Here is a 144,179-nt window from a genome sequence, read left to right as displayed (position 1 = left end):
GAAAGTGGGATCGACCGAATGTGAAATTGAATCGACCACTTGATCAACTAATGGATCATCAACCTGAGTGACATGAGTTTCACTCTCCAATGGGAGAGTGTGATCGACTGTACTTGAATTTAGATCAATCACTCCGTCAGTTGACTGTAGGTTGGGAGAAAGTTTACGGTAACCAGTTGGAAATTCTTGCTGTGGAACAGTAAGGTTTTCCAACAATGTTGAGGCTTCATCCATGTGAGGGCAAATGTGAGTTTGATGACTCCCTTTGCATAACTTACAAGGAAACCTAACTTTACCCTTTTTCCCAGGAACCTGACTATCACTGGTTGATGGATCAACGGAAAGTTGATGAGATTTTTCTGACCATACTTCCAAGACCTTTGGAATACCAGGACAATTGACAAGGAAGTGGTCACCCTTACAAAGCCTGCAAGGGTATTTGGGTTTACGATGCATGTCGGAATTTTCCTCAACACCACTAACACTCACAGTCGTGGTTGGTTGGTTGACTTCTCGTGTATCTTGCTTCTTCTTCTTCTTCTTCTTCTTCCCTTTCTTCTTCTTCTTAGCCTCCTGGTTACTAGCATCAAGGCTTTTACCAGGCCAAGAGGAAGAAATGGAGGAAGAAAAATTAGGCGAAGAAGGTAAAGGGTCAACAGAAGGTTGGTGATGTTGAGATGGTGAACTCTGTTGAGGTGAAGCATCCGGTTGAGATGGAACAATTGGAGTATTTTGGGCCAACGAAGTTGAAAATAACCATATCGGTAAACCTATTGTAAATCCAGGTAATGACAAAGTAGCCATATAAGGAGGACCAACATTTCCAAAGTAAGGAAAAGTACTAGGATTCTCGTTAGGAGGGGTTCCTAGGTTGATAAATTCCGGAACATTTGCCATTATATCCAACTTCAGTGAATTTTATTAACAATTTATAACTAAAATTAACAATTCACAATTCACACCTAACAATTAAAATTCACAATTTACACCTATGGTCTCTAAAAGTAAAAACAAACAAATTAACACGCGCTATCAAATCTAGGAGTCAAACCACACACAAACAGTAGCCTTCCGGACCGAAAAACTAGTTGGTGATGAAATCCAACATCGCAGAATTTAGTACAGAAGTGGCGGGTGGAACTGTTACCCCGGCAACCTGCTTAATGAATAGACTAGACCAAGTTCCTCCACTTTAACCGTCTCGAGTGAAGTGAACCCCCCAGAAAATCCAAGTGAGTCTAGCCGACGTCTGCTCCAGGTACAGTGGGATCTTCCCTCCACCGTCACCTTGGGTAGAACCCTAAAGATAATGGTCACTAACGTCACCAACAACAACAAATACACCTGGGGGAACAGTCTACGACCCGATAGCACGCAAGGGCAGAGTAACAAGCTCAATCCCCTTGCCGGCTTCTTGACAATAATCCAAGGTTTACTGACAAGTGACCCCAGGCTCCTCGACAATAATCCGAGGTTTACCGTTTGTAGTACGTGCGTATCTGGCGTCTTTCCCAATGAAGGAGGATTGATCCCCTCACTGGTTCGGACACGGTCTCGTGCTTCTCCTTTAAGAGGAGCTTTCCCAGAGTATAAATGTAACAGTTGGATTTATCCTACCACAAGATGAGCTACTTTTTTGGTTTTGCTGTCTTGGAGAGTTAATTACTCTCCTACTCCAAGACACTAGCCTAAGCTATGTTGGTGTATCAGAGCCCTAGAAATGTAAAAATTACTAGATGAATTTTAATTAAGCGCTGCGTTATTAAGGCTGTTATTACTCAAATGGGTAAATGGATACGAAACCAATGGTGTTATGACCCGACTCAACTGAATGCAATCGAATATGATAATGTAATCCTCTCAATTCGATGAATCCTAACTAAAGTAAGGAGAGAGTTTCCATTCACTTCCAACAATGCAAAAAATTGATCACTAAGAGAAAATATAACAAATTCTCTAATGCACTAATTTTATCAAGAAAAACTAATGCAAATCAATTCCAAACCATTTTTTTTATTTTTATTTTTTTGTGTAAATTCAAATCAAAGGAAGCCGATCTAAATCTACTATTGATTTTTCAGAATGTAAACTATGCAATGGTAATCTATGCACAATTCACTTGAAAAGTATGCAAATGTAATCTATGCACATTTTTCATTCATATTCTGAAAATGAGAATTCTAATTATGCAAATGTGATCTATGCAAGAGAATTCTCAAACACAAGACGATTCTAATGTAATCTAAGAATCAATCAAGTGCAAGTCGAGAAAATTGGGTGAGAGTTCCAAAGATCAAAAAATAAAAACACTCAAAGGCGATTAACACTCATACACAATTTAACCCCCCCCCCCCCCCCCGGCGAATGAGGGGGAAATTTTTTTGCAAAAACAAAAGCAAAAAGATGCAAAATTGTGAAAGGACTGAGAGAAACCTCCAAGTAATGATCAAAGGAAAACAAATCAAGAATTTCTCAAAAAAGAGACTCAAAACACCCAATTGATGAAAGCTTAGAGCAGAAATGCCAATGAAACAAGCCTAGGTGAAGATTTATGGCAGGTAACCAGTGGATTTGGGCAGTAAAAACAAAGTAAAAGCAAAATCTAAAGAGCAAAAAGCAAAAATTGAAATTTTCTCAAAATTGACAGGGGTACGCAGGTCATCTGTTCACACAGGCGCGGGTACGCACTGTGCACAAAGACGCAGTGCGTACAAGTACGCTCTGTGTTAAACCCAGAGACTGCGTACTGCTGGCAAAACTAAGAAAAATAAAAAACTAAATTGACTCTAGGCTAACTCACCCAAATACACAGCTAGACAACCAAAAATCAGAAAACAAGCAATTTTTCTCAGACCAAAATATCAAATCAAAAAGAACTCAAACACATTCATGGATTCCCCAGTGGAGTCGCCAATTTGTCAGGTGGAAAGAGTCGATAGTGCGGACACAACCAACCTCCCTAGGAGCCTAAGACTCTCTAGTGACAAACAAGACAAACAAGAGCAATCCTTCTCTAAACATGCATTTACTATATAAGAAATCAAGTGTTTATATCCTACCTGTAGTCCAACGCTGTTGTAGCAGTCCAGCCTCGCTGATCTGGATGAGCTCCTCCTTCACTTCGAAACCTGCATTCACTAACAATCAAATGATTAAATAGCACTTGATAATCTCATAGAATAAAACATATTTAACACATAGACCAAGGAGTACATGAAACAACTCATAAATAACAAGTTATTGAGAAGAATGGACTCATTTGCATTAATAGGAAACAAAAGGAACAATTACAACCTGAGCCTTGGTGTTGTGCAAGTCCCTCCCAGGGTCCATCAAGAGTTCTCCTTTACTTTGACAAAGCTCACCCACTTCCAAATAGAATAAGCAAAGATGGCAATCTCTCCTCACAAGCTTCTAAATGGGAGTCCTAATTCCAGCAGCATCTACCCTTAGAAATGTTTAGCTTCCAAACTCCCCTCCTTCTGGCCCAATGCCTGTATTTATAGTGCTCAAGAGGAAGTTAATCAGGTCCACCATCAATGGGATAATCCCCTCTTTGGATGGGATAGCTCCCTCATTGATGGGATAAGTTCCTCTTTGGTAGGGGTACATGAACCATCTGGAGGCGCTCAATACACGTCGAACAACCTTCTAGAATGCTCTAGAAATGACCACAAGTAACTTTTTAAAGATGAAACTTGCGCATTTTGACCTTTACAGGGGTACGCACCTGCCCCTTTACATACAGAGCGTACAAGTACGCAGCTTTTGTGAACATTGGGTGCGTACCCGCAGGTAAGGTTGAGAGAACCTGCGTACCCAGATATAAATACATTTATAAAGACTTTCTCTCTTTTTGGAGTTTGACATGGAGAGCAGAGGCATAAGACTTGCCCAAGAGGATAGCATGACTGTTGATAGAGCCATACTAACTGTAAATAGTCATGGTGACATTTTTTAGTGTAACAGCTGGCCTAGTTGTCTGCGTATTTATCCAGCTTGTTAACATAGTCTGATTGTGTCATCAGCTTGTCATTGATAACTAAAGGACTGGGAAGTCATTTACTCTGCAATACACCAAATTTCTTCATAAAGTCATCAATTTCTTCCTGCATGATCAGGCATCTCCTTTCCAAATTCTGCATCAACGACTTTTTAGTCAAAACTTTCTTGATTTCCAAAATAGTCCCTGTTCTGTCCCTAATGCCTAGTTCTTCAAGCTAATATTTATTCTTAGTATTCAAAAAATTAATCAGCCTGGTAGCCTCTTCAGGCATTCTTCTTAATTCTTCTATTGTTCTCTTGACTTCCTCAAGGGCTAGTGTTATCAACTCCATCTGCTCAAAAATTATTTGGATAGATGGCCAAACATAATTTATTGACTGAGTGATGTTGGCCCAAAGGATTTTTCTAATTTTTGCCAAGGGTCTATCAAATGTGAGATCTTTTTCTAATGATTTCACCTTTTGTTCTAACCCTTTGTTTTCTGTCACTTTCTCTACAAAATTGATCTTTGAAAGATCATACTTTTTCTCCAAGGTAGCAAATTGCTCTTTTACCTTTTGCAGCTCTGTAACTTGGAGCTTCAATTCCTGCATTGATTTTACTAATTCTTTTGGGCTAAGACCTAAAATCACTGCTTTTGCTTTACCTGTTGTTGTTGCTCTTGCTACTGCCTTTGATGTGACTACTGGAACATTACGTGCCAGAACTGTTCCAAGGGTTGAAGGGACTATAGTGGAAACTACTGGAATCACATTGGGAGGCTGAGAGGTTGACTCTCCCTACTTCTCCTTCAATGATTTCTCTAATTCTTGTTCAGTCTCCTTCAGCTGCTCATTAAGTTTTAGAACTAAATCCATCAGCTCTTCTTCATTCCTTTGTTGTATGACTTCAGCTGTTTGTGGGTACCGTGAAGGGGGCAACTTTAGCTGCTTTCTTAAGGCAGCTATGTCTTCATCTTTATTTTTAATTAAGGCTTCTGCAGCCTTCACATCTTTAGGATCGTGACCCAACCCAATGATCAATTCTTCTAATGATTTAATCCTGTTGTCTTTGTGGGTACCGTGAAGGGGGCAACTTTAGCTGCTTTCTTAAGGCAGCTATGTCTTCATCTTTATTTTTAATTAAGGCTTCTGCAGCCTTCACATCTTTAGGATCGTGACCCAACCCAATGATCAATTATTCTAATGATTTAATCCCTGTGGCTGGTGTATTGGTCTGCTGTAAGTTCCTTTCAGAGGTCCCAGTTGCTGAGGCACTTATTCCTGATGCTGATTTCTGAGAACTATCATAATGTACCTCTTTTGGGGAATGAATAATTAAACGCAGGTGTTGGGCGTGACTAGAGGGTTCTGGTCGGCGTCAGCTACAAGATTTTGGAGCAGGTTGGTGACTAGAAGTTCGAACTGGTTGCCCTTGACTTTCTTTTGCATGGGCTCCAGGTTTACATTATAAAGCAATGAAAATGACTTATTTGTTTTATTTACAAAGTCAAAAGTTGGCAGGGTTTTGGATTTTGGGCGGGCGAAGTGAACGGAAAATGACGTGACATTTTTATCGTATGCGGAAGGGTGGTAAGTGGTTTCATATTGCATTGCTTTTGGGGAAAGGCAGTAATCGACCTCGAGCTAGCGAATTCATAGAACATTCGACGCGTGGCAGAGGTGCTGTGAGAAAACCGCTTTGTGATCACGCGCTAACACACGGTCACAAAGGGTCGTGCGATATTGATAATAGCTGTCAGATCTTGAGGACCTGATCGGATGGTTGGTGGGGGACGCGATATGCAGAGTTTTAACAAAGGCAGACCTGATACATTAAGAGTTAGTTTAATCATAGTGGGAGCGGCAGGATTGGCTGGAAAGGTTATTAATTAACCATGAGGGCTAATTAATCCCATTTTATGTGGCGGGGTGATTAAGGTTCTTAATGAATTACGGATTAGTTCATTAATCCCACTTTAAAACAAATTATGGTTATATTTAACCACGGGTGGGATATATAACATTTTGGGGATATTTAATATAATTATATAATACGGGAAAGGGTAAACGTTATAAGGGAATTATATAATATAAGTTAAAAGTTAATATGATAAATGAAATGAAAAAGAGCCAAGTCTAAAACATTTGGTATGTGTAATTAAACTTAGGCTTAAAGTGAAAAAGGGTTTATATGAGAAATATTTATAATTTTCCTAAGTAAAATAGGATTTTACTTAGGAAAAGAATTATGAAAGTGAATGAATGATGTATGAATGACTTTAAGTACTTAAGCTTTATAAACTATTGGGCCGAGGGTCTGGTCCCTCGAGAAGTCAAAGAAATGCTCTAAGCCCCTTTAATTTGGCAAATGCCTTAGTACTTAGGGGAAATTAGTGAAAATTTAGGGAAAATGAGAAGGGGAGTTAATTATTTGACTTTGCTTTTCTTGAAATGCTTTCAGTGTAATGTATGCCTTGAACTTGTGATGAAAGTAAAATATTAACACATATAGAATCATCATTCAACACATATAATTCTGCAACATCATCTAGCTACCCTACCTACTTAACCTAACATTTTTTCTTCTTTTTTTGGGTGCACTTAGACTGGCAAACCCTTATCAAACTTCCTTTTCTTTTACATGACAATGCCTATCTAAGACTACACTTATTACATCCAAGGACTCATATTAAACTGTTGAGCTCCTTTTTTCACTCTACCTATCTACTTATCTGCGACGATTACACTTTTTCATTAGATCTTTATTATTTATATCTAAAACATGAAATTGAAATATGAACTAGCCAAGCTTGAGCTGTTTGACTATTCATAAATTTTGGCATAAGTTAACAAGCTGCACTTAATTTTTTATTATACACAAGTAAATAGTAGTGGAATTTGGACTTGCACACTTTCCTTTGGTCTTTCTTTTTGTTGGGGTTCATTTTTATTTCACTTTTTTGACCATCTTTATTCTTTTTACCCTTTGATTTTTATTTTAGGGTATACCCTCTTTACATTTTTAAAATTTTTTGATTTTTTGAAAATATGGAAAACCTTCGCAACAAGGAAAGGTATGAACATATTACATAGCTCATCAAGTCAATCATGATATATGACACCTATTGGTATAGGAGCATAACAGTATTGAAGCTGAACTCACTATAGAAAGGGAGAATATGAGTTTGTATTTTGCATGAGAAATCAAATTTGCAGTATCATACTTCAGAGCCAACAAGATTTCATTCTACGAATTGAGATTCGAATATTCCCTTTAGGGTATGTTATACAATATTTTGTCACACTCCCAGTCCCATATCCTGAAGTGTCACACTATGTGTCGTCGATGCCACAAGTGTCAAAAAATGATGAAATTTGTCACAAACAATGTATGCACCATTAAACATGTTTATGGTTATCAGAAGAATATGTCTGAAGAAAATGAATAAAACTTGCCTTAGAAGAATTCTGAATAATTTGTCAAAAACCTTGTTTTTCAGGATCAATGTGTTTTGCATAACTAGTGACCTATGCTGATAACTTGTTGCATTATACAGTCCTAGTGCTTCCAGCATGACATTTATCAAGAAAATTTGTTATGAAACTAACTCACAAAAGGATACAAAAGATAGATCAACGAGTTAGAAATCAGCCTCTTCGAGGGGTCAACCTCCTTTACATTACACAAATGAACAATTCTTGGATGATACAAATGACTAAATCTCCTTTCTATATATCAGATTCTAAGGGTCACAATATAATCAAAGCTAACATGACAATAATAATATAAGGGAACAACAACAACAGTAGTGGGCTTCTATGGGGCACACTAATAACAATATGGGGACAATAGGGGCACAATAATAACAATAAGGGCTACAATGACAATAGTAATGGGGGAATCATTAGTATTATAGGGACCTAACATGCCCCTCTCCTTCAAAAAAGTGTTTTCCTCAACACTTGAGTAGTTATGGATGCTTCTGTATAAAATTCTCATCCTCCCATGTGGAATCTTCAGGGGTAAGTTCTTCCACTTGAAGAAATACTCCGAAATTGATCGATTTTGTAGCTGTCAAGTTCTTGTTTCTATGACTACTTCAAGTTCCAATATGATTTTTCCTTCCTTTTCAAGTTCTAGAAATATTGTTTGAACTGGGATCTTGTCACCTATAACCTTCTTTAAACATGAAACATGGAAAACTGGGTGCACTCGGGAAGCTACAGGAAGCTCCAATTTGTATGCCATAGCACAAATCTTTTGCAACACCTTGTATGGACCATAATACTTTGGTGATAATTTATTATTCTTCTTAGCTTTCTTGAGGGACATTTGTTTATATGGTTGTAGTTGCAGGAATATCCAGTCACCTACATCAAAAAAAAATTCGCTGCGATGTTGAACTGCCTGTTGTTTCATTCTATTATGTGCCAAAGTGAGTTTATCCTTTAAGAGTTGGAGAACTTTTTGTTGATGCTAAATGTGATCTTCCACTGCTTGAACCTTAGAATTTTCTCTTAAATATGATGTGATGGATGGTGGATGATATCCATAAAGTGCCATAAATGGGGTCATTTTTTCTGCAGTATGGAAGGAAGTGTTATACCACCATTCGACCAAAGGAAATGATTGACCCATTGTGTCTGTTTATCAAAGACAAAGCAACGAAGATATCCTTCCAAAAATTTGTTTACTATCTCAGTTTTCCCATCAGATTGATGATGATAAGATGAGTTATGAGCTAACCAAGTACCGAGATAAGAAAATAATTTTGTCCAAAACTTCCAGTGAAAATGGGATCTCTGACGCTTATAATAATCTTTGGGTTTCCATGTAGCTTTTGAATTGTTTCCATAAACGCAGTAGAAACTGTATTGGATTTAAATGGGTGAGATAATGCACAAAAGTGTGCATAATTGGTAATCCTATCAACTACCACCATGATGACACTCTTTCCTTCGAACTTGGGTAAACCTGTGATAAAATCCAATGAAACCTCCTCCCAACATTGCTTCGAATGAATAAAGGTTGTAATATACCTGGGATCTTAATTGTTTCAAATTTATTTTGTTGGCAAACCAAACATTTCACCACAAACTTTTGAATATCTGATTTAAGGCCATCCCAAAAAAAAATCTTCTTAACCCTGTGGTAAGTTTTTAAAAATCCTGAGTGCCCTCCGAAGGGAGAAGTGTGCAATTCCATAAGAATATTTTGTTTGAGTTGGGAATTCTTACATATAAGCAATCTTTGTACCATAACAAATCATTTTTCTAGCTAAATGTATCAGATGTACTGGGATCTTGTTGTAACTTTTGAATGAGTGCCCACACTTCTTCGTCATTCTTCCATTCATCCCTTGCTTCGTTTATTAAATCTAGTTGGCTAATAGAAATGGTGCAACACAATTCTTCCACATCCTCATCCTTTCTTGAGAGTGCATCAGCCACAATATTTTGCTTCCCTTTTTTGTAGATGATTTCAAAGTCATAACCCAACATCTGCGTGACCCGTTTTTGCTGCTCTTTTGAAGATAATCTTTGTTCTAAAAAGTATTTAAGAGTATCATGATCCACTTTTAATTTGATGTGTCTTCCCATTAGGTAGGGTTGACTTCCAAAAATTAAGGGTTGTGATACACCTTAATTCAACTTCCTTTCATTCTGAACAAACTTTCATGAAAAGTTCTTGGAAATTAAAAGCTATTATACGTAAGGATTTTTGCCATTGGACTCTTAGTACAACATCAACACCGCCCATTGGAATGGAAAGCATTGGGATATTCAATACATATTCTCCCTTGGATATCTTGATATTATGGCACTTTCTAGATCAATTTATGGTTCCTCCACTTGCAACCATCACTTGACACTCTGGTGCTGGATATAGGAAGCAATTCAATTCCTTTGCTATCTTACAATGAATAAAATTATGGGTACTGCCTGAATCAATCAACACTACTACCTTTTTCTTCTTAATATGTCCTTCTATCTTGATAGTTTGAGGAGTGGTAATTCCAGCCAATAAATTACAATATATGGTCAGATTCATTTCTTCTTTCTCTAGGGTTTGTTCCTAGTGTATATCCTCTTCTTTTGACATTTCTTGTTCTTTTTCTTCCTCCTCTTCACAATCTATGTAAAATAATTTCTTCTCAGCACACTTGTGACCTTTAGTGTATTTTCTATCATAACTGTAACAAAGCCCTTTTGCTCCTTTTTCTTCCAATTTTTGTGGTGTCAACCTTGTAGGTTGTGGAAGGTTAGGGGAAACAACACTTCCATCTTTATAGTTGTGATTGTTAGGCTTCCTAGTTGCCATAATTTTGCTTTCCATTTTTTTTGCCAAAATGAATGCCTTCTCCAATGAATCAGGTTCCCAAAGGAAAACCTCATGTTGGATGTCATCCTTTAAAGTCCCTATGAACACATCAATCCTATTATCCTCTAGAATATCTTTTACCCTTATGTTCAATTTTTGGAAGTCCTCAATGTGCTCCATCATTGAACCCTTTTGTTTGAGATTTATCAATTGGCCAAAAAAAGTGTTTCTTTTTGTATCCTCATAATGTGCTATCATTTCTTTCATAAAAATTGTCCAAGTGAAAATTTGTTTATGAGATCAAAGCCATCGATACCATACAAATTGATTTGGTTCCAAATATAAAGTTGCAATGCGTACCTTTTATGTGTTTTTCCCATTATTGAGATCGAAATATTGCTCCATCTGTATTATCCATGTTATGGGATCCTTTCCATCAAAATTCCCCATATTGATCTTTGGAACATGGTGGGTATTCAATCCAATGTTACAGTCCATGAAATCATAATTAACATTTCTTTTGTTCTCATCATGAGTTTCCTTTACTACCCTTTCACCATTCATAAACATTTCTTGTAGTAACTTTGTCAAATATGTCTTCAAATCTTCCATTTTTCCTTCCATCTTAGCTTCCACATCATTCATCTTAGCTTCCACGCCTTTCTTTAAACCATCCATCTTAGCTTCCACACCATCCATATTATCTTCCACGTAATTCATCTTAGCTTCCATGCCTTTCTTTAAACCATCCATATTATCTTCCACGCCATCCATCTTAGCTTTTGTTACTTTTTTTGAGTGTGAATTTTGTTGCACTTGGTCTCGTATTTTTGATATATCATGTTGCATTTCTTCCTCTTCTTCATGAGTCATGCTAGATATTTCAGGTTGCTTACTATGTGTTTCCATTTTCTTTCTTTGGGGCATGAATTAATGATAATTATGCTTCACTATTCCCTTCGAATTCCTTCAAACTAATTTTTCAAACCAAACTTATGCAAAATTTTTAAAAAATTACACACACTTTTTCACCTTGTAGGAAATCAATATTGAATCTAATGTATCTCTCAAATTTTGGATCTCCAAGCTCTTAAATTGCTAAATAAGGTATCCCTCTAAGTCCTCTTTCCAACACCACTAGTCTTATCGAAATTGGATTCTCCAAGAAAGTGTTATGCCCAATATTCCAAGATGACCTGATTATACACTTTTTCAGTAGAGCGAACTTGTACTAAGTGTCACATGTCACCGTTTCAACCTTTGGATCCGAAAATGATTCAAAACAACTACAGTCCATCATCTTTCTATAACTTTTGACGAAATTTCAATCTGATACTGAGAGACAAAGTTATGGTGATTTTCCCAAGGTCACTATTTTGGGATGTAATCCGGGAGCCCCCAAAAACCCTAACGTCCTTAGATCATATCTCTGAAACTATAGCGAGACAAGATCTGAAATTTAGACCCAAGGATCATTGAGATTTCAGCTCAAATGGGTTTTGTTTTTAGCTTCTGAAATGTCGCAGAAAAAAACGTTATAGCAAAAATGCCACGATGGCATGTTTGGAGGAGCGAAACCCTGGAATCCAAAGCTCTCATACCAAATGTTATGAAATCAGCTAACAAAATATAGAAAATATAGATCAACGACTTAGAAATCAGCCTCTTCAAGGTGGAAACCACCTTTACATTACACAAATGAACAATTCTTGGATGATACAAATGACTAAACCTCCTTTCTATATATAAGAGTCTAAGGGGTCACAATATAATCCAAGTCGACATAAAAATAATAATATAAGGGCACAAAAATAACAATATTGGGCTTCTATGGGGTACACTAATAAAAAAATGGTGACAATAGGGGCACAATAATAACAATAAGGGATACAATGACAATAGTAATGGGGGAATCACTAGTATTATAGGGACCTAACAAAATCCGTGCTGGTCCCCTTCACGCAATTTTTTCCAAAATGGAGGAGAAGCTTTTCTTAATAGAAATCTCAAGAACGACGACGTGGTTTCATATAGATAAATATTGGAACAGGACCTCCCATTCCTAGTCCTAGATCCTCTTTCCATGGATCTCTCACTTGAGATGTGGAACTCCTCCCTCTTTTCATGGATACTCAACCCCTTCTCCTTCCCTATAAATGAATTGCCCACCATCCACTAATGGTTGGTTGTTGATGGGTTGGTTGCCATCAAGGTCGATAGTAAGGGTATTAACATCTGAGAGAGGTAGGAGACCTATCTTCCTTTGCATATTCTAGTATGAATTAGGAAAGATTGCATGTAGTTGTCTTATGTAGTTGCTAGATCCTCCGATAGGACTAAAGGGATCGTTTCTATCCACAAAAAGGATTGCCTGCACAAAAAAATGGCGACTCCACTTTTGTTGTGCAGGAAATCCTTTCTGCGGACAGAAACGGTCCCTCCAGTCCTATGGGAGGATCTAGCAACTACATAAGACAATTATATGCAATCTTTCCTAATTCATACTAGAAAATGAAAAGGAGGATATATCTCCTACCTCTCTATGATGTTAATATCCTTGTTGTCGACCTTGATTCCTTTGCTTCCAAGCTCAAAATCTCCTCTTTTCTATGTAGATGAGTGTCTACAAGAAAGATCAAGTGGAGACAACAAAACTATAACATTTTCTAATACAAACTATGTAACAGATCAAGGAGCATTACAATAAATGGACAATAATTGACACATTTATGGAAATAAAACACATATTGTATTATTAATCGATGAAAAAGGGAGCATTAAAACCAATGACACCTCGATGTTGGAAGCCTCCTTCAAGCGAGATTCTAATTCCAAGCATTAGCCTTGAAATGCCTTTTCTCCTTAGGAAATGGGCAACATTTGGGCAGAATTCAGCACTAGGATGGCAACCAATCAACCAACAAGCAACCCATAGTGGATGATGGGAAATTCGTTTATAGGGAAGGAGAGGGAGTTGAGGATCCATGAAAAGAGGGAGGAGTTCCACATCTCAAGGGAGAGGTCCATGAAAGTAGGATCTAGGGTGAAGAATGGGAGATCTTGTTCCAATCTTCATTAACCTGAAACCACATCGCCGTTCTCGAGCCTTCTAGTAAGAACAATTTCTCCTCCATTTTGGGAAAAAATGTGTGAATAGGATCAACATGGATTTTACTGATAAAAGTAGTGCTGGCAATGTTAATCATGTGTTCTTCCAGAGGTTACCAGCATAGATTTTCCTAATAAAAGTAGCGTTAGGCTTGCAAAACAAGGTTTTTGAAAAGCTCTTTAGAATGATTTCAAGCCATGTTTTCTTCCTTTTCTTCCAGGATGTTCTAAACATGTTTCATGGTGAATACATTTTTTATGGAAACTTTCATCACTTTACGAAACTTGTGGCATCTACAACACAAAGTGTGACACTTTTGGATACGAGACTGGGAGTGCGAAAAAATATTGTATAACAGATGCCCCCTAAAGCATGAAGTGAAAACCATAAGTGATGGTTGAAGTGCTTTACAAGCAAAGGCAAGGACTTAGAGAACTACCATAAGGAGACATGCAAATAATACAATATATCTGACATCTTTGATGTAAGTATGCTTAAAGTGTAAGCATCTAACAATACATATATCCATGACATGGACACAACCATACATATAGAAAGGATCATGTTTACAATCATGAATACTTAATAACTCAAAATGAAACCTAGGGTCTTCATCTCTATCTTGATCCAACCGAGGTATGAATATCACCATGTGAATAAATGGGTTGTAGTTGAACATGGTAGAAACCACCTGATTACCAGGCCAATGATGTAAACCGCTAACAGGCACGAGAGAAAGCATCAATGATGACAATGGATTTCAAGGTACAATAACACAATCCATGAGCATGAATAATGAAGCTAAGGTCAAACACTCAAAGAATCATTCGGTCGAAGGCCAATGATGTGAACCTATCATTGAATGCGAAGAAGCTACCATTGAGGCATGCAAGCTCCAAGGTACTGAAAGGGAGTTCCTAGATCATATTCTCAGATAATGAGTTGGATTCGAAAGGAAGTGATACGTCGAAGGAGGGCCATAATGTTTCCCACATCATCGACATGAAGCATAGGATTTTGCAGAGTTGGCAAGATTGATTTAGGATTGTTGTAGAAAACGTCAAATAGGGTATAAGTGGTTTGAATTTGCAGGTGGGACTGCTCTTGAACATATTGGAAATGCGACTCTGGAATATGGCATCTTTTGAATCAAAATATGATCATAGGTCATGGTGACAATAGGTTATAATCAAATGAGAGGAAAATGGATTTCCCAAACCCAGTAAGCCAAGTGACAAAGTGAGGATGCCCCAAACCTAACATGAGATACAAATAAGTGTCATATTCAAGAGCGACATACTGCCTTTTATACAAAATATAAGATATATGTTTCCTTCCATTTCCCCCCTAGTATTTCTAGTGAGTACCTCTTTATTTTTAATATCAAGCTTGAAGAGGATACCATATGCTTGATGTATAAGTTCATCCTTCGAAAGAATCCATCCTAGTATTTTTAATGAGCCCTAGGAAGGAGTAGCTCAGTCTTTCCATGGTGACAAGTCCTTCGCTGTTGCAGTTTTATGAGTCTAGCGGAGGGGTAACTCAACACTTTTTTCATGTTTAGAGAGTTTTAAAAAGAGAAAAAAAATAAACACCTAAAGTCCCTTTCGTAGACAGCCTCTCATGTTCGAAAAGGTAGAAAACAATACTCAAGAGAACCTCTTAGCCATGTTCGACTAAGGTATTCATTTTTCGTACATAGTCTATCTCAGTTCGGAAAAGGGTTAAACTTATACCGAGTAGATGTCTTTTCATTTACTTTTACGAGTTCGAAAAGACAAGTGCTCGACAATCTTTTCATATTTTTGGTGTGAAAAGAGATAAAAGGGGACACCACCTAGAGTAACGAGTGGTATAAAAGGATAGCAAATGGTTTCGGTCATGAAAAGGTCAAGAGGTTTGCTAATAATCCCACTCATCACAAATTTTCCCCGGGAAATGGTAAAACAACCAAGTGAAAGTGTATGATCGGTCAAAGAGATGGTGATAATGGAATGAAAAAACTAAGGCTCATCTGGGAAAAACAAGCTGATAAAAATGACAATCATGAGAGGTAAAGTGGGAATGGTTTCATTTTTACACAAGCTTGAAAATGGGAAAATATGCTTGAGGATACTTGAAGATGGTTTCATTTTTTCACAAGCTTGAAACATGAGAAAAAGCTATGCTTGAATTTGGTTTTAGTTTTACACAAGCTTGAAACAGAGACAAACTATGCTTGAGATTGGTTTCATTTTTACACAAGCTTGAAAAAAAGAAAAACTATGCTTGAGATAAGATTGCATTCCCCCATCATAATGACCCGATTCGAAGTACATGCCCCCCAAGCTTCATTTCATTCACCTAAGTAGACTATTGGTTACTAATAAGTGGATGGAATGAAGGTTCATTTACGAGATCAAGTGAAAGACTCGATTGGGAATTTATGAGATCTAATCAAAGACTCTAATTGAAAGGGGATTTGTTTCATTTTTTAATGAGCTTGACACATCAAAGAACCATGCTCATGACAGTGGCAGTAGGCGAAACACATGTTCCTCTTCATCTCTTTTCCCCTTCTACTATAGCCACCATAACCTCAGTCCCTGCTCTGAGTGGACAACCTACGAGTTCATCTATCCCAAAATCTCGGGGGAAACTACCTCCAACCTACATACCTCCTTCTTCTAGTGGAGACTATGCACCCCCTCCTCCCACATGGGGGGTAAATCAACCCACTGATGTTATTTCTAACACAGGTGCAATGCCAGTTCCATCTATATCAGATACTATCACGAGGACCTCTTTTCAATGTCACCAAGTCCCCTTTACTCAACCTTCCTACCAATAGCCATATATTCCTACTGGCTCTCAACAACCCCAAAATCCACTATTGCGAATTCCTCCCAATCAATAGGCAGATCCCCAAATGTAGTATGGCCCCAATCCTTCATATCCTCCTGGGACTAGTAATCTTCATCTGCAACCATAGGTTCCTGTCCAACTACAGCAGGGACTTAACTAGTAGTCGCGGTCACAAGTTCCTTTTCAACCCCAGCAGGGACCTTACCAGTTGTCACGAAAATATGGTTCTTTCCAATCCCAATAGGGACCTTACCAGCAGTCGCAACCACAGGTTCCTTTTTAATCTTAATAGGGACCTTACCAGCAGCCGCAACCACAAGTTTCCTTTCAATCATAACAGGGACCTTATTAGCATCCATAGCTACAACCGCAGCTTCCGTTCTAGTCCCAACATGGACCTTACCAACAACCACAGTCGAAAATTCCTTTTCAATTACAACAAGGACCTCACCAACAATTGCATCCACAATTTCCATTCCTACAGTAGTAGCAGATACCTTTCCAACAATAGTATGGTTAGTTTGATTCGCACACTCCATACGTCTCAAATGGTCTTTACCAACCTGTGTTAGGTTTGTTTCAACCTCCTTATGGTTAAAACCCACCACAATGGGGATAGAGCCAACCTTAGCAAGGTTAGAATACTCAATTTGGTGCATACCGGAGACATTATACCCCATATAATCCACAACTTCCGTTCTTGGAAACATTTGAATTGTTGGATGTGTCACGACTTACAAGTTACCCATTACTACATTCGTCGTACTAGCCTTTGGTATCGACTAAAATACCAAGTGATTGTCCTAAGTTTGAAGGTAAATATGGAGAATACCCTCAGACACATGTCACAACTTACCACCTTTGGTGTTCTTCTAACTCTTGGGTTGATGATTCAATTCGGTTACGTCTTTTCCAATGCCCTTTGACGGGCCCTGCAACCAAGTGGTACATCAAGCTCGATCGAGGTATTTTCCAAGATTTCAATTCTATAGCCATGGCTTTCCTCACCCACTTCCAATTTCCTATTCGGTGTGAGACTAGAACTCATCTCTTTACATATTTGAAGTAGACGACTGCCACCCATGTCTCCGACCATATACATGAATGGAGACATAGACGTCGTCTCATCAAATTTGAAATTCTGGATCCGATTTTGATGGAATGGTTCACTTAATCATTCATTTCCCTTATTTCTTCAGACATATCTATGGGTGGGTGTGGAACTAAGGAACAAGCCATCGCTCGAGCCCAGTATTTGGAAATTTTTTACTCACAATCTGGCATGTTGTACAAATTGTTACATGTTTCCCCGTGACCTTTGACTAGTGTTGCATCCTCCAAACCCGCATATTCAACATCCATAGATGGTGTCATTGGCTTTGTGGCTCAGCCGTTTGGTAGTACCCTAGTTTCTTCTATGAATCCCAAACCTACTCCAAACACTACAACCCCCAAAGTTACGAACAATTCAAAGAATCCTGGAAAAACCTCAAAGGTAAATGTTGTCCAGTCTAATGCATCAGATAAATCCTCAAAAGGAAAGAAAAAGGGTAAAGGGAAAGCCAACTAGGATACCCAGAAATAGGATTCCCCAAAACTCTCTACCGATGATTCATTGAAGGGAAAGCCTAAATATCCTTACCTTATTTGTGATGATTGTCATTACACTAAGTATTGTCCCCTATGTGTCGAAGTAAATTTTCTTCTGAAAAGAACCACGGGAACATCAACTGTGCTAAAGGAATCCTTCCCATCCTAGAAAATACAAATGATATACCGATGGAAAACGCAGGCCTCTGAAAGCTCTCAAGTGTTCATGAGTGGCTCAGAACCCATTTTTGTAGCTACCAGATCCAAAGACTATCAAACTCCTGAAAAGGCTACAATGGAGAAAGATGCCATTGATATTCCCTCTTCCTCCACTTCACCTAATTTTGGTCCTCTCCATATCAAGAAACCTAGCACTGATTCTATGATCCTACCACCCCACAAAGGTGTTATTCAGAAATCATCTTATAATCCAAATGCGCGAGCCACCCAACACTACAATATTGTGGAGGATTTGGCTCAACCACCCTCGATGATGTCGGCCTTGGAAGTCCTTCAAACGTGTCCATCACAATAGAGGGCTTTGCTATCTTCCATTGGAGGAATCGCTCCCACAGATTCTAGCTTGATAACCTTTGATCTTGAGAATCATGACCCTCACCTATCACATTAGCTTGCATTTCTCATACAATTTATTGTGTTGGGTGTGGAGCCTGATTATCTTCTTTATTTAGAGGCATCACTGCATTGGACCCCAGTTCGTAATGTGGTGGCAATGTCGCTCGTAATATTTGTGCTGCAAGGGGGGTCCAGGGGGGGTGACAGCGATCTTTAGGAGCCCCCACATGGCAGGGGATCAGGGGTAGCGCCCCCAAAGCTAAAAATAGATGTAAAATTACCTTGTAAAATGTTGTAATTTCTTAGTCAATCTGGGTCGTTCATTAGGCTGAGATCTAACGGTAGAAGTTATGTTTAATTTAGGATCTTTATGCCCTAGAAGGAAACCCATCGCTATATATGAGGGAATTGTAGTGCGTCTATGTAGATCTGTATTCTGAGTGAGAAAGAGAGAGGAGATTGAGCGAGAGAGAAGAGAGACTTACAACGGATCTATTGTAGGTTTTATCTCTTCATTTTGCTAGATAATATAAAAGGAATGACTGGCTGTTTCTCCGTGGACATAGCCCAAATTGGGTCAACCACGTATATCTGTCTCTCTTGTTTTATGTGTTTATACTTCTGCAATATATTTTATGTGTTCCATTGCTCTGTAATATATAATTTTTTAACAAATGATATCAGAGCTGAAGGTCTATTTCACTGATAAACTTGCAGGAGAGAAGGGTTCCTGGTTCAAGTGGGACCAATGGCGGAAGATGGTAGGTTTAGGTTTGAAAAATTTAACAGCCAAAACTACCAGCTATGGAAGATGCAGATGGAAGATTATCTATATCAAAAATATTTGTACCTACCATTGAGCAGAAAGACAAAGAAGCTGACAAGTATGTCAGACACAGAATGGGATATTCTTGATAGAAAGGCACTTGGAACAATATGGTTGTGCCTAGCGGCGTCGGTAGCGTTTAATATTTCAAAGGAAACAATAACAAAGGGTTTAATGCCGACATTGGCCAAACTATATGAAAAACCCTCAGCCTCAAATAAGGTATTTCTTATGAAGCATTTATTTAATATGAAGATGTCAAAAGGTGGATTTGTTACTGATCATTTAAATGAATTTAATACAGTTACCAGTCAACCAAGTTCTATAGGGGTAACTTTTGATGATGAAGTTAGGGCTCTGTTATTTTTGTGCTCATTTCCAGAAAGTTGGAATGGTTTAGTTATGGCCATTAGTAACTCTGTCTTTGGATATATTACTTTAAAGTCTGATGATGTTGTCATTACAAACCTTAGCAAGGAAATGCGATGGAAAAGCTCTGGTGAGACATTAGGTAATGCTTTGACTGCAGAGACTAGGGGAAGAAAAATGGAAAGAGGAAAGAGCCTAGGATATTGCAGTAAGTCAGGGAAAGGCAGATTCAAGTCCAGATTGGGGATAGTGTGCTAGAAATGCGGGAAGAAAAGACACCTGAAGAAAGACTGCAAGTCTCGGAAGGGAAAAGAAGGAGACGTGCAACAACAAAAAAATCATGAAGCGAATGTGATAGGTGATGTGTTGCAAGATTCTTTGATTCTTTCATTAGAAAATATTATTGATGCCTCGGTGGTAGATTCAGGGGCCTCATTCCATGCCACACCTGATAGGAAACATTTTCAAGATTATGTTCAAGGAGATTTTGGACACGTTCGATTGGGGAATGATAAACCCTATAAAATCATTGGAATGAGTACAGTTTTCATAAAATATCAAAATAGAAATCAATGGCTATTGAAGGAGGTAAGGCATGTTCCAGATCTGAAGAAAAATTGGATTTCAACAGGGCAGTTGGGAGGTGAAGGCTATGTGACTACTTTTACAGATAAAACCTGGAAGGTCACTAAAGGAGCCTTGGTAATAGCAAAATGAGAAAAGGTTGGTACATTGTATTTATGCAATAGTATTTCTAATTATGTTAATGCTTCAACCTCTATAGGAGAAGTTACGACATTGTGGCATCATAGGCTCGGTCACATGAGTGAGAAGGGGATGCAGATTCTTCACTCAAGAAATTTGTTGCTAGGTTTGAAGCATGTTGATTTAAAATTCTATGAAAATTGTGTTTATGGAAAACAAAAGGGAGTCAGATTCCTTTGAGTTGGGAAAGAAAAGAAGAGCGAAAAATTAGAGTTTGTGCATACAAATGTATGGGGACCTTCTCAGGTATCATCTCTCAGTGGCTCTCATTATTATGTTACTTTTATTGATGATGCAACCAAAAAAACCTGGATTTATTATATTCGAAATAAATCTTATGTATTTGATACTTTCAAGAAATGGAAATCTTTGGTTGAAAATGAGACAGGAAAAAGGTTGAAGTGTCTCAGATCAGACAATGGAGGTGAATATTGCAGCAAAGACTTTGATAGGTATTGTTCAGAGAATGGAATTCGCAGAGAGAAGACAGTTCCAGGAACACCACAAGAAAATTCTGTATCAGAAAGGATGAACAGGACAATCATGGAGTGTGCAAGGCGCATGAGATTGCATGCAGGATTGCCTTTACAATTTTGGGTAGATGTTGTAGATATTGTTGTTTATCTAATAAACATAGGGCCTTCAAGTTCCTTGGATGGTGGTATTCCAGAGGAGGCATGGACATGTAAAAAGGTAAACTACTCATTTTTAAAGACTTTTGGTTGTGAAGCCTTTGTCCACATTAATAAAGAAAATGGAACAAAGCTTGAGGCAAAATCAAAGAAATATACCTTTATTGGATATGGTGTTAATTATTTTGGTTATCACTTTTATGATTATGAAAAACACAAAATCATTAGGAGCAGAGATGTCATATTCAATGAAAAGGTTTTGTATAAGGATCAGATGTAGGAAAACAAACAAGGAAAAGAAAACAACAAATACACAGTTCTTGATAACATCACAGAAAAAGTGAAGGTGCTTGAAAATCATAATGATCAATAGCTAGAACAACAACATCAACCACAACAGTAAAAAGCACCTAAAACACCTGAAATTGGTGTTAGAAGATCTACCAGGATAAGTAGACCCCCTAAAAGATACTCTCCTTCATTATATTATGTATTATTGACTGATTCTAGTGAACCAGAGTATTATGAAGAAGCAATGCAGGTAGAAACCAGGAAGAAGTGGGAGCAAGCCATGAAAGAAGAAATGGACTCCTTAGCACATAACAAGACTTGGGACTTAGTTAGGCTGCCTGCAGGTAAAACAACATTGCAGAATAAATGGGTTTACAGATTGAAGGAAGAAGATGGAGGTAGAAAAAGGTATAAAGCTAGTCTTGTGGTGAAGGGGTTTGCACAAAAAAATGGTATAGACTTTGATGAGATATTTTCTTCTATTGTTAAAATGACTTCAATCAGAACTATTTTAAGTCTAGTAGCGGCTGAAGGTTTGCATCTTGAGCAGTTAGATGTAAAGACAACCTTTCTTCATGGGGATTTGGAAGAAGAGATATATATGAAACAAGCACAAGTATATGATGTAAAAGGGAATGAGAAACTAGTGTGCAGGTTGAAGAAGAGCGTGTATACCTTAAAACATGCTCCAAGGCAGTGGTATCTTAAATTTGATAGGTTTATGTCTAAACAAGGTTATACTAGATGTCACTCTGATCATTGTGTTTATCTCAAAATGAAAAATGATGGAAACTATATTATATTGTTATTTTATCTATATGACATGCTTGTTGCAGGTTCTAACATGCAGGAAATAAATGTGTTGAAAAGAAAATTGGTGAATTCATTTGCAATGAAGGATTTGGGTGCTACAAAACAGATCCTTGGTATGAGAATAACCAGAGACAATAATAATAAAAAATTAACATTTTCTTAGAGTGAGTACATAGAAAAGGTGTCGAAAATATTTAATATGAAAAATGAAAAACCAGTTAGTATACCTTTGGCTAGCCATTTCAAACTAATCAAGGAGGTGTGTCCCAAGACTCAAGAAGAAATGGCTTATATGTCTAAAGTTCCATATGCATCAGTAGTTGGAAGCTTAATGTATGCAATGGTATGCACAAGGCCTGGTATTGCCCATGCAGTGGGAGTTGTAAGTAGGTACATGAACAATCTAGGAAAAGAACATTGGATGGTGGTGAAGTGGATTCTCAGGTATTTGAGAGGCACCCCAAATCAAGCATTATACTTTGGTGGTTCAAACATTGCTCTACAGGGATATGTTGATGCAGATATGGCGGGTGATAGAGATAACAGGAGGAGCACAAATGGGTATCTGTTTACTATAGGTGGAATAGCTGTCAATTGGGTTTCAAAACTGCAAAGTGTTTTTTCACTCTCAACAACGAAAGCAGAGTATGTTGCTGCTATAGAGGCTAGTAAAGAAATGATTTGGTTACAAAGGTTTCTGGATGAATTGGGTAAGAAGCAAGAGTTGGGAAGGTTATACAGTGACAGCCAGAGTATCATACATCTTGTAAAGAAATCTGCATTTCATTCCAAGACTAAACATATATAGCTCAAGTACCATTTCATACGTTCAGTGTTGGAAGATGGACAATTGAAGTTGGAAAAGATACACACTAGCAAGAATCGTGCAAATATGTTAACAAAAGTTGTAACCAGGGATAAACTGAGATTCTTCTCAGTTTCAATTGGTCTTCAAGTATGATGAAGAAGATGAGAAATAACCAAGTCCAAAGTGGAGTCATTGTCCAGCAAATGAAGCAGCGATGGAGTTACTATAATCAGTCTCCAAGTGGGAGATTGTTGGTTGTGGAGCCCGATTATCTTCTTTATTCTAAGGTATCACTGCATTGGACCTCAGTTCGTAATGTAGCCACAACGCCGCCCGTAATATTTGCGCTGCAAGGGAGGTCCGGGGGGGTGGTAGCAATCTTTAGGAGCCCCCCTGGTGGGGGATCGAGGGCAGCACCCCTGAAGCTAAAAATAGATGTAAAATTTCCTTTTAAGATGTCGTAATTTCGTAGTCAATTTGGGCCGTTCATTAGGCGGAGATATGACGGTAGAAGTTATGTTTAATTTAGGATTTTTTTCCCTAGAAGGCAACCCCTCGCTATATATGAGGGAATTTTATTGCGTCTATGTAGATCTGTATTCTAACTGGGAAAGAGAGAGGATATTGAGCGAGAGAAGAGGGAATTACAGTGGATCTAATATAGGTTGTATCTCTTTGGTTTGTTGGATAATATAAAAGGAAGGACTAGCTATTTCTCCGTGGACGCTACCCAAATTAAGTGAACCACGTATATCTGTGTCTCTCTTGTTTTATGTGTTTATTTTTCTGCAATATTTTTTATGTGTTCCATTGCTCTGTAATATATAATTTTCTAACCTATCGTTATGGGAAAAACTATTCATAGAATTGTTGTTGATGAAGGAGCCTTCACATGCATTACGTCCATATCATGTTGGAAAGCCCTTGGCTCCCCTCCTCTCAACTAGTCCCTGAACACTTTGAAAGCCTTTGATGATAGAGGATTTCGACCTTATGGTATTCTCAACGCTTTTCCCATATAGTTAGAAGGAAAGGCTATGAATATGGAAGTATAGGTTGTCGATGGAAATCTCAATTATAACCTTCTACTTGGTTGTAGCTGGACTAACACGATGTTCGCTATGGTTTCTACTCTATTCCATGTACTTCAATTCCCCCATCAAAGGAAAATTGTCACAGTAGAGCAATTGGCTTTCTTTTCCTCTGACTCTTTGACTGTTAATGTACCTTATATTGGGAAACCCATCATTCCTTATGAAAACTTTGGAGTGAGTCTTTTCAAAGACTCTTCTTTGATGGGAATTTTTTCCCTTCTTTTGCCCAACAACGTTGCCTCAATTAATATGATTTTGTCTAGTAATGACCCTTGTATCATCCCTAGCCCTAATCAGATTGCTAATCTTGGCGACACCATGCCACTCAACTCCATCGAAAAAATACCAAGATGTCTTTTCGACCTTTGCAGCTGCATATGAAACTCATGACCGATTGAGCATGGTCCTAGACTCGTATTCATAGAATTCTGGGCTCGTTTCTTTGGATTCTGGAGATACTTTGAATGAAACTTTCCCTACTAATGAAAGCATTGTTGAAGTCATGTTTCTTGAAGAAACCCCTTGGAATGATGCCCATCATCGTTCCTGTTGTCTTCCTAACCTTGGAGCAATCCCTATATCCATGATACCTTCGTTTCCCCTGCAATGATTTCTACCCTTCAAAATCCCATTTTAATCCATGATGTGTTATCTAAGGGGAATATGGATAACATTTAGGCAACCATTCCTATTGATATCTTTTTGAAACCAAGTATAATTGAAAATATCCACATAGGGTGTTATGAAACCAGCTCACAAAAATATAGAAAAGATAGATCAACGCCTTAGAATTTAGCCTCTTCGAGGGGGCAACCTCCTTTACATTACACAAATGAACAATTATTGGATGATAAAAATGAAAAGACCTCCTTTCTATATATAGGAGTCTAAGGGGTCATAATATAATCAGAGCTGACATAACAATATTAATGTAAGGGTACAATAATAACAATAGTGGGCTTCTATGGGGCACAATAATAACAATATGGGGACTACATGGGCAAAACAATATAATAAGGGAGTTGTACTAATAACAATAAGGGGTTACACTAGTAGTATAGGGACCTAACATGCCCCTCTCCTTAAAAAAGTGTTGTCCTCAACACTTGAGTAGTTCTTGATGCTTCTGTATAAAATTCTTGTCCTCCCATGTGGAACCTTCAGCAGGTAAGTTCTTCCACTTGATGAGATACTCTGAAATTGATCGATTTCGTAGCTGTCGGGTTCTTGTTTCTGTGATTGCTCCAGGTTCCAATATGATTTTTCCTTCCTCGTCAAGTTTTGGAAATATTGTTTGAACTGGGATCTTCTGCAACTTTTGAATGAGTGGCCACACTTCTTCGTCCTTCTTCCATTCATCCCTTGCTTCGTTTATCCAATCTGGTTGGATAATAGAAATAGCACAAAACAATGCTTCCACATCCTCATCCTTTCTTGAGAGTGCATCTACAACAACATTTTTCTTCCCTTTTTTATAGATGATTTCAAATTCATAACCCAACATATTTGTGACCCATTTTTTCTGTTCTTCTAAAGATAATCTTTGTTCCAAAAGTATTTAAGACTATTAGGATCCATTTTTACCTTGAAGTGTCTTCCCATTAGGTAAGGTCAACATTTCTTAAGTGCATGTAGTATTTCCAACATTTCCTTCTCATAAATAGCTTGCTTGATATGTAGTCGTAAAAATACCCAATTGCCTACATCAAAACTTCTTTCACTACGATGTTGATCTGCTTGTTGTTTCATTCAATTTTGCACCAAAGTGGTGTTATCCTTTAAAATTTGGAGAACTTGTTGTTGATGCTCGATGTGATATTTCACTGCTTGAATATTTTTCTTCTTGATATGTCCTTCTATCTTGAGTGTTTGAGGAGTGGTAATTTCTTCCAATGCATTACAAGATATGGTCGGATTCATTTCTTGATGCTCAATGTGATTTTTCACTTCTTAAACATTTTTCTTCTTGATATGTCCTTCTATCTTGATAGTTTGAGGAGTGGTAATTCCAGCCAATGCATTACAAGATATGGTCGGATTCATTTCTTCTTTCTCGATGTGATCTTTCATTTCTTGAACCTTTTTCTTCTTGATATGTCCTTTTATCTTAAGAGTTTGAGGAGTGGTAATTCTTGCCAATTCTTTACAAGATATGTTCGGATTCATTTCTTATTTCTCTGGGGCTGGTTCCTACTGTATATCCTCTTCTTTTGATGTTTCTTGATCCTTTTCTTCCTCCTCTTCATAATCTTTGTAAAACAATTTCTTCTCATCACACTTATGACCTTTAATGTATTTGTTATCACAATTGTAACAAAGCCCTTTTGCTCTTTTTTCTTCCAATTGTTGTGTTGTCAACCTTGTAGGTTGTGGAAGGCTAGGAGAAACAACACTTCCAAATTTATAGTTGTGAAGGGTAGACTTCCTTGTTGCCATAATTTTTCTTTCCACTTTTCTTGCCAACCCGAATGCCTTCTCCAATGAATCAGGTTCCCAAAGATGAACCTCATATTAAATGTTATCCTTTAAAGTCCCTATGGAGACATCAATCCTCTACTTCTCTGGAATATAATTTTCCCTTATATTCAATCTTTGAAAGTCCTCAATAGGCTTTGCCATTGAACAATTTTGTTTGATATTTATCAATTGGCTAAGGAAGGTGTTGCTGTTTGTATCCTCATAATGTGATATCAATTCCTCCGTGAAAATTGACCACGTAACAAGTGGTTTACGAGAACAAAGCCCTTTATAATAGTTTCACTTCATGTAGATCAAAATATTGCTCCATCTGTAGTATCCAATTTACCAGATCCTTGCCATCAAACTTCCTCATATCGCCTTTTCTTGATTTTATGAGCTCGATCTTGAAATGATTGCAACTCTGTAATTGCAAATCTCCAAGTTTTGAACTTGTGTCCTACAGTAGCCCTCTGAGTCCTCTTTTTAAATCCGCAAGTCTTATCAAGATTGGATTTTGCAAGGAAGAGTTATGTCAAATATCCCACGATGACTTGATTATAGACTGGCTCAGTAGAGTGAACTGGTACGAAGTGCCACGTGTCAGCGTTTCAACCTTAGGACCTGAAACTGATACACAGAAAACTACAGCCTGTCCTCTTTCTGCAACTTCTTATGAAATTTCAATTTGATGCTCAGAGAGAAAGATGACGATTTTCCCAAGGTCACCTGTTTAGGATGTAATTCGGGAGCCTGCAAAAACCCTAAATGTCTTGGACTGTATCTCTGAAAATATAGCAAACCAAGCTCTGAAATTCGGGCCTGAGATTCACCAAAATCGCGGCTCAAATGGGTTTTAATTTCAAAGTCTGAAACGTTGCAGAAAAACAAGTATAGCGAAAATTCCACAATGACCTGTTTGAGAAGGAATTTTGGAGTTTTTAAAAACCCTAACTTCCTGAGATAATATATCCGAAAATATAGTGAGAGAAGCTCTGAAATTTGGATGCGAGGTTCAGAACGATTTCAAGTCAAATGGGTTTTTGGTTTAACTTCTGAAACTTCGTAGTGAAAAAGTTATAGCAAAAATTCCACGATGACCTATTTGGAACAGCGAAACCGTAGAATCCAAAGCTCTGATACCAAATGTTATGAAGCCAGCTCACAAAAAGATAGAAAAGACAGATCAATGCCTTAGAATTCAGCCTCTTCGAGGGGGCAACCTCCTTTACATTACACAAATGAACAATTCTTGGATGATAAAAATGACAAGACCTCCTTTCTATATATAGAGTTCTAAGGGGTCATAATATAATCAGAGCTGACATAACAATAATAATGTAAGGGTACAATAATAACAATAGTGGGCTTCTATGGGGAACAATAATAATAATATGGGGACTACATGGGCACAAAAATATAATAAGAGGGTTGTACTAATAACAATAAGGGGTTACATTAGTAGTATAGGGACCTAACACAGGGGCCTCTTGTTCTCCTGATGAGATCACAACCTATACAACCCTATTTAAATAATTTTGCATTGTCTTCGCCTAGACCTACAAATAAATTCATAGTATTGATCCAACCATTGTGGTGCATGAGATCCCAACTTACCCAAATGCAAACCTATTCGACAATGCCTTCATCCAGTGCACCCAAAGAAGGTAGTTGCTATTAAAGCTAAAGTCGAAAATCTTCTTAAGGCTAGCTTCATCTACCGCATACCATTAATATATTGGGTTTATAACATCATCCCAGTGACTAAAAAGCAGGGAACCATAAGTGTCTGTGTTGATTATAGTGATATGAATCAGGCTTGTCCTAAAGACAAATTTCCTACTCCATTTATCAACCAGATTATCGACAAGTGTGCCAGAAATGAAATCTTTTCCTTTATGGATGGAATTTATGGGTACAATCATATTAATATCCTTCCTATTGACCAACATAAGACTGCCTTTATCTATCCCTAGGGGAATTTTTCCTATAAAAATCTTCCTTTTGACCTTAAAAATGCTTGTGCAACCTTCCAAAGAGCCATGTCTTATGGATTCCATGATATTAAAAACATTGTTCAATCGTATCTTGATGATTTACCTGCACATTCCGCTAAACGTCAAGACCATCCAGCTCACCTTCAAGTGATTTTTCTTTGTTGTGGACACTATAATATCCGGTTAAATCCTCACAAATGTGTCTTTTGCATTGAAGTTGGTTGTCTCCTAGGATTCATAGTTTCCAAAGAAGGCATCTGAATTGGTCCTCTTAAGGTGGAGGCTATTGTTAATATACCCCCTCCATCTACCTTACAACAACTTGAATGTTTGAAAGGGAAAGAAAAATTTCTTTGTCGTTTCATCCCGAACTATGTTGAGCTTGCCAAGGGTTTTACTCGACTTTTAAAGCAAGGGGTCCCATTCATTTGGGATGACATTTCCCAAAAAATTCTTCGATGCATTAAAGACTGCACTCATCAATATACCTTTGTTGCATCCCCCTAACTATCATCACGCCTGTTTCTAGTACTTGGCTGCCACTGACAGTACCATTGCTATGGTGTTAGTTCAAGAGAATGATGACGGTAATGAACATGTGGTATATTACCTGAGTCGTAATCTCCTTGACACTGAGATTCGTTCTGCCCATGTGGAGAATTGGCCTTGGCAACAGTCCACACTGTCCAATGTTTCTGCCATTACATCCTTTTACGCAAAACCATGGTGATATATGATTGTAACCCCACGATTTATATTCTAACTCGCTAGTTTCTTGGGGGGAAATACTCCAAATGGATTTTCATCCTGCAGGACTTTGACTTAGAGTTCACTAAAGCTAAGTAAAAAAAGTCACTAGTTTTTGCAGAATTGATTTGTGATCTTCCCTCTGCCGACACAACTACCATATATGATGAATTGATTCCTAATGAATTTGTTATGCAACCAACTCATAAAATAGAAGAAAAGATAGATCAACGACTTCAAAATCAGCCATTTTGAGGGTGAAACCTCCTTTTCATTACACAAATGAACAATTCTTGGATGATACAGATGACAAGACCTCCTTTCTATATATAGGAGTCTAAGGGGTCACAATATAGTCAAAGCCAACATAACAATAATAATGTAAGGTCACAACAAAGACAATAGTGGGCTTCTATGGGGCACAATAATAACAATATGGGCAGTGATCACGCAGAGGTAGAGTTGGAATGATCCATACGACATTGAACCATAGAGTCATCATTAACCCGAACTTCATGTCAGAAAGTTCCCGGGTAGTGATGAGTGTCTAAAATTGCACAAAATCAATTGAATGAATATGGAAATTAAAAGTCATTACATAACATGTATAAACAAATAGTCTATTTCCATGCGCCGTCATTAGCAAATATATAATTGGATTGACATAAAAAGTTAGAAATAAAATATACTGTAAAACTCAATAATGCTAATTTTTGTTGTTGAAATAATTAAGTATTGAATCTATTTCTATTATCAAAAACTCTTATAATGAGATTTAAAATAAAAATAAAAATAAATTCCATGGGAATTTGTGACCTCGGTAAACAACGGGTAAATAATGTGGAAATTAAGATTTATTTGACTAGACGAATAGTGTAATTCCATGAGTCTGCGTTGGCTTATTTATAATCCGATGGATATAGAAAGTTTGATATAAAACATAGCGTAAAAGTATAAATATTCAGGCATTAAATGAATGGCAGCCCCCACGGTTCGATTATTTAATACCCGATAGCAATCTACCACTCATTTAATGACCGATAACAAGCTACTTTTTTTTCGATGAAAGATGGTGTGCGTTGAAAAACGGGAGGGTGTCTTGATAAATGCTATTACTAGTTATTTTCTTTGGAGTCATCTAATGAGGCGAAAGAATTGCCCGGATGTAACATGTATAGCCGAAATGACCATGACTAGTCCAAAACTTACACCAACTTCATATAAACCTCCATTATGTATATGATTTCCATTATTTATAGCCAATAACCCAAACTTCACATTAAAAATAAAAAATACTTAAATTAATTTCATTCGTCAATCTTTAAAATATAATATCGTTCATTATTTATATTTTAAATAAATATATTCCTCTTCCCACATACATATATAATTGCTTTTAATACAAACCTTGTCTCTTTTTTTCAACTTTAATACCTATTTCAAAAATAGTGGAAAATAACCCAAACATTTTTAGTGAAAAAATATTAAAGAATTTTTTTTCCTTCCACCGTCATCCTAACCATTCTTATAACGCAAAAAGCAAAAAAAATAAAAACAAACCAAACTGATATATAGAGTAATGTTTTAATATATAAATGTAATGCAAAATTATCCGCGTGAATCATAACCTATCATATTCAAAACAAAATATATTTTCCATTCACGGGTGGGTGGGTAGGAAAACGACATGAAATTGCGGTGGAATATTTCAAAATCAACAAGCCAGTCGGCCTTTTTTGGTTCGTTATTATAAGAGAAAGTCATATCTGCAATTTCGTCTTATTTGGGGGCGTAAGTTCAGGAGTCATGGGGTAGGAACTATCGTCATCGTTTCCAAGTAGGTTTCTCAGCCCGTCGCTGAATATTTGACGCGTGGGACAGATTCCCTTTGCATGTGGTTTCGCTATCAGCTTTTTTTCATAATATTTAAATTAGTAATCCTTTTGCATGTGGTTTCGCTATCGGCTTTTTTCATAATATTTAAACTAGCATTTGCACCAGATGTTGCAAAGGAAACCCCGTAAGGCATAAAGTGGGGAAATTCATTATCCATATAGTGTGTGCATTAGGTCAATGACCTAAATATCAACATTTCTATTCACTTTTTCTAAATGTTGTAAATGACCAGAATTATAGAAATATTCCTAAATGTGTACCAATATTTATAGGCACACTCCTTATACCTTAAGATTTTTTGTTGCAGCTTCAGATTTGGGAGTCTTGAGATTTACCAAAGCTTCAATTCTTGCTTCTTCTCGTTGATATCTGAAATTTACAGACAACTTGAATGCTCACAGATTTTGTTGTGAAAATTATAGATAACAAATGTTAGCAATCTATTAATTTAGAAAAAACTTTGTCAGAGATAAAGGTCTTATCGCGTTTATCAATACATAACATTGTAGATTAGAGCTCATTTCAACTTTAAAAACTGGAAATTGAAACAGAGAAAAAGAGAAAACATAAAGGAAATTGAAACAGAATTGTAATACGATCTTTTAAATGCATTAACACTAAGCTAATGATATGTTCTTTAAAAATGCGCCCATGAAAATCGTTCTCTATTAACGCAAGCAAGAGATATTTAATTACCACTACAAATTGCTTTGACATTTGTTGTGGTGGTCTTTAACACTACATCTAACTGGTAAAGTTTATGTTCAAAAACACTTTTTTACATTCCTGGTCTAAGTAGAAAATTGTTTTTTGTTAACCAAACTACAGAGAGCAATCTGCATGTAGAGGTTGAGTTCACAACAGGCAAACACTTCGTGAAGAAAAGGGACAAAAAATATCATAGCTTTGGGGGTGGAAAGCTTTGTCATGTTAAGCAAGGCAGAAGTTGACTCAATTCAAGATTTTAATCTCAAGCATGTCACATCCAATGAGAGTGCCTTTGATCAGGTCCGTACAGAAGGGAAGCCTATGTGTCAAAACACTGTAATTGCAAGAATTTCAATGGATAGAAAAGCCTAGTAACTGAAACATTTGGTTCAACATTTAGTCATTCTATGTTTCTTCAATAGCATAAACACTGGAGCATGGCAGATGACTCACAATTCTCACACCTTTTTAGAACATTGATTAAAGGGGATTTGGCTTACTTATTTGTTTTATATTTCATTGTATATTTAGCAAATTAAAACATAAATTATGGACTAAACAAGAACATGCCCGGGGATAGAAAATTCTTAGAAAAGGGTTGTCGGCATTCTAATCCAAAGAATTGGAAAGAATCCCAAAACTTGTCAACTTTAAATGTTGCAAGCATGCCAAATTCATTATCTGTCTTCAGTGCTTCAGAAATGTCTCAAACATCAGCTCTAGATCTTCTTCTTGTGCCTACGTGCCTACTCTTGCAACTTTCAAAGGGGTCATGCCTTTCCAGCTGCTCAAAAAAATGATTTGTGAATCTTATTTTTCTTAATGTTAGATATTAATTTACCAAATCCTCAACAAATGAATAGAAAGAATTTAATGATAAAATGGAAATTTCGAAAAACATCACAAATAAAGATATAATGCATTGAACTTACAAGCCACCAAAAAACTGGAACAAAATATCGATGGACATTATCACGACCAAATGCACACCAAGTGTAAGAAATATTATTTTCAGTGTCAACAATCTAGCACATTCAAAACTAATATTACAGGCAACTGCCATTTATGCCAAGTCTCCTTTCCTTGCACAGCATAACATCTCAATCTAGTTGCAAGTTAAACATGAAAAAAATTGTGTAATTAAAAATTGAAAAACAGTTGGTTTTGAATACATAATGAATACAAAAATTGTAATATAGATTTCAGTTTTGACTTACGAGTTACCATTTCAAGTTTGTACAATACCCGAAATTTCCAGCATCTCCCCATTCAACTCTCTTTGTCTGCAATCTTCACTATCTGAGTTCCAAGTTCTAGAATAATTGCAATTTTTCTTTGAAATCGCTTCCTTCTAAAGCTCAGATAGAAACATTACAATGCCTAGGAATCAGACACAAGAAGCAGCCCACTTGAACAATTAAAGTGGCCCTTGAGGGCCAAACAACTGAACACGAGGACTTTCATTTGGTTAAGCTGTCGTGACAGCGCGTACTTTTCTGTCAAAATCACCCAGAGATTTGCACATGGCTCCAATTGCTTATTCATGGCTCAAGAAATTTAACTTTAGTGATTGCCTTAACATACAACCATCTTCACTGCTGAGCTTTAACCCCACTTGCAAAAGCTTAAAATTAGAAGCTCAGACAAAGATGGATATTGCAATTTCAAGCAAAAACATGAAATGGCTATTCATACATCACTGTATAAATTAAAGCGTTGATTCCTTACCAGTTCTTATTGCACAATAATTAAATAATAGCGGCCAATATAAAAGGAATGGAACTCAATCCGCAAGCAAGGTTCCACAGTTCAATCAGCCATTTAATACCAACACTCTAATGCCTTCTTATCAGTTCAATGGATTGGTATAAGCACCAACTGGAAATCTGATCAAACTCAGCCATGTAGAAAATGAGTAGACAAAATCAGTTTAGAGATTTCCCAAAATCCTCCATTCAAAGTCGCGTCTTTGGTGGCTTTCTGGTACCAATCAGCTTGTTATAGAAACCCTCAGCTCCAAGAAATCAACAACAAATCTATTGGGTTTCGTTTGTGAATATATAGATGCATCATCAATAGATAAGAATAAAAATCACAATCTAAATATGAAGCCCCATATGACCATTTTATTCAGGGATAGTTCCATCACTGCCATCAAAACCCTGGCCACACAATTAGCTTGCTTTTCTATTGTTACACTCGTCAAGTTGTGTACCACAACCATAAAAGGAAAGGTCTTTATAATATTCCACTACAAGAAAACTAACTTGACCGATTCTAGATCAATTTGAAATGGCCAAGATCTCTGCAGATATTTAGACTGGCAACCAACCTAGCTTGAAAACAGGTTGCACAAAGCCGTAAAAAATAAGCTATCATAAATAGAGTTATTACATGCACAAGGTGCTTAAAACCCTCTGCCCCCTCTGCCTCACATCCCTTTACAAGGAGGATGCACAAATTGCAATATTATTTTATTGTGAATTACACCAGGGAATTCCTAGTATGAAGAACTTGATTGCTACATCTTAACAGCACATATTTTACAACAAAGACACTGAACTTGCTTGCTGCAACCTTACCAGCACATAATCTGCAACTGACACACCGATATCTTGAAGAATTCCCCTAGTGCTCTTGACAGTGAAGTGCTTTGAAAGTTTGAAGTTTGAACATTAGCCACCATATCATGTGATTCTTGATTATTATTTGCATGGTTAGAACTATCAAATAATATTCCTTTGAGGTCCCAATTGCATTAGAAGGAAGTCCAACTAAAGCATGCCGCTGAATATCTAAAGTCATACAGGCAGATACAATGTACAAGCATCATAGAGCAACTCAATATAAATACAATGAGAAAAGGAAACCTCTCTTCTGAAGAACCACAACATCTCTTCCATGACTAAGCAGCCATGAAATATGTAAAAATAAAAACCATAACCGTCCCTGTTAAACTGATTCTGACAATGCTTCAGAGGAAGCTACAGTTTGCTCATGATGATCAAAATGATATCTGGAGCTACCCTGTTCACATTTCCCCAAAACCTGCACAGTTGACGTGAAATCCTTCATAACCCACGGATGCCTTGCAACAACCTCTAAGCTCATCCTTTTCTTCGGATCTATGAAATCCAATAGTGGCAACTTGATTATTATGGTGAATTTCAGAGGAAGCTACAGTTTGCTCATGATGATCAGAATGATATCTGGAGCTACCCTGTTCACATTTCCCCAAAACTTGCACAGTTGACGTGAAATCCTTCATAACCCACGGATGCCTTGCAACAGCCTCTAAGCTCATCCTTTTCTTCGGATCTATGAAATCCAATAGTGGCAGCTTGATTATTATGGTGAATTTCAAAATTTGCAGCAATGCAACTCTTAAAACTAAAATCTGCTCTGTAAAGCATTCAATTGAGAAAAGTCACTTACCCTTGCAAAGAAGACCTTCGAGTAAGTTTGCAAGTGTTGGATTCATATCCTCTGGAATTACAAGTGGATCATGAACAATCTAAGCCACCACTAGTAACAACAAAATAAGTATTTCCCTCCATTCGGCCTGTTTGAAAAGTCAAAAGCAGCAGAGATTCATTTACCTTGTCATATGTGCCTTGCAAGGAGTCACCAATGAAGGGATAAGAACCTAACACCATGCAGTATAGTGTCACACCCAATGCCCACACATCAGCAATTTTACCATGATATGTCAAGCCTATTGAAAATAGGCAACACAAATTGTCAGGCGTATTTTGACAACTGAAGTATCTGTCCTTTAACATGTGACCCTTTCTTCCTTTCCTCTGGTCTTTCATTTCATTGAACAGGCTTTTATTTACAAGAGAACAAGCATGAATTGAAAATATAATATATGTCGAGTATAAGAATGTAATCTGACAACAAACAAGATGGACAATATATCATCGAAGATATGAATACAGTACAAATTAGCAGCAATGATTGTCCAAATCTTGAGCAGACGGTATTTGTATAACTAGCAAAGTTTCAAGCACTCTACCTAGGCAACATTCTGGTGCAGTGAAAACAGGAGTACCAGGAGACCTTCGAAGCTTATCATTGCTGCCCTATATACATCCAAAGGAACATTGGATTTTGCAAAACATTTCCTCCCAGTAACTGAATCCTCATTGTCCAACGTTAACATTTAATAAAAAATACTCACCTAACAATAGTCAACAGTAGGAATTTGTAATTGTCTATAACTATCAAAAGGTGAGGTCATGTTTAGAACACATTCACTATCAGAAAGGAAGGTACACTCAGAGAGCAACTTTCTTACCTCAAACATCCTCCTAACACTGAAGTCAGAAATCTTAACTGTTCCATCGCTGCCAACCAGAAGGTTTTCTGGTTTGATATCTCCATGAAAGATATTTTGCACAGTAATTTTCAGGTTCCCAACTAAGAAAGTGGATGGAGGCAAGTCCAATTTTAACACAGTAAAAAGAAGATAAGTTTCAATATTAAGCTATTTTATTTTTCCAACAATAGAGAGAATGATTGGTATTCTCCTTCAAATTGTTTTAGTGAAAACAAGGTATGCAATATGTAAATATTTCAAAATTTGGTAAAAAAAAAATGGCAGAATCAAAGCTTGAATAAAACCTTTTATGATTTATCCAATGAAATGAAGGAAAAAAAAGAACAAGATATTGAAAATAATAGTAATAGATTCTGAATTAGTTCTAATACATTCAATAATCCTGACAAAAGCTTGAAAAAACTTCAATGAGCAGTGCTCTTTATATGTTTCTCCCAATACAAAATTATCATTCCCTATTCAACAAAGGTAGTGAAACGATCCCTAAGCCTGTGAATGCATTGGACCGCTGATAAGTACAATTCTTAACTTTAGAGAAGTATGAGTGAAAATTGTGACATGAGTGAGAAAGGATTTTTCTCTTCTGGAATTGGAAACAATAAATCTTACCCAATATACTATATCTTCTTCAAGTTCTTAAAGTTTTTTGGGTTGTTAGTTGTCAAGTCTCTATATGGCACAAGGTTACCACAGCGTCCTCTGTGTAACCAAGAATTCCTTTCAATTTTCCCTCAGATTCCTCCCTATAAAATGAAATGCACCATATATAGTTAAAATGAAATACACAACCTTGAAACTTATTCCTGACAGAGATTGTATATATCCTCTTCCCTTCCTCTTCTTAGGGGGTAACTGAGACTACTTACTTAATGGCTACCTTGATCTCGTCATAAGTGGCAGACTTCTCAAGTCTAACAGTCAAATCAACAACTGCAACATCTCTCGTCATAAGTGGCAGACTTCTCAAGTCTAACAGTCAAATCAACAACTGAAACATCTGGTGTGGGTACTCGGAAGGCCATTCCAGTCAACTTTCCATTGAGAGCTGGTAGAACCTTGCCAACAGCCTTCAAAAATACAATCACAATTAGTAGCTGTGAGAACATAAAAGGTGATGCTGGTGGGGATTCATATTAACAAAATTAGAAGAAAAATATGCAGAACCCAACTAGATTACAGAGAATTAACCAATTGCAAGTACACAGTTAATGTTTCTCCAAAGAAATCCAACAAACAAATAAAACCTAATCACCCTAAGCATGGGACAATATGATAAAATGCGAAAATTAGGTAAGAAATAAAAAATATTAAATTCAAATGGGATCCAATGTCAAGCAACTGTGTTGTTGTGCCTACTATAAAGAAGTGGTACTTCCCAATTTCTCTCCTAACAGTCACCTAACTGTCAAGGGTAACCATAAGGATGAACAAACACCAGTGGAAAATAGAAACAGACAAGCTTAACAAAGTGGGCTATACAAAGAGATAATTTGGATGTAAAGATAGGAAAATCGTGAGCCCTAGGTTTCGAACAACAGTGCACTTTCATGACTGCGTGAAAGTAATGGTAACAAGCTGTATTTTGTCACTTGACACGGGAAGGTGGTAGTCTCACTGTTTGTTGCTCAGGTAAGACCCTGGTCATACTAAGTTTTGTTCAGGTAAGGTCCTAATCATAACTTCCCATGAAGAGAAGACATTTCAGACATTTCAGGTTTCTCAGGGCTATCTTGAAGCAGCTGAGGTAATTTTTATACATGAAAAGAATGACCAAAAGAATTGTCTGAGAAGTAAATCAATAAAACTAACCTTATAAAGTGTTTAATGTGAATGATAATCACCAGAATAAAATATTTACTGATGGTTTTAAATATGTTTAATCATCATTGGTAATTTGTTGCTTCCTACCTTAGCTGCTCCTGTACTGCTAGGAATAATGTTAAAACCAGCTCCTCTATCACCTCGCCAGTCCTTGTTTGAAGGCCATCAACTATCTTCTATGTTGTTGTTTACATACAGAAACATAAGTCAATGCAGCTTGAAAACGCCTTGTATCAATAAAATTCAAGGGCATAATACTAGTTCATAGTAAGTGTACCTGTGATGGAATGGACAGTTGTCATGAGACCTTCAACAATGCCAAACTTGTCATTGATTACCTGCCAGAGAAAACAGAGTGTTTTTGTTCTCTTTTAACATATAGTTCCTCCCCAACAATATGTAATTTTTCTCATATAAAGACACCTATACAATGAAAACTGTGATAATTTAGTAAAAATATCATTGCAAACCTTAGCCAAGGGAGCCAAGCAGTTAGTAGTACAGGTTGCATTTGAAACAATGTTCAAATCAGATTTGTATTGGTGCTCATTAACCCCAACAACAAACATAGGTGCATCCTTGCTTGGAGCTGAGATAACAACTTTTTTAGCACCTGCCTATTAGAAATCAACAAAAAAAAATTATTATATGGAGTCCAAATTGTAATTTCCATTGTTGCACTTTATACCGTTTGAAATTTACAAAATTAGATATGTTAATAGCCTTTAGGGAGGGAGCGGTATTACATGTGACAACTCCTTAGTTACCTCAAATATCATTTATCAACTTTTAGGTACATTGTATTTTTAACTAGTAGCATGTCGGATAAACTTTGAAGGAAAAAATCAATTATAATTGAATTGTGGAATGGTAATATTCAAACCTTCAAGTGAGCAGTTGTTTTCTCTTTGTCGGTGAAGACACCTGTGGATTCAACCACATACTCTGCGCCGACCTCGCCCCATGGTATTTCCTCAGGATTTCTATAGTTTTCAAACCAAAATGTGAATAGTTAGACAAATGGGAACAAATAGACAATGTCAGCACTTACACTCTGTTCATGCCTAAGCTCAAGCAATAATTGACCTAAGAAACTCTCATTGATCTCCATAAACAAGTGTTTTACCTGAAACTGAACATAGCAACAGATTTTTCTCCAAAGAGTAAAGTTTTCGAGTCTTTGACCTTGACTTCATGATGCTTCCACTGTCCGTGGACACTGTCATACTTGAACATATAATTATGAAAAATAAAGGACACTGTCATACTTGAACATATAATTCTGAAAAATAACAGAGGCACAGAAATTACTGCAGAGATCTTGAGTGGGCAAAATATGGTAGAAGAAAGCTATCAAACAAGTTAATAAAATCTTCCTGTTTCAGTTTGTCCGTAAAACATAAATGCTGTTGGGAATAAATCGAAGAACAAAAAATGCAAAACGAAGAACAATCTTCAGGTAGACGATCCAAAATTCATCAGGAGAATGATGTGCAGGCAGCTTCCAAATTAGCAACTCCATGCTCTTCTGATACTCGATTAAACAATTTGCAATAAGATACATATACTATAAAGAAAACATTGTAAACATATCGATAGAATCCAAAGAAAATTTAAACTGCATGTGCATAACGAAGAGAAACTGTTCCGGGATGATATCTATGAGGCTTCTTCACACCTTTGGTCGTGGGAGCAGATTTACGAGGCTTCTTCACACCTCTGGTCATGGGAGCAGATTTACGAGCAGCCTAATTTAAAAAAGGAGCTTCAGAATAAAATGCCACAATAAAAACAGCACGCCTCAATTAACTCCACCAAAGATGCAACGGAAGAAATATAGGAAAGTCGTTACCTTTGTTGCGAGCTGCTTCCTTGGAGTCTTTCGTCCGATAGATTTCCATGTTGTCTGCTTCGTACGAGCCATGATTCAAGGAAAAGAGCGATCTACAGCACAGAGAGCAAGAACGAAAGCATAAGACCAAAGCCCAAACATCAAAACAGAAAATCCAAAACCACAACAAAAAATTACTATCAATCTCTTTCAAAAAAACCACTTTTAGGCAATCCAATCGCGATCACACCGCCTTAAATAAAATGGAGATTTTCCCGTACTAAACCCTCGAAAACAAATTTGAAGAACAAGGAAAATAGGAAATCAAAGCAGACATATACTCTGTGACAAACTAAAATGGAAATAAAACATGGATCCTAACCCAAGAACAACCACAAACCCTAGGAAACCAAGAGAATTCACTAATTCAAGAACAATCTGACATAGACTTATGAAGTTGGAATTGTTGAATTTTTATAAAAGGCTGGGCCACCTTCTCGGCGGCTATTTATTTCAAAGCAAACCAATCAACATGATGCTACCAATCAGCATGGTGCTTATCGAAAAATGTTGATGAACTACATTAGATAGTAACCAAATTACTGGAAGTCGGAAAAATGAAATGCTTGACACATTCAACAATAAGGCTCAATGCACTGTAGCAAAAGAAAGCAATCACGTTGTTATCTTACTCCAGATATGTTATATGAAAACATGAAAATATTCATTATCATTGTCAATGTTTTGTATTATATGATATAACATGCTTGACACATTCACTATTCTGCTTGAATTCAAATATGTAATTGACAGCACGCAGTTAAAAGGCTAAAATGTCCATACCAACTTTCTGTATTGCAGTGAAAAAAAGGGCTTTCAAAACAAAACCTGCTTGATTTTTATGTAGGAAACCAAAAAAAATTGACTAACATTGTCAATTCTTGCAGGCATTAACCTTTGCTACACCACATTAATGCACAGACTTATGCACAAAGGAAATGAATTATAAACATAATTTAAACAAGCAAAAGACACAACATACCTACCCTAATAAGTGAACAAAAATGCGAAAGCCTATCATCCAAAACCTGCAATTAAGCTAAATAATATCAATGTCGTCATGTCATATCATGGACATGAATGGATGATTGAGTTTAACTGAAAGATGAGAGTAGTAAACGATTAAGATTTTGTGGGGAGTCAATACCCCAACCAGTACCCTTGCATGGTGGTAAAGCTTGTGCAAACATCATGTTTGTTTGATAATTGCATTGCCAAGGAAAGAAGCTTTGTCTGGCTGGTTTCAGTTTTGTTTACCACTTGGCAAGGATATATGTGGTGAGTTCTTGACTCCACTACGCATCCTTCATGAATTTTTTTCAGTTACATATATCATGTGATCTCAGTAATCCCATTGTTGTCCATCCCAGGACAAAGGTGAAAGCAGGCAGGAGGAGGTGGCTGTGGCTGTTACTGTGAGGGACAAATCAACACCCAGCTCAATGCGAGCAAATTGGTGTTGAGATCCCCTCATAACTGCCCAGTGCCAATGCCAACTCCCCTTACCTTGCACGTTAAACATTGATTGGCATGGACCAAACAAAAACAAAAAAGCTTATGGGGACACAAAAAAACTAGACAGTGAGGATTAAGAGGGAGAGATTTATGTCAAGCATCTTCAGAGTGCAGAGCTACCTTGATTTTCTGCACGGTACAAGATATGAGGTTGTTCACTGTCTCCACTGATTCTACTGTGAGTTTGGCTGTTGGCAAGCTGTTGACTAATATCTGGAATGCAACTGGTAAAAGTGATCCTCCCACACGCGGGTTGTTGACTCCAACGCCCTTTCCAGTAGGGTTTAGTGCAAGGGGCCTACATTCTGGTCCGTCTGGAAGAATGGCAAAGCCAGAGGGTAAGAAGGCAACATAAGCTGGATCACCCCCACTCATAACCACATGCATGGCTGGGATGTCCACTGGAGCATAAACTAGAAGAGACCCTGATGCATCTGTGCAAGTCTCTTGCAAGATCAACATGTTGTTGCTTTCGTTGGAATTCATGGCCTAAAATCGAAAACATTCACAGTTAAGGTTAGGGTTCCCCTTACCTTGCACATTAAACATTGATTGGCATGGACCAAACAAAAACAAAAAAGCTTATGGGGACACAAGAAAACTAGATAGTGAGGATTAAGAGGGAGAGATTTATGTTAAGCATCTCCACAGTGCAGAGCTACCTTGATTTTCTACACGGTACAGGATATGAGGTTGTTCACTGTCTCCACTGATTCTACTGTGAGTTTGGCTGTTAGCAAGCTGTTGACTAATATCTGGAATTCAACTGTTAAAAGTGATCCTCCCACACGCGGGCTGTTGACTCCAACGCCCTTTCCAGTAGGGTTTAGTGCAAGGGGCCTGCATTCTGGTCCGTCTGGAAGAATGGCAAAGCCAGAGGGTAAGAGGGCAACATAAGCTGGATCACCCCCACTCATAACCACATGCATGGCTGGGATGTCCACTGGAGCATAAACTACAAGAGACCCCGATGCATCTGTGCAAGTCTCTTGCAGGATCAACATGCTGCTGCTTTCGTTGGAATTCATGGCCTAAAATAAAAAACATTCACAATTAAGGTTAGGGTTTCATGAGAGGAATTATTCTCCAAGAAGCATTTCAAGAAAAATAAAAGGAACATATGCTTGCTCTTAGAAGAGAAACACAGTTGCCAGGATCTTGTCCTTTCGGAATGTGAGCCATTTCTTTCATTGGACCTCCATTTGACAGTATATCCCACTGCTCCAGTTTTTTTTTTTTTATCAGTGGTCAGTAGAGAGTACCGGCTGTGGATGAAACGAAATAGAAAAAACAATGCCATGCTATGAATTATTAAGTCCAATTATTCCTTACCTCGCTTCTGAGTCTCTCATCCCTCAAGAAATCAAATAATCTTTGCGGAGAAACAGGAAGCCACACTGATGTGGCTGCGCTCAGCACGACACCAGGTGGCTCTCCAGGGTCATCGATGCTCTTTCTTGTCATAACACGAACATCCTCATCAATGTTACCAGAGAGCTTATTCCAGGTGTGTACAGTCGACACACTCACTCTAGCACAGAAACTGTCCATCATGTGTTGCGCAAGTCTCAACATGCTACGACGCCCATTGGGAGTCGGTATGGCTATGCAGATGAATGCATTCCTCATCATTAGTGTCGTAAGATGAATTTTAGGAAAACAATTGTGTTTTAAAATTTAGTAAAAACTTAGATTGGCCAAAATTGCTAAGAAACACTTCACTTATCATAAAAAAACATAAAAGCTTACTCCACTCATAAAAGCTTCCTCCAAGCATCATCAAGAACCTAAAAAAAAATTAGATAACCGCCCTGATATATTTTCTACATTTGGCTGTTCTCTGTGCGATAAAAAAGAAAAGAAAAGGGCATCACTGTGGCTCTCACTCGTGGGATCTCTTGCTGAAACGTTCGCTGTTGCTATGAGAATAGCAAGGCACTCACACTGACGTTTTAAAGTTGCCAGCCAGCGCTGTGCTCCAAAAGCCATCCCCGAATTTAACAGAGAACGGTAAAGCCTATGCACTCCACGAACATCATACTCCGCATGCTCTACCCGTGTCGCCTGATATTTCATCAAACACATATACATTACATCTGAGATTAATTGGTTAATGTACCCCCCTGATAATTCCTATTCCCCATTATCAGCGATATCAGATTCGGGCACAACCTTGGAATACCCGTTGGGCATGTCCTGAATCAAACAACCAGAAGGCAACCTCCTGCATTTCATAAATCCCGCAGGCGAATTATCTCGAAGGCCATCAACAGATACATCCACCACTGCTCATACACCCTCAGCGTGCTTTTTGCAGAATCGAAGAAAGTAAACCTCTCGAGCAGGAACCAACGGTGAAAGCACTTGCAATTCTGCATACATCTGCAAGTCACAGAAAACTGCATCTTAGTAAAAAACTGCATCTCAGTAATCAGAAAGTAAAACAAAATGGTAATTGAAAAAAAAAAATACCCCACAATAATCCTAGAAGCTTACCAGTTGCAGTGCACCGTTCCTTGTCCCGCCCATTCCGCTCGATATTACATCGACTGTGGCTGCCCTGGATATCATGCAGGGTAACATTTCCTTATACCTATTCGCCATTAGAAACATGGGAATACAGGTAACCTGAAGAGTGCATGCTTGCCAGATGTGATGCGCTGCGAGGAGAATGAATCGGTAACATTACATAGTGGCATACAAAGATAACTAACTTCCAACATATAATGATCGGACTTACAATGTACAACCACCTATAATGATCGGACGGAAGAGATTCTTTTAATCGTCTAACACAATGGATCAACGGCTCAAGGCATTACACAGTGGCATCGGGGAAGTTAATCTCAAAAGGAAACGCCTTACGGCGTAATTAATAATCTTATGGCAACTCAGCCCCCCATAAATTAATTAATTACGCCGTAAGGCGTTCCTCTGGGAAGGACTCCCCTCGAGTGCCACTCTGTACCTCTCTGCGCCATTGATTTCATTGTTAGACGATAGAATTAATTCTCACCGTTGGATGTTGAATTCGAAGTGTTCGATTCATTATCCTCCCTGGCCGCGCATCGCATCTGGCCGCTGCCCAAGAAATGAGCGTTTACATGTAATTCGCTGATTCGTTGAGGTACGTGGCTCCCTTGGAATGCTTTACGGACCTGTCCACTGAACGGCCTTCGCATCACAATTGATCCCATCCCAGTTCAGAGTAATCAACCGATCCATATTTCCATTAATTCCTCTAATTTCTCAGCCCATTCCTCTCATCATCGAATCCATATGAAGGCTACAATAACGGAACAATGACCTGAAAACTATCAGGTATTTATTGTTTTTTAGAGTGCTAGATTTATGAATCTGCCTGTGTTTTTGAATTTTTTTGATCCATCTCGTTTTCTTATATTAATTCATCTATCCATCTCTGTAGGGAAAAATATAACGAGAGGCTCCACTCATCGATGGAAGCCAACGCTGGAACAAAAAACTGTACTTGAATCTATTCACGAAAGCGGCATTCATTCACCAACGTTGGAAGAGATACGGAGGATTACCAAACATTTGCAGCAATCCGCTTTTGGTGTAATCACTGATCCCAGGTTGACGTAAGGTTGCATTGTTCGAGGTTTCCACTGTTTTTTGAAGACTAACCATCTGATTTTGATTTTCAGATATTTCTGAATCTGCAATAAACATATAGAATACTTTCAGTTTTTATTGTTCTTGAATTCCTAGTGCTTAGATAATACCATAGCTCATTCTGGATTTCACTTTTTTGGGCAGATGACATTTATCATGTTGATGAATCGGCTCATTGGTTTTGACTCGGAGACTGCAGAATCGAAGATACTCATGCACAGGTTTGCAGATTTTATGTCAGGACTCTGCGCGCTGCAAATTAAGCTTCCTGGCACTACTTACACGAAGTGTTTGAAGGTCACACCCACAACCCAAACCAGTTCGAAAAGGAAGTTAAATAATGTACAAAATCTATAAATCATTTGAAAAATCAAAACTATATTTACAGTTCTGATTTCATTTATATCTAACATGTTCCTATTGAAATAAGAAATAGTATTTGAAAAATCAAACCTATATTTACAGTTCTGATTTCATTTATTTCTAACATGTTACTACTGAAATAAGAAATACAATTTAGTTGCAAGTAAATAAATATCTATTTGGCCATCGCTATATTATGAATATCTAACAATATTTATAGTTATCTAAAAAATTTGCAGTTTTAATGCTTCAAGTAATATTGCAGGGCCGAGATCATGTGACCAAGACTCTAACAAATATTATTTCTGAGAGAAAAAGGCTGGGAAGAAGGTCTGTCAACACGGACTTCCTGGACAAAGTGCTGGAGTATCAAGCAGATCATGACGACGAGGAGTTTAGCGATCTTGTCATCGTCGATTTCCTCTTTGCACTTCTCTTGGCAGGATATGATACCACTTCCATCGCAATGACCATGGCTGTTTAGTATCTCACAGAGAATCCCAAAGCTCTTCAACAACTGAGGGTAAGTTCCAAATTTTGTTTCAGTCTCATCAGTCCTGTCTATTATTATTGCAAATATCATAATAGTGTGGATATAATTCAATGATAGATGTGCAGATCTAAGTTAATATGGACTGATAAAAAAATTTGAAGCATAATTTTCTAAAAGATAATTAAGATAAAGTTTGCATATTTTTTGACAAATTTATATTAATTTTACCGTTACAATTCATATACAAAAATTAATTTTGTAAACAAGAAAACTGTATGGATTACACGTCTGGATCAAAATAACCTTTTTAAACTGTATATTGTGCAAAGAGAACACAAAGCTATCCTTCTCGCTAAAAAACAGAAACAGGAAAAGATGTTAAACTGGGAGGACTACAAATCCATGGAATTTACACGAAGTGTAATGATCTTTAGATCCTGACCATTTCAGATTTATTTGAGGTTCACTGGCATATTAAAAAGTTCCTCCTAACCTTTGTGTGCGTTGAAACAGGTGATAAAAGAGACATTGCGCCTGTCAAACGTAGGACCCTTTTTGTTTCGAGAATGTGTACAGGACACAGAAATCAAAGGTAGAATAGTACAAAGTCAATATTAAAAAGTTCCTCCTAACCTTTGTGTGCGTTGAAACAGGTGATAAAAGAGACATTGCGCCTGTCAAACGTAGGACCCTTTTTGTTTCGAGAATGTGTACAGGACACAGAAATCAAAGGTAGAATAGTACAAAGTCAATTCAATTTTTTGAAGTTAGAAAAAAAAGTGGCTTTTTAAGTTTGAAAAGGGGCTTTTTAATTTCTTCGAGGTTTCCACTGTTTTTTGAAGAGGAGGTTCAGTTATGCTTGGACCTTGGTTAAGTGTGTGAAGCGGAGTCTAGGGCGATCAGATTCTACGAGATACCCTAGCCTTTTCGAGTTATTCTTCTCTTTTTTTAAATATTCAACAGGTGATCAATTCTTTTGGTTTTCCCTTAATTTTCTATTTCTCTTTCTTACAAAAGAATTTATAAGAATCTGAGACTTACTCATCAGGGTCTGTTTTCGTTTGTATCTCTTACGGTTTATCTCAGAAGGCTTGTGTAGAACCTTGCCTTCAAAATTCAATATGTTTTAACTATTTCGCTACAGAAATAACAACTGGGACTACAGTAAGTGGTTTCTTGAGCAACATTCTGGGGTTTATCCTGCTATAATATTTGTTTCTTGTGCTTGAGATTTATAAGGTCAGTTCATGGTATAATATTTGCCACTGTTGTCTGAAGATTTGAGGGCGAACTCATCTTTGCAATAACCATATAATTGTTTTTTTCATACGCAGCATATAGCACGAGCAGTTAGAGATCCAGTAGCATAACCACTAGAATCAACGCAAGCATAACTTCTGTTAGATCGATAGCAGTTTCACGAAATAGTTTTGGTTTCTCATGTCACATAGACACTTTTTTTTGGTTCAACTATTATGTAATGGTCCCCTGCATAAGGGGGTTGGGTTTTTATGTCAGGTCTCTGTATCGTAGGGTTTGTTCTGCGACTGCCATACTTGTCATTAATGTTGTGTAATGGGTTTCTGCATGTTCTGTTTCGAATCGATACTTCTGTAACATTGGGTTGGTTCTGTTGTTTGAGCACTAAATGCGTTCACATAAGGCACATGTCAAAGCATGTCAATGCTCTCGTACACGCAATTGGCCAATTAGTTACCTAACGGTAGATAGGTAAGTGCTGTTTTGTGTTCTAATTTAGGCTAGACCAATGGTTTTTTGATAGTTCAGAGTAGGTTTAAATGTGCAAAGATTGGAATTGAAAATAAAATTATGTTCAATAGTTAAAACTATGTAATCATCTTTTATTCATCCAGAGGGCAACGGGGTTATTGGATGGTCCAATGATAGTGATAATGTTGATAATGGCTCCCTTAAATCAAATTCAACAAAAAATTTCATTCACCGTTGTTCTCTGCATATTCAATTTTGAAATGGTCCAACACTGTCTTATTCTTTAATTCTCCAAACTTATATCCTTTGTACAAGTTGGATGCTATTCATCAACTAGGGACGCTGCAGGGGCAATGAAGGCATCCTCCGAGGGACCATAAAACGTAGGAATTGATATATGTGCAGCAGATGCATTCGTTACTGCTCGATGTTCCACACTTCTGAATCTACCATTGCTCACAACCTAACAAATTATTAGCATTAATAATAACATTGTCAAATTCCCATTGCTCACAACTTGATAAATTATTAGCATTAGCATTAGCATTAACAATAACATTGTCAAATTTTCAGGAGGAAATAAAGTATTGGATCTGCTCTTGCTCTTGTTAAAGACCTGTAGTTGATCTCCCATATTAACAACGAAAGCGTTGGGTATGGGTTCTATAGCAACCCACTTTCCATTTCTGAGTACTTGCAGACCATTGACCTCGCCTTGCATTAAAATAGTGATGCCACGTGCATCTGAATGGTGTGGTGTGCCAAGAGTAATATCCGGTTTCAGGCATGGAGGATAGTACATTATACCCATGAGTTGGGTGTGTTTTCCAAAGATTCTATCCAAGTAGCTGGAATCGAGCCCTAGAGCTTCAGAAACAACAGCCAACAGCCCTAAAATCAGAGCTCTCACCTTCATAGCTTAGTTGCTTGTGATCTCTCTGTATAAAAGCATATGCAAGATAAGTACTTGTTGTTGTTGCAATATCGTTGCTCCAGAGTTTGGACTTATTTTAGTTACCCTCTATTGAATCTGGCATGCTCGGTCTTCCACGGGCATTTCGAAGAATTCTTTGGCAATTTCCATCATGCTTTTCATGGTTCCTTTTGGTACGCCATGGTTCACTATCTGCACTCACTTAGATCAACCAGAAGATATGTGGCCATAAAAAAGAATAGTACATACCCTCAGATATGAAACTTGAACCAGTCACTAGATCTTATTAACACATCAGACTGACATTAAAAATATAGATTAAATAATCCTACAACTCTGAAAGTAATAGCTTCAAAAACTTCAGGAATAGAAAACTGATAAGAAATATTCTAGAATATTCATGGCAAGTTTAATTTGTAACATAGGGCCTTTTTGGTGTGAATAGAGGAGAATCCAGAGATATTAAAAGAAAAGCACTGGCAAGAGAAGGGGGATTAAAGTATGATGTACCTGGAAAAAGCCATCTTCCACGCATGCATGGCGGATTTCTTCAACTACCCTTGTTCTGTTGGGGCCATCCAGGTCTTGGAGATCCACCACCGGAATGCTCTCAGAGTAAGACACCTCAGACAGGTGGGGGCATTCACTGGGAGGCAGGATAAATCTATATTGAACTTGAAGATGATTTATTCCATTGGACAACAGCTTTTCGACATCATTCACATCCTGGGTCAAGGCTTCTTCCATTGTAGACGACATATTTCTTTCTCGAGTGCTGTAAAATTGGCAGTGGCACCTACCTATTGCTGTGAAAAACTAAGCTTCGACTTGCACACCAGAAATAGGATATCGGATGATGGGCGAAAGAAGAGTGAACATTTAAGTGCTTGCATGTAGATCTCTGCAAATGAATTGAAAAGACATCCCCATGTTAAAGTTTTCAATATACACTATACAATTTTACTACTATTTTTTACTCTCTTTCTTTTAATTTTCAGAATCGAAAGAGAGGATGAATTGCGTTTAATAAATAGCAAAAGAATTTAAAAGAAGAATTATAAATTCTGATTATGTCGTTCAAATTCACGGCAAGAGCCAATTGGCATCGTTTTCAATTTTCTGAATGTGCTACGCATGGCTGTAGCGGTGCACAAGTTAGCCCAAGTAGTGAAGATTTCACAAGAGTTGCAGGCTTTGGAAGACAAGTCAGAGTGGAAAATGAGAATCCTTACAAGGTCTGGGCCATCCCCATAATGTACAAAGTTCGAATTTTAGTCTATATCAATGGTTTTGTTAGGGTTTTTGAGGGGTTTCGGTGGATTTTTTTTTTTTTTATTTGCTTCTTTGGGTTTCTTCAAAGACCATGTAATAATCTTGTTGATGGTAGAGCTATATGCTGGTAACTGTCCCTGGGCTTGGTATTTGATGTTCTGTAAACTTGTCTGCTTTTTGATCTGGATCTATGTTGCTCTCGATGAGCTCTTTGTTGATCTCTGTAATTGCAATCTGAATATGCACTATACGGTTTTGCTATCTCATTGTTATGGTTTCTTCCGTAAGTATTTTTAAAAATGACACATTTCACGAAATAGTTTTGGTTTCTGGTGTCACATAGACACTTTTTTTTGGTTCAACTATTCTGTAATGGTCCCCTGCATTAGGGGGTTGGGTTTTTACGTCAGGTCTCTGTATCGTAGGGTTTGTTCTGTGACTGCCGTACTTGTCATTAATGTTGTGTAATGGGTTTCTGCATGTTCTGTTTCGAATCGATACTTTGGTAACATTGGGCTGGTTCTACTATTTGAGCACTAAATGCCTTCACATAAGGCACATGTCAAGATATGAAACTTGGAAACTTGAACCAGTCACTAGATCTTATTAACACATCAGACTGACATTAAAAATATAGATTAAATAATCCTACAACTTTGAAAGTAATAGCCTTAAAAACGTCAGGAATAGAAAACTGATAAGAAATATTCTAGAATATCCATGGCAAGCTTAATTTGTAACATAGGTCCTTTTTGGTGTGCGTAGAGGATAATCCAGAGATATTAAAAGAAAAGCACTGGCAAGAGAAGGGGGATTGAAGTATGATGTACCTGGAAAAATCCATCTTCCTCGCACGCATGGCGGATTTCTTCAACTACCCTTGTTCTGTTGGGGCCATCTAGGTCTTGGAGATCCACCACCAGAATGCTCTCAGAGTAAGACACCTCAGACAGGTGGAGGCGTTCATTGGGAGACAGGATATATTTATCTTGAACTTGAAGATGATTTATTCCATTGGACAACAGCTTTTCGATAGCATTCACATCCTGGGTCAGGACTTCTTCCATTGTAGATGGCATATTTCTTTCTCGTGTGCTGTAAAATTGGCGGTGGCACCTACCTATTGCTGTGAAAAACTAAACTTCAATTCGCACACCAAAAATAGGATATCAGATGATGGGAAAAAGAAGAGTGAACATTTAAGTGCGTGCGTGTAGATCTCTGCAAATGAATTGAAAAGACATCCCCATGTTAAAGTTTTCAATATACACTATACAGTTTTACTACTATTTTTTACTCTCTTTCTTTTAATTTTCAGAATTGAAAGAGAGGATGAATTACATTTAATGAATAACAAAATAATTTAAAAGAAGAATTATAAATTCTGGTTATGTTGTTCAAATTCACAGCAAGAGCACTTTGGCATCATTTTCGATTTTCTGAATGTGCTATGCATGGCTATCGCGGTGCACAAGTTAGCCCAAGCAGTGAAGATTTCACAAGAGTTGTAGGCTTTGGAAGACAAGTCAGAGTGGAAAATGAGAATCCTTACAAGGTCTGGGCCATCCCCATAATGTACAAAGTTCAGAATTTTAGGCTATATCAGTGGTTTTGTTAGGGTTTTTGAGGGGTTTCGGTGGATTTTATTTTTGTTTATTTGCTTCTTTGGATTTCTTCAAAGACCATGTAATAATCCTGTTGATGGTAGAGCTATATGCTGGTAACTGTCCCTGGGCTTGGTATTTGATGTTCTGTAAACTAGTCTGCTTTTTGATCTGGATCTCTGTTGCTCTCGATGAGCTCTCTGTTGATCTCTTTAATTGCAATCTGAATATGCACTATACGGTTTTACTATCTCATCGTTATGGTTTCTTCCGTAAGTGTTTTTAAAAATGACACGTTTCACGAAATGGTTTTGGTTTCTGATGTCACATAGACACTTTTTTTTGGTTCAACTATTCTGTAATGGTCCCCTGCATAAGGGGGTTGGGTTTTTATGTCAGGTCTGTGTATCATAGTGTTTGTTCTGCCACTGCCATACTTGTCATTAATGTTGTGTAATGGGTTTCTGCATGTTCTATTTCGAATCGATACTTCTGTAACATTGGGCTGGTTCTGCTATTTGAGCACTAAATACGTTCACATAAGGCACATGTCAAAGCATGTCAATGCTCTCGTACACACAATTGGCCAATTAGTTGCCTAACGGTAGATAGGTCGGTGTTGTTTTATGTTGTAATTTAGGCTAGACCAGTGGTTTTTTTATGGTTGAGAGTAGGTTTAAATGTGCAAAGATTGGAATTGAAAATAAAATTATGTTCAATAGTTAAAACTATGTAATCATCTTTTATTCATCTAGAGGGCAACAATTTTATTGGATGGTCCAGTGATAGTGATAATGTTGATAATGGCTCCCTTAAATCAAATTCAACAACAAATTTCATTCACCGTTGTTCTCTGCATATTCGATTTTGAAATGGTCCAACACTGTCTTATTCTTTAATTCCTGACTCCAGAAAATTCTCATGAATTCTCCAAATTTATATCCTTTGTACCGAGCCGAATGTTGTTCATCAACCAAGGACGCTGTAGGGGCAATGAAGGCGATGCATGGTTGATTTCTTCAACTACCCTTGTTCTGTTAGGTCCATCCAGGTCCTGGAGATCCACCACCGGAATGCTCTCAGAGTAAGACACCTCAGCCAGGTGGGGGTGTTCACTGGGAGGCAGGATATATTTATCTTGAACTTGAAGATGATTTATTCCATTGGACAATAGCTTTTCGACAACATTCACATCCTGGGTCAGGACATCTTCCATTGTAGACGACATATTTCTTTCTCGAGTGCTGTAAAATTGGCAGTGGCACCTACCTATTGCAGTGCAAAACTAAGCTTCGATTCGCACACCAGAAATAGGATATTGGATGATGGGCAAAAGAAGAGTGAACATTTAAGTGCGTGCGTGCAGATCTCTACAAATGAATTGAAAAGACATCCCCATGTTAAAGTTTTCAATATACACTATACAGTTTTACTACTATTTTTTACTCTTTCTTTTAATTTTCAGAATCGAAAGAGAGGATGAATTACGTTTAATAAATAGCAAAAGAATTTAAAAGAAGAATTATAAATTCTGGTTATGTTGTTCAAATTCACGGCAAGAGCCAATTGGCATCATTTTCGATTTTCTGAATGTGCTATGCATGGCTGTAGCGGTGCACAAGTTAGCCCAAGCAGTGAAGCTTTCACAAGAGTTGTAGGCTTTGGAAGACAAGTCAGAGTGGAAAATGAGAATCCTTACAAGGTCTGGGCCATCCCCATAATGTACAAAGTTCGGAATTTTAGGCTATATCAGTGGTTTTGTTAGGGTTTTTGAGGGGTTTTGGTGGATTTTATTTTTGTTTATTTTCTTCTTTGGATTTCTTAAAAGACCATGTAATAATCCTGTTGATGGTAGAGCTATATGCTGGTAACTGTCCCTGGGCTTGGTATTTGATGTTCTGTAAACTAGTCTGCTTTTTGGGCTTGGTATTCGATGTTCTGTAAACTAGTCTGCTTTTTGATCTGGACCTCTGTTGCTCTCGATTAGCTCTCTATTGATCTCTTTAATTGCAATCTGACTATGCACTATACGGTTTTACTATCTCATCGTTATGGTTTCTTCCATAAGTGTTTTTAAAAATGACACGTTTCACGAAATAGTTTTGGTTTCTAATGTCACATAGACACTTTTTTTTGGTTCAACTATTCTGTAACGGTCCCCTACATAAGGGGGTTGGGTTTTTATGTCAGGTCTCTGTATCATCAGGTTTGTTCTGCGACTGCCATACTTGTCATTAATGTTGTGTAATGGGTTTCTGCATGTTCTGTTTTGAATCGATACTTCTGTAACGTTGGGTTGGTTCTACTGTTTGAGCACTAAATGCGTTCACTTGGCCAATTAGTTGCCTAACGGTAGATAGGTCGGTGCTGTTTTGTGTTGTAATTTAGGCTAGACTAGTGGTTTTTTTATGGTTGAGAGTAGGTTTAAATGTGCAAAGATTTGAATTTTAGGCTATCTAATCGGTTTTGTGATTAGACCCATCTCCAGTATCTCATGGCAACTCAAGCTCAAGCCTCAGCAAGAAACCATCAAGAGCATTCTGAGTCTTTCTCCACCCCCAGTTAAAATGCCACTCAGTTCCTGTTGCGTTAACTCTTTTAAGTCATTCTCTTTCCTCTCCATTTTCAATTACAAGCCCACCTTGAATCGCGTAAAACATTCATACTCTATCAGTGAATGTACACCCGATTCAATAACCCATAACATCAACACCTTTTAGATCACCTTCAAAAACCTGGGTATTTCTCAGTTGATATATGCACAACACAAAAACAACATTCTCAAGGATGTGGGTAAGCAAACTCTGTCAATGGAATCCATGCTCTTGTTCACCTCTCTGATTCAACAAGTCCAATTGACACCATCTTTAGCAATTACCCAAATCCTGAACTCAGACTTTCAATCCAACATGGCCTCAAAAGAGCCAGAGGCATACAAACATTAAGACCTTAAATTATTTACAAAATGTAGGCCACCATTATACCATTTAATGGGAGAATAATGAGTACCCATCAACATCATTACCATAGGTTTCTCCCATAAAATGGTTTTGGGGTCAATGTCAATAGTGAAAAAATCATCTACATAATAATCAACATTTTTTATATCCGCTTCTCATGGGATTGAATTTGAAGAGCCACACTTGATTCTTTAAGACAATTTAAGTACATATAGGTTATAGTTTTAATGTTATAGTTAATGTGTTAGGTATTAAAGTTTATGTCTTGTAACATTTTCGGAGTTACAATGTGTTTATGATGAGAGTGTACTAGGGGTCATAATTTTTAGAATTCATTGTGTTAAAAATCATATTGCACTATGGTTTACTTAATAATAGAGTTATTCCCTTAAGGATTATAAGGTAATAAATGCCATTTTTTCTTAATGGTAATAGTGGTTAGAAGTTGCATTTTTGAAGGGTTTGCAATTCTCCAAGAGTGATCAAAGTATATTATGGTTTATATGGGATATGGGACATATAAGTATTTTGACTTTCATAATGGTTTTTGGTTAAGACACATTGTATTTGATATTATAGTGACCATAGTGGTGAAAGGTTACATTAATAAAGGGAAAAGAATAGTGGGGCTAATATATAGTGCAATATATATGAATATCTAATAATAAATTCATTATAAGTATTTTTATTCTTCATGAAAGTATTATTTTGTTGTATTTGCATTCTTCAATTTATGCCTTACGGCGTTTCCTTTGCAACATCTGGTGCAAATGCTAGTTTAAACTTCAATTAAGCTTTAATTAATAAATTTGATATAATATAAATTCTACACACCCACCAACATATATAATTCATTAGTTTTAGATGTTTTAATGAATATATCCAATTTGTTAAAATATCATATATATTTGTAATTTCCTCGCTTATGTGGTTAAATAATATATATTGTATTTGAAGTTTTAGTAAATTATAATTATATCTATATATATATATATATATATATATATATATATATATATATATATATATATATATATATTTCAATGGCGTTAAAAGATGTTTTCTAAGTAATATTTAACTTTTTGGCCTGTTCAAAATAAAATTAAATTTTAAAAATTAAATTAAAATAAATAAATAAAAAACAAAAAAATTAGTAATTATAATTATAATTAGTGTAGATAGTGTTACCACTATTCCAAGCATTCCAAATAACTAGTGTGATATGTTTGAATTCTGGAAAAATAAAATTTAGTGGAACATTAAATCACTTCAGTGTCTATGTGATGTTGGTTGGCTTTTCCTAAGTACATGTGCTGAGTTGTATGGCTAGCACACAACAAAGAAATATTTGATGGTAAACGTCCAAACTCCTCTATAACAACTATCAAGGCACTGGACCTACTCTTAAATCTTTCACAACTCAAGGTTATGATCCATTTGAATTGGAGGACTTGTCACCAAGCAAGCAGGATGGCTAAAACTAGGTAAAGTCTCACATCATGTTGGCAGCTTCTGTTAGAAAATTATATATGATGGAGCAATGGAACACATAAAATATTGCAGAAATATAAACACAGAAAACGCACAAAACAAGAGAGACACAGATATACGTTGTTCACCCAGTTTGGGCTACGTCCACCCCGAACAGCCAGTCCTTCCTTTCTATTATCCAGCAAAATGAAGAGAGACAACCTACAACAAATTCGTTGTAATATCCTCTGTTTTCTCTCACAGTCTCACCTCTCTGTTTCTCGCTCATAGAATACACATCTATATCTCAGCCTCCAATACAATACCCTCATACAAAGAGAGGGGTTGCCTTCTAGGGCAAAAAACCCTAAACTAAACATAAGTTCTACCGTCAGATCATCTGCCTAATGAACGGCCCAGATTCACTAGAAATTACTATACTTTTACAAGGCAATTTTACATTTGTTTTTAGCTTCGAGGGCGCTGCCCCCGAGCCCCCGCCGGCGGACCGCTGGCCCCCTGACCCCCCAGTCGAGGGGGATCGGCCCCCCCAAACCCCTGCAGGGGGGACAAGTCCCCCCCGCACCCCCCCGCGTGGAGGGGTGTACAAGACTTCCTAGGGTATACATCTGGCTGAAAACAAAGACCTTTGAACAATCATGCTCCACACACAACAATCTCCCACTTGGAGAATGATTGTAGAAACTCCACCTCTGCTTCATTTGCTGGACAATGACTCCTCTTTGGACCTGGCTGTTTCTCATCTTCATCGTCATCCTTGAAGACCAATTGAAACTGAGCATATTCTCAGTTTCTCCCTGGTTACAACTTTTGTTAGCATATCTGCAGGATTCTTGCTAGTATGTATCTTTTCCAGCTTCAACTCTCCATCTTCCAACACTGATCGTATGAAATGGTACTTGAGATGTATGTGTTTAGTCCTGGAATGAAATGCTGAGTTCTTTGCAAGATGAATGGCACTTTGACTATCACTGTATAACATGCCTATATCATGCTCCTTACCCAATTCACTCATAAACCTTTGTAACCAAATCATTTCTTTACTAGCCTCTGTAGCAGCAACATACTCTGCTTCTGTTGTTGAAAGTGCAACAACACTTTGGATTTTTGAAACCCAACTGAAAGCTGTTCCTCCAACAGTAAATACATATCCTGTAGTGCTCCTCCTGTTATCTCTGTCACCTGCCATATCTGCATCAACATATCCTTGTAGGGAGATGTTTGAGCCACCAAAGCATAATGCTTGATTTGTGGTACCTTTCAAATATCTGAGAATCCATTTCACTGCCATCCAATGTTCCTTTCCTGGATTGTCATGTACCTGCTTACAACTCCCACTGCATGTGCAATATTAGGCCTTGTGCAGACCATTGCATATATTAAGCTTCCAACTGCTGATGCATATGGAACTTTAGACATATAATCCATGTCTTCTTGGGTCTTTGGGCACATTTCCTTGCTAAGTTTGAAATGGCTAGCAAAAGGTGTACTAACTGGTTTTGCATTGTGCATGTTAAATCTTTTCACCACCTTTTGTATGTACTCATTCTGAGACAATGTTAATTTATGATTTTTCCTGTCTCTAGTTATTCTCATACCAAGGATTTTTTTTGCAGCTCCCAAATCCTTCATTGCAAATGAATTTGCCAATTTTCTTTTGAGCACATTTATTTTGTGCATTTAGATCCTACAACAAGCATGTCATCTACATACAATAACAATATAATATAGCTGCCATCATTTTTCTTTTTCAGATAAACACAATGATCAGAGTGACATCTAGTATAACCTTGTTCAGACATAAACTTGTCAAATTTTAGATACCACTGCCTTGGAGCCTATTTTAAGCCATACAAGCTCTTCTTCAACCTGCACACTAGTTTCTCCTTCCCTTTCACCTCATATCCTTGTGGTTGTTTCATATATATCTCTTCCTCCAAATCCCCATGGAGAAAGGTTGTCTTTACATCTAACTGCTCAAGATGCAAATCTTCAGCTGCTACAAGACTTAAAATAGTTCTTATTGAAGTCATTTTAACAACAGGAGAAAATATTTCATCAAAATCAATACCTTTCTTCTGTGCAAACCCCTTCACCACAAGTCTAGCTTTGTACCTCTGTTTTCCTCCATCTTCTTCCTTCAGTCTGTAAACCCATTTGTTCTTCAATGTAGTTTTTCTTGCAGGCAACCTGACTAAATCCCAAGTCTGGTTATGCATTAAGGAGTCCATCTCTTCTTCCATGGCTACCTCCCACTTCTTCCTGCTTTCAACTTGCATTGCTTCTTCATAACATTCGGGTTCACCAGAATCAGTCAACAATAAATAATATAATGAAGGAGAGTATCGTTCAGGGGGTCTACTTATCCTGGTAGATCTTCTAACACCACTTTCAGGTGTTTGGGGTGCCTGTTGCTGTTGTGGTGGTTGTTGTTGTTGATTATTATTATTTTCAGGCACCTTTACCTTTTCAGTGATTTCATCAAGAACTGTGTATTCCTTGTTTTCTTTTTCCTGTTTCTTTTCCTGCAACTGATTCTTATACAAGACCTTTTCATTGAATATTACATCTCTGCTCCTAATGATTTTGTGATTTTCGTAATCATATAAGCGATAACCAAAATCATTAACACCATATCCAATAAAGGTACATTTCTTTAACTTTGCATCAAGCTTTGTTCTATTTTCTTTATCAATATGGACAAAAGCCTCACAACCAAAAGGCTTTAAAAAAGATTAGTTTACCGTTTTACCTGTCCATGCTTCCTCCGGAACACCACCATCCAAGGAACTTGAAGGCCCTCTGTTTATTAGATAAACAACAGTATCTACAGCATCTGCCCAAAACTGTAAAGGCAATCCTGCATGCAATCTCATGCACCTTGCACGCTCCATGATTATTCTGTTCATCCTTTCTGACACACCATTTTCTTGTGGTGTTCTTGGAACTGTCTTCTCTCTGCGAATTCCATGTTCTGAATAGTACCTATCAAACTCTTTGCTGCAATATTCACCTCCATTGTCTGATCTAAGACACTTCAATTTCTTTCCTGTCTCAATCTCAACCAAAGCTTTCCATTTCTTGAAAGTATCAAATACATCAGATTTATTCTTAATACAATAAATCCAAGTTTTTCTAGTTGCATCATCAATAAAAATAACATAATAACAAGAGCCACCGAGAGATGATACCTGAGCAGGTCCCCATACATCTATATGCACAAGCTCTAATTTTTCGCTCTTCTTTTCTTTCCCAACTCTGAGAAATCTGACTCTCTTCTGTTTTCCATAAATGCAATTCTCACAGAAATCCAAATCAACATTCTTCAAACCCGGCAACAAATTCCTTGAGTGAAGAATCTTCATCCCCTTTTCACTCATGTGTTCGAGCCTATGATGCCATAATGCTGCATCTGCTCCTTTGGAAGTTAAAGCATTAACCGAGTTAGAAATACCATTGCATAAATACAATGTACCAACCTTTTCGCCTTTTGCTATTACCAGGGCTCCTTTGGTGACCTTCCAAGCTTTATCTATGAAAGTTGTCACACAACCTTCACTGCCTAACTGCCCTGTTGAAATCAGATTTTTCTTTAGATCTGGAACATGCCTTACCTCCTTTAATAGCCACTGGTTTCCATTTTGCTGTTTTACAAGAACCTTACCCATTCCAACGATTTTACAGGGTTTATCATCACCCAGACGAACTTGTCCAAAATCTCCTTGAACATAGTCATGAAAGTATTTCTTATCAGGTGTGGCATGGAATGAAGCCCCTGAATCTACCACCCAGGAATCAGTAATATTTTCGAAAGAAAGAATCAAAGCATCTTGTAACACCTCACCTGTCACATTTGCTTCATGATTGTTTTCTTGCTGTGCATCTCCTTCTTTTCCCTTCTGAGATCTACAGTCTTTCTTTAGGTGTCCTTTCTTTCCACATTGCCAGCAAACTATCCCCGATCTGGACTTGGATCTTCCTTTCCTTGATTTACTGCGATATCCTGAGCTCTTTCCTGAAATGAAAAACTTCGAGATGTTTGTTGTTTGAAATAAGTTAGTGGGCAGACATATGAGGAATAAGCATCGAAGTTTAAAGGTAAGGGTGCACTCTTTAATTGAATCCAGCCAATATATTTTGAGATTGTTTATGGGAATGTCCGAAGAGTTTCAAGATTTGGATTTGGGAAAAACTTCGAGCTGTTTTGTTAATAAACACTTCGAGCTGGAATGCTCTGTTGAAATATTTATTTTCTGAATGATGACAAGAAGGTTTTGTTGAATTGAAATGTATTTTTGTTGAAAGATTGAAAGGACGATCAGATTTCTAAATCTGATATGCAAACTACACAAGTGAATAGGATTGCAGGGAGGAAAAGATCATGCAAGATCTTAAAGGTGAGATGAGTTTTTAATGTAATTTTTTTTGGAGTGATAAGTGAATGGTGAGAGTTTTGAAGTGATGGTGTGGAGTGATAAGGTGATTTTTTTTTTTGTAATTTTAGAGCGATAAGTGTTTTGTAAATTCAGAGAGATAAGTGAATATCTTTTCCTAGAAGGTTGAGTCACTAGTTATTTAATTTTTGAAGATAAGTTGCTTTAAGCATTTGTGAGCTTGACATTCTCATTGCTTCAGAAGTTGAAAAATGATGTACTCAAGTCATTAATAAAAACATATCATTTTTGTGGTGATTGTGAAAGAAACACAACGTATATGCTGTTGTATGCTAGTCCTCCAATTTCTTGTACGTTGGACGCAAGTTGCTTCCAAAGGTGGCTTTACGCTTGTTTATGAACGCAGGTGCCTTCACTGTGAATGCTTCGGCTATGACATGACAGCTAGAATCCTTGGCAAGGAAGAGAACCAAATGTAGGACAAAATGATAATGGAGATGAACTGCAGAAAAGGCAGAAACCCAATCTTTTCACCAATTAGCTTTATGTCTCTTACACAGAATCTATTCGATTGCAGCACAAATCCTCCATGAGCAATAGCTCTCCATTATTACACCGCAGTAGGTGATCAAGTGCAGGTGTGAAGCGCCAAAAAATGGGGAGGATTCATAAAAATAACAATTGTGAGAAATAAATAGTACCATTCAATAATTTTTCCATTTTTCTGCGTCTATATTTATGTGCGTCTAAGATTTTTTGTTCTATTGCAAAGCAGACAGTTGGAACTAAACACCAAATTCTATCGCTAGAACAAACCCCCAATTCAGCAGAGAAATCTAAAACCATACAATGAGTAGAGCTTTCAGAAAAATTCAATGGCAGAGGACTTGTAAGGACTCCATTTTGTCCCGAATTGCTACTGAACGACAAACCATCATTGTTTCCCCTCACTGCGGAAATGATCCATAAAATAAATACGACAAAAGATATAGAACGTTAAAGAGATGTAGATTCCAAAGCCTTATGCAAGCTCCTTCCACCTACAATGTTGTGTCACGCATAACAAATTTGTTTCTCACGGGCTGATTAAATCAAAATTCCAGAAACTGGAGTTGGTAATGAGACATCTGATCACAACCATGAAATATCTAATGAAGTAATTGTATGTTAAGCATGGATCAGCAGACGAACTTTACTTTACAGTTTCTCAAGAGACGGCCTCAATAAATTTGGAAAGTCGTATGTCAAGTTGCAGATAGGTATAAGATGGTGTAACTTTTTCTATGTACATACCAGAAGATCACAACGAAACTCAAGAACCTATTTCTGTTTCTTCATTTACGGCGACGACTCGCGTATACCACAAGATCTGAAATTTGAAAAATGGGGTGAGCGCTCTCAGCTGGCATATTATGTCAAGCGAAGCATTCAACATTCTCTTGCATCGGTGCACTTGATGGCTCCACTCGGTGAGCTTCCTTTTATAGTAAACGACTCCACTTCTGCACCTTCCTGCGATAGTGAACGGTCAGATATCCAAGGACGCAAGCATCTGATACCTTATGCTTTCCATTCCATCTTTAAAAGTTAGCAGAGGAAGATGCTTTTGCGATTATGTAATTGGTATCACACGCAGCTAGCCACCAATCCAGTGCCAACTCAAGTTATAAGCTCTGATACCACATATTGAAAAAAGAAATTAACTCAGACAAATAGATAAAGCACACATAATAAACCAGACACAAAATATTGGCGGAAAAAGGCTTCAGCCTCAGTTATTTTCTCTCACATTTTCATTCATTAAAATAATTGAATATAGTGTTACAAATAAATAGATGAGAGATAGTGTTCTCAAGATAGTGTGTGCTATCTTAGAAACTTTTGGTTGAGATAATTTCTCCTTTGGTTGAGATAATTTCTCACCAGACACACACCAATATAGGAGTTACCTAAACTAACTCCTATCTTAGAGGAACAACCCAAGAGTTAGGCACAAATTCCTAACTTGGAATATTTAATTAATTAATTTATTTTTGGATTTATTATTGTTTTATGAGAGAGGCTAACATTCCCCCCTTCAATGATAAATCCAAAATAAGAACGAGGAACCATCTTCCAAGTTCTCATGTTGATCCTCAAAAACATTGCCTGAAAAAACCGCCAAATCTGGATGCTGAAGAAACTGCAATATGAAGAGAGTGAGTCAGCTGCATGACTGATTCATCTCAAAAGGACACTTGACAACTCCATCATGTGCCAAGCCGCAAAAGGATCCAACTGTCCTTTGCTTGAAAACAGCATCCGGTGTCCACTGACACAACGCCCACTGGCGTATTTGCTGATGATGATCGCCCATTGGCTGAAGATGTCGAAAAACAACTCAATGTTGCTTTTGCTATGATGAAAGCTGCTCATTGCTGCTTTGGTTTTCGATTGCCCACTGGCGAATTTGCTGATGCTCACTGCTGATGAAAAATGCCCACTGGCTGATGAAGATGCCCACTGGCTGCTTCGCTGATGTTGTCGAGACTTTCAGTCTGACAACCACTTGTCAATTTCATTGACATTCCTCTAGACTCTGCACTCAAAGCATTTCCCGATGTCTCACCGGAGCTTTTCTGTCGCATTTCCTCTCTAAGGATAGCACCGACAACATCATCAAACTTTAAAGTACTAGATACAGAAACAGAGTTACTAATGGCCATTACCAAACCATTCCAACTTTCTGGTAATGAGCACAAGAATAACAGAGCTCTAACTTCATCATCAAAGTTTACCCCTACAGAACTTAACTGACTTGTAACTGTATTAAAATCATTTAAATGGTTTGCAACAGATCCACCTTCCGACATATTCATATTAAATAACCGTTTCATAAGAAATACCTTGTTTGAGGCCGAGGGTTTTTCATATAGTTTCGACAACGTCTGCATAAAACTCTCTGTCGTGGTTTCCTTTGAAATGTTGAAGGTGACTGACGCAGCAAGGCACAACCGTATTGTTCCGAGTGCCTTTCTATCGAGAAGGTTCCATTCTTCGTCTTTCATACCCGTCGGCATCATTGTTTTTCCGCCCAATGGTAGGTATAGATCTTTCTGATACAGATAATCTTGCATCTGCATCTTCCACAGCGAGAAGTTTTGGCCGTTAAATTTCTCGACCCTAAACTTACCATCTTCCGCCATTGCTCCCACTCAAACCAGGAACCCTTCTTTCCTGCGAGTTTATCAGCCAAATAGACCTTCGGCTCTGATACCAAGCTTCAATCATAAACTAGTTGATAAATAGTCATTTTGTATAACAATGGATAATGAAGAAGTCCTAAATTAGAGGATAAGTAAGGGAAAATACTTTATGTTTTTTTATGTAGCATCGAAAGGTAATCCAGAGGAGGCAAGAGTGGGAGAGGCTATTTATCGCCTTAATGAAGAAATCTAGAGTCAATATGCTTGGGCTTGGGGAGTGCTACAATTAACGAATTTTTTGGCTTTGTGGTACTGGGGCTACAGGTAGTTATTTCAAGGAAAATTTAGTAATTGATGGTGTTTGGGGACCCCATGATAGTCATCCAACAATTGGTTAAACTCATAGGGAATTCTAGCCTTGATCAACCTCCAATTATGTAGAGGATAAAAATGCAAATTGTGAAATTTGAGAAATTTAAGTTTTATCATGTCAAAAGGCAATTGAATTCCAAGGAAAATGCCTTAACTAATAAAGGAGTCTCCATGGAACAATGGCTTTTGGGCCAGGATAATAGTAATGGTATTTGTAAACCTCTGCCATGAGATACAAAATTATATGTCAAGTATATTGTGCAATGATTGGATCAAGAACAAATAATGGAAGGATAAGATATTAGGAGGCCCTATGATCTCATGACATACCTTTCCCTCATCTCACGATCCTCTAGAATCATCCCATATAAAATTGGTGACTCTTCTTTAACGTCGGGACTTGTGCCTCTCAAACACTTGGGCGAGAATATGGATGATTAGGCGGCTTGGGACAACTGGAAGCAAGGACTTAACCTTGGTAAATTCAAGAGGGAGTTATGCCATGTGATGGGCTCTGGTATTGCAACAAAAATGTTGCAACTCCTAGGGCTACCACCTTTAATTTATCAACCCAGGGTTAGTACAAAGTTAAGAGGTAATAGTGTTGTATGCATAGTAAACTAAGGTCTATTCAAGTTGCTCTAAGATAGTGAACAGAACTAAGGTGTACAGAGACCATTCTACCAACAAAATATAGATATTGCAGGAATGAAAGAATGTTGCATAAAACGAAGTTCTAATCTACTTGTAGGAAAGGAAAATGTTGCATAAAAGTAAATGTTAAACTACTTGCAGGAATGGAAATGTTGCATATAAGTAAATGCTAATCTACTTGCAGGAATGGAAATGTGAATTAAAGTAAATTCTAGTCTATTTTCAAGAAATGAAAATGCTTGAAATGGAAACCCTAGCCTAGGAAATATAAAACAGAGAAAGTAAACCTAATCTAACTTTCATAAAGTAAAGAGCACGAAATCAAATCTCAATAAGTACATGCAAAGGAGATCATATCCTAGTAACAAAGTTCACTAAGTTCTTCAAAAAGTAATCATGTAAACCATCATTGTAACATTCAATTCATGAACATGTTTACTAACCCTAATTGGAGAAATGAATTACAGTGGTGAAGAGACAAGTCATAACTGGTCTCTACTCTTCCTCAAACTTGGTTTCAAAGCTTAGGGGCATCATCCAAGGCTAGGAGGAAAAAATATAGCTTAAAGAAAAATTCTGGTCAAGTTTGGAGAGCTTTTACACAGTGTTATAGGAGCAACAAGATTTCTACAAGATGTTACAAGATTGCCTTGTTTTACTACAGGAATTAATCTGGGAGCATTATTATCACTTAAAAGCTGATATGAAGGTGAGTAAAGGTAGTGGACAGTGGAATAATAATATATGTGGTCGTTTCCAAGCTTAGTACTCCTCAGGAGCCCATCTTGCATAAGGAGAAATGCACGCGATGACCTTTAACAAATCAGAAAAGACTTATCGGTGAACAATGCGGTTGAAGAAGTTGTTGAGGAAGGAAGGAGGGTGTTAATAGTAATATAAAAAGAGGAAATGACAATGATATGCCCTAAAACCCAACATTATGACCTGCACACCGCAAGTATTACCCAATCTTGGAAAACATCTAAAGCATTCTAACAATGTCAATTGCAGAAATTTAAACTAGAAAGGAACATTAGGGGAAATTTCATCCAAAAAGTGCCCATGAAAATTTCATCTAATTTCCATGTCATAATATGTAAACCAATCAAAATCCTTTAAATTTAAAAAGAGGTACATGCAAATATTTTGGAGGGAAAAGAAGAAGAAAAAAAAAATTAATTGTAGTTTTGGCTTATATCTTTATGGGTCTACTCAAATTTCAAGTGTAGGCACTCGTTGGATACGGAATTGAATCCCACATCCAATGATTACCCATTATGCATGCTTTTGAGAAGACCCACATTAATAAAAATTGAAGATACATTATGTTGTCACCTATCACACCATCTTATATTTGTGTCAAATGGTCCTATTTTTCATCCTTGGTGCAAAGAAGGACAGGTGCATTCTTGGCAGACTAAAGGGAAAGCCAAAAAGGAGAGCCGCAAATTGGAGGTCAAAATGAAAGGGAGAACTGAAATTTTGAAGTTGAAATCTAAAAGCAAGTGTCAAAATTCGAAATCCGAAATCCAAGAGGAAGTGTCAAAGTTCGGAGGCTGAGATCTAGAAGGGAGCCAAAAAAGGAGAGCCAAAATATTGTGAGTTGATTTTTGAAACAATGGATATCAGAGATAGACTAAGAATATCGGGGGATAATATCCAAATGACTGATAGAAAGGCATATCGGGACTTCGGCATTTTAGAGGTCAGAACTAAGGGACCTCAGTGATTTATTCAAAGACCGACCAGATATCGAAACCTTAGAGCGATCTAATTTCAAAAGCCTAGAGCTTTCAGAGCCTCAAAGTTTCATTCTCCTTAACAATTACAATTCTTTAGAAGCCCCGAGGTACTGAGGAAAAAAGAATTACAAAGGAAACCACATGAAAAACTAAGAACCGAGGGACCCCTTTCTCTCTCCTTCAAGAAGACACATGGTGGTAGGTGATTAGCTCTGAGAAGTAGACATGGCAGATGATGTCGGCATGAAATTGTCGTACAGTGGACATGTGGCAGTTGGTTTCAACATTTTCGAGGGTGTAATGGGGCAAATATGGGTGACATGTGTCACCACTTAGGAGGTACCAAGTGGATATGATGACCTTAGCATGACATCATCTTAGAGGTCAGAATTTCGAAAGAAAGAGATTTTGTAACCCCTATTTAATTTTTTTATAAAAAGTTATGATCTGATCAAGGGGCTTTGATGTATAAGTAGCGCCCAATCATGGGAACCCAAGAGAACCAAGGGTGTAGAGTTTGGATAAGCAACAAGTGTTATGAACCATAGCGGGGATGTGAATAGTGGAACTCCTGTGCAAATTATTTTTGAAAAGGATCCGATGAAAGGGGTTCCATGTTGAATGGAATTTAGTCATGAATACCCAAAGGACCAAGGGAGCAGAGCTGGGATGAGCACCTAAGTGATATAGAGAATATTAGAGGGAGGTGGAATCAAAACTCTATTTTTAATTGGAAATTGGAGAACTTATTGTTGACACCTAATCCGAAACGGATGAGGTGAAGCCGGACAGTCATCTAGAAGATGAACTGATCCGTTTTGTAAATGTATAAATAATAATCGTCTGATGAATAAAATCATTCAATTGTTTCTTGCGCTCATTGCTGGAGTTACCCTGGCCTGACATGGTATCAGAGCTCAGGTCCCTTAAATTAGCTGTAACTCCTGCCTCTGCCTCTGCGCTCTCTGACCTGAATAGTCTGCCTCTGTCATGCGTTTTATTCAGGCAATTCGCTGCCCCTCTCTGCGCTGCCTCTGACATACCTGAGCGGTGAGCGTGGAATGGGCTGCTGAATGTGAGCGTTTTCTTGTTGAAGCGTTTCTATCTCTGATTGCTCTCATTCCCTTCTGCATTCGAGTAACTGGCAACCATCACTGCGAATACCATCTTGCAAAAAAAAAACGACCATGAGACCTTCTGTCTTCTGCTGCAGCCGAGACTGTGGTGGTGTGAGAAGGTGATCTCTCGACCTGATGCGGTGATATGTTCACTGCGGCCGCCTGTCTAACTTGTTCATCCACCGAAGCCTCCGAAAGAAGCTACAGAATGGTGATACCATAGCCGGGCCGATCAGACGCCTGCTTCAGAAGCTCTTCTGCCTGCCTTGTAAGAACTGCGGCATCGTTTTTGGATTGAAACAGTGGCATCGTTTTCATAAAACAGTGGTATCGTTTTTCAATGAAACTGACGTATCGTTTTTCATAAAATTGCGGTATAGTTTTGAATAAAACAGTGATATCGTTTTATAAGCCTGCGTTTAATGCTGCATTATTTGTAAACGTGGTAAGAACTGACATCGTATAAGAACTGACTTGCCTTCGGAAGTGTGGAACCCATGATGTGGGTGCGCCCTGATCGAAGTAAAGAGTTGATGCATGCTCGCCTGTCAAAAGACGGTGCCCGAAAGTATATCCCCGGGAAGTGTCATGCTCTTGAGAGAGGAGGAGGAGACCGCGTAAGGCTCGGAGGAAAGCGTGCCCGCTATACCCTCCCGCTCCCTGCAGTGGAAGGATAACGTGCCCTTGGTTTTGTTGTGATATATTAATATATGAGTTGTTGTGATATATTGATGCGCCCTTGGTTTTTGTTGTGAGATATTGATATATAAGCAGTGAGCACCCTTGATTTTTTGTTGAGATAGTGATATATGTTGAAGATACAGCACTTTCCTTTTTCTCTGTTGAACAGTGATATATGTTGAAGATACAGCGCTCTCTTTTTTCTCTATTGAACAGTGATATATGTTGAAGATACAACGCTCTCTTTTTTCTCTATTGAACAGTGATATATGTTGAAGATACATATGAGCACTTTCTTTTTCTTTGTTGAACAATGATATATATATGTGAGCAGTGATATATATATACTGTTGGAATGTTAGAAGGAAAATATATAATGCATAAGGCAATCATATAAGGATATTTTTACAGAAGTTTTTGGCAGAGATATTTTTTCAGAAGGATTTTGTTTATAGAATTTTTTTGGCAGAGATATTTTGTTACAATATGCATTCAAGAGAAAGAAGAAGATACTTCAGAGGCAGGGGGGGCAGACACCCTCAAGAAGAAAAGGCAGACTTACATTGCATTTGCTGCAAACAAAATGGATCTCATGATGCTTCTACATGCAAGCTACCATGGGAGAGGATTGAGCAGAGAAGAAATCAGCAGAAAGGTAAAACTGATGACACAGACAAAGGTAAAGCACCTGAATCTGCTCACTATATTGAGGCACAATGTAACATTGGAGTAAATGAAGATCTGTTTAATGCTTCACTTACTTCGTCGAAAAATCACTGGTTGCTTGATTCAGGAGCAACCTGTCATATGACTTATAGGAGAAATTTCTTTGAAGATTTCACTGACAATGTTGATGGAGCAGTATACTTTGCAGATCAGTCAAAAATCAAGCCATCAGGGCTTGGCACAATCAGGCTTAAACTGCCTGGTCTTCCAGACTTTCTTCTGGATCATGTTCTATATCTCCCACAGCTGAAGAGAAACTTGCTGTCCCTGGTCCACATCCACCAGCAAGGTCACTCCATTCACATGTTTGATGGCAAGCTTGAGGTAAGAAAGGCATCTGACCACTCACTTGTCATGAGGGGTATAGAAGAAGAAAGACTCCTTAAACTGCAAGGAACCTCTGCTCATGCACAGCATTTTTCATATATTTCTCATCATGATGAAGGTACACTTCCATCAAGTTTATTATGGCATGCTAGATTTGGACACCTAAACTATGATAGTCTCCGCTTGTTGAAGAAAAATGGTGTTGCTGGTTTGCCTACAATTCCTAGAAAACATAAACAATGTGATGCTTGCATTCTAGGAAAGCATAGCAAACAGTCTTTTCATGATTCACATTCAAGAGCACATAGGAAGCTTGAACTTATTCATTCAGATTTATGTGGTCCAATGCCTGTTCCTTCTGCAAATGGAAATAAGTATATCATGACATTTATTGATGATTACACCAGAATGTGTTGGGTTTATTTATTGAAGAACAAATCTGATGCTTTTCAAACATTCAAGAATTTTCATAAGTGGATTGAAAATGATGCACAATCTCATATTGGGTCTATTCGCACTGATAATGGAAAAGAATATACATCAAATGAATTTGAACACTATCTTCGCCAACATGGGATTAAACATCAAACAACTGTACCTTATAATCCTCAACAGAATGGTGTAGCTGAAAGAATGAATAGAACAATTTTGAATATGGTACGATCCATGCTTTTCTTCAAAAATGTAAAGACAATGTTTTGGGCTGATGCTGTTCTATGTGCTGCATATATAAAGAATAGATGTCCATCTAGTGCTATAAGAAACAAGACTCCTTATGAATTGTGGTATGGACATGTTCCTTCGGTAAAACATCTCAGGATATTTGGTTCCACCTGTTATGCTTTAATACCAAAGGTACATAGAAACAAACTTGGTGCTAGAAGTTGTAAGTGTATCTTCCTGGGGTATTCAAACACATCTAAAGCATACCGCCTTTATGATGAAGTAAATAAAAAGTTTGTTTTATCTAGAGATGTCATTTTTCTTGAATCATCCAAATCTGACAGTGTTGTTGAGCGGCAACTTGATCGCTTGGATAGATTCACAAAACCAAAATCATTTCAAGAGTTTGATAATCAGATTCCACATCTTGAAGGGGGGATTCCTATACTAGATCAACATGTGGAATCTTCTTCTGAAGAACAATCTCCCCTGCATGACACTCCAACAACGGATGATGCTTTAAGTGATGTAATTGATAGAATTGGGAGACTCAATCTTGATTCAGACCCAACTCCATCAACAGAACAGCCTGGACCATCTCAGAAAGGTCCCCCAAAGTGGCTGACAAAGACACTTGAAAGTGTTCATCCTGATGAAATTGGAAAAACAGGAACCAGAAATTCAAACCGACAAGATGGAGGTGATGTAGATAACTCTAATTCACCTGTTGATATGGATGTTACTTATGATTGTGAATTGAACTTGTCTACAGATTTTGAACCAACTTCCTTCAAAGAAGCTGCTTCTCATGATGAATGGAAAGAAGCGATGCAGAAGGAGTATGATGCCCTCATAAAGAATGGCACTTGGAAGCTGGTTGATCCTCCATTTGGAACCAAACCAATTGGCTGCAAGTGGGTCTACAAGAACAAGTACAAAGCTGATGGCTCACTTGACAAGCACAAAGCTAGGCTTGTGGCAAAAGGTTTTGCACAGAAGGAAGGGGTCGATTATGAGGAAACTTTTGCTCCCACAGCAAAATGGGCCACCATCCGGACACTCTTTGCACTAGCTGCTCAGAACGGTTGGAAAGTCCATCAAATGGATGTAAAAACTGCATTCTTGAATGGAGATCTAAAAGAGAATGTTTTTATGTCCCAGCCTGAAGGATTTGCTGTGAAAGGACATGAACACAAAGTATGCAAACTTGTGAAGTCCTTGTATGGCCTCAAACAAGCACCACGAGCCTGGTATGAAAAACTAACTGAGCATCTTCTGAAACTCAATTTCAAACATTTTGATCTTGATGATGCAACTTTATTTGTCAAGAAAGTTGGCAAAACAGTTGTATATCTTGTGGTATATGTAGATGATCTTTTAATGACAGGGAACAATGAAAGCTATATTGCATCCATAAAGAAAGAATTAGGAAATTTTTTGAAATGACTGATTTGGGCTATGTTCATTACTATCTTGGCATTGAAGTAACCCAACATCCAAAGTCCATATTTCTTTCTCAAAAGAAATACATTGGAGATTTGTTAAACAGATTTGGCATGACAGAGTGCAATCCCCTTTCTACTCCAATGGAACAAAACTTGAAGCTCACATCTACTGAAGGAAAGGAATTTGAGGATGCAACAAAGTATAGACAGCTTGTAGGAAGTCTCATCTACCTCACTACTACCAGACCAGACATTTCATTTGCTGTTGTAATCCTCTCCAGATTTATGCAAAAGCCTTGTGAGGGACATTGGTCTGCTGCAAAAAGAGTTCTAAGGTACTTGAAGGGAACTCAAGACCTTGGGATCAAGTATACACAGGTGGACGACTTCAACTTGATTGGATACTCTGATTCAGACTTCGATGGAGACAAAGAAACTGGGGTATCTACTTCAGGATATGCTATGAGTCTTGGATCGGGAGCTGTCTCCTGGAGATCATGCAAACAATTAGTACTAGCAGATTCCACAACAGAAGCAGAATACGTGGCAGCAGCTGAAGCAACAAAAGAAATTGTGTGGCTCAGGAAAATTCTTGAAGATTTGCAATTAAAACAAATACAATCTACTCCACTCATGATTGATAACACCTCTGCAATAAAGTTGGCCAAGAACCCAAAGTTCCATGATCGTACTAAGCACATCAATACTAAATATCATCTGATCCGACATCATGTTGAGGCCAAAACAATCCATCTCCGTCATTGTTCCACAAACGAGCAAATTGCAGACATCTTCACCAAAGCACTTGGAAGAGAAAAGCTTGAAAGATTCAGAATGATGCTTGGACTCACCAACATCCCTTCAGATTAAGGGGGGGAATGTTGACACCTAATCCGAAACGGATGAGGTGAAGCCGGACAGTCATCTAGAAGATGAACTGATCCGTTTTGTAAATGTATAAATAATAATCGTCTGATGAATAAAATCATTCAATTGTTTCTTGCGCTCATTGCTGGAGTTACCCTGGCCTGACACTTATGATGAGAGGAGCTCCGATGGGGAGAGGCAGTTTGTTTCAAGAATTTAAAAGAACCAAGGGTAGAGCATGATTAAAAAGGGAGATAGGCCCTTGACAGGAGCCTAAAGGATTTAGAACCGAAGTGTTGAGCCTACGGTCACAACACACAACCCTATTGGGGAGAAACGATAACGAGGCCAAACATAGAAGGGGGTGAAGTCATCGAAAATTTGTGAATTTGTAAGACTTTTCTAAGGAATGTTGTGATGAAGGAAGGCTTCGATATTGTAGTCCCTAAATGCTAAATTGGTGGTCATAGGTGGTTTTTCTGTGGTATATGCACAATAAGGAGATAAGCACATAAGGGCTTGAGGAATCAAAACTTTATATTTTTGTAATATCAAGTTAAAGGAAGTTACGATGAGTAAGTGCTTTGAAGTTACATTATGCTAGTATTACAGGATGTAATAGGCCCTGATAATGTAGAACATAGGTAATAAAATATGGATGGGTCGGAAACTAAGTTGCAGAGCACCTCCCAGTGCCATTCAAATCATGACTAGTTCCAAAGTGAGGAAATTCAAGCAGTTAAAGGGAGAAAGCAACAAGCGTATTGGCAGGTAACCGCAGAGGAATATTATGGCAATGGCGTGGCTAGATCGGAGGCAATCAAAGGAATTTGCATGGGAGATATTTTGATGTGTCAATTGTGACATCTCTTGTTTCTCATTTTTTGGTTAATATTGTGTTTTCAAGAAAAGAATCCAATCTATTATGTCATCATTAGTACAACTAGGCTATTTGCATGCTTAAACAACCGGCAGTTAAGAGAACTAGCACTTTAAAGATATTTTGTAACTATTTTGTGGACTCTCTCCCTATAAAGAGGGAGGAAAAAATCATTAGAAAGGTTCAAGATTTTCTGGTTCTGGAGGTTCTGTATTTTCTAGTTCCACTGGTTCTTTTTTCTTGTCTTTGAGGCTATAACTATTTTTTTTTGGAATATTTTGCGAGTTTGGGCCACGTGACATGTATTTTCATTCTCAAAGATCAATGAAGAATCTTTAGTGATTCGAATCAATTGGGATATGTAGTATGTGTTCCTCTTTTGTATTTCACTTCATGTGTGTTTTCCTTCTTCAGAAATTATGTAATTGTAGCTTCCTGATTCACTCTTCAATCCCATATTTACTTATGTTATATTGTAGCAGGCGATACCCGTGAAATTGTAGATTTTCCTATGTTATGTGATAGCAGGCAGTACCTGTGAAATCACAGATTTACTAATGTTATGTGATAGCAGATGGTACTTGTGAGATTTTCTGATTTACCTATGTTGTGTGATAACAGATAATACCCGTGAGACATGGAGATGAAAGCCTTATAATGCGCTCCATAATTTCTGCACTTCATTCCTTTTATCCTTTCATGATTATACTGGGATTTGTTGCATAGGATTATGTGTTTATCGAGCCCTCTGCATTGAGTTCCTTCCTTTTTTTTCTCCTTCCCATCTTATTGCAACAAAAAAAATTTAAGCTCCATCCTCTGTGTGTCAGCCACTGGACCTTAAACATTTTTTCTTGGAATGATACCTTGCTCATGTGTATACTAAATCTGCCTTTGAGCAAGGAAATTTAACCAACTTTAAAATCATTTTAGGTTCATCTCTTCAGTCGCATTGAGTTATCTTCAAGAGAGAGTAAGATGTCCTAGGCAATGACCTCTCCTCAACCCGGGGTTTGTCTCTAAGAGCTACAACACATTTTTTTAATCTATATTCAATTTTTATCAATGTGGGTCTTCTCAAAAGCCTGCATAATGGATACTTGTTGAATGTGGGATTCAATTCCGTGTCCAATGCATGTCTACACTTGAAATTTGAGTAAAGCCATAAGGAGGTAAGCCAAAAATACAATTAAAAAGGGTAGTTTTCTTCTTTCCCCTCCAAAATTCAAAACTCTTGTTTTATTATTTGAACTATTATTTTCTTAATTTTCCTTAGGAAACCACTTTTAGGCTGAAATTTCCTGTAATGTGGATGAGTTTAATTTATTCATGATCTTCCTACTGCATGAAAAATGAAACCTCTCTTTTTGTTCTTTCCAATACAAGGCTTACAACCACACTATCTGAGAGAGATGATTGGTAAATTTGCAAAGGAAACTATTCATATAAACACAACTTTCAAAATGGAAATATTGCTAACCTAAATACATAAAAAAAAGATGCGTGATAAAATGTACAAAGGAGAGAGACTAGAGTGCTTAGGTTGGGCCTTGACCTAAGGGAACTGGGCCCTATAGAACACACTTAAATTCAAGACAATACAATAATTCTCAATGATCTAAAAAAGCGCTCAAGTACATGGAAATGAAAATGACAAGTACAAGCTTCCTAGTTCTAACAATCACTACTCTTCTCTAAAAGTTTGAATCCTATTGAGCCCTTGGGCTTCTTTATTTCTACAAAAATGGTTGAGGGTAAACCTCCTTAGAAGGAGGGTTTCTTACCTCCAAATCCCTATAAAGGTGGATCTACATCCATGAGATCCTTGCAATCCTTGAGCGCATTAGTTGTTCAATAGATCCTCGAATTGTATGTGAGTAAATATAGGGACCAAGTTAAGTTGTAGGTGAGTAAATTTAATGGAAATGCCTCCTGCATCTCCTCCAGCTTTCTCCAACATACTTCTGCATAATAAATGCACCCTTTTCCTGCACATTAATCATGTCAGACCACAAGATATGATAAATATCATTTAATCTTCCTAATACACACATTATAATAAAAATGGTGTTATCCAATGCAAGGAAAGAGGTAAATGTATGTTGAAGGATGACTATATGGGCCTTTTTACATACATGTTATTGAGGCCCATCATCACCCACCTACTAAAGGTGTTTCTCACCCTCTGAGAAACTCAACCACTTAATTCCATTTCATGCATAGCCCTGGCGGTAGCCCTCATATCCCATGGTATCTTTGATGGAGTCCCCTCTTCAGGGTGGAACCCTACATTTTTCTTTATCTCTTCCCATTCTTGTTGCTCTTCTACCTTTTCTTTTCTTTCTTGTAGACCTAGTAGCAAAGGAGGGCTGGACGTAATCCCAATCTAGTTGACCCTCAAACTTTGAACTATTCTCTTATATAAGGGTGTCTTCTCCAAGGCATTCTTCAATCTCTCTAGAAAGTGATGGTCTCTAATTTTTAAGCTATGTGGTAAGGAGCTCCATCTCCTCTGACAAGCTTGCAAACTCTTGGTTCCTAGCAGCCTAAAAATGTCTTCAAAGTGCACGATGGGTTATTCCTATATTTCTATGTATAGTGATGCTAATATGGGGTATTTAGAGATGATCCTATGGTTGTTGATGACAAGGTTAGGGGCTCTCACTTCTTCTCTGATCCATAGGGGTTGATGAGTTTCCTTGGATATAACCATTTTTGCCTCTTCAACCCTTGCTTCCTTAGGAGTCAACTAAGAGTCAAAAAATACAAAAAATACTTATATTAACTTTATTGGTCAATCTTCCAACTATAATACCATTCATTATTTGTATTCTAAACATAAATATTCCTTATTATATTAAATTCTTCCCAATGTACTTCTCCCACACCACACACACACACACACACACACACACACACACACACACACACACACACACACACACACACACACACACACACACACACACACACACACACACACATATAACTCTTTTTAACACAAACCATATCTCATATCTTTTCTTTTTTTTCCTTTTAATTTGATTGGTTATTTACAAACGATGGTATATAATCCAATATTAAAAGTTCAAAATTAAATGTTCACCGGAGCCCAAGTTTATTGAGTTTTCTCGCCTTCTCCTCATCTTGTGCTGCTATTACTACTCCTCTTCTTAGTCTCATCCCCAAGTCTCCAGTTTCAAGCAGCTTGAAAGCCCACTTAGCAAACTAAAACTAGCTGGAATTGGTAACCTTCCAATCAATATTCTTTCTACCCCCAACTATTTCTAGCAAGAGCATTCCAAAACTATAGACATCTGATTTATCAATAACAGGACCCAGTGCTCTGTCACATACCTCTAGCACAACATACCCTGGCATCCCTCTCCCGACCGTCACTGAGATATGGTCGTATCACTTTCCACAAAGTTTTGCGAGACCAAAGTCAGAAACTTTTGGAGTGAATCCGGCATCCAGCAATATATTGTGAGGTTTGATATCGAAGTGTATGATGTGCTTCTCGCAATCTTGGTGTAAATACCCAATTCCACGAGCCACATAGAAAGCTATAGCATACAATTGTTCCCACATTATGACTTGCAACCTCTTCTCTTTTGCAGCAAATATTATTTTTTCGAGAGAGCCATTGACCATGTACTCATATACCAGTGCACTTGTAGGATTTTCAAAGCAATACCCTAACAGAAAAACCAAATTGACATGATGGATCTATCCAATGGTGGCGACTTCATTCATGAATTGAGTCTGATCGCCATGCCTATGCCGGTCAAGAAGCTTGACAGCCACTAGAGCACCATTATGAAGCTTCCCTTTATAGACCACACCAAAACCCCCTTCTCCCAACTTTTTTACAAAGTTGGTTGTCATCTTCTTGAGTTGTGACTGCAAATATCTAGTTGCCATTTCATAAGCATATTGCTCTAGGAATTTCTCCACCTTTGAATCAGAGCTACGGGAAGGACGAAGAGGTTGTTTTATCCTCTTAGCACAATACCATAAAAAAAGTACTGCTACCGCTATCAACGCAAGTTCCCCAGTCGAGCAACCTACTGTGGAATGAAGAGGTTGAAATCAATATTCTCTTTGTCTAACCGCTAACAGAATAATGGATAGAATGAAAAATTCACCTTCAAACATTGAATGGGACGAAATCATATAATTTACCTATTACAATGATGAACATGTTTGCAACGCCTTTAGGTGGAGTAACTGCAACAATCCACACTTTTTGCTCAGAAAAATTACACTTGACATGTCGGGAAACACATATACATATATCCAGAATCAGGAGCAGTGGTAGAATGGAGGGAGCAACCACATATATGTAGATTGATAGAATTCAAAGCATTTGCAATCAAATCTGTAGAAGGTGACTGGGAAACCTACCATTGCGGGGGCACTCATCTGGCTGGATTGTGCCATCGCTACAATAGCAAAGAAATGTTGTCAAGTTCCATTTGTCATAACCACAACTCCCAGTACTGTTCAAACAAGTTTTACAGCGTCGATCACTGTCCAGATCGACATTCCATGTGACCTTAAAACCCTGCGCTAGTAAAGTCTTAATATTAATGGGCTCCTGAGAGAGGTAACTCTTATTACTCGGTAGTTGAAGATGAGTTGAACAAAAGCTTTCCCCCTCTGAGTCTAACTCTGTAGTTAAACTTTAGTACCAAACATCACCACAAAAGCTGAAATTAAGCGCTTTTGATAGAAAATTGCTGTCATGGGTTGATCGCAGTTCCTCCAAAATGTCAGATTGGTGTACCCGTCCGCCAGATGAAAAAACTGGGAGTCATACCACCATGACTGATTGTAGTTACCCAAAATATTGCATGATTCACCCCTATAGATCGAGATTTGGTCATTAACGACAGTCATGGTAGGATCACTATCATTGCTCAAGAAGGCTCCATTATGTGATATTCATTTCCATCAATATAAACCCAAGGAGAGCTTGACACACAGTCACCTGAAACTCAGAGTGACCGCAGCTGCTATTAATTTCCCCAAAAGGATACCCAAATGTAAAGCCCCCACATGTATAACTGCCGCGACATTCCTCATAATAACTGCCAAGACATGATGTCGAGGACCAAGATGAAGAAAAAGATAAACAGAGCGAGTCATTGAATTGGGAAAAAGGAGGTAATGATTCTCATGCTCTACTCTTTTGTTGGAGATTATAAACACGGCAATAGGGAGAGGCGGTTATTGAGGGAAAATGGCATGCAATTGCGGGGAAATATTTCAAAGTCAACCAGCCAACTGGGCTTTGGTAGTTCATTATTATCTAAAATGGCAAGTCTGCAATTTCGTGTCATTTGATATGAATTATCGTTGTTGTTTCCACTGTCCATCAAGTTGGGTTTTTCAGACTTGGTCAAACTTGGACGTGTGGGACAGGTTCCACGTGTTGCATTGTTACCCCTTTCCATAAAACTTAAATTAATAATGTGATAACAACTAAACTCCACATAAATTATTTAATTCGGATTATAAAATTTTCATATTATTTATATTCTACACACCAACTAACATATTATTATGCCGTAAGGCATTTCTCTCTGAAATGAACTCCCCCAATTGCTTTTCTGTCCTAATCGGAGCCGTTAGATTTTTTGTTAGACGATTGAACAAAAAGCAGCTGTCTGATTTCATAAAAAATGTTTTAAAACATTAAAAAACCTTAAAAAAACGTTTCATTTTACATGCAATAAAAGGGCAGATCACCAGGCGCACAGCGCCCAACAATGCCTCTGCGATGGATTTCCCGGGTGACAAACACATATTAAAGAGCTCATATCGCTCGTTGGGGGTCCAAGGGATTTTATGACGCCATTGCTTGTTTATGGGGGCCCTTCCACTGGCAAAACCAGTGTAGTTTTAGATATATTTAAGCGTTTGAACCGCCCTTTTGCCTATGCGAGCTGTAGATCTTGTTTTAGCCCTCGTCTGCTGTTTGAATCCATTCTGAACCAGCTGATATCCCACAGAAGAACGAAAGCTAATAACTATAGCAGTGCGAAGCGCTGCGAGAAAATTGCAGATTTTGTTGTGTATTTGAAAGAAGCCTGTATTCAGGCCATTGAGAAAAAATATGAAAAGAAATTGGTAGGTGGGTCTATAGAATCTCGGAAAGATGGGGAACCAGGGTTTACGGGCTCTCCTCCCAGGGATTCCCAAAAAATCCCAGATAAAGGGCTGAAGGAATCAGTGTTTAAGGGATCTCCCCACGAGGATACCCAAATAAGTCCAGAGAAAGGGTTTCAGGAATCAGGGTTTAAGGGCTCCCCTCGCAAGAATACCCAAAAAATTCCAGAAAAGGGGCTTAAGGGTTCCTCCAAAAAAAATATATGAAGGGGGCTTCAGGCTTCTGGTTGCGATGATCCTTCGTAGAAAGACAAAGGGAAGAGGGACAATGATTCTTTTAGTAAAGAAGTCAGGAGATTGGATTTTCCAGAGGTGGTGTACTTGATATTTGACAATATTGAACTTCTACATGAGTGGAACAATGGTTTCAACCTCATCTCGGCATTGTTCAAGCCATCTGATGTAGCCCAGGCTGCTCCCAGGCTGCTTCTACCAAGATCTTTCTCCCGTCATGCATGCAAAGCTTGATTCATGGCTTGTAATATCATAATTAAAACCCCATACTTGGCATCAATCCAATTCCTTACTCATTATCCCAAGTATATTGGCTGCACTCAATTAAAGGGCGTGCCTTTCGGTTCTATCTGACCATAGTTCAAATGCCATTAACGCAATAACACATGCGCTTCAAGGCATAATCGTGGTGTATATGTGGAGATTCAACTGAACAATAACTATCATTATACATGCGCCTGTGATAACTATTTATACTACCAGCAAACTCAGAATCGATGCACATATGCATCACAACGGACAGCAATGAACATAAACATGCTATCATATATATAAATCCACGCCTCCCATTTACGCAACACCAGGCTATATATATATATATAACAGTTTGGTAATTAAGCACCGGATACAAAGGATAAACCTTCAAATTCAACCTGCGCATACATCGCTATATACCTCCACGGAATCAAACATACAGCAGCATATAATAATGAACCTTCAAAAGGTTATTAACATACGCATGCAACAGAGATATCCATCCACTCTTCCGTTGCGTTCGTCCTTAATTGGATATGGCCGACAGTTAGACCCGTGCTACCATATAAAACTATAATGCTGAGCCATTTAAAGGTCTCGAAAACTCCAGAGTGTTCTCATTCGATCCTCCTTGTTATAACCAGAACTTGTTACGTTGCTGTCGTTGCAAATTATATTAATATATCCAAGCCTTTACTTCTGGAATTGCCCAACAACGACTGTATGTACGCAGTCCTTACTACGAACTGACTACACGCCTAAAACCCTGGATTCTATTCTTTATAACCAGCGTATCATCAGTTAACAGACGCAGCTCTTCCAGCGTTTTATGGAAATGATTCGGTGTTTAATATACAGCAATATGCAAGCGTATTACAGAGGCCCTATTAATAATAGACCGCAGAGCGCAATTCACACAAAACATCTGCAACCTCAATCTAGGCAAGGCAGATTAAGAGATAAATGCTGGAACACACAAGCATAATTATTCATTGCTTCTTAATAAGCCATTCATTCAGGATTCAACTAATCACAAATCAACATATAAAACCAGTGGACTTAAGGAACACTCCAACTTAGTGCCAATTCCACGCCTTTCTCATGAAATCAATAATATATGTGTACATCTGAAACATTGGTTACATAAAAACAAAAGAGACTACTTACAAACTTGTTCTTACTGGCCAGATATGCAAATCTATGGCCCTTTTACAAACTGCCAGAAGGCTCCCAAGGAGAACCCTTCCTCACTCTTCACACTCACTCCTCACACTTCTCTGCCTTCAATGCCTATGAGGCTCCATAATTTATTAAACTTAGCATGATAAAAAATCCCAAAATCACTCAACCAAAAGCTCTAACTCTACATGCAATGCATACACATGGAAAACCATCTTTTGTCTTTTTCCATCTTTTTCCTATTCTAAAATAGAAAAGCTATCCTTATCACTTTAATGTCCACATCCACTCCTTTATGCCTAAAAGCTCTCCTAGTTTTATTTGAGAATATCTAATTAACTAATGCATGACCCCTATTATTTACAATAATTTCCTTTTAGGCTAGATGCTCCCACATCATACTCCCAAGGTAGAAAATTCATGGTCTCCTGATCATGTGTTCAGCTCTATGTTTGCCTGGATCCCATATCTTGTACTGTAACTTCCCATTTGCCGCTGCTTTTGTCTATTAATCTTTTCCAAGTCTCCACACTTTATGCTGCTTTGCTCCACTAGCTGCACTCTTGCAATCTTCTGCTGTCTTCCTCTTGCTGCTTCTCCTTTGTTTCACTGCTGCTGGTCTCTTCCGGAATTTCTTCATCATCATCCGCCTCATCATTTCAATTTCTTTGTCCAGCAGATTTTCTCCAACTTCTTCAGTAAGACCTGTACTCACAAAACAATTGTTAGAATAAAAAATATAAGGCATCAATGCCTCTTCTGCTGCTAGTGTCGCTCCACATGTTGCTCTAGCTGTTTCTATGAATGTTGCTGCCTCCCAATCTTCCTGTCCCCCTGCAACATTCGTTTGCTTGTCACCTGCAAGTTCATTTGAAATTTCATCTGCAACTTTTTCCTCAGCTTTCTCTGGCAACACTTCAGTATGCTGCTCTGAGTTTCTTCCCAGCTTCTTTGTCAGCACATCAGTATGCTGATTTGCGTTCACCATGAGACTGTCAGCTACTCTCGTCTTCTTATCATCTATCTCCAGGATATCTTTCTGCTCTCGTGCACTGTACTGAACTCTTTCATCTGCTGCAATCTCCTTGTCATAATCTGGATTTTCCAACCAATATTCCAAAAATGCAATTTCTCTGTAGCATTGCTGAAGCATCTCATCATCACTTGCATTCATACGAACTTCCTCTTGTGCTGTAACAGTTGCACAAGGTTGCACATCCTCCTCAGTAAAACCTCCACTAGTGTTTGGCCAATCATCAGCTGGTCCTTCTCTTTCTGCATCGACATCCTGATTAGGCTCCTTCTTCTCCATCTGCTTCTGAACAGCCTTCAGGTCCAACTCTTTTTGCACAAACTCTAAAGCTTGTTTATCTTCCTGTTCTGTACCTGAAAACATGCGCAACTCATTAGTTTTTAAATTATGAGACTTTTCAGTCTTGACTGCTTCCTTCAACATTTTGCTCTTAATATATCTGCATGTGGGAATTTCAAACTCCAACTCTGGCGCAAGAACTCTAAGTCCCTTTTTCAACAAGGCAATCATAATTTGCTTCAACCTTCTCTGCAACTGTCGTCAAATCACTCTCTTTCCCTTCAGTGGAAAGATCCATTTTCCTTTTTGATCTTTCTGCTCTTGCAGCCATTCTTCCAGTACCTGCAATTGTAACTTCATTACTTTAATCTCTCTTTCTCGAACTCCTGCAGTCATCCCATCAGCTAATTGTCTTTCACCTGAAAACATCCACCAATTGTCAGATTTAAAACCATATGACCCTTTGGTCTTACTTGAAGTTTCAGTCTTCATCTTCACTATCTCCCAAAAATTCTCCTTGTTCTGGTTCACAGATGTATTCTTCCATTTCCACTTCCTCTGGACTTATCTTCTTGCCATTTACCTTGGCATATTTCTTCTCTTTGTTTCTGTGGCCTCTTTCTGAACCTCTGCTCTCTCCTTTATGACCTTCAGTAGTCATCTCCTTCGCCATGAGTTCCTCAGCTATGAGTTGCATGAAGCTTCTACCACAACAAGCTCTCTTGCTGCCACTTACCTCACCAATCCTTCCCTCCGGGTCTGGTCTTTTGGTAATCATTGGTCCTCTGCTGGAACCTTTCGAGCATCCTCTACTGCTCCTGTAAGCTTCTCTCATCTGCAACTTTCTTCAACCTCTGTTGATTCTCCTTTGCAATAAGCCTCTGCAACAGCTAGTCCTCCTAGCTGCAATCTTACCTCACTAAGCTCTCCTTACTTAGTCTTTTGGTAAGCACGGTCCTTTGTCTAGAACCTTCTCCTGAGCAACACCTTTGCTCCCTCTAGGCTTTTGCAATCTCCTTCTCTCTCCTGAGAACACTTCAATTGTCCTCTTTATCCAATTCCTTATTGGATTCTTCAGGTTCACTGCCACTTTTCTGCAACCATAAACTTCAATTCACAAATTTCAAATCAGAAAATAATCTCACCTCTTAAGACCTTGCATGATCTTGTCCTCCTTTTATTTCTGCAATCCTGAAACACACTTCAACTCTCGACTGTACTCATTCAATAAAAACAAACTTTCAAAGTATTCCCGCTCTGATACCACCTGATGTAGCCCAGGCCGCTCCCAGGCCGCTTCTACCAGGATCTTTCTCCCGTCATGCATGCAAAGCTTGATTCATGGCTTGTAATATCATAATTAAAACCCCATACTTGGCATCAATCCAATTCCTTACTCATTATCCCAAGTATATTGGCTACACTCAATTAAAGGGCGCGCCTTTCGGTTCTATTTGACCATAGTTCAAATGCCATTAACGCAATAACGCATGCGCTTCAAGGCGTAATCGTGGTGTATATGTGGAGATTCAACTGAACAGCAACTATCATTATACATGCGCCTGTGATAACTATTTATACTACCAGCAAACTCAGAATCGATGCACATATGCATCACAACGGACAGCGATGAACATAAACATGCTATCATATATATAAATCCACGCCTCCCATTTACGCAACACCAGGCTATATATATATATAACAGTTTGGTAATTAAGCACCGGATACAAAGGATAAACCTTCAAATTCAACCTGCGCATACATCGCTATATACCTCCACGGAATCAAACATACAACAGCATATAATAATGAACCTTCAAAAGGTTATTAACATACGCATGCAACAGAGATATCCATCCACTCTTCCGTTGCGTTCGTCCTTAATTGGATATGGCCGACAGTTAGACCCGTGCTACCATATAAAACTATAATGCTGAGCCATTTAAAGGTCTCGAAAACTCCAGAGTATTCTCATTCGATCCTCCTTGTTATAACCAGAACTTGTTACGTTGCCGTCGTTGCAAATTATATTAATATATCCAAGCCTTTACTTCTGGAATTTCCCAACAACGACTGTATGTACGCAGTCCTTACTACGAACCGACTACACGCCTAAAACCCTGGATTCTATTCTTTATAACCAGCGTATCATCAGTTAACAGACGCAGCTCTTCCAGCGTTTTATGGAAATGATTCGGTGTTTAATATACAGCAATATGCAAGCGTATTACAGAGGCCCTATTAATAATAGACCGCAGAGCGCAATTCACACAAAACATCTGCAACCTCAATCTAGGCAAGGCAGATTAAGAGATAAATGCTAGAACACACAAGCGTAATTATTCATTGCTTCTTAATAAGCCATTCATTCAGGATTCAACTAATCACAAATCAACATATAAAACCAGTGGACTTAAGGAACACTCCAACTTAGTGCCAATTCCATGCCTTTCTCATGAAATCAATAATATATGTGTACATCTGAAACATTGGTTACATAAAAACAAAAGAGACTACTTACAAACTTGTTCTTACTGGCTAGATATGCAGATCTATGGCCCTCTTACAAACTGCCAGAAGGCTCCCAAGGAGAACCCTTCCTCCCTCTTCACACTCACTCCTCACACTTCTCTGCCTTCAATGCCTATGAGGCTCCATAATTTATTAAACTTAGCATGATAAAAAATCCCAAAATCACTCAACCAAAAGCTCTAACTCTACATGCAATGCATACACATGGAAAACCATCTTTTGTCTTTTTCCATCTTTTTCCTATTCTAAAATAGAAAAGCTATCCTTATCACTTTAATGTCCACATCCACTCCTTTATGCCTAAAAGCTCTCCTAGTTTTATTTGAGAATATCTAATTAACTAATGCATGACCCCTATTATTTACAATAATTTCCTTTTAGGCTAGATGCTCCCGCATCACCATCCGATTTGACAAGAATGCCCAATTTGGGTTTGATTTTTATCAGCAATATCACTCCAGATTCCTTCTATTGCCATACTGGTGCTCTGGAGCCATTGACAGTGTACTTTCAGGACTATACTGATGATGAGTTGTATCAAATCCTTATCAAAGGGCAACCTAATATTGAGCTGTATGCCTCATTTCTCAAGTAAGTACCTGTGCCTACCTTTTTCTTCAAATATGGTTATAGATTTCTGTTAATGAAACAATAATGCTCAAATCTTATTAGAAAAACACGAGGCAAATTTGGGTTCATGTGTCTACTATTTCTCTGCATCCATAGGAGTATGTCGCAATGTGTAAATCTTGTTGATTGGCTCCTGTCAATGAGGTTATTAGTTTGGTTTGCTGAAAGTTCTGTCTCTTCTGCACACTATACACTTGCTTATTTTGTATGGGAAGATCCACCCAGCAGCAAGAAAGTTGGGCTTCTCTGATCTTAGGTGTCCAAACCGTGCCATGGTTCTCTTTGCTGTTCAAGTTAAGGGGCTTTCGAAGTTTTTAAAAGTTTCAATGAAATATGTGGCTGCTTGATTTAAACTTGTTTTCTTTTTGTTTCTGATATTGAACAATGCTATTTTGAAGCCCTTCAGTAGAGCTTGCAGGTGAGTTACAGAACTCTCTACAGCATTGGAACCTTTGTTTCAAAAATACTGTGAACCAATTAGCAAAGAAGCTGTGGTTCCCGATGAAAACGGAAAGCGGAGGCTGTTTTCTTATCTTGAGCCACACATTGCACCGGCCTTGAACCAAATATTCAATGTCCCTACTTCTGGAGACAAGGTTAGAAGGAAAATCATGACAAGAAGACAAGGTTTTGATGAAATACATGAAGATCTAGATTTTCATCTTTCTGTTTGTGGCAAGTACTTGCTCATCTCTGCCTTCATTGCATCAAGGAACCCTGCGACTCTTGATGCCACGTTGTTTGATTCGTCTGGGGGATTAGATAATCGTAAGCGAAGGAAAAAGTAAGAACTTTAGTTCCTTTGATCCTTTGCTTTTCTCCTTTTTTGTTTTTCTTTTCATCTGATTCTTAAAAATAAATTTAGTTGATTTCACATAAGGAAGGATCTGATTTCTTTTATCTAGAAGTTCCAGCTCATCTGAATACTATGCCCTCTTTCCCATTTCATGGCAGCAAGAAGTTAACGTTTCCTCCATATAATTATGCAATCCCAAGCATCACTTTGGAGTAATTATTGTATACTCTCTTTTGTTGGTTTGTGAATAGGAGTGTAAAATCCACAGAGAGAAAGGAATGAGAGGAGCAAGAAAAGTTCCTTAAAGGTCCAGGGAGTTTCCCTTTGGAGAGGCTGCTTGCAATCTTCCAATGCATCACAACAGTGGCAGATGAAGAATTGGAAAATCTACAATCTGACAATATATCTGCAGCTGATGAAAATGGTTTGGGGCCTATGGCTGATGCTCTTATGCAGCTCTCAACTCTTTGTAATATCAATCTTTTGTATAAAGGAACAAATTGTCCCCTAGAAGGTGCTGCTAGATATCGTTGCAACATCGATCAGGAACTTGCAATGAAGGTGTGCCTCTTTTTGTTTATGATCTATCAATGTTTAGTGTTGTTATGCTGTATTGAAAATATCGACTAAAATCTTTGATCATCACTTTGGCTGTGGGAAATAGGAATTTTATTTTTAATCCATATCTTATTTGTTTGTGATTATAGATTGCATGCAGTGTCAAATTTCCTTTGTCAAAATATCTCTATTGGTGATAATGACCTTGACAAGGACCATTTCTAGACGTGTTGTTTAGTTGCCTACTACAGAGGAAGTAAATCAATTCAATTTGTGGGAGAAAGACAATTTATTGATTGTTAAATGCTGTATGTTGTGGGGCAAGGAGGTCACGTAATTATAAAAGATATCAATTGTTTCACCTCATAACCCTAGGAGTTGTGAATAGCTCAAGTATGTTGTTCAGAGTCTGCAAATTAGATTATCCACAATAAAGTCGCACACAAAATTATATATATTAATACACGAGATTTATGTGGTAAAACCTTGACAACATGTCAAGGAAATATCCAGGGGCAAGACAATTAAGTTTTATTCTTCAACAGAGTAATTGCATTCAGGCTTACAATACAACCTCCTCATCTGTGGGAACAGAGTAATTGCATTCAGGCTTACAATACAACCTCCTCATCTGTGGGAACATATATGAATTAGACTCCATTACAATAGTTTTGTTAAGTATATTTAGTTTGTAAAACTGAATAACCACAACAACATTTGTGTTCTTCAATTTATGCCTTACGACGTTTCAGATGAAATATTCGAGTAAAATTAATGACAATACAGTAATCAAAAAATTTCCTAGATGCTTTCTCCCCTGGGATGAGTTTGCCAAAAAAAATATGCATCTAACAGTAACTATGCAAATAAGTCAATGATTGGAAAAATGCCTTGCCTTCCACAATCCATCACTTGCCAAAATGAGAAATTTTGTGTCTCTCACATCTAGTTCTAAACTTAAATGTTGCTTCAGACTCCTGTCACTAAACGCACGAGCTACAACAAGCTGACCATTAACTCGAGGTACATATCCTAATATATCAAAAAAGAATGCCATTAAGTATACAGTTTCTCCCTGTGACCATTCAAATGTTACTCTTGAGCTAGAAATTATTTAAGTATGTTCTCATTAAAATTAATCTCTGCACAGCATTTGTAGTGGTACCTGGCAGGAGTGTCACAAATCCACCCTTCTCGATGTTTTGGTGTTCAATACTTGGCTCATGATCAACAGTCAGCTGAATAGCAGTGCCGTTTTTACATATAACAACCCTGGAATCTCCTGTATTTGCTACAAAGAGTTTTTTCCCATCAACTAAAATAGCAGTGACTGCTGTGGAGCCACCGGGCCCTAAATCAGCTGCCTTTGCTAAAATTTTCCCATCAGTCCGGTTGTATGCATTCTTGATGGCACTTTCTGGGTCTGTCCAGAACTTCGGCTCCATTATTATCAGAGATACTTGTCAGCATTAAAATACTTAATTAGCATTTTACACCATACGAAACTTTGAAAATAGCAAGTGACAACCAATACAACAAATGGCAGATCAGCTGTAAAAGCATTTTACTGGATGTGCATCAGACTAAGAAATCTCATCTGATATACAATTTTTTTTTAAAGAGTCATTTGAGAACCATCATATTTATATAAATGAAGGAAATTATAAAAAATGATAACGATTTGTCGCAAATGCAATTTTTGCAATAAGGAAGCACTATTGCTTTATGCCATGACGTGATGCTACTACTGGACGCTTTTTCTTTGGATAGGTGCAAGAGACACATGAACATATAAGTATAGGAAATATATGAACAGTTTAAGCTATTTGAAAAATAGTGGATTTACGCATGAAACATATTCAACTAGAAATATGATGGGGAAAAACAAGAAATTCATTATATGTGAGAAGTAAAATGTTGGAGAATCTTTGCCTTTGAGGTTTGAGAAATGGACATGGCGATATATCACAACTAGAAAAATCTTGTTCATAGATGCAGATCATTGTTACAATTAACAATATATATCATATGCCAAAGATAAAACACAAGAAATTAACCCATGAAGTCAATGCAAGTAGAAACATCATAATAGAACCAATGGAGGAGAAAATGAAATTGTTTCACAAGTTACAATCAAGTTAGGCAATTGAGATAAACATATGCAATTTGGAAAATGGAAAGAAACTTTGAACCTGCTCCAATTTAATGTATAATTTTAATTTTTGATTGACTAGCGATAGCAAAACAATACATGTCACAATACAATCAACTATAAAATTTAAATAGATGTTGTTAAATTCACAGAGACCTTCCAAGTATTCCCTATGATTCATAGATTCTAAACCAGGTAGACCATCAACATTGATTACAAGTATTCCCCATGATTCATAGATGGTAAACCAAGTAGACCATCAGCATTGATTACAAGTATTCCCCATGATTCATAGATGGTAAACCAGGTAGACCATCAGCGTTGATTACAGTGCATAACCCCAAAGGAATCGTAAGAGTTGAACTTGTGGCATCCCATTTCTGAGAAGTTTACTGTCTAACTCCTAGGCCAATCAAGCCAACCCCAGGGCTCAAAAATAAGATAATAAAAAATATATGCATTTGGTAACGAGGCGTGATACCTATCATCCAGCTCAGAAAGGATATAGGTTGGTAACAATTGAAATAGACTTACAAATTAGCTAATTTAGAGAGTTTCTTTGTGGGCAAAATCAAGAATCTCATTCTAGATTACGATTTAAGTTGGGAATCAAGCCCTACTCAACTAATGAAAGGACTGAAATTTGCTAAACCCCTTTCCAGCACTAATTTAAATATGTAGACTATAGATTGGTACTACCCAGGCACTCCCTAGGTGACATTATCAAGCAGCACATCGGTAGCTACAGAGTGATTGATACAAATGTGGATGCTTCTTCTCCCTCCTCTACTTTTTACATCTATACCTAATGACAAGTAATGGGCACTTCCATAGTATGTTGTAATTGGTGTACTTTTGAGCCCCGTTGGCCTCTCTTTTGGTCACCCACTGCCATTAATAAAACTAGTCTTATCTTATCTTCTATCATCCGTTAATAGGAAATGGTACTGTAATACAAAAACAATACTAAACAGTCAGGACTAACTTTCACCAATTTAGATCCTCATCTAGGAGTGAGCACTTAGTGTCTATACTTTCTTTTCTATATTTGAGGCCAATGTACATCAAGAAATTACACTGTACTATTGTTACTATTTTAATAGATTTATAAGATTTCAAAATGCAAATTTCTGTTGAGATCAGAAGAAATAAGCATTGAGTTTTTTTACCATTTCTGCAATAAATCATGAATCATGTAGAGTGAAATGGTACATACATGTTTAATGTTTTGTGACTGGTGGAATGGAAAAAAATGATAACAGCTCATTACTTTTCAGCTTCAATCCTTATTTTACAGTAAGGCTCTTATCTTTTGATTAAATGTGGAGGCTGGTAAATTAAAATTTTCAAGGAATCCCAGGTAGAGTTTGTTAAGCGGGAATTTTAAATTTTAATAGTAACTCCTTTTTATCCTTTTTCCTCGGAAATTTGTACACTCTCGAGTTGTTTGGGGCTAAGTACTAGTTCATGTGTTACAAGCCCAAGCCACCAAACAACACTTTTACGATGTTGGGTCCCTTCAAATTCTGAATCTAAGAAGCCCCATAGGAGCAAAAAAATGAAAATGATACCTAGAAAATCACTCTTCTTGCCTAAGCCACCAAAAGGCACCAATCCTAGTAAGGCTTAAGGAGGACCAGCGATAATTATAAGGATCCCATGCTTCCACTATACTCTCTATTGCTTTATGATCCAATATGTTTCTCATCCTACCTTTCCATTTTGTTTTGAATGTGGAGTCTTTACAGCGTAAGCCCCTGTAGCAATATTCAAAATGTGGCTAGAGTTGCTTTACAATATCTATAGATGACAGTATGCAAAATTGTTTTATTATTATTGTTTTGATTTAATGTTTCATTATGCATACTAAATCTTTTTTTCATATAAAACCAAAATTTAAATGTTTACTCATTTACAAATACTACAACACATACCCCTTTTTCGGATTGATGTTTATGAGTAGTAGGCCAAAACTTGCCAAACAATTCAGTTTCTTTTCCAAAATTTCAAAGATGCCCATTTGAAAAACCTTAAAATAATGTACAAAAACACGTTCACATAAACAACAACTACTACATGGATAATGGATAACCTCTACCTGACATTAACTATAACTCATTATCATCCACCCATGCTTTCAAGAATGTCCATTCACATGTTGCTATTCTTCCACAAACTACTATTACTTACAAAATATCCCTATTCAAAACACACATAACTAATAGTTTCAAGTGTAACTCAATATCATCCACGCTTGCTTTCAACAATGTCCATTCACATGTCACTATTCTTCTACACACTATTATTTACAAAATATCCATATTCAGCATACACATAACTAACAATTTCAATTGCAACTCATTATCATCCACCCTTGCTTTCAACAATGCCCATTCACATGTCGCTATTCTTCCACACTCTATGCCTTACGGCGTTTCCTTTGCAACATCAGGTGCAAATGCTAGTTTATATTCTACACGCCAACTAAAATATATATAATTCAATAGTTTTAGATGATTTAATTAAGCCAATGTGTACCAGCTAACATATTATTTATATTCTACACACCCACTAAAATATATATAATTCAATAGTTTTAGTTGATTTAATTAAGTCAACTTGTACCAATTTCTACGTGCAAGGGACTTTTCACCTTGGCTCTTCCCACATAGCTTTGAGAATCTGTAGTATTTTCTTTGAGGAGCGAGTACTCGCTCCAATGTCTCGCTATTGGGGTTAGTGATGTAATGGTGTATAGATGTGTCTTGGAACTTTCTCTTAATTCAGAAGCATATTAATAGGCCATCACATTTTCACACATATATTGTATTCCTTTATAAGATTATTCTTTGGACGCTTGTAATGCATGTTGCTGTAACCTGTATTAAGACAGTTGAACTATTTTGGTTGTTATATTACATATGTTGTTGGAAATGTGTTGTATTAGTTGTTAACGTTGTCTTGCCCGTGTGGACTATTCTGTTGGACACTCGACAGTTTCATTCTCGTAAACTTGTTATAATGATCGCCGCACTCGTGTGGACTATTCCACTGGGTGTTATGTGTGCTATATATTTACTTTGTATTTGTGACTGCCACATCCATGTGGACTAATCCATTGGAAGTTGTGCATGTCTTGTTGTGTTGTGTGTCTCTAACAGAGTTGGGGCTATTCCCTTTCGATTTGAGACTCACTCTCACCCTCTCCCTCTATAGTGAAAGAACCTTGACACAAGCGACACTAAGCACTCACGAGACAAACAAACTTTGTTGTTTGAAGACAAAGTAAACCAATCTCATGCGCTGACAAGCAAGATATATGAAAAATATTTAAGATAATGGCAAACGGGTCATCATACCATATGGGACTCCTACACCAAACTATGTCAAGTCTAGTTGGGAATTCATACCGGGGAGATCCCCTGAATGTTGGCGTGTCCAGCACCATTAACATTTCTAGCGCTAGAAGGAGTTCTGCCAATTTTTTATGGATGAATGACCTCTCAACCCCACCCATCAATCATCTGGTCAAGGCAACAAATCACACTCCCTCTCACCTACGCGCAACTCTGAAATTGGTTACTCACCTCCCAGATGTGAACACAAATTTTCGTATCAGCACCTCCTCCCTGTCTGTCCCATCACCCGTGAGTTTGCCAAAGCAATTGAACTAATCACATCAATACAAGATCTTTCATAAGCATCAAAGAAGTCAACGACACTCCCACAGGAGTTGTTGTGTCATTAGTGGAAGAATCAGTTCTTGCCACACTCGAAGGTCTGGCAAAAGCTGTTAAGAACGTATATGAACCTCCAGTATTCTGATAGGGAGAACAAGACACCCTCGTGATATTGGGCTTAGAATCTAGTACAGGAGGCAGAGGGGAGGGTAGCAAAGGACGCAGAGGCTGAGACGAACCAACAGACTCAGATCCGAAACCATTAGATTCTAAAGAAGAGGAGGAGGACGAAGAAGAAGAAGACATGGCTGACCAAAACTTGGAATGGATGACTTAGGGACCATTGGCTCTCCCGGGCGCTTTGCACAGTATAAAAAAGTGTTCAAAGAGGATGTTGACCAAGTATGACCTAGATAGAATAGTGAAGCTAGAAGACCACTTGGACAACTTCTACGTGTAGGTTTTAACCCGGTACAGAAATTACCTACATACGAATTCTAAAACATAGAAAGTAAACAATGCGAGAGCATAACACATAAAACACATATACACAGAGATTTTCCCCTGGATCTCAAAACCGAGACTACCAGCTTGATTTTTCATTATGTTCCTTTCAATGTTACAATACATATTTATACATGCCGAAGCATCCAATACCATGGATCGAAAACCATAGGTAGGTTCGCCCAACCTAATATAGGGTCCAAATTTTTTTTTCCCGAGGCATTGTCCCAGACTTCATAGAGGGGGGCTACCCACCCCCCTCAAACCCCCCTGTGACCCCCCTACTACACAATAGGTGCAATGAAGGGGGGCTCCGCCCCCCCTCTAACCCCCCGGTTCACTACGTGGGCTAGTTGTGGAAAGAATATAACACAACCCAACATTCTCCCACTTGTTTTTTTCTTTCCACAAGGGGCCACAACAGAGCTTAGTCATTTATCCAGCCCTGAAACACCCATTGTTTCTCTACACCAAGAGAACTTCTCAGAGCTCACATATTTTTTCAATGCATCTGCAGTATTCTTCAAAGTGTACACCTTTACCAGCAACACCTTTTTGTATTCTATCATATCCCTCACAAAGTGATACTGAACATCAATGTGCTTTATCTTTGAATGATAAGCAAGGTTATTTGCCAAGAAAATTGCACTTTTGCTGTCACAGTCTATCCTTATAGCTCCCTGTACTAACCCCATACTTGAGCATAATCTCTGCAACCAAACTGCTTCCTTACTTGCATGAGTGGCTGCCATGTATTCTGCCTCTGTAGTTGATAGTGCCACTACATATTTTTTCTTACTCATCCAACTGAATGCACCTCCAAATAGGTTAAAAACATACCCACTTGTAGATCTTCTCTAATCCAGATCTCTAGCTCAGTCTGCATCGACAAAGCCATGAATATCCAACACTCTGTCCAATCCTGGTCTTCCTTGGTAGCACAAACCATAATCAATAGTACCATGCAAATACCTGAAAACCCACTTCACTGCTGTCTGATGCTCCTTCCCTGGTTTTGACATAAACCTGCTCAATACTCCCATTGTATGTGCAATGTCTGGTCTAGTACAGACCATTGCATACATCAGGCTACCAATTGCACTTGCATATGGAACACGGGACATCTCCTCTTCCTCTTCTTGTGTCTTGGGACACTGTTCAACAGATAACTTTACACCTACAGGAATAGGAACCTTCATCAGTTTACTATACTGCATATTAAACCTCTGCAATATTGTCTCTACATACTTCCTCTGGTTTAACCAGAGCTTCCTCTTTGGCTGATCTCTTTTAATTTCCATGACCAAAATATAGTTTGCAGCACCAAGATATTTCATGTTGAATTTGGAGGACAATTGGGTCTTCAAATCCTAGATAATTTCTGTCATTTCCAACCAACAATATATCATCCACATACAAGACCAGATAAATAACATAGTCACCAATTATTTTAAAATAAACATGGTGATTTTCTTTTCTTCTGGTGAAGCCAAGTCCTCATATAAATGTATCAAATTTCTTCTACCACATCCTTGGTGACTGTTTTAACCCATACAAAGACTTCTTTAACTTGCACACCAGTTCTTTCTTACCCTTCACCGCAAAGCCTTCAGGTTGCTTCATGTAGATCTCCTCTTCCATATCCCCGTGAAGAAATGTTGTCTTCGCATCCATCTGTTCTACCTCAAAATCAAAAGCGGCAGCAATAGATAAAAGTAATCTAATAGAAGTTACCTTGGCAGGAGAAAAAATATCACCAAAATCAATTCCCGACACCTGGGAATAACCTTTTGCTACCAATTGAGCTTTGTATTTATCCACCTTTCCTTCTACATTTGTCTTCTTCTTGAACACCCATTTTCTGCCAATGGGTTTCCTTCTAGCCAGTATCTCCACCAAATCCCAAGCCTCATTTTTGTGCAAAGATCCAGTATCTAGTACTATATTTCTTTGCACTCTTATTCCATTAGCAAATAGTTCCTGCCCCATTGCTTCTTGATACAACCCCACTGCACTTCTGATTACAATCATCCACGCTCATGACCAAGAATCCCAACTCATTTTCCAGCCTTCCCTTCTTTATTTCTGAGTCCCTTAGGAAATCTGGTTACCCTTCTCTGTGTAGTCACTGACATTTCAAGTTCAAACATCCCCTTCTTTGCTTCTCAGTCCCTTGGGAAATCCATCTGTTGGCAAGATTTCCTCACATCAGAAGGAGTTCAAATTGAAGGCACATCCTTGCCTTCAAAGTCCCATATGGCCATAGCATGCTTCATGGTAATCATTTGACATCATTGGTGTGAGTGTATCGCAATGGCCCCATTCTTGAAATATTTAATCATTGCGCCAATGCACATTTGATGTCTTTCAACTACACTAATTATATTGCAGCTAAGTCCCTCCACCCATATGGGCGATTTCAAGGCTTTCCTGCATCATAGTATATATGAATCCATAATTTTCATCATTAAGGAAATGTAATAATTTTAAATCGTACCTTATTAGTGGCTCATTTATAAGGTGAAATATGAATTCTCCTTTAATTCCTATCATAGCAAACCAGGTTAGCTCATGACCCAACCATCATAAGTCATATTTTTGAATTTAAATTCATAAACAAAATCTCAAAAATCATGAAGTATTGACACTTATATTGGTTTACTTATTGATGTTTGTCTTTCATACATTAAATCAGTAACCAATTAGGCAAGCACCCAATGCCTTATCTTCACTTTGATCACGTACACACACTAGATCGGTTTCCAGTAAGCAAGCATCCATTCCCTTCTCTTCACTTTGATCAGGTACACACACCAAATCAGTTTCTTGTCGACAAGCATCTAGTGCCTTCTCTTCACTTTGATCATGTACACACACCAAATCAGTTTCCCGTCGCCAAGCTTCTAGTTCCTTCTATTCACTTTGATCACATACACACACCATATCAGTTTCTCGTCGACAAGCATCTAGTGCCTTCTCTTCACTTTGATTTAAATTTATTAAGTGACTCATTGACCTCAAGATGGCTACTTAAGCCCTATCATAGTTTGACAATTATGGGCACTACCACCTAGGTAGTCTTCTGTCGATAGGAATATTGTGTAGGCCCAGGTAGTCCCATACCTATCTATGTGGCACTACACAATATAACTCCCAAACAGTCCCATACTTGTGTATTCTGAACACTTTTACATGTACATAACACACAGGCCCACACAGCCCCATACTTATATGTCCTTACACACAAACACAATGCACATGCCTAGACAATCCCATACCTACCTGTCATTAAAACATTGCACATCACACACTTATACACATGGTACGACACAATGCATGCAATACATATTTACCCCATTCCCACGCACAACACATGCAAATGTACAACAAAAGCACATATACACATAACATATCACATTACACAATATCACAATAATCTAGAGACCACCTTGTCCCTCATGGTGTATTACCATGTGGCTATTTATCCAGAGAACACCTTGTCTCTATGCATGTGAACAGGGCCATACTACTTCATTTGTTCTTCCCATGTTCTTAAACTTGACATGGGCGTGATGTAAGAGATATTTTCACATGATTATATTTTAGTATAATTCTCTTTTTTTCCCAATAAATTCCTCATCATAGTGGGAATTATTTTTGTGTCTTCCATGTTCGCATCAAAGAGGTCTACATAGTCATCCTTCCGCAAGAAGAGTCCATGGAAAAACCTTGTTAGAGAAAATGACATTCCCATGGGTATAAACATATACATCAATCAACATGAACATGTACACCATATACCACCATTCATTAGCATAATTATGGATGCACCATACAAGTATCCATCAACATAATAGCATATGCAATATATAAGTATCCATCAACATAATCATGCACGTAGTATATAGGTATCCATGTAGGTATAGTCAAGGGTTAAGAGAACTCCCTTCTTGCCATTTTATTGGCTGCAAATATCTCTATCCATTATTATCATGGACCCAACAACCCCATTAGATTGTTACATCACTTAATCATGGCCACAATAAACATTGGCTTATGCAAAATAGGTCTAGGGTTTAGATGGTTCCTTGCTTGAAGCAAAGTATGCACCATACAACCTTTTCATGTTGCTATTGTTTTCATTCTTACTTATTGTTTTCTTTATGTCTATTGCCCTATAACATTCCATTCTACCTGGAACCTCACTCAGCATGTTCTCCTTCATGCATATCGAGAACTGCTCTCTTTCAAGATTTTGTGGCCTTCCTACCATGCCAATCTCCTTATTCCAAGATCCACAAGCACACGATTCGAAATTTAAAGATCAAAAACCAATACAATAGGAAAACAAAGGAAATTATTTCAAAAGGACATGAAATTCACCACAATAGTAGTTCACAAAAAAATAGGTAAAATAATGTCATAAACAGGACCAAGACCAACATGATAATCAAGACTCAAACCAACATGATAGCCAAACAAAAATCAGCATTGGCATGCACAAGTCTAAAACAAAATGATATCAAATTGAGAAGAAAATTAAGCCATAGCACACAAGTGTAAAATAAATAGTCCCCAAATTCACTCCATCTCCATGAGTCCAATATTCATGGCACTTCTAGCCAATATACACACTTATAAAACAAAGCAGCTCAGGATTGATTTACTAGGCTAGCAGCAACCTTAAAGCCTTATGTTCCCCAAAATTTCACCGAGAACCTCCCACATACATGTATATATATATATATATATATATATATATATATATATATATATAGAGAGAGAGAGAGAGAGAGAGAGAGAGAGAGAGAGAGAGAGAGATGAGTCAGGGAATTTGAGGGAGTGCCCCCTCCTCCTTCTCGGCATCTTGCATTGTTTTTGGGTGTCCTTGTGGCTCATAGGGGTCATTTTTTCTCTTTCTCTTCCCATGGGGACAGTCCCTTTTCTGATGCTCTTCTCCACCATGCCAACATGAGAGAGTTCCCTTCTCCTTTTCAACCTCACAAGGCCTCCTACTACTACCATCTTTCCTTTTAGATTATTCAACTTGGTATTTCATTTTCCACAACCACTTTTGTAACTCATCATTTCGCTCAGCTGGTTCTTTTTGTTTCCTAGAGATTTTTCTAAGTTCTGCCCTACATATTTTTAGCTCATCTTTTAGCTCTTTGAGCTTGATCTCCAAATTTCTAAAGGTTATTTTATTTTGGAGGGATGTCCCTCTTTCTTGTTCTCGATGGGCTTGGTTTATATCTTGCTACACCATGCCACAATACATGTTTCTTTTCCTACCACTGAGTCTTATTATGTGATTCCACATACACTCAGTTGTTAGTTCATAAAATAAATTAACGACACATATGTCGGTTGTCATCCTTACCACATTAGGCCAAGGAGGTAATTCTATAGCCGCGACCCATCATTAAGATCATTATCAACCACAAGTCATAAACCAGGACACTAGTTATCACACTCATAAGCTTGTTTTCAAAACTTAGGAACACGTGTATTAACATTGTTTATAATCATCATTATGCCAAAGAAAAAGGTAGATTTCAATCAATACTATTTAAAATCATCCTCCCTAGTGAGGCCACATTATTTTTTTAATCATGTTCTTAGACACAAGAAGAATTCGACCTTCTTATTAGGGTCAATGAAAACCATGGCATCTACAACTTCAAACGATTGGTTAGAAAAATATCAGGTTATATTGATATTTATCATACTTGTCATGGATGCATTATAGAACCATCATGCACTCAAGTTAGCACATTTTGTAACACTATCCTAGTCAACATGCACTCTGCTTATGCAAATGTTCAATAACTAACCATGATACTTATTGCTATAATAAATACCTGCAACCAAGTGTTTATCAAGCATGTGGCTTCGTGGACACCATGGAACAACATACCTTTGATCTCTTGAGGCACCTATATCATATACGAGCCATTGGATGTTCCCATCCACTATATATATACACACACTCAATGGTGGTAACCATGCTATGCAACTCAAACAATCACAGAATCATGCACGCTTTCACATGTACACTTGTCTCAATTAGCTAGCATACATAAATACAAAATTTCATAAATACACATAATGCCGACAACATAGGGAGTTTTCCCAAGGTTCCTTGCATCCTATTAAGGGTCACATACATATTCAGTCAAGAATAGAAGGCTCAACAAATGACCAACAATGATGATGCACTAAATAGTCACATACTCAACCATGCCACACAACTAGAGTATAATGTGAATGCATCAATCATGCATGGTATAATCATTTACAACCTTCTTTTAACACCTAAACATTTGTTTTATTATTATTTTTTTTTCGAAAATAACCATTATAAGGCCCTCCACCTCGAGGAGTCTCTACTGCTACTTAATCATGATAGAGTCCAATTATGGCTTTAACTTTATTCTTGTGATAAGAGCATCGAAGCCAAGTGTTGAACATGGATGCTCTAATACCACTTTGTAACCTACCCAACCCCTTCTCTCACCTCAAGGGATGGGGTAATTTTTTTTTCTTCTTTCCTTTCATTCCTTTCCATTCGACTAGGCGATTATCTTTTCTATCCTTTTGCGGGCGGAATCCCTTTCATTGACGACTTCACACCATCAATCTTGTTTCTATGCAAAATGACCATAGGCGAGACATAAGGTCGGAGCTCCCAACTTTGACACCTTTCTATGCCCTCTATTATTTCTATGCCCTCTATTATTTCTGCCTTGCTCCCAGTCCCATTCTTCATGAAGTGACCAAAGGTCGGGCTTAACCTGTAGGCCCTTCCATCATGACACCATCCTTCATACCTCCTTTATAACCTGTTATGGTCAATCTTTCGAGCGGCCCCTCTTATGCTCTAATTGGTGCCATTTTCCAACACAATTGTCCTCCCGGTTCCAGCATTATCTTCCCGGCAGTACCCTAAACTATGCGTTTGGTTAGCAGTCGACCTCTTTCATTCAGGCTTACCTGGACAACGGGCCCTCGTTCCATCTCCTCATTGGCCACACACTTGTCCACCATTCACTTCCGTTGCTAGTGGCTCATGACATCCCAACAACTTCCCTCACTTAAACAAAAGCTAGGACATTAAGAAAGTCCACGTTAGTGGCAAATATCTCGAAGTGTCATGGAAGACGTGTGCGTTTCTCTTTTGTATTAGGGTATGTCTCTAAGTATTGGTGAATTCAATAAATTAAATTGGTAGGGTTTGTGGTTAAGTATTGTTACATTAAATATTTTTTTAAGTTAGCATGCATGGGGTTGGTGAATTCAATAAATTAAATTGGTAGGGTTTGTGGTTAAGTATTGTTACATTAAATATTTTTTTAAGTTAGCATGCATGGGGTTTTGAACCTGTAATGTATAGGGATTTGAATCTGATCACATGGAATTCCTTCAGTGTCAATCCAAAGTGCCATTGGCAAAAATAAAAATAAAATATTAAAGTAAATAACACAATCATATTAGTAAATGTGATTTCTATAAAAGCTAATCATATTAAAAACATTAATAGGTGGTGTAACTTAACATTATAATTACAACTTATTCACTCTCTAATTTTATTATTAAATATTTAATTTTATAAACAAACCCTAATATGATCAATCAACCTTATTAATATTAATACTAATGTTATATATATATATATATATATATATATATATATATATATATATGTATATATATATATGTATATATATATATGTATATATATATGTATATATATCTGTATATATATCTGTATATATATATATGTATATATATATGTATATATATATGTATAATATATATGTATATATATATGTATATATATATGTATATATATATATATATATATATATATATATATATATATATATATATATATATATATATATATATATATATATATGTCATGGTTATGTCCAAGAATATCACTCAAATAAGGTTGAGAGTTGATTCAATGACTTAACATCTAAAAATGTCTTAAAAGCACACTAAATCACCATATATCAAGACCCCGTAAAGAGAAGTGATATTATTATTATTAATATTTAATAATATATTCAATCATATAATAATAATAAATGATAGAACTTTAAGCTTAATATTATTAATAGTCAACTTTATTAACATTAATAATATTGTTATTGATATTTTTTATTTTTTGTTAGGATCATAGCTGAATTTTGAATATAATTAAATTAACTAAAATTGAATAAACAAGTTAACTATGGTTCACTATCATAAATATAAATAATAGTCAACTTTATTATTAAACCAGTTATATCAATGGAACCTATTGTGAACAATGATTCAAACAAAAATTCTTATACCATTATGGTCAGTGTAGAAATTCTACGTCCTCAAATGTCAAAACATTTAGAATCTCCACTTTAGTGACAAAATATCTCGAACCTTTGTTAGAAACGTATGATAAAATATTTCTAAGTATTGGTAAATTCAATAAATGAAATTGGTAGGGTTTGTCGTTAAGTATTTTTTGGTGAAAATTATATAAGGGCAGATTTTTGTCGAAGTTTCCAATCATTAATTGTGGTTTATTTTCAGAATAAGATGAAGAACGAGATCATGGACTCAAATAAATAGATATAGAGATGTTTTCTAGTTGTTATAACAATTAGTTTGAGTAAAGAATTATGATTAATAAACATTTCTTTAGTAATAATTGATAATTAGTTGTAAATAATGAATTAAATTAATTTTAATGATGATGATGATGATGATTAACATCCACTAAGATCAATGCGGTCTATCAGACCTCAAGAAAAGAGAGTCCAATTGTCATTCTTCAAAATCTTGTTTTTGTGATCAAAGAGTAGGGAAAGAAGCGTTCCAAGATTGCTATAGTTGGTTTGGCTTAATAAGTCAAGAAGATTGGAGGTGTGACTGATCATAGGGAATCAAGAGCGGATGGGGGCAAGAGTCGGGCACTCTAAAAGGAAGTGATTTTTATCTTCCACCTTCTTAGTATCACAAATATGACAAATTCTATCATCCCAGAGAATCTTGGGAGTAGACCACCGCCCGGTCTCACTCTAAAGCTCATGAGAATTAGTTCTAATCCTAGCGATGTTCATTTTCTTCTTAGTGCTAGTCAACATAGATAGATAATTATGGTTATCGAGGGTGGCGTTGATCACCTCCTTATAGTACCTTAGCTTCCTTTTACCCTCCAACTCCTTAGCATCCCACATCTTGTCCATATAACTGGAGTTAATAATATCTTTGATACTGTCCTTACTTCCCATGATGATCTCCTCCTTAATCCCCCAAAGGTTGAGCCAAGCCTAAGCATCCTGATGCCACCCGCGCTTAAGGTGTAGGTGGGGGTTTTGACTAAAGGTAGAAGCAATTTTTGGGGGCCTCTTAGATTCCATATTGTGAACTGCTTCTTATACATCAGATATCTAAACATGGTCTCACTTTCAATGGGGTAAATGCTGACTTCAATGAAGAGGATAGGATAGGGAGTATTTACCTTGATCTTGAGGTTATAGGTTATGAATTTCTTCTAGATCATCTCAATCTCTCTCAACGACTCCCTAAATATATTGTATCCAAAAATTCACATCCATATAAAATAACATGGGTGAGAGTCTCAAAGATGAACTGTTTTTTACTCCAAATGTAAAGATTGGCTGACTTACAAATGTTTTCAAGCTCATAATAAGCTTTCCAGCCTCCAATAATTCATTTCTCGATGTTATAATTCTAATTGAGCTGATGAGGAAAGTCAATACCCAAATATTTAGAAGAAGAAACCTGCTCAAGGCAATGGTTATCATAGATGAAACTACCATGGGTGATATTTTTGGATTTAATGATCATGACTTTAGTCTTGTCAGCATTAACTGACATACCTATCTTGGAGCAGTGGACGCTTGTCTAGGTCATCACGGCTCCTTGCAAGAAGAACGATATCATCAAAATAAAGGAGAAGAGTAATGATAATACCAGCGAGCTCGGTGTCTTTGTAGACCGCAGTTTCTAGACACTCCTATAGTTTATCAATGTAAATACCAAAAAGGGTAGGGGAAATGGGACAACCTTACTTAACCTTGATATTACATTTAATATCTTTATACCATCCCTTTTTGTTCTTAAGCTTGGAAATGACAGTCTCGTAGAGGTGGGTCACAAAAATCCTCAGTTCAGGAGGAAGCACATGATCTCTTCAAGACTCTCCCAGATCTTATATCGGGGGATAGTGTCAAAATCTTTTCTAAAGTCCACAAAACAACAAAAGAGATCGGTTTTACTATTACAACATTCCTCCACGATGATCCTAAGGGTGACAAAGTGGTCGATGGTTGAGTGATGTCTCCTAAAACCAACTTTCCGTCTAGCTCTTTTACCTTGGTTCTCAAGCCAAAGGCTAATAAAGCTTCGCTAGGATGTGGCTAATCATAATGGTCCTGTAGTTAGAGGGAACACTTTTGTCCCCATTTTTGAAGATAGGCACAATAAGGCTTTGCTTCCAAAGCTTAGGGAAGCCATGCTTTACAGCCAAATTGAGAAGCTTGTGGACATGAGGAATGAGGATAGATTTTCCCATTTTAAAGATCTTAGCTTGCTAACCTTCAATACCTTTGGCTTTCCCATTAGCGAGCTTATTAATCCCAGACTCAAAATCTTCCAAAGGAAAAATATCATCATTAATAGGAGTCTTTAAGATGATGTCCATGTTGTCCAGAGAGTCATACAACTTCTTAAGATAGTTATCCCAATTTTCTAGGGGGATAGAATGAGCATCTTTAATTTTACGAACAAGCACATTTTGCCAAAAATTTCTAGGCGCAACTTTAGAAAGGTGGAGAAGATGCTCTTGTCTCTTATTAATGTATGATCTCTTCTTCCTCTTATGTGGTCAAACTAATAAATTAATAACACTAAGAATGAATAAAAATAAAAATAAAACATGAATTAAATAGCTTATTTTATTATTATTAATATTTAAATAAAAAGTAAGATCTTACAGAACTAACTAAAATATCATAAATTAAATTAATTTTATTATTATTACTATTAATATTAAAATCAAAAGGAAGAGGGAATATAGATAAGTAAAAATGAAGAATAAAGTCAAATTTAATTTTCTCAAACAATAAAACCAATGAATAAAATAAATAAGAAATAAGAAATAATAATAATAATAATAATAATAATAATAATAATAATAATAATAATAATAATAGTAAATTACTAATGATTCTTTTATACTTGTTATGTTATTCAATTGAAATATTAAAGTAATTATTTAATAGTTAATAGTTATATATGATTTAAGATGAATTTTTAAGTTTGGAGTATGATTTAAATTTGGTGCTATTTTGTTGAGTTTGTTTTTCTTGAATTTAAGAAAACACGTGGGCCAAAGATTTAGAGATATATTATAAGAGGGAAAACTTGCCTCCTTAATTGCAGGTGGCGTGATCTTCCTTAAATAAGGGTGATGAGTCATACATCATTAAATACTAATAATTGTCTCCAAAACTAAGTTGACAACTAAGTTATAATAATTTTTCCCATGTATAAAACACAATATCAATTTTCTAACATAACTAAAAGATCGAAATTAAATTAAATATCCAAATATAATTAATTATTAATAATATCATGAATGCAAATTTAAATAATTTAATAAATAAAAATTATTTTAATCTTATTCATGATACTTTATATTATAATTGAACTCCTCATAACACATAGAACAAGAACATGGTAGACACTAAGGAGATTAGTGGTAAATAGCAATGTGATTTTCTGAATAGTTTCAAGGATCATGAAGGAAATAATAAAGAGGTGAGTCAACAGTGATAAGAGAAACACAAGGAATTTTCTCGAGAAGAGATGTAGTTGATGTTATTCTTGGGTTTAATTTCCAGATTGGAGATATGTGCATTTTTATTCAAGGGTAGATCTTAATTCACATAGAAATTCAAAATTTATTTACAAAGTTGTTAAAGTCCTTTGTAGATACACATTTATTCAAACTATAAAAAAATTTATTTGTACTGATTAAGGTTGTCTATAGGAGGAGGAAATGATCAAGAAGAAATATGGAGGAATTGTACCAAAACGACCTCTGATTTCGGAGGTAGCAAATCACAATCTATTTATTTATTTGGGAGGCATTCATGTTAGCATAATCAGACAAGGTCTTTAACTTCAACATAGGCCTCACGATTTTTAAGGCTCAAGGAAGTAGTATTGCAGTACGATTTCATTGTAGCATGATTGATGGATGCTGTAAAATAATTTGGACTTGCCAATGACTAATTCTCATGGGACCACAAAGGTCACTATGTGCAATTTTCACATGCATGTTTTTTCTTCATCCAACGTTTTTTTGTCAAGGTTATCCCTATTTTTCTTAATTAAAATGCATAATTCATAATAACTCTTCCATGTTTTTACCAGTCAGATAAACAAGTAGGTTATATAAATTTTGGAGCCATTGTTTTAAAACTGAGGTGAGGTGTGGTCTTTTGATATAAAAAAAACAATATTTTCATTGTGGTGATTATGGACCACATTTTCTTAATTGTCAAGATAAAATGGCTTAATTTTTGTTGAGTGATCTCTACATTATTTTCAACTACATGACATGGGTTAGGTTTTCTAAAGTAGAATATATTGGATTAAAACAAGAACATGGCAGACAATAAGGATATTTGAGGTAAAGAGAAATGTGATCTTTTGAATAGTTTCAAGAATCATGAAGGAAATAATACAGTGGTGAATCAACAATCAGAAGAGTAATAAATACAATTTTCTCAAGAAGAGGTGTAGATGATGTTATTCTTGGTTTCAATTTCCAGATTGGAGATATGTGAAGTTTTATTCAAGGGTAGAGCTTAATTCAGATAGAAATTCAAAATTTATTTAAAAAATTGACACATGTTTCAAACTATAAAAAAAATTGCTTTGTACTAATTAAGGTTGTCTATAGCAAGAGGAAGTGATCAATAATAAATATGGATGAATTGTACCAAAGCGACCTCTGATTTTGAAGGTAGCAAATCACGATCTATTTCTTTATTTACGAGGCATTCAAGTTGGCATAATCAAACAAGGTATTTAACTTCAAAACATGCCTCATGATTTGTAAGGCTTAACGAAGCATTATTGCAATAAGATTTCATTGTAGCATGGTCCTTGCATTCTGTTGATACATTTTTGTCTTTTAACAGTTGTCAAAGAAGCATTAATTAGTGCTATATGTCATTTCCATATGATGTTTCCTTTGAAACATTTGGTTTAGTTGTTAGTTTATTTTAATTTAATTGAATTTTATGACATATTTTAATTAAATTTAAAAGGAAAAAGAATTATAATTACTTTTGAGATATATCTAAACCCTTCATCCCTCCATCCTCGTGACTACTAAAAATGTTCCCATAGAGATTAAATGGAGTTTTAATAAAATTAAAAATTAGAATACTTGTTGAAAAGTGTGAAACAAGAAATGCTTGTTGAGAATGCAACGAGATGATGGAGCTTAGTGGAAAGGAGTCTCCTTCACTAAGTGGGCCCACAGGAAAATTATGGCGCAAAGTCTATTTAGAGGTTTTTACGCATATTGAACAAGTGACATTGAAACCCTTACCCGTCTTGTCAAGAACTTGACAACAAAGGTGTCTGAGCTAAAGAAACAAACGATCGAGACATCTACGAGCAATCGGCCTCCCAGAAATAGAAGGGGAGCATGTCATCAGGAAGCAACTGCTTCCTGACTAAACCTACGCACAGCTTCAGCTCTATGTGTCAGACAGAACTTTGCACGAACTCAGAGTTTTGCTCATTCCATCAACACTGTCACTCGCAAGGAACTTGTCTGAAATGGAAACGAGTTGCGAACTCAGTATGAAATGACAAATGTGGTAAACAATGTGCAGTGTCAGAAAAAATACAAAGATGATGAAGAAGATGTTGCATCTGATGAGGCACCTAGCACTAGGCAGGTGATCAACATGTATCAATGCTTGCAAGTAGCCACAGAAAAGGAACACTGAGAACTAGCCCCCAAAGAAAAGTGGTCGATACAATCTCAGAAGTCAAGGGGCTCCCCCTACGATTGGGGAGATGAAAGAAAAGCTTGAATTGTTGAGGATGGTTGACCCATCAGCCATCCCAAAGCAAAAAACAAAAAGCAAGCCCGGGAAGAAAGCTGCAAACAAGAGTAGGTCCATGAGCAATAAACATCAGAACACTCCATCAGACATTACGAACGCGAGTCTAAATCCATACATCTCGATGAGATTACCCACTCTTGATTATAATATTGTAGAAGATGTGAAGAAAACTCGTGCAAACATCTCTTTGTTCGAGTTAGCTAAGATTCAAGGTTAGCGGGATATTATGCTATGTGCATTGGGCAAATATCCATAGATAGCACAACCTCTACTAGCAAGGGAGCAAGCACATCTCCCAGTTCACTCACCATTGTGCTCAACACAATCCGGGTGGAAGAAGAAAACTTTGTTTTCCCTCCATTCTTTCTTTCATTTTGAAATTTTTAACTGTAATGTTCACAACTTTTTGGTTGATTCTGGCACATCAGCCAATGTCATACCACTCTCCATTGCCAAGCAGATCAATGCGCAATGGAGCAAGACATCTATGCAAATCATTCAACTAGATCGAACATGCGTACCACCCATTCATGAAATTAAGGATGTGATCATTTGATTATCTCATGACGGTCGAGTTCACAAGTGCATCAACATTTTCACTGTGGACATACCGGAAACGTATGGCTTACTTCTCAGCAAAGACTAGTCTAGAAAGTTGAATCGATGCTTTTCTACATATTGGCCACACTTATGGCTTCCGTTCCAAGGAAAAAGAAATTAGATCTGTTTGTTATTCGAGAGATACATGAAACACAATGTCACTCCCATCAATGGTGAGAATGAACCGTTGGCTTTTGCGGAACTCATGTTTGACAATTGCCTCTTGGAAACACAGCTAGGGTGTTACCTCGCACAGCCAGCTCCAACCCCACTAGACACACAGTTGGGTCTCCTTCCTTTCCCAATTGATGGAAACGAAACTTGTAGAGTACATTGTAATACTAGTAGTAGTAGCATTAGTAGTAGCAGTTGTAGTACTAGCACGTCAAGTGATCCGTGTACAAATGACTTGTGGACCATGTATTATAATGGACCAAAGACACAATTTGGCTCTAGATCTGGGTGTGCCTTGATAGACCCAAAGCATAGGAAACATTTAATCTGAAGCTGCTTGGAGTTTGAGTGCATGAATAACACTGACGAATATGAAGCACTCATATTGGGATTGCACAAAGCCATTAGCCTCAATGTTGTTGCGCTCAAAGTGGTAGGTGATTTAGAAATCATGGTATGACAGGTACGTAACTCCATACATTGTTTAACACCTCATCTCAAAAGTTACTAGCAAGAGGTATGGTGACTAATCTCTAATTTCCAAGCTTTCAATATCATTTTTGTGCTAAGAATGCGTAATGAAACTATCGATGCCTTAGCAAACATAGCTTCTAGGATGTCATCACTTAGGGATAGGTTTAATGTTGAAATTTTGTGTAAGCCTTCTATCCCTGATAACATAAATAATCTACGTGTTTTTTATGATGATCAACATATATTGCACTTCATGGCTAACACTGATGTCTTCAAGGATGCATCGATTGATGAAGACGAGCACGAGCAGTCTCTGCAAGCTACAACTAATGACAATAAAGGAAACCTCATCCCCATGGGTGTGGTATCTCTCGAAAATCTCTATGACTTGCAGAACCACTTTCAAGGGCCAAGGAACAACAAAAACCATAGTTCCACTATGATGTATGAACAACTTAGCTTGGGGACGGAACAAGATTCGAAGTTCATCAATCTTGGTACTTGTTGCACACTGCAAGAGCGGCAAGCCTTTGTCTACTTGTTCAAATAGTACCGAGATGTGTTCGCATGGATATACGATGATCTGAAAAAATACGACATGCGAATAATCCAAGATGTGATTCTGATCAAAGAGGGGGTCAAGCCATTTTAGCAGAAGTTGAGATGAGTACATCTGTCACTTGAACCCCTCATATAGAAAGAGCTGACTAAGTTTTTGGATGCACGGATTGTTGGAAATAATACTGAGAGGGGGGGTGAATCAGTATTATCAAATTCTTTTCAATATATCTTCCTTATTTATACTTTGAATAATTCTTCAAATATTGATCATTACTTTGTATGTCAGAATCATAAAATAATGAGCAGGAACAAGAAAAGCAAATAGTCACACAAAAGAACACCAGATATAAGGTGGAAACCCAATGTGGGTGAAAACCACCTCCCGCAATATGTCTCTATCTTCTTTTAATAAGAAACTCCTTTTACAATGATTTTGTACTGGTGCAGTCCTTTACCAGTACGCAGGCTACAACCTGCAGAGAGCTACAACTCTCTCTTTCATTTTCCAGCCTCTCCTGGAAGGGAGCTACAACCCCCTACTTCTTTTCTTTCAAGGACCACTATTCATAAATTTTCAAACTGGATCCAAGAACATCAAAAACCCATCAACTACACTTGCATCATCAATCTCTGATTTCACCAAAGCCAACCCGCATACAGATCTGCAAATATTTCCTTATAACTTTGCAGTTGTTACATCATACATACCCAAATCATAACATGTGTAAAATAAAACATGCATCAATAATTCAGACCCAGATTATTAGATTTATAGATCAAGCGTATGCCACATATCATAGATCAAAATCATATAGAGATACCACTATTCCAACCTTAAGATTTTGACCCATCAATAGAACTTATCCTTCTCCTTACGCTAAGGTTCCTTCTTCATTCAGATCCAGATCTGCACCATAACCCAATCACAATATTCTAGATCTAGCACTTTATCAAATATTCGATAATTCAGAAGATGCTTTTCCAAATGATCTCCTTCCTTTTTTATAGTCTTAGGCCTTTCACAATACCACGGGCCAAAACCATAGGATCAAAAAAACTGTTGGACTAATACCATGAACCAACCATGAAAGTGCATGAGATCAACACTTTTGGATGCAATACCACGAGCCAAAACCATAGGATCAAAAACTGTCGGACTAATACCATGAACCAACCATGAAATTGCATGAGATCAACACTTTTGACGAGGTACCATGGTCCAAAACCATAGGTTCAAATACCAAGGACTAACTACCATGGACCAAAGGTAAGTTCTCCAACATATACGCACTTTCCTCATAGGTTCAAATACAAAGGACTAACTACCATGGACCAAAGGTAAGTTCTCCAACATATACGCGCTTTTCCTCATAGGTTCAAATACCAAGGACTAACTACCATGGACCAAAGGTAAGTTCTCCAACATATATGCGCTTTTCCTTGCATGAAAGTGCGTGAACTTTTTCTCTACATGAAATAAACTTTTCTCTGCATAAAAGTGCATGAAATTTTCTCTACATGAAATATACTTTTCTATGCATAAAAGTGCGTGAAATTTTCTCTACATGAAATAAACTTTTCTCTGCATATAAGTGCGTGAACTTTTCTCTACACTATAATTTATTATCTGAGATGAGTGGGTTGCCATCAAGTACAACATATGTATCATAATGCCAACAATCTCCCCCTTTGGACTTGATGGCAACAACAACCAATCACTCTCCCCCTTTGACATCAAGGGCAAAGGGTTATGCTCCCCCTAAGAACATGCTCCCCCTGACTATAAACCAGATCTGCAAAGAAGAACCATAATCCATGACCATGAAAGAGATAGAGACATATTGCAGCAATATTCAGACCAGCGTCCATGATCTCCTTCTGTACTTCCTCCATAATGCCAACAATGCATGATATGCTCCCCCTGAACCTGTGCCATTCGATCTTTGACCAATCCGAAACCCAGCACATGTACGCATATACTTCAGATGAACCTTGCATACAACCAACAATTAGAAGAGATTCAACAACAAGATGATGCATCAACAACCCCTAGCTTTTGCCTGAGGTATTCAAAGGTCTCCCTAGGCAATGGTTTGGTGAGTATATCAGCAACATGTTCCTTAGAAGGAACATACTCCAACTTGACCTTTTTTTCAAGCACTTGTTCCCGGAGAAAGTGATACTTGATTGGTATGTGCTTGGTTTTTGAATGCATGACTGGGTTCTTTGAAATGCTTATTGCACTTGTATTATCACATAAGATGGAGATGGGTGGTGTACAAGTGGTTTGAAAATCCTGCAAGGTCTGCATCATCCAAAGGAGTTGAGTGCAGCAAGATGCAGCAGCAACATATTCTGCTTCAGCTATAGACAAGGCAATCGAACTCTGTTTCTTGCTGAACCAAGATACTAATCTGGAACCCATAAAGAATGCACCACCACTTGTGCTCTTCCTGTCATCCACGCTTCTGGCCCAATCTGCATCAGTATAAGCATGAAGTGTGAGATCTGTATCTCTAGGATACCATAAGCCATAATTTTGAGTCCCTTGAAGATATTTGAAGATTCTCTTTACTGCCTGAAGATGAGTTTCCTTTGGATTTGCCTGAAATCTTCCAACTATTCCCACTGCATGCATGATGTCTGGTCGGGTACCTGTCAAATAAAGTAGACTTCCAATCATAGATCTGTAGGTTGGTTGATGTACTGCTGCTGATTCATCATTTGCACTAAGGCTACATCTTCTGACCATGGGTGTACATACTGGTTTTGCATCTTCCATGCCATATTTCTTCAAAATCTGCTTGAGATACTTGGTTTGAGACAAGAAGATCCCTCCTTCATTTTGTTGGATTTGCAAACCAAGAAAATATGTCAATTCTCCAAGCAAGGACATTTCGAATTCTTTCTTCATCACCAAGGCAAAGCTTTGACTCATAGATTCTTCGTTGCTGCCAAAGATAATGTCATCTACATACACAACAAGTATTAGCAATTTGTCATTTTCAATTTTTATATAAAGATTGCTATCTGCTGATCCTTTTGAAAAACATTGTTGATGAAGATATTTGTCCAAACGATAGTACCAAGCCCTTAGAGCTTGTTTAAGACCATAGAGAGCCTTTTTCAATCTGCATACGAGATTTGGATCATTTCCAAGAATGAAACCATCTGGCTGCTCAATATATACTTCTTCTTCTAAGTCTCCATTCAGAAAGGTTGATTTCACGTCCATTTGAAACACTTTGAACTTTTGAAAGCTTGAGAGAGCAAGGAACATTCGGATGGCCTCAAGTCTTGCAACAGGAGCAAAAGTTTCCTCAAAATCTATTCCTTCTTGCTGTGCATACCCTTTACAGACAAGTCTTGCCTTGTTTCTAATTACTTCCCCATTTTCATTCAACTTATTTTTGAAGACCCATTTTGTCCCTATAACATTATTATCCTTTGGTCTAGGAACCAACTCCCAAGTGTTGTTCTTTTCAATCTGCTCAAGTTCTTCATCCATTGCTTTGACCCAACATTCATCTTTGCATGCCTCTTTTACATTTTGTGGTTCAGTGGAGGAGAGTAATGCCAAATAGCTTGAAGCTTCTGCAATTGTTCTTCTTGTTTGTACACCTGCTTCTTTCTGCCCCAAAATCTAAGATTCTGGATGATTCTTCTGAACGTACCGGGATGGAGTCTTCTCTTCTATTCTTATCTATTCCTCTGGTGCTCCTTGAGGTTCTTCTTCTTCATCATTCTGTCTTTGAGGGTAGTCTTCATCTTCTTCGATATTTTCATGATTTACTTGCCTAGGAATGTATCCCTTTTCATCAACCACTACATCAATGTTGTCAACAATTCTTCCAAGTCTTTCATTGTAGCACTTATGTGCTTTGCTGTGTGGAGAATAGCCAAGAAGAATGCCTTCATCTGCTCTAGGTTCAAGTTTGCCAAGTTGCTCATCAGTATTCTTAATATAGCATTTGCTTCCAAAGATTTTGAAGTGCTTTACCGAAGGAGTCTCACCATACCAGAGCTCATGAGGAGTTTGAGTGTTGTTCACTCGGACATTTGTTTTGTTGAGAATAACAATTGCAGCATATGCGGCTTCACCCCAGAAAGTTGCGGGAGTTCCAGACTCATCCAGCATAGCATGAGCCATTTGTTGGACTGTTCTGTTCATCCTTTCCACCACTCCATTTTGCTGAGGAGTTCTAGCTGTAGAGAATTCTCTTCTTATCCAATGTTCTTCACAGAAATCGAAAAATTCATTTGAGGTAAACTCCCCACCTCTGTCAGACCTGAGGCACTTAATTTTGTAACCTGATTCATTTTCAACCAAGGCTTTTAAGGATTTGAATTTCTCGAATGCTTCGTCTTTGTGCTTCATAAGTCCTAACCAAACAAACTTGGAGAAATCGTCAATGAATAATATCAAGTATTCTTCTCCTCGAGGTGTCCTTTTCCTAAATGGACCACATACATCTATATGGACTAGCTCAAGAGGCATGCTAGCTGATCCTTCCTTCTCTGGAAAGTTAGTTCTGGTTTTCTTTCCAAACTGACATGATTTGCATATGGTGTTGTCTGGAATTTTGATATCTTGAAGACCACGAACTGCCTGATATTTGCATGCTTTCCTTATTTGTGAAAAGCTTAGATGCCCCAACCTCCGGTGCCATAACCAGTGTTCATCATCCTTGCTCAAATAGCATTGTTGTTGTCCTTCTTCAAATATGTATAGATTATTTGGAGTTCTTCTACCTTTGATCACTGTTTTCCCTGTATCAAGATCACGAACACTACATCCATTTGATCGAAATATTACCTCGGTTCCTTGATCGCACATCTGACTGAAACTCAGAAGGTTATGCTTCAAGCCATCAACATACAAAACATTTCCAGCTTTGACCTTTTCTTTTAACTAAGCTGTGCCTTTTCCTTTTATAGCTGCTGGAGTATCATTTCCAAAAGAAACTTTCTTTCCCTTTTCTAAAGCAGAATATGATTCAAGTTTTTCTTTATCACCTGTCATATGCTTCGAACATCCACTATCGATGTACCATAGATTTTCCTGTCCCTCTGCATAAAAGGTTATCCCACATCTTTCTGTTTGTGGTTCCTTTATTCTCCATGTTCTGGTGCCTGAGGCTTGTTCCTTTGTCTGCTGAAACCTGCTCCTGCATTCAGAATCTTCATGACCAAAGTTATTGCAAATAGAACATTCAACTTCATTTTCAAGAGCCGAAAAGTTGTTATAGGTCCTTTTTTTAATCCCAATCATACTTCTTTGTTTTTGAGCTTCTCTAGTCATGATTGTTTTATATGCAACACATTGAGCTACTTTGTGACCAAAGTTATGGCAAGAGAAACATTTCCCATTGAAGAAACTTCTGCGATTATCAAATCTACCAGCCAAATGATTGTAATTTCTATTGCCATCCATTCTTGAAGCAAATTGAGAATATTTTACCTGTGGCTGGTTGTAGCTTTTGTTCATCCTTAAGACAGATTGCCCCTAGTTTACCTGATAGTCTTTGTTCGTTCTTGATGTAATTCGCCCCTGCTTTACCTGGTGATCTCCATTGTGCTTTTGCTCATTCCTTCTTGCTGCATCAAGATAACTCTTTGAGGTGGATGCTTGAGATGTTTCTCCATTATACCCTAGACCTGTCTTGTTTAGCGGAGAATGCTGTACATTGATGATCTCATCCAGAGTTTCAGATCCTTTGACAAACTTAAGATTAATAGCCTTTGTTTTCTCAATTTCTTTTCTAAGGCCAACAATTTCACCTTCTAACTTTTCAAGATATTTTTCTTTTTCATCAATTTGAAATTGTAGAGTATCAATGATCATATTATTTTCTTCTATACATGTATTAAGTCTAGAAATATCTTCATTAAAACTATCCACATCTATAGCATCCATGTAATCATCATCTTCAAAGGCCATTAAAAGTTTATAGTCATTACCTCGTTCATATTCATCACTATTTGATAGACCATCACTGTCTTCATGAGTGTAGTAGCTTTTCTTATTTGCATTATGTTTCTTGTTCCATCTAATAGGTTCCTTTCCCTTGTCGATCTTATCCTTATGAGGACATTTGGCAGCATAGTGTCCTACTCTTCCACAAGAAAAGCATTTGAAGGGTAACCTACCTCTGAACCGTCCAACACCCCGTTGAAGATTTCTGACAAAATTTGATTCTTCTTCTTCTTCTTACCCATGTCCTGATTCATAGTACTCTCCTTTACCTGAAGCCTTGAAGGCAGCTTCTTTCCTGTCAGATGGACCTCCTTTTCTCATTTCATAAGCAGTTAGAATTCCATGTAGTTGTGACATTTTAAGATGTTGTAGATTCTCCTTTTCTTCTATAGCAGAAACTTTAGATTCAAACCTAGGTGACAAAGATCTTAGAACTTTTTCAACCACAACAGCCTCTTTTATTTCTTCACCCAAATTTTTCATACAATTAACAATCTCATCCACACGAAGAAAATAGCTAGCCACACTTTCATCATTATACATTCTGATATTCTCATACTGAATCCTGAGGGTTTGAAGTTTTGCACGTTTTACCTGTTCATCTCCTTCGTAGCTCAAAACAATCTTGTCCCATATTTCTTTTGCGGATTTATATTGCATAACCTTCACGAATTCAGATTGAGATAGACATCCTAGAAGAGTATTAACCGCCTTTGCATTTGTTTCATATTTCTTCTTCTCAGCTGAATCTGTAGGAGTAGCTGATGGAAAAGTATACACTGTTTCTATAATGTCCCATACTTCTGTACCCAAAGATTGAAGATAGGCAGTAACTCTTACCTTCCAATATATGAAGTTTGTCCCATCAAAAGTCGGTGGCCTGATTGATGCTTCCCTCTCGTAGTTGCTCATGATGTTAGATCTTCCTTCAAGCGATCAAGCTTCTTCAGAAGGACCTGCTGTGATACCAATTGTTGGAAATAATACTGAGAGGGGGGGTGAATCAGTATTATCAAATTCTTTTCAATATATCTTCCTTATTTATACTTTGAATAATTCTTCAAATATTGATCATTACTTTGTATGTCAGAATCATAAAATAATGAGCAGGAACAAGAAAAGCAAATAGTCACACAAAAGAACACCAGATATAAGGTGGAAACCCAATGTGGGTGAAAACCACCTGCTGCAATATGTCTCTATCTTCTTTTAATAAGAAACTCCTTTTACAATGATTTTGTACTGGTGCAGTCCTTTACCAGTACGCAGGCTACAACCTGCAGAGAGCTACAACTCTCTCTTTCGTTTTCCAGTCTCTCCTGGAAGGGAGCTACAGCCCCCTACTTCTTTTCTTTCAAGGACCACTATTCATAAATTTTCAAACTGGATCCAAGAACATCAAAAACCCATCAACTACACTTGCATCATCAATCTCTGATTTCACCAAAGCCAACCCGCATACAGATCTGCAAATATTTCCTTATAACTTTGCAGTTGTTACATCAGACATACCCAGATCATAACATGTGTAAAATAAAACATGCATCAATAATTCAGACCCAGATTATTAGATTTATAGATCAAGCGTATGCCACATATCATAGATCAAAATCATATAGAGATACCACTATTCCAGCCTTAAGATTTTGACCCATCAATAGAACTTATCCTTCTCCTTACGCTCAGGTTCCTTCTTCATTCAGATCCAGATCTGCACCATAACCCAATCACAATATTCCAGATCTAGCACTTTATCAGATATTCGATAATTCAGAAGATGCTTTGCCAAATGATCTCCTTCCTCTTTTATAGTCTTAGGCCTTTCACAATACCACGGGCCAAAACCATAGGATCAAAAAAACTGTTGGACTAATACCATGAACCAACCATGAAAGTGTGTGAGATCAACACTTTTGGATGCAATACCACGAGCCAAAACCATAGGATCAAAAACTGTCGGACTAATACCATGAACCTACCATGAAAGTGCGTGAGATCAACACTTTTGACGAGGTACCATGGTCCAAAACCATAGGTTCAAATACCAAGGACTAACTACCATGGACCAAAGGTAAGTTCTCCAACATATACACGCTTTTCCTTGCATGAAAGTGCATACCATGGTCCAAAACCATAGGTTCAAATACCAAGGACTAACTACCATGGACCAAAGGTAAGTTCTCCAACATATACGCACTTTTCCTCATAGGTTCAAATACCAAGGACTAACTACCATGGACCAAAGGTAAGTTCTCCAACATATACGCGCTTTTCCTCATAGGTTCAAATACCAAGGACTAACTACCATGGACCAAAGGTAAGTTCTCCAACATATACGCACTTTTCCTTGCATGAAAGTGCTTGAACTTTTTCTCTACATGAAATAAACTTTTCTCTGCATAAAAGTGCGTGAACTTTTCTCTACATGAAATAAAATTTTCTCTGCATAAAAGTGCGTGAACTTTTCTCTACATGAAATAAACTTTTCTCTACATATAAGTGCGTGAACTTTTCTCTACACTATAATTTATTATCTGAGATGAGTGGGTTGCCATCAAGTACAACATATGTATCATAATGCCAACATGGATCATTTACAGAGTTCGTCATTCCATGTGGGTTTCTAAGTTAGTTCTTGTATGGAAGAAGTTTGGGGATATCTACTTGTGTGTTGATTTCCAACACTTGAACCGCGCTTTGGACAAAGACAACTACCCCGTGCCATCAATGGAGCATATTTTACAGACAGTATCTGGGGCAGAAATGTTTTCCTTGCTCGATCATTTTTCAGGATATAACCAGGTTTTGGTAGTGGAACCTGATAGATTGAAAAATACCTTCTGTACCATGTGGGGTATGTTCACCTACAGGAGAATTCCATTTGGGCTCGTGAATGTAGGCACAACCTTTCAGCACGCCATGGACATCGACTTCTATGGACTTATCGGACAGAGTGTAGTGGTGTACCTTGATGACATCACTGTCTTTTCCAAAAAACGGTCAGACCACATATGCCACTTAAAGAAGATATCCGAGCGATGCCGAAAATATAGGATATCCTTGAATCCCAAAAGAGCATATTTGCATTGTCTAAGGGGAACCTCTTGGCCACATCATTTCCAGAAGAGGGATCAAGGTTGATTTGGACCAAGTTCGAATGATTACATAGATTCCTCACCCAGCCAACAAGAAAGTCATGCAGTCCTTTGGAAAGATAAACTTCCTCTAGAAATTCATCTTGGATTGTGCGCAGATAGTGAAACCTATGCAAGACATGGTCAAGAAGGATGCAGTATATAGCTTGGGTAAGAAGGAAAAGAATGCATTCACCCGTATCAAGCAGGCTATAATAGATGCACCTGCACTTTACAGTGCATATTTTAACAAATATTTATTGCTATACATCTTCGCCTCTGAAAACTCGCTTGTTGCAGTACTCACTCAGAAGGATGAGATGAACGATGAACGTTCCATCTCCTTCATGAGCACAAGAATTCAGAGACCCAAGCTCAACTACCCAACCATTGAAAAAAAAGTGTACACAGTATACAAGGCGGTGAAACACTTCAGACTCTACTTGCTGAAGAACCATTTCATAGTCTTTGTGCCACAACGTAGTCAGATCACTGCTTATACATCAAGAGCTGGGTGAAAGATGTGCAAAGTGGATAATAGGCTTGCAAGAGTATGATCTTGACATCAAACCAGTTCACACTATCAAGGGTTATGGTCTCTACAGACTCGCAACTGAAGCAGTCCATGCACAAGAGGAAGAAGAAGATCTCATCGATTTGGAGCAATAAATCGAGATGTACGATGTAGAGTGAGCACCACCCACTTCATGCGGAAATGCTTGGTACAAATATGTGTGCTACTACCTTGAGCATGGAACCATACCCTCTCACTTCTCCATGAGATAGAAGAGGGCACTTCACCTCAAAGTTTTACCTTATATTTTAGGTTCCTATAATACTAGTGATTCCCCCATTACTATTGTCATTGTAGCACTTATTGTTATTATTGTGCCCCTATTATCCCCATATTATGAGTGTGCCCCATAAAACCCAATATTGTTATTTTTGTGACCTTATGTTATTACTGTTATGTCAGCTTGATTATATTGTGACCCCTTAGACTCCTATATATATAAGGGAGGTTTAATCATTTGTATCATCCAAGAATTGTTCATTTATGTAATGTAAACGAGGTTGCCCCTCGAAGAGGCTGAATTCTAAGGTGTTGATCTATCTTTTCTATCTTTTTGTGAGCTGGTTTCATAACATTTGGTATCAGAGCTTTGGATTCTAGGGTGTCGTTGCTCTAAACAGGTCATCGTGGCATTTTTGCTATAAATTTTTTCTACGACGTTACTGTTGGCTTTTTGGGGCCTGACCTAGGTTCGAAGTTAATTAGCCAAACAAATCCCTGTATTACTGTCCCTTTCGGCAAAAGTCCGCGGAGCGTGGACTGAGTTCTCACTTGAAGTAGTATGGGGGGGTGCTGGAACCAGGTTTCCACACCCTTGAGATGTCTAAGAGGTAGAACTCGTCCAATTGTTTGTCCCTTCATGTAGGTTGCTTCGCGCACTTCCCTGGCCTTTGCACCGTGATATACTTGCCTTCACGTAGCCCTAACCAGGGTCTGCAAGGCTTCCGCGCTGTTGGAGCAACGCTTTGCACTATTCCGCTAAGTCGCACTTGAGATCTTACTTATCTTCCTGTACCAGTTAATTATCTTCATGTAAATGGATGCCTTACGTTAGATTTATTTATACACACATATAAGTTCGTGCAGCAAATAAACAATACACTTGCAATTTTTACCCAATAATACATGTAAACCCAAAAAGATACATAGAAATATGGCAAACTTCTCTTTATTAATTCTTCCAACGGTTACAGACTCGACTTGCCCTGTGCACTCAACTGTAGGGGTCCGCACACTTAGCTGTGGACTACTAGGCCTCTGCGCACTCATCTGCAGAGCCTTATCCTACTCTACAACCCAAAGACACACTTTACACTTCGACTCAGTCTCTTAGACTCATCATGCTTCTTCTCTTTCTTAGCTATCTTCTACACTTAGAGCCTTGCTCTATTTATACAATCCCATGGTCCGCAGATCATGGGTAGGTCTATCAAGCTGACATTACATTACAAAAATGAGGACAGACAACCCTGTGACTCTATTATGACTTCGTGCTCTGCGCCCACAATTCGCGGAGCTTTTACAAAGGATTTGGTCAAAAATTGGGCTTTAAGCCCCAAAACATGTCTTGGGGGGATTCCATGCCCAACAAGCCCCCAACACAAACATCGTGACTCACCCTCGATTCACTCTATCAGTGCGGAGATCTTCACGCGGAGTCCCTCCAACTCTGCTCGAACTGCTACAAGGTCGACAACGCACTGAGCGGCTGCCTGCTGGATCTCCTGTACGCATTGTTCTGAGACTGCGGTGTTAGAACTGCTTCCCTGCATCTGTGCTTGTGTCCCCTGCATTTGTGCGAGCTTGCCTTCAATTTTTGTTGTGATGGTGAAGGCCTAGTCGATCAAAGGCTGAACGCATGCCTTCAAGACTACTTCTTTGTGTCGTGCCACGTCCACTTGTTCTTTCAACGCTTTGTCTTGTTACATCCTTGCGAGCCTCTGAGTGAGGGCCACCGTTTGCGCAGTTCCTTTGACGCTGTCATACTACTACTGGAGTTCATGCACCTCTATCTCTAAGCACTGGATGTTGGGTCCTCCTTTAGGTTTGTGAGGACCTCAAATGACTCCTCCAACATTCTAGTGCAATCCCTCACTGCACTGCCGATCTCGCCCAGTCCCATTGTAATAGCGCTTGCACGTTGTTCTCTTACTTCTAGAGGGGTGGACGGTTGCGCCTTCAACCACAGCTTTGCGATCTAAAGGTTCAGCTCCAACTGAACCTTAGTTATTTCTTCGTGTGCCTTGCTGCTAGCCTGTGGATGTGTGCTTCTTTTGGTGTGCCTGCTGGGATGGCCAGTTTAGGGACGCTTTGACAAGCTTCGTCCAATACCTGTACCAGTTGCTAATTTTGCGACAACACTTCGTCACACTACAAGCTCAACTGTTCCATGTTGATCTTCTGCTCGCTTAGTACTTACAGTGCACGGCTCTCCCTATCCCACAGTTCTGTAATAATCCCATCCTACAGAATGTATAGTGTCTCCCGCGGGAGTACAACCTTGATGATCCCGATACCCTTTACTGCACTAATCGTAGGCCTATTGGCCTCATTTTTTGTCACTAGTGCCCCTTCCGGCAACACTATTGTATTTGTCACCTGAGTGCCAAACATATGCTCTGCTGTAGTTGTCCCTACTGTGAGATTGGTTAAAAGGGTAATAGCCTGAGAAGTGCACACCTGCAACTCCTACAACTGTGGTCTAAGGGCCCCCAGCACAATATGGTTCTCCTGCACAAAATTCTGGAGGGCCTCAGAGGTGACATCAGACATTGTCTCACTGATGTCGTGCAAATCACCCTCGGTAAGGGTGATTGGGTCAATAGACAACTTTGATGCCTTGACCTTCTTATGTTGCCCTGTCTGCTTGGTTAGGCATTGGTGCTTTAGCTGTGTTGACGCGGTTTGTGGGTCCGCATCTCCCTCCTCTTCCTCTGCTTCTTGCCCATGTGAAGGCGAATTTTTTCCCTCACGACTGCCTCTTGCGCTGTTGCTGCTGCTACTATAGCCTTTTCTTGTTCAGCCGCTGTCTGTGCAGCATCCCACACCTTCTACACTTCTGTTGCTGCTACCTCCTTCCTTCTTTTCTCTGCCAACTGTGCCATGCGTAGTTTGGCCTCCTCTTTCTTCCTTTGCATTGTAGACTTCTCCATTGCCGAGATGTCTAGAGCACACCACTCTGGCGGCCATGTCTCTAGTACATTAAATATTACATCATCCGTGGCTACAAAGGGTAGCTCTCGCCATTGCTTGGTCAAGTCATTGTGCGCTCTGATGTATATGCTGTGGAGGTCTGCTTTAAACTCTGCAAAACTTTGCAGGGTATTGTAGATAGTGGGTGATAACCGTGACTTGTGGTTAATCCCCATTCTGGGGTTCATTTCCATGAACACCTAGAATATCTTGCTGTTGTGGATCTAGTTTGCGTCCTTCGTGGCCCAGAGCGAAGCATACTTCACGGCCTCTAGTAGATCCCTATCAATTATGGGGAACTGACTGTCCTCCGGCAATTCCCCTGCCACGAGCACTATGGACAGTAGAAGGCATGCATAGTGGAATGCTTTGCTTTGTTCCTGAGCCTCATGGAAATTCTCCAAGAATTCCTTGCAGAGGAACTCGGACCAGTTAAACTAGACCCCCTCCATGCATTTCTCAACAAGTGCTACCATCGGTGCGGGTACCTCATCCGCGCTGCACTTGCGCATAATGTTACCTACCAGTATTTGGGTCGCCACTCTTACTGCTTTGTTGTTGATGCTGGATATGGTGTAACCCCTATTCTTCTTTTCCAGTTTATACTTCTTCATGGCCTCTGCGATGGCTAGGTCACTTCTTTTCCCCTCCGAGATAGCTGCGGGGTCCTCTCCTTTAGATGGAAGCTGGGTAATGCGGTGAATCAAGTGGTCCGTGATGGGGATGGGCTCCTGCAGCCACAGAAACCCACCATTGATCCAGGTGGATATTGGTGGCCACCCACCAAGTCCACTTGGACCCTCAAAATTGTTTCTTTCAGCTTTTTAGTTTCCTTAACTGTAACACAATTTACTATTTTTAGCAGTTTTCGGGTCCTGAACTTCTGGAGCTGTTTTGAGGCCCTAAGCGATGTTTTTTTGTGAAAACTAGGAGCAACATGGATACAAGGACCGATGTTTCTCTTCCCAAAGTTGTAGTTCTCAGATAGATCTTTCTAACAAGATACTGTGCGCGTCACATGGAGATCGTATGCCAAAGTTACGACCCCAGCAAGTTGATGTACCAACTTACCCAAACAGGGACCACAGTTTGGTGTTTCATCTTCTATGGTTAGGTTTTTGGATGTTTAGGGTTTTCCATTGTTTCTCAACAATAAATAGGCCTTCAAACCTCATTGTAACACAACTCAGATGCATGTAGCCACCACATCTCTTCTTAGAGATAAGCTACCATTGCCCTAGCTGGTTTATTTCCATTTCAGTTTGTAAGCATATTTCAGTATTTTACATTAATGAAATGAAGTATTATTTCCACTGCATCTCTATGTTTATGTTTATCTCTGTAATTTGTTGTGTTCCTATTTAAATGTGGATCAGTGGTATCAGAGCGGTCTGCTTTTTCTTTGTTTTTCTTTGCATGTCCCCAACGAGGTTGGGATATAAGGACTTAGGGCTTGAACTGGTTAAACCTTTGCAAGACCCTCCTTGCAAATCCCGGCGGCCTCCCATGGCGGATGAAAAAAAAGATGAGGGGGCAGGATATCCTATCAAAATCTTGCTCGAAGAAGCCCTCGAGCGACAAAGGAATGCGATGATGGACAACTTTGCCTAGGTCCTTCAGTGGCTACCTAGGGGCGATGCATCAGCTTCCAACAACTACTCTGGAAACACCACACTATTTAAGGTACAAGTTAATTTTGAAATCCCATATTCGAGGGTCAGATAGATGTAGATGCCGTTGGTAAATGGTTAAATCTGCTAGAGGGTTATTTTTCTGTTCATGATTTTTCCAGTTAGGAAAATATTATTTTCACTCTTCTCAAAGAAGCCCCCCACAACAATGACTGGTGGGAAACCTATTGCGAGGAGAAGGATGAAAGTACAGGCTCACTATTTTCAGCTGCACCCACTTGGAATTCATTCTGCGGTGCCATCAAGGAGCACTACTACTCTGTTAAAAGCTATGAGGATCAATACATAAAGTGGACCATGCTGTAGCAGGGAAGGGACCAAGACGTGTCAGAGTTTACCAATATTTTCCATACCCTTCGCACAAAGTTGGGTATCAAGGATTCAGAGCATCATTTGGTACTCAAATACCGCGGCTACCTACACAAGTACATCCAGGAAGAAATAGAATTCCTGAACATATCCTCGCTCGGCACGACATATCAATATGCCATCAAGATAGGAAGAAGCAAGACTTTGGATCTGTGAATCTGAAGCGACAGAAATGTACCTCAAAACCACATAACAAAGGACAAATCCAAGGCGCAGCGGCCCAAGTCAACCTGCCAAAGCTGCAAGCAAAGAAAAGCCTGCCGAAAAAGGACACGGCAAAGTGGTGTGAGTTCCATAAGAGCTCCACTCACAACACAAGTGAGTGTCAAGCAAAGTAGTCACTAGTGGCCGAGCTAAAGGTTTCAGAATCAGATGCATGTTCTGACTCTGAGTCAGAACCCAACAAGGGGAATGACAAAGGGAAGCAGATTATCGATGCAAATCCCAACGCCACCATTGCCACTGCAAAGATCCAGAGGAGGAGGAGCGCGTCTTCCACTCCTAGATGTGGGTAAAGGGATCCCCGCTACAGTTCATTATCGATCGCGGTGTTGAGTGATAAAAGGTGTCTTTTTAACTCCTAATTATCTTCACATTAATTGTCAACCCAAGGACGACCTTTTATTTCAAGAGTGTACTCAGTCTGAGGCAACTATTTACTCAAGAGTAATGTTTTGCAATATAGTGCTTAAAATCCAAAAGTAAATGAATGCTTGAAATAAAATATAATCGGAACAACAAGAAACTGAAATGTTCTGAGCTAAATCATTCACTCAAACAACCATCAATCAAGGATTCAGTAATGATAACTCTATCCCCTGTAAACTGATGCAAATGAAAATCAATCATAAGCAAGATCCACAATTTGAGAACTTAGGCAGCGATAGCCAATGTCCTTTACAGTTGTTGATCTTACATTCCACATTAAAGCAAATAACTAGAAATGATAAATCAATTGGAAATGATCACTAAACCACACTTGCTACAATAACATTTAAAAGGTGAAATCAAATCCTTGCATAAAAGAACAACATCTAAATCTATTGAAAAACTGAACGACAAAGCTAATTAAATAAAAATACACAGCAACTGCAAATGTAACTGAATCAGCAGTCTTAATCTAGTAGCATGAACATTAATCACAGGTATTAAAGCAACGACAATCAAAGTTATAATTGAACAATAACTTAATTGAACAGCCATTGCAATTATAAATGAGCAGCAATTAAATGAACCACAGTCTTATTTAGACAGCGCAATATTAGATCAGAATTAGCAACAGGACATTTCAAGTTATAATTAATAATTTTGTCACTAACGCAATCCAATTATGATTTCAATATAATAGAGAAATTCTGCGAAATGTTCATAAACAAAAGATTACTTAATAAAACAATTTAAAGAAATGAAAAGGAAATCAAACCATCACACGACAGAAATCGTAAAGATAAAATACAAGGCAGCATCTTAATCCACCAGAGGCTGGGCCCTTAGCCGCCAGTGGATGCTGCTGGGCTACTTCAGATAAGATGAATGAACAACAACCCTTTTACTTATTAATCATCAAACTGTGAAATCATTACAACAGCAGAAGCTTTGAGAATTACAATGGTAATGCAACAATCCCTCTTTCCTCCTATCCTATCCTATTCCATCATGAATAATCCACCATCATTCTTGAATCTCTAATTCTTAATCCTCAATTCTACATCCTTTCTCTGATCTCTGTTTTCATTTAAATAGAGAGAGAGCAGAGAGCAGTTCCAACAGAGATAATTACAACATGATTTCTATTTCAAAATTGGATTGTTTCTAACCAATTGATCAACAAGAAAATATATTTCCATCCATCTTTCAACAAGATCAAGGCGAATTTGGCTTTGCAGTTGAGATTTGGAGGATGGTCACAACAACAAATCTGAGAAAATCGTGCTCAAAGAACCCTACGTTTCTCTCAGTACATATCGAATTTGGGAAAACTGTTCTCTTTAAAAGTTAATTTGGTCTGTTTTGGACAAAACCCATGTTCCAGATTTTCCTGATTCTTCTTCATTTGCCTAGAATCTCAACCGTAAAACTGTCACTTCTTATTCCAACGAATTTCTGAGTTGGAATATTTGATGATGATTTGGAGATAAAATCTATAATCTGGCAAATATCTTGGAGGCTAAAATGGTGAGTGATGTTACAAAATATATTAATAAACTATCATTGATAAAATCATGAATAATCATCAATTTATTAAAAATAATGGAGAAGAAATAATATTTCTCCATAAGAGCATAAATCATTATAAAATGGATTTATATAATAAATTATAATAAATGACATGATAAAGAAGAGTAAAAATGGATGAAATAAGTGTTTAAAAGTTGTCGTATTCATGGCCCAACATACCCCCACACTGAATATATTGCATGTCCTCATGCAACAAAAAACTGAATATAATGCATGTTGATATAAATTAGGGTATGAGAAGCCAACTTCCCTTGAAAAGATGGTGCCAAAAATTGTTGAAGCATAGAGTGATGTTGCAAACAAATGATGGAGTGAAACCAATCTTCAATGTATCCGTTACTTTCTTGATTTCCCATAGCCATCATATCATGAAGTTCTTGAGCTTTTAAAATGGTTTGTTGGTGCAAACTAGAAGAAACCTCATTTTCTTTCATAACTTCTACAATTTTTGGATTTGATTCATTTTGACTCTCAATATTAGTTTTCTCTAATGGCGCATGTGAGATAGAATGGGTGGGAAGGGTAGGTAAATTTTGCAGTTCAACACTGTAAGCATGTTGTACTAGTTTATTGTGGTGAGTGTGTGGAATGAGTTGAGCAGGAAATTGTGTACAAAATGGAGCATTTTGATGATATAGTTGATTGGGTTGTGTGGATGGTTTTGATGGGCAAGCAAGATGTTGTGGAAGAGCTGGTAAAGAATATGGATAATGTGTTTGTGCTACAATATGAGGGAGAGTAGTCATGCAATCATAAGATGAACCATGCCAAATTTGTAGACAAGATTTGTGGGGGTTATATTGAGATTGACATGGCTGCCCTAACACATTAGTATTCCATAATGGATTATGCAAGTAAGAGAATGGAGAAGAAGGGTTTTGAACCATACTTGTAGGCCATGATTTCCATGGTTTTGACCTTGTTACAGCTTCCTCATCTCTTTGATATGCTACTTCCATCCTAGATAAGGAAGAACAACTATCTATGGGATGCTCTTTTTGGCAATGAGGGAAAAACACTTCATCAAATTCTTGATTTTTCTGAACCTGCAAAACATCCAATTGTGAATTTAGAGAGCTAATAAAATCAATTTTCAAATTTTCAAATAAAACATTGATTTCAGCTCTTATGTCTCCTGTTCTTGTAGCAGATTTGGAAAAAAAAGAAGAAAATTCTCTAGAATTCTTACCAGCCTTGGAGATTCCTCTTGAATACCTTATGCACAATTCACAAACATCATCATATGATAACTGAAAAACATCACCTTTTCCTATCAGATTTAAGAGTTCTAAAAATTCATCTTTGATTCCTTTAAGAATGATTGTTTTTAAGATCTCTTTTTCCAAATACTTATGCTTTGATTTTTGAAAGTTGTAATGAAATCGATCTACATAGTCCTCCAAGCTTTCATCTTCCCCTTGTATCATAGTGAAAATATCTTCATTTTCCTTGCAATAGCCGTGGTACTTCTTCAAGAATATGTTCTTCATGTCCTCCCATGTTTGGATGTAGCTCCCACCTAGGCTCATGAACCATCAAAGAGCTCCTCCTTTTAGAGTAAGAGGAAACACTTTCAACCTTTGAGCATTAGTGTAATAATCATATCCTCTAAAAAGTATTTCGAACTCAAATACGAATGTATCTGGGTCTTCATTTTTCAAACCATGAAAATTTGGTAGAGAAGATGGGGGAATTATGTGCATTTGTGTCACTCCTCGTAGATCTTTGATAGGAAATTCAAAAGTTGCAATGTGAGTCATTTCTTACCATAATAGAAGATGTTCTTCATGTGTTTCTTTGAGGCTCCTCCTTCAAATTTTCCTATCAATTGGTTAGTGAAATGGGTGGTGCTTACATCACCACTTAAGTGAAATCATGAGATTTTCAAAATTTCTATATTTTTTTTTTATTCATTCACACAAAAATTCAAACATTTACTTCTACCCTAAGTTCTTTTACAATTGTGTTGGAAAGTGGGCGGGGGAGAAGGGCTTTTACATGCTCTTGTACGCAGGTTCTTACCTTCCGTTTTTAATACCTAATTCTTTCCTAACAGGCACTCATCAGATACACACTACTCTTTAGAAATGGCTACACTCTCCCCGAAAACGGTGCCAAAATGTTGAGCGATAAAAGGTGTCTTTTTAACTCCTAATTATCTTCACATTAATTGTCAACCCAGGGATGACTTTTTATTTCAAGAGTGTACTCAGTCTGAGGCGGCTATTTACTCAAGAGTAATGTTTTGCAGTATAGTGCTTAAAATCCAAAAGTAAATGAATGCTTGAAATAAAATATAATCGGAACAACAAGAAACTGAAATGTTTTGAGCTAAATCATTCACTCAAACAACCATCAGTCGAGGATTCAGTAATGATAACTCTTTCCCCTGTAAACTGATGCAAATGAAAATCAATCATAGGCAAGATCCACAATCTGAGAACTTAGGCAGCAATAGCCAATGTCCTTTACAGTTGTTGATATTACATTCCACACTAAAGAAAATAACTAGAAATGATAAATCAATTGGAAATGATCACTAAACCACACTTGCTGCAATAACATTTAAAAGGCGAAATCAAATCCTTTCAGAAAAGAACAACGACTAAATCTATTGAAAAACTGAACCGCAAAGCTAATTAAATAAAAATACACAACAACTGCAAATGTAACTGAATCAACAGTCTTAATCTAGTAGCATGAACATTAATCACATGTATTAAAGCAACGACAATCGCAGTTATAATTGAACAGTAACTTAATTGAACAGCCATTGCAATTATAAATGAGCAACAAATAAATGAACCACAACCTTATTTAGACAACGCAGTATTAGATCAGAATTAACAAAAGGACATTTCAAGTTATAATTAATAATTTTGTCACTAACGCAATCCAACTATGATTTCAATATAACAGAGAAATTCTGTGAAATGTTCATAAACAAAAGATTACCGAATAAAACAATTTAAAGAAATGAAAAGGAAATCAAACCATCACACGATAGAAATCGTAAATATAAAATACATGGTAGCAGCTTAATCCACCAGAGGCTGGGTCCTTAGCCGCCAGCGGATGCTGCTGGGCTACTTCAGATAAGGTGAATGAACAACAACCCTTTTACTTATTAATCATCAAACTATGAAATCATTACAACAGCAGAAGCTTTGAGAATTACAATGGTAATGCAACAATCCCTCTTTCCTCCTATCCTATCCTATTCCATCATGAATAATCCATCATCATTCTTGAATCTCTAATTCTGAATCCTCAATTCTGCATCCTTTCTCTGATCTCTGTTTTCATTTAAATAGAGAGAGCAGAGTGCAGTTACAACAGAGATAATTACAACATGATTTCTATTTCAAAATTGGATTGTTTCTAACCAATTGATCAACAAGAAAATATATTTCCATCAATCTTTCAACAAGAGCAAGGCGAATTTTGCTTTGCAGCTAAGATTTGGGGGATGGCCGCAACAACAAATATGAGAAAATTGTGCTCAAAGAACCCTCCTTTTCTCTCAATACAAGCTAAATTTGGGCAAACCATTCTTCAATAAAGTTAATTTTGTCTGTTTTGGACAAAACCCATGTTCCGGATTTTCCAGATTCTTCTTCATTTGCCCAGAATCTCAACCGCAAAACTGTCACTTCTTGTTCTAGCGAATTTTTGAGTTGGAATATTTGATGATGATTTGGAGATCAAATCTATAATCTGGCAAATATCTTGGAGGCTAAAATGGTGAGTGATGTTACAAAATATATTAATAAACTATCATTGATAAAATCATGCAAATTCATCAATTTATTAAAAATAAAGGAGAAGAAATAATATTTTTCCATAAGAGCATAAATCATTATAAAATGGATTTATATAATAAATTATAATAAATGACATGATAAAGAAGAGTAAAAATGGATGAAATAAGTGTTAAAAAGTGGTCGTATTCACGGCCCAACATGCGGGAGCGAAAAGAACCTCATTTCAGCACAAGTCGTGAAGCGGATGGGCTTACGGACCATAGCACATCCACAACCGTACACCATCCGATGGCTTTGCCAAGGACGGGACCTTTGCGTGAGCCAGCAATGTCACCTTCCATACAACATCAAGCCCTTCGCGGATGAGGTATTGTGTGACATTTCTCCCCTTGAAGTTTGTGATGTATTATTAGGACAACCATACTTGTGGAAGCGACATGTTGTGTATGAATCAAGGCCTTGTGCTGTTATTGTTACTTTGGGAAATAAGTTGTACAGGATACCAAAGGTAGCACCACCTACCGCCATCTCTTTGATTACTGCAAAACAATGCAGTAAGCTCATTTCCGAAACCGGGAAATTTGTTTTCTTGATGATACGCCCTCAAGGAAAGAAGAAGATGGTGGCCACGACCTCCAGGCAGGGCCCCTTCACATGACAACTACAGATGGACAAGGTCATTAATGAGTACGAGGACATCTTCACCTCGCCCACGGGGGTTCCTCTACATTGTCAGGTCAAGCACTCCATCGATCTGACCCAAGGTGCGCCACTCCCTAATGGACCAATCTATCGGCGCTCCACTTTGGAGAATGATGAAATCAAGAGGCAGATTCAGGAGTTGCTCCAGAAAGGTCACATCCATCTAGGTTCATCGCCCTATGGGAGCCCGATCATGTTGGTATAGAAGAAGGATGGGACTTGGAGACTCTGTATTCACTATCGGGCGTTGAACAAGATCATTGTCTATAATAGGTACCCGATCCCATGGATTGATGACCTCCTGGACCAACCAAAGGGGGAATAATATTTCAACAATATTGATTTGAAGTCAGGATATCACCAGGTACCAATTGAACCCTACGATGTGTGGAAGACTGCCTTTAAAGCTAAGGAGGACCTATTCGAATGGTTGGTTATGCCTTTCGGGTTGAAAAATGCTCTTGCAACCTTCATGAGGCTAATGGATGACATCTTACAGCCATTCACCAACTCATTTGTAGTGGTATACTTGGATGACATCCTGATCTTTAGCTAGAGTTGGGAAGAGCACCTCCACCACATCAGACAGGTTCTCCAAACACTGTGGCAACACAAGTTATGTGTCAATTTGGAGAAATGCACTTTTGGCATGACCCAGGTTCAGTATCTGGGATACATTATTGATGAATAGGGGGTGCACGTGGATCCAACCAAGATCCAAGTCATTCGGGATTGGCCATCTCCAACCACTTTGACAGAGCTCCAAAGCTTTCTAGGTCTTGCCAACTTCTACCACAGGTTCGTGTTGGGATTTTCTCATATCACTTGGCCCTTGAGTGAAGTCACCAAGGGAGGAGCGAAAGCAAAATTCTTTTGGTCTGAATCTCAACAGAAGGCATTCCCAGAGTTGAAAGATCGCCTTTGCTCGGCACCAGTGCTCACATTACCAGACTTGCAACAACCATTTTAGGTTGAGACAGATGCCTTTAACTATGCTATTGGGGTAGTCCTTACTCAACACGGGCATCTAGTGGCATATCACAGTGAGACACTTTCAGACAAAGTTTAGAAGTATCCCACTTATGACAAAGAGATGTATTCCATTGTACAGGCCTGCCAACAATGAAAGCATTACATTTTGGGGAAGGAAAGGATCATCCACACAGACCACTGACCCTTGCAGTTCATACAAACCCAAGGGAAATTGCAGAATGATCGCCATTAGAAGTGGTCCACATACCTGCAACAGTTCCATTTGAATATCAATTATAAGAATGGCAACATCAATCATGTTGCAGATTGCCTTAGTCGGCCACCAATCATGGCATTAACCACTGTGCTCAACTCTTGTGGGCACGAGACTTCTGAATGGCCACTTCCTCACAAAAGCAACCCAGAATTCAACCACACATACCAGACACTCTTGGAGGGTCAGCATGTTCCAGATTTTCACCTCCAAGATGCCCTATTATACCACCTGGGTCACCTTTATGTTCGTTCAAATCAGTGTGCGAAGATGATTTGGGAAGCACACTATAGTCAGGTTGTTGGGCATTTAGGGGTCGAGAAAATGATGGTAGTACCACAAAAGTATTTCTATTGGCCGAATCTTCGACAGGATGTTGGGAAGTACATCAGATCATGCACTACCTATGCCATTGCCAAACCAACCATCAAGAAGCAAGGTCTCTATACCCCACTGCCTACCCTTAGTCGACCTTGGGAATCCATCTCCATGGATTACATGTTAAGCCTTCCTTCCACTAAGCATGGAAACGACTGCGTTTTTTTGGTAGTCGATAGGTTCTCGAAGATGGCCATTATGGCGGCCTGCAAGAAGAATATCACAACAGAAGCCACTGCTAAACTCTTCTTCGAACGAGTGTGGGTACACTTTGGGATCCCACAGTCTATCATCTCAGATCGAGACAACAGGTTCCTTAGTAAATTTTGGTCCAGTCTCTAGTCAATGTTGGAAACCAAACTCACTAAGTCCACAACCTTCCATCCTCAAATGGATGGCGAGATAGAGGTTTTGAACAAGATGATCATACACATTCTGCGCATGTACAACTCAAAGAATCCACGCACATGGGACAAGAGCCTCCCCTATGTTCAGCACAGCTACACCGGGCTCTCCACAACTCGACTGGCCATAGCCCTTTTCAGGTGGGCTTGGGATTCCATCCACTATGTCCCATTGATGTGGCCATGCCATTTGCAGCTACTCATGCAGATTCGGCTCATGTCCAGTCCAAAACAAAGGGAAACAACTTCATTGAGCACATCTAACATATTCACCAGCATTTCCATGACATTATGGAGAAATCAAATGCCAAGTACAAGCAGCGACATGATCAACATCGGGTGCCACACAAGTTTCAGGTGGGCGACAAAGTCTGGTTGCATTTGCAAAAGGAATGCCTTACCGGAGCCTATCAGAAATTCATACCACTCTGATATGGTCCTTACACCATTACCAAGGCTGTGGGAGACAATGCATTTGAACTCAGCATTCCCCCATTCCTTGGCCTGCACCCACTGTTCAATGTGGACTGCCTTTGGTCCATACTTTCCACCATTACTAGACACATCCGACATTGCATAACAACTCACACCCACAGAGTTAAATCTAGATTGCATGGAACAAGATGCAACTGATTAGATCATGGACACATAGATCAAGCACACTCGCCAGCAAAATATCCAACTTTATCAAGTTGTCAAAGTAGGCCAACTCCTTCACTAGGGCAAGTGGCTCACCAGGGACCAAGTTCCGCAGAAGTTTCCTCATCTCATGGAGGAACTCAATGCAATGGGGACCATTGCTTCCTAAGGGGAGAGGAATTATCTAGGTGGATATTGGTGGCCACTCGCCAAGTCCACTTGGACCCACACCATTGTTTCTTTCATCTTTTTAGTTTCCTTAATTGTAGCACAGATTACTATTTTTAGCAGTTTTTCAGGTCCTGAACTTCCGGAGCCATTTTGAGGCCCTAAACGATGTTTTTTGGGAAAACTGGGAGCAACATGGGTCCATTAAACAATGTTGCTCTGCCCAAAGATGTAGTTCTCGGATAGATCTTTCTAATGAGATACTGTGTGCGTCAAACGAAGATCGTATGCCAAAGTTACAACCCCTGGAAGTTGATTTACCAATTTGCCCAAATGGGGCCCACAGTTTGGCGTTTCATCTTCTAGGGTTTAAGGTTTTCCACTGTTTCTCAAGGATCGTTTCCCCCAGAATGCCTCCTCTCGATGTATCAGTTAACAACGGTCTTGCTCACGGTATTTTTCACAATGTAAACAACCCAGATATGGAGCATGATGACAATAATATGCAAGAGTATAGATCACTGGAAGGAAACAATGCAGTTACAGATATTGAGTTTCACAAAAATGAGGGCAAATATATTCCGGGAGCCTGTCAACAAACCTGCAATAATTCCAGCTTCCCTCGTAGGAACAACAACCCATCTACTAGCTTCTCTCATTCAGAAACTCGAACCATACATCCCAATCAAAGTCTGAAATCAGATAATGCCCAAGTCATTAACTTATCAGATATCCACCTAGATCATGCAACTGAATCCATCCTGAAAAAAGGTCTAAATTTTGCTATAACCCCTAATAAAATACCTGTGGAGGAGGTCATCAGTAATATTGAAGTAGCTATTAAAAACCTAGATATAGCAAAAAGTGAAGAAATCAGACAAGATATTGCTAAAATTCTTAGAACTTCTAAACCTCCTGCATCTAACATATCCTTAGAAGAAAAAAGAGCCTTAAACAACCTCAGAAAAAATAAAAACATAGTCATCCTAAAGGCTGATAAGGGCAACGCAACTGTAATCATGAAGAGAATTGATTATGACAATAAAATGGAAGAACATATAAATAATAGTGGTTGTTACAAAATCATTAATAAATATCCCAGTGAGAAGATTATGCATGAAGTAAGTAAGAAAATAAAATAATCATCTCTAGATGGCATCACAAAAAAGAAAATCATCCCTAATAATTCCATTATTCCTAGAATTTATGGTGCTCCTAAAGTCCATAAACCTAACATACCTCTCAGACCTATAGTCAATACCATAGGTTCCCCTACTTACCTTCTGGCAAAACACCTGGCCAAAAAACTTAGACCCCTATCTGGTAATACCCCTTCTTATATTAAAGACTCATATTCTTTTGTTCAATGGATTAATAACATAGAAATGAAGGATGAGGATCTTATGGTTAGCTTTGATATTGTATCTCTTTATACTATGATTCCTATTGATGAAGCTATTAATATCATGAGAAACATCACGGATAAAGAAACTGTGGATCTTCTTGAGCTTTGCTTAAAATCCTCTTACTTCAGTTTCAAAGGTAAAATTTATGAAAAAACCCATGGTGTGGTTATGAGCTCTCCTCTATCCCCCATAGTTGCCAACATCTATATGGAGCCCTTCGAACAGAAGGCTCTTAGGTCATTTCCATACACCCCTGAAGAATGGAAATGGTTTGCCGATGACATATTTGCCAAATGAAGTCATGGAAAAGAAAAAAATGATCTATTCCTGAATCACTTAAACAACCTTTCTGACCATATAAAATTCACTATTGAAATTGAAAATAACAACCAGCTTCCCTTTCTTGATATCCTTCTAACCAAAAAAGAAGGGTCACTTGGTTTCCAAGTCTATAGAAAGAAAACCCATACAGAACGATATCTACATGCAAATTCTCATCACCACCCTAAACAGAAGATTGGCATCATTAGGACCTTAACCACTAGGGCGGCCAGAATATCTGATCCTGACCATTTAAATGATGAACTCAACCATCTTCACAAAGTGTTTGAATTAAATGGCTATAATAGGAATACCATTAAGAAAGCCATGCACCTATCCCTAAACAAGAATAATAATGATATCAAAGATCAAAATTTATCAACTCCTAAGGTCTCCCTTCCGTACATAAAAGGCACCACTGATAAAATTACTAAAATTCTTAATAAACACAACATTAATGTAGCCTTCACCCCTGCCAACACCATCAGACAATTATTCAACTCAGTCAAGGATCCCATAAACCCTAACCTTCAAAAAGGTGTTTATGTTATTCCTTGCTCATGCGGAAAGGAATACATAGGTGAAACAGGTAGGTCTCTTAACATCAGAATTAAAGAACACACTACCGACTTAAGAAGAGAACGGACCTCAAAATCAGACTTGGAAGAACATATTCACTCTTCCTCTCATTACATCTGCATGGAAGAAGTCAAACTAGTTAGAAAAGAAGGCCACTATCTTAAAAGGAAAATCAAAGAAGCATTGAAATAGAAAAAAGGAAGAACAACTTGAACCAAGACGATGGATTAAAACTAAGCAACACTTGGAAACCTTTACTTGAAATCTTAAAGAATCAATAATTAACTCATATCCCTATTAATAATTTAATCCCTCCTCTCTCATTAAAAAAATAATAAAAATCAAAATCAAAACAACAAAGAAAAATCATCTAACATCTTCCTTAAACAATAAAACAAAAACAAACACAAACATATATATAAATAATTGGTTATTTCATAACTAATCATTTGATAAATATTAAAATAAACTAAAGCATATAGTCATAATAACTCAAATTAAAACAATTAGAAATTAACATTAGGAATTATATATAAAATTATAGGGATTTAATTAATCAAATTAATTAATTAATTAAACAAATTAATTAATTAATTAAATAACTTAATTAATTTATTAAACAAATTAATTAATTAACTAATTAGTGAATTAATTAGGGAATTAATCAAACAAATTAATTAATTGATTAAACAAATTAAATAATTAATTGAAAAATTACCTAATTAATTAACTTAATTAATTAAACAAATAACAAACAAATTAATTAATTAAATATTAATTAATTAATTAATTAATTACTAAATAAATAAATAAAATAAATAAATAATTAATTAATTAAAATAAAAATCTGAATTTTAACAAACTAATTGAATAATAGCCGACCTAATTTATTAGTTTAATTCTTTCATAACCTATATATATACCCAATAATTTAGCTCATGGATACATCATTATTATCTTTAGAATATCTATTGATGCATACCCTGATGATTTTAGCTCATGGATACATCATTATTATCTTTAGAATATCTATGAACGCATCCCCTAATGATGGACTCACTTGGTAGTCCGAAACGTTGGGTTCATAAAACTCTATAACATGTTATTCCTCCTCTATCTAAAAATAAATAGGCCTTCGAGCCTCATTGTAACATAGTTCAGAGGCATGTAGCCGCCACATCTCTTCTCAAAGATAAGCTACCATCACACTAGCTGGTTTATTCTCATTTATGTTTGTAAGCATATTTCAGTATTTTACATTAATGAAATGAAGTATTATTTCTGCTGCATCTTTGTTTATGGTTATCTTTGTAATTTGTTGCGTTCCTGTTTAAATTTGGATCAACCATGCACCAGGCAGAGCAGTTGCCTGATGACGAAAGTTGTTATTGGGGCGCGGTGGAAATGCGGCACCCAGAGCAGGTTAAGTAGCCCTACCTTTTCCACTCCATGAAACCACTTTTGTGGCTCTAATTCGTTAACCGCCACCGTGGTGTTCTACTTAGGCTTCATGAGCTGCGCAGTCTCTAGGTGAGGGAACTTCTTGTGGTCAGCAGAATCCCAATATTCAATTTCAAGCTAGGCACTCATCCCAGGTGCGTGCACTCAAAAATGATGTCGTCTGGGAGGAGCAAGGTCTGGAGAGAGCTCTTTCTCTCATCAAGATCCTTAGGCACTTTAGCCTTCCCCTTCCCTGGGGGGTTATAGGTTGACAGCTTTGTTGGAGGGTGTGTAGGCTCAGTTTCCTCCTCCATGCATTCGTTCTCGTCTTCTTCGATGATAATGTCCTCTAGGTCTTCCTCCTCCTCGTCTGTTTCTACGTTAACGACCTTTCCCTTCTCCTCCATTGTCATCCTGGTGTGCAGTGGGTTTCACGGGGACACCCATACGAGAACCATTTCCTGTTTGTCCTTCTTTGGTCTTGGCATGCGAGGTCATTTAGGGATTTCTGCCACAATCCTAGTGCCTTCAGGGGCATCTCCCATAGTCAGGTCTAGGGTGGCCTCTTCGGCGGTCATCTCTGTAATTTCCATAACTTCCTCAGATGCTGCCATCATGTCCAACCAGAAATCTGTCGCTTGCGTACTCAGGGGCTCAATCAACGTTTGCACAGGTCAAACATGGCTATACTCAAGCTACAAGAGGTATAAAACAGCTCAATTCGTAAATGACCAGGTGTTGTTTGTTGGGCAGCCCTTTGTAATTTATAGCACCTTTTGAATTTGAATTCGACCATTCCCCCCAAATCTGGTTCATTAATGTTCTCTTGGCGGCAGATTTTCCCAAATCTTGCTCATAAATCACGTCTTAAATGCCTACTGCCCGCTCCATTTGGTCTCAAATCGAGCATCACATTGTGAATAGTGACTTCAATGGTCACTTTCTGGCCAACCTATGCGGTAGCGCAGCCCCCCTTACGTAGTCGTGGACCTTGTGACGTTTTTCTTCTGCGCGCAGCTCCACCATTGCACAGTTCTCAAGCAGAGTAGTTTATAGTCCCGCACCTCCTTTCAACTGCCTTGGGCGCTAAGACTGTACTTCCCTCGGCTAGTCAGGTGGCCACACCACCTGTATATGATTTCCTCTAGTCATCCATCACTCTTCATGGAAAATACCCACCTTTTATCGTTACTGGTGGCGTCGTGCACTTTATTATCTATAGCACACTATCTCGGTTGATTTGCTTAGTAATGTGCGGTCAAAGCCAAGGCATCAGACTGATCACTTCTTGGCAATAGTCCCCAAACTTGTCAGTGTGATTGTGCACACCCTGTTTTATTACCCTAGTCTTCTTATCGAGAAAATCTTCCTTTACCTCGTCCTCCAGCTTCTTGACTTCCGCTTCCACAAGAGTGCTTTTTTTCCTTAATCGCACCCTTTCTTTCTCAAGTTCTTGGAGCCTAAAATTTCCCTCTTGGATTTCTTCCTCAGGTCCTGAGTGTTCAACTTCATTCGGCTGTGTGATCCCTTCTTCCAAGGTTCTGCGAACCGTTGTATCTATCGGTGCTACCATGCGCGAGCTAGGCATTTCAAGCTTTGTGGGGATTACAACGTTTGCTTTGTACTCTAGCCTTGGAGGTGCCTGCATCGTCAGTTTCTTGCACGTGGTCCTATAAGCCCATAGAACCACTGGTATGCGAAGGTCCTAGTCTATCTGCTTTGCATTGTGGACCTTGTTTAGCACTTCGCATACTTTGTTAAAGGCTTCTGCAGGGATAAACTTCTACGCACTTGGTCTTTCCATACTCCTTGGTTCCAACTAGGGGGGTTGTTCGTGCCATTGCCTCGCCCGCACCTGCTTACTGACCGTGTGTCCTAACGCAAACACTGTGTGTATCCGTGCAAGTTTCATACCATATGCTTGTATCCACCTGGACATGTGGGCGCACATAACATTTCGCCTGCCAATCTTGTCTGTTAATCACATTTGAGGGTTCCCAAACTGTATGCACATCATCCTACTGCATTTGTGCCAGTCCTCAAAGCTTCTTTGGTGTGTACCCCACCACCTCATGGGCGTAGCGCACAATACCCATTTCAAAGCTTCGAAATATTGCTATTCCGACACCTCATGTTCAAATATGTTCAAGAAGTCATATACTTCACTTAACCCATCATACGTAGGCAGATCCCTTACCTCTATCGATACGTAGCGCAACGATCTGATCATCATGCTACAATTCAGTGTGGTTACCTCATGTAACCGATTCTACCATCGTTCTATCTCTTCATCTGAATCTAATGTGCAAGAGCTTTCATGCTCCCATGAGATTCGTCCATCCGTGATTGGATTCACCCAGTCTTGTTCTCGTGCGCTTATCTTGTAGATGCAATCCAAGTCATCATCACTGTCATAGTTGCACACCGGCTCTATGTAGCACGATCCTTCTACAGGGTCGAAAGGTACAACTACGCATAGAGACTTCTTTTCAAAAATCATCTTGTGCTTCTTCAGATTTATCACCCCATTCATGTCAGTGGCCCAATCTATTCCTAATAGTGCGGGGTAGGGATTGCTGTCATTAGCAATATCTATTACTTCGAAATCTACTAGCGTGCTTTCTCCTTCGATATATACTATGGTTCCTTGCAATCTTCCCATAGGTAGGATCTTTTTCTGGTTTGCCATTTGCATTTGGATAGGATACCATTGTAGCATAGGCCCTCCCATGTGCTCCCATGTCTTCTTTGCAGGACATTCACGTCCAATCCTAGATCCAGAATCACTTGGTCCATCTCATATTCTCCAATCTGCGTGGTCAATCTCATCTCCCTTCTCATTCGCATCGTGTGCTTTTCGAGCCTCTGGACTACGCATGGTTCTCCTGGCGCAGTCCCAACACATCTATTTATGAGTTCCTGCAACCCCTTTACAGCCTTGCTGTCTTGCAGCAGCTTCATGCATGTTTCCAAGAACATTGTGAGCATTGATGGGTCCATTTCAGGCTTTGTTCTGTGTTTACTCCCTGAAGTGGAGGCATCAACGAAGCTCTTCTTGGCTTCCATGAAGATTTCCTTAGCGCGCTCCAAATAAAACTTTGGTTCCTTCGTTGGAGCCTTGCGAACTCAAGTATTTTCTTCAGGCTGCTTTCCTTTGTCATCCCCTGTCATAATTCCACTTCGGAGCACAATATTTACATTAGGGTCTTCCTCACGCGGCTCAGACCTCATCATTTGCAGGTTCTAAGTCAGGGGAGGTTGAAGTGCTCCTTTATCGCGTAACCTCGCTATCAGTGTAGGACAATCCTCCATCTCATGATCAAACAACGTACAATACAAGCATGATGGTCGTATTGGATTCATACAATCGCGGGCATAATGTCTTGGCCCTCCGCAATTGTAACATATCAGTTGTTTGCGACCTCTTCCTGGTCTTCCTCCACCTTAGCCTCGTCCGCGCCCCTAAAATCCAGTTCGCTCCATTCCTACATTCTGGTCAAGGGGTCGTGTTTCGGCCTGAACTCTATAGGTAGGAGTTTGATCCATCATCAGTTCATAACTTCTACAGGTGTGCTCATCATGGCCTACTGATCTACAGAAATTACAGAACAACTGTTGTTAATTCTACGTATACTTCTGTAATAAGTGGCAGTTGTCTGCGACATGCTTTCCTCCTATCTAAAAAATTGCGCCATAGTGCAGGTGCCGCGCTCAGTCCTGCTTGTGCCTCTGATCTCAATGGAATTGGTCCTCATCCCACGAGGTAATTCATGAACACTGGGCAGTGGTCCTTTTCATGTCCCTAACCTTTGAACTTTACACACCATACCTCATTGTGCACTTCTAGGCGAGTTGTCTTGTCTTGTTTCAAACTCTGCATCTCAAGGCACAAGTTTTTCAATTGCACGTGAATCTGCAGAACTCCCAGGTTGGGATCCTGTATCAAAGTCTCGTGCAATCTCATTGCAGCCTCCAAGGCCTCGGCCTAAGTCGTTAGCCTCTATTGTGACAGCGCGTTCCTTAGATGCGGCATTAACGATGCTACAAACCATTTGCAGTGTTGTCCATCCGTTAACGTCATGTTAGCTTTGTGAATTGTGCACTTCAGTCTCTAATCTAGCTCCCAAGGGGTCTCGCCTAGTAGCATCATGATTTCATTAAACCCAATGATTGACTGCGCCTCTGACTGCGATCTGTTAAATTCTTTGTTTAACGCAGCTTGGATATCCGCAATCCCCACATTCAGATTGTCATTGGAATGTTTAATGTACCAGGTCAGCACACGATCCTACAGAGCGTTAACCAATGTTGCTTTCTTTATATTGTCATCAGTGACTCCCTGTGCTTCCCATACAGCTTTTATCACAAACCAAAACTGGTTCGGATCTTCATTCCCTACTCCCTTGAACACAGGCAACTTTATCGCACTCGCTATATTGATTCATAATGGTGGCAGAGGTGGTATGGGCGAAGATGGGGGTGAATATGGTGAAACTGGTGGTGGTGTGGGTGGGGGTGGTATGCGCAGAATTCTCTGCCTTATCAAATTGATTGCACTTCTTGGTGAGACCTTTGTGAGCTCTTCCTCGCCCCCTCATGGAGGTGAAATCAAGGGGCTAGTTTCTAGTTCTGTACTACCTTCGTTTCTGTAGATTCAACCACTTCGCATAGCCCCAAACATCAATTTATTTGCATAACCCTTTTTTCACACAGTAGCATTTTAATCCAAGTATTCAAATATTTAACGTACTTACCTCGCGACCCTTTGAGGAAGCGTCGTTCTACCTCGCTATATCTGACTGAAGTATCTATCCTGAACTCAATGATGAATCCTCCTATAATTCGATCGAGCCAGTGATCGACAGTGCATGCAATATTATCCTCTGATGCTTCTAATCTGCGCACCAATTCTGGAGTCCACACAATAGGTCTGTTGAGCTTACACCTTCCCTGGCTATCTGCTAGCTTTGCGATCCACTCGTATAGCTAAGTAGGAAAAGATGCGAAGAAAATTTCGTGGATATCTGTGTATAAGTAGTAGTCTAACCACTCTTCTTTTGATAGTCATGGGTTCCTGTTCTCCTATGTCGCGAACTCATGAATCTTCCTATCCAACCAATCTTCAATTCCTTTCTTTGTTGAATTCCAGTGATACGACATCAGACATCTCTATGCAGATCCCGCTCCCAGTAATGGAACCATTTGTTGGCTTGTTGGGGCCTGACCCAGGTTCGGAGTTAATTAGCCAAAAAAATCCCTGTATTACTGGCCCTTTCGGCAACAGTTCACGAAGCGCGGACTGAGGTCTCACCCGAAGTAGTATGGGGGGGTGTTGGAACCAGGTTTCCGCACCCTTGAGATGTTTGAAAGGTTGAACTGGTCCAACTGTTCATCCCTTCGTTCAGGTTGCTTCGCGCACTTCCTTGGCCTTCATGCCCTAATATACTTGCCTTCGCGTAGCCCTAACCAGGGGCTGCGGGGCTTCCGCGCTACTAGAGCAGTGCTCTGCACTATTCCCCTAAGTTGCACCTGAGATCTTACTTATCTTCCTATACCAGTTAATTATCTTCGTGTAAATGGATGCCTTACGTTAGATTTATTTATACACAAACATAAGTTCACGCAACAAATAAATAGTACACTTGCAATTTATACCCAATAATACATGTAAACATGAAAAGATAAATAGAAATATGGTAAACCTCTCTTTATTAATTCTTCCAACGGTTATAGACTCGACCTGCCATGCGCAGTCAGTTGCAGGGGTCTGTGCACTCAACTACAGAGTCTTCTCCTACTCTATGACCCAAAGATGCACTTTACACTTCGACTCAATCTCTTAGTCTCATCATGCTTCTTCTCTTTCTTAGCTATCTTCTACACTTAGAGCCTTGCTCTATTTATACAATCCCATGGTTCGCGGACAATGGGTAGGTCTATCAAGCTAACATTACATTACAAAAATGAGGGTGAACAACCCTGTGACTCTATTATGACTTCACTCTCTGCGCCCACAATTCACAAAGCTTTTATAAAGGATTTGGTCAAAACTTGGGCTTTAAGCCCCAAAACATGCCTTGGGGGGATTCCATGCCCAACAGTTACAAAAGTTGAAAAAAAACCCATTTGAGCCGAAATCATTCTAAACTTCGGGTCTGAATTTCAGAGCTTGTCTCGCTATATGTTCGGAGATATGATCTAAGGAAGTTAGGGTTTTTGCAGACTCCCAAATTACATTCCAAACAGGTGACCTAGGGAAAATCATCATAACTTTTGTTCTGAGCATCAGATTGAAATTTCGTAAGTCGTTTCAGAAAGAGGACGGCCTGTGGTTTTCTGTATATCAGTTTTAGTACTAAGGTCAAAATAGTGACACGTGGAACCTCATACAAATTCGCTCTACTAAACTAGTCTATAATCAGGTCGCCATGGGATATTTGGCATTACTCTTCCTTGGAGAATCCAATATTGATCAGACTTGCGGGGTTAGAAAGAGGAATCAAAGGACTATAGCAGGACACAATTTCAGATATTCAAGATCCACAGTTACAGAGATACAACAGATTCAATATTGAGCTCTTAGAAAGTGAAACAAGGGTGTAGTTCTTTTCTAAAGTTTGCATAAGATTGGTTTGAAAAATTAGTTCGAAGGAATTCAAAGGGAATAGTGAAGAATTATTAGCATTAATTGATGTCTTGAAGAAAGAAAATGGAAACACCTAGTAAGCAACCTAAAAGCTCTAGCATGACTCGTGAAGAAGAGGAAGAAATGCAACATGATATATCAAAATTACAAGACCAAGTACAACAAATTTTACTCTCACAAAAGGTGACTTAAGCTAAGATGGATGGCGTCAAAGCTAAGATGAATGGAATGGACTCTAAGATGGAAGAATTGAAGATAAATTTGAATAAGTTGCTACAAGAAATGGTTAGTAATGGTGAAAGGGTAGTAAAGGAAACTCATGAGGAGAACAAAAGAAATGTTAATCATGATTTCACAGACTCTAATGTTGGATTGAAGACCCACCATGTTC

At 38.1% G+C, this 144,179-nt stretch overlaps 4 protein-coding genes and 3 pseudogenes across 5 annotated transcripts; 2 read left to right on the top strand and 5 right to left on the bottom strand.

Moving 5' to 3' along the window:
• Positions 1-34,861: 34,861 nt before the first annotated feature.
• Positions 34,862-37,121, bottom strand: LOC149174547 (serine/threonine-protein kinase GRIK1-like). The gene is made up of 7 exons (XM_089420889.1): positions 37,039-37,121; positions 36,861-36,915; positions 36,131-36,319; positions 35,849-35,915; positions 35,430-35,545; positions 35,266-35,344; positions 34,862-35,148 (listed from the first exon to the last, which is right to left on the bottom strand). The coding sequence occupies exons 1-7, from the start codon at positions 37,119-37,121 to the stop codon at positions 34,862-34,864; spliced, it is 876 nt and encodes a 291-aa protein (XP_089277015.1).
• On the bottom strand, positions 37,113-39,259 carry LOC149174546 (glyceraldehyde-3-phosphate dehydrogenase, cytosolic-like). The gene is made up of 6 exons (XM_089420887.1): positions 39,120-39,259; positions 38,877-38,976; positions 38,464-38,610; positions 38,271-38,331; positions 38,081-38,169; positions 37,113-37,239 (listed from the first exon to the last, which is right to left on the bottom strand). Exons 1-5 carry the CDS (start codon positions 39,257-39,259, stop codon positions 38,159-38,161), a joined length of 459 nt encoding a protein of 152 aa, XP_089277013.1. The 3' UTR covers positions 37,113-37,239; positions 38,081-38,158.
• Positions 39,260-41,024: 1,765 nt separating this feature from the next.
• On the bottom strand, positions 41,025-44,210 carry LOC149174545 (homeobox-leucine zipper protein ANTHOCYANINLESS 2-like; annotated as a pseudogene). Its single transcript, XR_016258306.1, has 6 exons — positions 43,896-44,210; positions 43,572-43,781; positions 43,286-43,463; positions 42,732-43,003; positions 42,528-42,617; positions 41,025-41,888 (listed from the first exon to the last, which is right to left on the bottom strand). The product of XR_016258306.1 is annotated as a homeobox-leucine zipper protein ANTHOCYANINLESS 2-like (transcript).
• LOC149174544 (abietadienol/abietadienal oxidase-like) lies at positions 44,011-45,882 on the top strand. Its single transcript, XM_089420886.1, has 3 exons — positions 44,011-44,022; positions 45,132-45,332; positions 45,664-45,882. Exons 1-3 carry the CDS (start codon positions 44,011-44,013, stop codon positions 45,880-45,882), a joined length of 432 nt encoding a protein of 143 aa, XP_089277012.1.
• A 2,062-nt stretch (positions 45,883-47,944) lies between these two features.
• On the bottom strand, positions 47,945-48,538 carry LOC149174543 (protein DMR6-LIKE OXYGENASE 1 pseudogene; annotated as a pseudogene).
• Positions 48,539-49,626: 1,088 nt separating this feature from the next.
• LOC149174542 (origin of replication complex subunit 5-like) lies at positions 49,627-86,807 on the top strand (annotated as a pseudogene).
• A 674-nt stretch (positions 86,808-87,481) lies between these two features.
• Positions 87,482-88,055, bottom strand: LOC149174541 (putative protein phosphatase 2C 44). The gene is made up of 2 exons (XM_089420885.1): positions 87,776-88,055; positions 87,482-87,642 (listed from the first exon to the last, which is right to left on the bottom strand). Exons 1-2 carry the CDS (start codon positions 88,053-88,055, stop codon positions 87,482-87,484), a joined length of 441 nt encoding a protein of 146 aa, XP_089277011.1.
• Positions 88,056-144,179: the final 56,124 nt, after the last annotated feature.

This window comes from Pinus tabuliformis, chromosome 4_1 (genome assembly GCF_031772625.1).
Source record: "Pinus tabuliformis cultivar Carrire ecotype Pingquan chromosome 4_1, CPIR1, whole genome shotgun sequence".
Taxonomy (NCBI): Eukaryota; Viridiplantae; Streptophyta; class Pinopsida; order Pinales; family Pinaceae; genus Pinus; species Pinus tabuliformis.
This window is presented reverse-complemented; position numbering and strand designations above follow the sequence as displayed.

What these genes read in the sequence shown, in the direction of transcription:
- LOC149174541 (XM_089420885.1), bottom strand. Translation starts at nt 88,055, where the DNA reads ATGGAGCCGAAGTTCTGGACAGACCCAGAAAGTGCCATCAAGAATGCA. An exon ending in ATTTGTGACACTCCTGCCAG is followed by an intron (nt 87,643 to 87,775) that starts GTACCACTACAA and finishes TTGATATATTAG; the next exon opens with GATATGTACCTCGAGTTAAT.
- LOC149174546 (XM_089420887.1), bottom strand. Translation starts at nt 39,259, where the DNA reads ATGACAGTGTCCTTTATTTTTCATAATTATATGTTCAAGTATGACAGT. An exon ending in GTTGCTATGTTCAGTTTCAG is followed by an intron (nt 38,977 to 39,119) that starts GTAAAACACTTG and finishes TGAAAACTATAG; the next exon opens with AAATCCTGAGGAAATACCAT. An exon ending in GCTTGGCTCCCTTGGCTAAG is followed by an intron (nt 38,332 to 38,463) that starts GTTTGCAATGAT and finishes TTTCTCTGGCAG; the next exon opens with GTAATCAATGACAAGTTTGG.
- LOC149174544 (XM_089420886.1), top strand. An exon ending in CTTACACGAAGTGTTTGAAG is followed by an intron (nt 45,333 to 45,663) that starts GTCACACCCACA and finishes GTAATATTGCAG; the next exon opens with GGCCGAGATCATGTGACCAA.
- LOC149174547 (XM_089420889.1), bottom strand. Translation starts at nt 37,121, where the DNA reads ATGACGAGAGATGTTGCAGTTGTTGATTTGACTGTTAGACTTGAGAAG. An exon ending in GAGATCAAGGTAGCCATTAA is followed by an intron (nt 36,916 to 37,038) that starts GTAAGTAGTCTC and finishes TTCATTTTATAG; the next exon opens with GGAGGAATCTGAGGGAAAAT. An exon ending in GTTACACAGAGGACGCTGTG is followed by an intron (nt 36,320 to 36,860) that starts GTAACCTTGTGC and finishes AAAATAAAATAG; the next exon opens with CTTAATATTGAAACTTATCT.